The 144,179-nt window shown below is 38.5% G+C and overlaps 3 protein-coding genes across 10 annotated transcripts in view; 2 read left to right on the plus strand and 1 right to left on the minus strand.

The window, feature by feature from the left end:
* The window catches only part of POLK (DNA polymerase kappa), a 96,658-nt gene extending 95,274 nt beyond the window's left edge, over positions 1 to 1,384 (plus strand). For all 3 annotated transcript variants that reach the window (XM_027863354.1, XM_027863355.1, XM_027863356.1), the window contains exon 16: positions 1 to 1,384. This exon is cut by the window's left edge and continues 923 nt beyond it. The gene's annotated coding sequence lies outside the window, so the exon portion shown is untranslated.
* A 9,097-nt stretch (positions 1,385 to 10,481) lies between these two features.
* ANKDD1B (ankyrin repeat and death domain containing 1B) lies at positions 10,482 to 79,735 on the plus strand. 5 transcript variants are annotated; one of them, XM_027863541.1, is made up of 15 exons: positions 10,482 to 10,675; positions 23,059 to 23,162; positions 26,461 to 26,559; positions 31,755 to 31,853; positions 31,955 to 32,059; positions 40,298 to 40,396; positions 41,594 to 41,692; positions 45,671 to 45,769; positions 49,011 to 49,109; positions 52,800 to 52,895; positions 57,836 to 57,934; positions 62,386 to 62,481; positions 73,092 to 73,293; positions 74,298 to 74,429; positions 79,534 to 79,735. In XM_027863541.1, exons 1-15 carry the CDS (start codon positions 10,561 to 10,563, stop codon positions 79,593 to 79,595), a joined length of 1,605 nt encoding a protein of 534 aa, XP_027719342.1. In that variant the 5' UTR covers positions 10,482 to 10,560; the 3' UTR covers positions 79,596 to 79,735. The 5 variants fall into 5 exon arrangements, with proteins under 5 accessions (XP_027719342.1, XP_027719344.1, XP_027719341.1 ...); XM_027863543.1 differs by having other exon boundaries at positions 79,539 to 79,735; XM_027863540.1 differs by lacking the exon at positions 79,534 to 79,735 and adding an exon at positions 74,517 to 74,832 and having other exon boundaries at positions 52,803 to 52,895.
* Positions 79,736 to 84,117: 4,382 nt separating this feature from the next.
* POC5 (POC5 centriolar protein) overlaps positions 84,118 to 144,179 on the minus strand; it is a 61,728-nt gene continuing 1,666 nt past the window's right edge. For both annotated transcript variants that reach the window (XM_027863326.1, XM_027863325.1), the window contains exons 2-12: positions 135,535 to 135,629; positions 130,304 to 130,445; positions 125,932 to 126,015; positions 120,078 to 120,286; positions 117,647 to 117,823; positions 115,334 to 115,438; positions 112,847 to 113,026; positions 111,101 to 111,254; positions 102,660 to 102,820; positions 95,473 to 95,652; positions 84,118 to 84,548 (exon numbers count right to left, since the gene is read on the minus strand). In XM_027863326.1, the coding sequence (XP_027719127.1) occupies positions 84,411 to 84,548; positions 95,473 to 95,652; positions 102,660 to 102,820; positions 111,101 to 111,254; positions 112,847 to 113,026; positions 115,334 to 115,438; positions 117,647 to 117,823; positions 120,078 to 120,286; positions 125,932 to 126,015; positions 130,304 to 130,445; positions 135,535 to 135,618 (1,614 nt within the window). In that variant the 5' untranslated portion in view covers positions 135,619 to 135,629 and the 3' untranslated portion in view covers positions 84,118 to 84,410. The remainder of the gene's footprint in view (positions 84,549 to 95,472; positions 95,653 to 102,659; positions 102,821 to 111,100; positions 111,255 to 112,846; positions 113,027 to 115,333; positions 115,439 to 117,646; positions 117,824 to 120,077; positions 120,287 to 125,931; positions 126,016 to 130,303; positions 130,446 to 135,534; positions 135,630 to 144,179) is intronic.

The raw sequence follows: 144,179 nt of genomic DNA on the forward strand, positions 1-144,179 counted from the left end.
AATACTTAAGATAAAATGTACAGCTATAAAGATTGTGATATGTGTTAAAGCTCTGAATTATATAAGGCTTTAGTTAAATATAGTTTAATATTTAATATCTATAAAGAAACTAAAGTACAGTATCTAATAAATTAATAAATAATTAAGGTTACCTTATTGTTTAAAGAAGAAAAAAAGTAATTGTTTTACTTTTTTACTGATTAAAAAAATCATTCTTTGTTAGTTATCAAATTAAATAGTTTTTACTTTTGCTACTTTGGGTAATTTTTTCCCCAGGTTTTTCCCGTGTTTTACCTGTACATATTTGAATTAAATATGTAAGAAGGCAAAGTTTTGGGGGATAACTTACATTGAGATCTTAAACATAACCTTTGAACAAAAGCAGTAAAATTTGCCCTCACTATAAATTGAAATTTGCAACTATTAGGCTAAGCATTTATTAATATTTGTTTGAGTCATCTTGACTTTTTAACTTTTAAAGTTCACCACAGCATCTGTTGAAACAAGCTCAAAACAAAATGATTTATACCAGCCTCAAGACAGTTTATGCAATGTTGCACTGCTGTCATGCTGTATTCAATGATGTTTCATTATCTCTTCAGTGGTGACAAGGAAACCTTCACTTGAATGTAGGGTGGTGTCGATATTACTCAAGATCAATAACATCATGGTGTTCGTGGCTAGAGATCCAGCCTCAAAGCCTGGGTTCACATCCCCGCCTCTGACAATATGTTGGCTTTATGACCCTGAAAAAAGTCACTTAACTTCTCAGTACTCCAGACAACTCTCTAAGATTGCAAAGAAGGTGCCAGTCTGCATTGGTAGAGAACGTTTCCTCACCTGAGAAATCCTTGTATCAGTGAAATCACAGGTCCAGTCTTTATCCTTATCATCAACAGAAACTCTAGTATCTCAAAATTTATCACTGGAATATCTGGTATTCTTATAAAAATTCTAGGGAACCCGGACACTTCTGGGATAGATGTCAATTTAAAGAAAAAAATCTATGTTCTAGGAAAACTCCAAGAACAAAGAGCTGATGTCTGAATAAAGTAAAAGTGAAATGCAATTATTGATCCTTGTCCCTTTTTATCTGTGCTGTCACTTTCTGAGACTGGACAAAAGGAAAAAGAAAGTGCTTTTCAGAATGATTATGTAGGATTTCTGTTTCTTTGGAACTATTTTTGTACTGGTAGAGTCATAGTATATGATAGAGTCATAGTTTTGATGCATTACCTTTGATGTATGATCCATATTTTCCTTTCTTTCCTTGTTTTGACAGTAAACTACAATTGTCTGAATTTTTAATCCTGTTAATTGTTTTCTATAGCTAAAATTCCTGACCCTCACGTTAGTTGATTCTTGAAATTTGTCTGGACATTGTGTCATGAATTGTTCTTGATCACTAAAAATAAAAGCTTATTTTGGTTATTCAGAGATGTCTTCTATTATCCTTAATTTCAGCCAGAAACTAAAAAGGTGAATAGGCCTTTCAGGGTAAGTGAACTCTCTGGTTTTAATCACCTTAGTTTATGTGTTCTATAGAATCTTACATCCTTACACAGCCAACCCCACTCCTGACCCCTTACTTTTAACAGAACATAAAATTTCTAATAATAGTAAATAATTATTGAAACTTAAAAAAAAATCCACCCTCTTTTTAAAAAAGAGAATGGACTTCAGATATATTCATAATGGTAGAAGGTAAGATTTATATGACAAATGTACTCAATTTTTTCCAGAATAAGTTGTCATGCATTAGTTCCTGTTCTGAATAGCTTTAGAGGTTTTTTCATAGCAAACAGGAGATATGCTTTAAGTACACAATGTGTTTGGGGTTAATTAAAAGATGCAGAAAGGCAGAATGTTTCTTTAGCTACATAGGGACCCTAAGATATCAATTAGAATGGAGATCATTGATGCAAGTTATCGCCAACATTTCAAAATTCAAGACACAGAAATTTATATGAGCCTAAATATTCATTATTTTTCTGTCATTGATTTTTAAAAATTAGAATTCATATGAAACTGTCTGAAAAATTCCAAAATTGTGTGATTTTCAAGTATTTTGCAAAAGTTTTTTTCTTTATTTAAAAAATTATTTAATATTTTATTTTTTCCTCAGTTACACATAAAAACAATTTTAACATTTGTTTTCTTAAATTTTAAGTTCAAGGGTTTTTTTATTCTTTCTGTGAGGCCAGTAATTAAAATAATAGAAGACAGAGTACATGTTTGCTTTTATTGCTTTCAGTCTTTAAAAATTAACTTTAACACATACGATACATTCTTAAAATTAGTAGAAAAAGCAAGTAAATTAATTGAGATGAGTTATTTTTGTCAATGATAGATTAATCATTTAGATGAAACAGAAAAATTCTTAAGCAAAACAAGTGCACCACAAAGTTTTCACACATTTAACACATTATGTTTATGATATGCACATAGAAGGAGGTATCAGCAGCCTATAGGTAATTTCTTAACAGTAAAAGTGATAGATTACTTCTCACATTATATAAAGGGCATGGCAAAAAATTATTTTGTGTGTGTGTGTGTTAGGGAATATTTTAGGATTATGGGCAGTACTCACTTTATGTAAGTGAACTGTTTTGCAGACCTCTGCATAAAGCAATTTTTACTTAAATGTGAGTTTATCCCCACTCACTATATTTAGCCTAGATAACAAAGGCATACGCAAAATAATACCTTTACACAAGTTATAAAATGTACTAAAATGTAGATGTATTAAATACTATTCCATGATAATAAACAGTAAAATGAAATGAAAGGTAAAGTTAATGATAAAGTATGCACAATACTGTACAGTGTAAAGTCCACATAGATGTGAAGTGTGTTGCCCCTTCTCCAACCACTGCACTTAGCCCTTAGTTAGATGTGCAACTTTTTTATGAAGCTGTCAAGAGATGTTTGGACAGTGGCTCTCTTTTTGTTCCCTCGAATATCTGATGATAGCAAGCAATATTGTCCTCAACTAGTCTTTGAACTTTTAATCTTGAATTATTTGGATCCATCTTTTCAATACAAGAAAAAAAATTCACTCAAATGATGAGATGATTCTGACAACTGTTTAGCTATGAGCCTTTTTGGTTTGACCTCACCCTTTCTTCTTCTGCAATCTTTGCAGCTAGCAGCTCAGTCAGATCCTCCTCCAGAATCTTCATTCAGATTTCTTTCAGAAGTCTTTACATAAAGCAAATATGCATAATGCAAATTTACATAAGGTGAGAACTTTCTGTCTTAAAAGTGTTGCATAATTTCCCTAAATCTCTTCTTTCTGTCCAGTTCTGGGTCCAGTTCATTGTATGTCTGAAATATCTATCCAAGATATGCATACCAGTGGGCTTGTATGTGTGTGTGTATGTATGTAGTATGTGTACATGTTATATGCCCCTGATAGAATGTGAACTCTTCCCTAAAGGCAGAATATCTAGGGTTTTTTTGGTCTTTGTATTCTCAACTCCTGGCACAGTACCAGGCACATAGTAGGTGATTAATACTTACTGAATGGTTATTTGGATGGACTGCCAGTCTGCAACATGTCAAAATCTGGACAACATACAAAATATTTACCGTTGCTTGTGTTATGTACACAGACAGGTACAACATTTACTAAGTAATAAATTCAAAGTCCATTTTCACCAGTGCCAGAATCTTGGTATAATGAAACTTGAAACAGACTTCTTAGAGAATGAAGTTTTTCTGGTTAGGTGAACTTTCTAGATCACCAGTGGTTAACTTTCATGCAACTAGGTTAGCTAGGATTAATTCATTACCACTGCACATACTGTTTATTTCATTTTATCCTTTATTTTCCATTTGATAAGGACAAACATTCCAAATACACTTTATCTGAGGTATAGTTACTATAACTCAATGGAAGAGGAGCTTAAAACCATTCTACATAGAGTAATGAAGCTTTTCTTTTTTTTCATGGGAGAGGTAGAGGTGGTTCTGAAATCTCCTTAGTTAAGTACTGGATTAGTAAACAATGAACTGCTGAATGAAAGCATGCTTGATTTACTTTAATTGGAATATTGCAAGATAAGAGAAACTATAGAAGAGGTGGAAAGGGATCACTATCCACAGTTCTTTTTGATTTTCTTTTTCAGGTAAGGTTCTTTACTCCTGCCCTAGCTCCATTGGTTCTTCCAGCATGGTGGTCCTTCTGTACCTGATCATTAACAGGATCCAGGTTCTCTAATATGTCCTGATTAAAATACAAATAATCTTTTCTACATAGGCCAGTTCAAACAAAGTTGAGAGTTTTTTTTTTAAGAACTTTTATTTAGAAACTGAAACAGTTACATACAATAACAAACAATTACAATTACAAACAATTGCATTTCTTCTAACAATTTTCAAGCTGCCTTGACTGGTCCTGCTTATGTAATACTCACCCTCGTTTCCTTTTCCTCATTTCAGTCATCAAAAGGCATTTATTAAGTACCTATTATGTGCCAGGCACTATGCTAAGCACTGGAAATAAAAAGAATGGTAAAAAAACAAAAACAAAAACAAACAAAAAACAAGCTTTGAGAGTTTACATTGAGAGAGACACAATGTAAAATTACCAGGCACGTGCAATATGAAGAGAAAGATATTAGCAGTTGCAGGAAAGGGGGTGGGAGGTGGGGGGGAGGGTTGGGAGAGACCTCTTACAAAAACAGAATTTGAGCCGAGTTGTGAAGGAAGCCAGTCAATCTAGGAGGCAAAGGGGGGGGAGCAGTCAGTGCAAAGGGTAAGGCGTAGAATTTCGGGGTGGAGGCTCACGTGGGAGAAATGACGAGGAAGGCAGGATATTTGGGTCAGAGCATGTGTGAAGGGAAGCAGTGTAAGACTACTGGGAAGGTGGAAGGGGCACAGGTTGTAAAGAACTTTAAATGCCAAACAGAGAAGTTTAAATTTGATCCTGGAGATTAACGGGGAGCTACTTGAATACACTGATGAAAAGTGGAGGAAAGTGGCATGGTTTCTTTCATCTTTGCTTCAGAAAAATCACGTTGACAGCTGAGTGCAGAATGGATTGGAGTAGGGAGAGATTGAGGCAGAAAGGTCATACAAGGCTATTGCAGTAGGTGATGAGAATTGGATATGGAGGGTGAGCAAGAATGAAGTCAAGAATAAAACTGAGGTGGGGCAGCTAGGTTGCACAGTGGATAGAGCTCTGGCCTTGGAGTCGGGAGGACCTGAATTCAAATTTGACCTCAGACACTTGACACTTATTAGTTGTGTGACCTTGGCAAGTCCTTGATTAATCAGCAAAAAAAAAAAAAAACTAAAACCAAGGTTGCAAGCCTGAGTAACTGGGAAGATAGATGCGATCGTGACAATGATAGGAAAATTGGGAAGAGGGGAGGGTTTAGGAAAGAAAGATATCAAGTTCTGTTTTGGACATGTTGAGTTTAAAATGTCTCTGGTATGTTCAAGATGTCCAACAGACAGTGAAGCATGACTGTAGCACATGAGAAAGTAGGGCTGGACATTTAGATCTAGGAAGTATCTCTATTGAAGATGACAACTGAATACGCGGGAGCTAACAACACCACTAAGTGAGACAGTCTGGAGCAAAAAGAGAATAGCCCAGCTCAGATCCAGAGCCTTGGAGTTAGTGGGGTTTGGATCAAAGGTGCATGTAGATGGCCTGGCTTTGGCAACAAAATGGACCACTTCATCCAAGACTAGAGTGGAAGGTAGTTAAGTGATGTGAGATGAGGAGGAAATGAGAGGGGGGAGCTCTTAGTGAATGGCCTAAATTTTTTTAAAGTCTAAGGCAACACCCTTAACTAAGAGGATAGAGGTGGCATAAAAGACTTGAGAGACAAGATTTGAAACAGCCACTGTGGAGAGTAGGATAAGGAACTGGGAGGAACAGAATGTTTACCTTGCTGTATGGAGGGTTCATTAAGATTAGATAACATAATTTAAAAAAATCAGTGGGCAATAGAGATAAAATTGCCTAACTAGAAAAAAATCATTAATTTTTTATGAAAAGTCAAAAAAAATTTGATGTCAAGAAAAAAGTCAGAAATTTGATTATCCTTTTAACCAATTAATTGGTGAGGGGGAGGGTGAAGAGACTGTGATTAAAAGTGATATGCTGTACATGTATAACCTGTATTGTGTTGCTTGCCTTCTCAATGAGGGTGGGTGGGGAGGGAGGAAGGAGAAAATTTGGAACCCAAAGTTTTAAAAACACATGTTAAAAAAACTGTTTTCACATACAACTCAAAAATAAGATATACAGGAAATGGGGTACAGAAATCTATCCTGCCCTACAGGAAGATTGAAGGGGAAGGGGATAAGAGAAGGTGGGGAGAGATAGAAGGGAGGGCAGTTTAGGAGAAGGGATATTCAGAATACATGCCATCTTGGGGTGGGGGGAGGGATGAGATGGGGAGAAAATTCAGAGCTCAAAAAAAATCATGTGAAAGTGAATGTTGAAAACTAAAAGTAAATTAATTAAAAAAAATAAATAGTGATATGCTGTGCCTTGGGAGATTTTTATAAAAGAAGGCAATTATTCTATCAAATTAGATTCCAAGTGTCTCTTGATGTGACTTCCTGAATGCTATACCTAGGGTTCAAAAATCTCCTTGAGGAACAAGAACCACAACAGTGGATAGAGCACTGGCCCTGGAGTCAGGAGGACCCAAGTTCAAATCTGGCCTTAGACACTTAACATTTACTAGCTGTGTGACCTTGGGCAAGTCACTTAACCCCATTGCCTAGGCCCCCCCCCCCAAAAAAATCTTGAGTCAGCATCTCTTCAAAATCATAGTTCATCCTCTAGGACTTGCACATACCCTTTATTTCCCTTTTACCAGAGGACATATTAACTCAAAGCAAAGGCACTATAGCAGCAGTGAGAAATAGAATACACATGATTTGGACAACTTGTATTTCCAAGGGTACATCCCAGGTGGAACAGATCTCTGCCTCTGAAGCCTCTTGCTGCTTTCCTGCAGAGGTGGCTGCTTTCTCCTCTGAGCTGTGAGCTGCTGAAGTCATCTGCTAAACTGCTTTCTCTACTTTTCAGCTATTTGTTAGTCCGCTGCTGAGCTGCTACTGCCATCTGTTGGTTCTTTACCAGACTCCTGCCATTTATTGGCATATGTTGGTATATATTTTTGCTAAGCAGTATATTTTAGGCTCCAATAGTTGAGACCACAACCTCAGGGCTATTTCAGCTCTTTTGTGATTCAGGCTCTAGGGAAAAATTGGAAAAAAAAAAGTGTTTTCTTATTCTCTTTCCAGAGGTGGGGAGGGGGGTGGGCTTTGGGTTTGAAATATAGCATATGCTATCAGATGACTGTGGATATTTTGGTTAGTTTTGCTATCTGTCAAGTCAGCAAACATTTATTAATCGGCTACTATGTGGCAGGCACTGTACTAAGTGCTAGGGATACAAAGAAAAATAAAAGAAAGTCACTGTCAAGGAGCTCACAGTCTAATGAGGGAGACAACACACAAACAACTACATACAAACAAGGCATATACAGAATAATTGTATATAAAATTAAAGGGCATGCACTGAAATAAAGGGGAAACAGGAAGGTCTCCTTGCAGAAGGTGGGACTTTACCTGAGATTTAAAAGAAGCAAGAAGTATTTCCCCCCTTTTAAAATTTGTGTCATGAAGAATGGCTTGCCAAAGAGAGGGAAGGGATGTATTTGGAGGTGAAGGTGATATAAAAACATAAGAGATCGATAAAAATAAGATCAAAATTTTCAAATAAGATAAAGGATTAGACTAAGAAAAAAGAAAGGTAAAGCTTCCTGAGGTAGAGCACACCTGTAGCTAGATATTTGCCCTCTTGGCCAATGGGAATCTGATACATCCATTTCAGATAAATAGTACATATATATTACCAGTTTTTAAGTAAATGGTGCTGTTTCTTTAAAGAAAGGTATGATCCAAAATGTGTAAGGAATCAAGACACATAGAAACCAAATCATTTTCCAATAGAGAAGTGGTCAAAGGATATGAACAAAGTTCTCAAAAGAAGAATTGCGATTATTAACCAACCATATTTACTCCAAATCACTAACAACAGAAATGAAAAATAAAGCAATCCAAGTTTCTTCTCACACTGAGCAAATTGACAAAGATAACAAAAGATGGGAATAGTAAATGTTGGAGGGACTATGGGAAAGACAAACACACTAATATACTGTTAGTGAAAGCTATGAATGAGTCTAAAATTATAGAAAATAATTTGAAAATATGTGAGAAAAATGACTAAACTTGATACCCTTTGACCTAGAGATCCATTGGTGGCCATATACTGAAAGGAGGTTAAAGAAAGAAAGGAAGATCCCATAAACCCCAAAATATTCATGTTCAGTTGTGTCCAACTCTTCATGACCTCATTTGGAGTTTTCTTGGCACAGATACTGGAGTAGCTTGCCATTTCCTTCTACAGCTCATCCTGCTGATGAGGAAAGTAAGGCAAACAGGGTGAAGTGTTTTGCCCAGGGTCACACAGCTAGTAAGTGTCTGAAGCCACATTTGAATTCAGATCTTCCTGACTCCAGGTCTGATACTCTATTCACTGCACCACCTAGCTGCTCCAAGAAATATGTATAGTAACATTTTTTGTGGTGGTAGGGAACTGAAAACAAAGTAGCTGCTACCAATTAGGGAATGGTTGAGTAAATTATGCTATAGTTGTATGTAAAGAGGTATAGCAATATCTGAAGAGCTATTTCATGTAAAAGAGAATAGATTTGTTCTTAGACCAAGAAGGCAAGCTTAGGTATAATGGATATGAGCTGTAGGGGCTGACTTGACTTGATTAAAGAAACATTTCCAAATAGAACTAACACAGATTGTAAGCAGAAGCTAAACAGTCCCTTGTTAGTATTTTTATGCAGACAATTCATGGATCATCCAGAACGAATGGGCTTTAAAGTGACTTCCAACTTTTGGATTCTCTGTAATCTAATGCTCAGTGAAATCCAATATTATTCTTAAGAAAAAAGAAAACAAAAGCATTTTGAAGTTCCATTACCATGAAATGAGTCCTTAGTATAAGTTTTTTTTTAAACAAATGATGCCATACAATCTCAAAAGAAGTTATTATCTAAGTTCTCATGATTAAATATTTATATTTCTTTAAGCCCAAGGGAGATTCATTCCATGCCAATCTTTGTAATGTTTGTCAGATCAAAGTCAATTATTATTAAATAGCAAATTAGTAGTCAACAAGTGCTTACTAAATATATCTGTAGCAGCTCTTTTTTGCTGTAGCAAAGATTTGGAAACTGAAGTGGTGATGATCACTTGTGAAATGGCTGAATACATGACTATATAAATGTGATGGAAGAAAATGTGATGGAATACTATTTTGCTTGCTATAAGAAATGATGAAGGGGATGGTTTCAAAGAAACATGAGAAGACTTGTATGAACTAATGCAAAACAACCTGAACAGAACCAGGAGAATAATTTATGCAATGCAACAAAATATTATAAAGACAAAAAATTTTGAAGGAAGTAGGAATTCTAATCAGTTCAATGACCAATAAATATTTCAGAGGACTTATGATGAAATATGCTATCCACCTCCTGATAAAGTACAGATTGAGACTTTTTTTGGGACGTGTCCAATAGGGAAATTTGTCTTGTTTGACTATACATGTTTGTAGCAGGTTTTTTATTGTTGTTTTTTTTTTCCCACTGAGGGTGGGGTTGAGGAGGAAGTGAGAAAAAGCAGATTTTTGCTTATTGAAAAAAATTAAATAAAAAAAGCATTTTATAATTGAATCTGTAGATGTACTGAATGTGCTTTAACCCCCAAAATATTTTGTAATTTTGTTATTATGAATGGGATTTCCCTTTCTACTATTGCTTCTTCAATTTTGTTTTTATTGTATAGAAATGCTATTGATTTTTGTGAGATTATTTTATAGCCTGCAGCTTTGCTGAAGCTATTAACTGTGTCAGTGTCTCTTTGTTGATTTTTATGCTTAATTTTAAAGGTCAGGCAAATAATAGTTTGATTGCATAACAGCTCTTAAAGCAGAATAATCCACATTCTTCAAAGGAGATAAAGTGTATTGAAAGGAAGAACAGAGAACTAAGAAATATGCGTCAAATATCACTGGTTTCATGGGCTACTTCCTTCTACTTCATGGTGGGGCCCCATACTCCGATTCATCAACTCTTTCTAGCTGCAGACCTAAGCACCACTGCTGCATATAGACCTAAAAGATTTTCTGCTCTCAGGGATTCAATACAGCAGTTTTTACTAAAAGCCTGCTATGGACCAAGCACTGTGCTAAGCATTCAGGTTACCAAGATACCCCAGGCATTCAATCCTGAGGGAATTCCCACAGCCCTGGCTAAGGTTAATCTTAGCTATTTCCTTTTGCCGCCTACCCACCCATTTTACATACACCTACCTGCAAGCCAAGCCTGGCCACTTCCCTGTGCCACAATCATTCTGCCCTGGGTCTGAGCATGGGAGTAGAAAGTACACGGTACAACAGAGATCACATCTGAACAAGGGACCTAAGGGAAGGGGAGGTTGGGAGGAGCCATGAAGGGGCTTGACAATTTGAGGAACACTCTGGCCTGGTCCTGGAAGGGTCTTTCAAAAAATACAAAAGAGAAGGAGGATGGGGAGAAGGAGGCCTTGGTCCAATATGACATTTGTAAGTATGTGGCAAGGTGGGGGTGGGGGTGGGAGAAGGGAAGTGATACAGGGAGGAGAAAGAGATGGGGAGACTGTTCTAAAACCTGGATAATACTTAGGTTAGAGGAAGAGGAGCCAGAATTGAGAAAAACTGAGCCAGGGAAAATGAACAGCCTGGCAGCAGGGCAGCTAGCTTTGTTGGAGCAAACAAAAACTAGAGCTTCCCCAGGGCAGAATGCTATTCAATCAGAGGGCCAGGCTCCCTCCCCCAACATCCCACCCCCACTTCCACTTTTCTGTGCATTGCTCTCAAGTAAGAATTCAAATGCACTTGAAAAGTCACACCAAAAATAAACCTAGGGCCTGAAGGAAAAAGTTTATTGGAACTGACCAGATGGTTCCTGCCTGTCCCCACCCCTCTCACTTCCCTCCACTCCCTACCCCACCCCATTGCACCCCCAATAGCTGGTTTTCTAGGCCAAGTTTGGAATTATGTCAAAACAATATTTGTTTCAGGTTTTTTTTTCTTTATTAGAAATGCAATGAAAGTGCTTATAATTGGGGAAAATAAAATGTTTTAAATTATTCTCCCCCCTTTCCATTTTTCAAATAAAGGAGAAAAAAAGGGAGGCGTGTTACATGCATATCGACTCTGGACCCATATGGGCTCCAACCCCTGCTTTGATATTTACTACCTATATGACCTTGGGCAAGTTACAACCTTCCTCAGCCTCAGTTTCTTCATCTGTAAAATGAAGGGGTTGGATCAGATGGCTTCTGAGATTCCTTCCAACTTTACACCTCTAGATCCTGGAGTGCTTTGATAAACTGATTCAATATGACCTGTATCTTAACATCTGTTCCTAGTTCTCCTGCTAACTTTTTTTGTGATCACTTAACCTTTCTATGTTTAAGTTTTCCAACAATAAAGTTCAATAAGGATTTGCCAAGTACCTACTGTGTACAAGGCACCGTACTATTTGATAGGGATACAAAGAAAAAGCAAACAACCCTTGTTCTTAATCTTACATTCTACTGAGGTTGGGTACAGCTTTTCGTAAAATAAGCAAATGAAAGATAATTTGAAGAGGGAGAAAGTCCTAACAAGTGAGGGCATCAGAAAAGACTTGCTGGAGGTGCACCTGAGCTGAGCCTCAAAGAAACCTAGTAATTCTAAGAGGCAGACTTGAGATGGGAACATGTGACAATGATGGGGGCAGCCTGTGAAAAAGCACCAAGGCAGGGTATGGATTGTCAGCATGTAATCTAGTTTGGCTGGAACATAGAATGTATGAAGAAGAATGCTGTTAGGTAAGACTGGAAAGGAAAGCTAAAGCCAGAGCATGAAGAGCTTTTTAATGTCAGGCTGAGTTGTTTATTTTATTTTATTTCACTTTATTTTAATATTTTTATTTTTCCCCAATTATATGTAAAAACAATTTTTAACATTTGTTTAAATTTTTTTGAGTTCTGAGTTCTCTTCCTCCCTCCTTCCTATCTCCTCTCATTGAGAAGGCATGCAATTTGATATAGCTTAGAACATATTTCCATGTTAGTCATGTTGTGAAAGAAAACAGACAAAAAACCCCAAGAAAAATAAAGAAAGTAAAGAAAAAATATTCTTTGATCCGAATTCAGATGCTATCAGTTCTTTCTCTAGAGTTGGATAGCATTTTTTTCATCATAAGTATTTGAGAAGCGTCTTGGATCATTATATTGCTGAGAATAGCTAAGTCGTTCACAGTTGATCATCATACAATATTGCTGTTTTTGCATACAATGTTCTCCTGGAACTGCTCATTTCACTTTGTTTTAGTTCATGTAAGGTTTTTCTCGGAACATCCTGGGCATCATTTCTTATAGCACAATAGTATTCCATCACAATCATATACTTGTTCAGCCATTCTCCAATTGATGGGCACCCCCTCAACTTCTAATTCTTTGCCACCACCCAAAGAGCTGCTATAAATATTGTTCAACATATAGGTCCTTTTCCTTTTCCTTTTTTATCTCTTTGGCACCAATTCATATTTTTATTTGAGGTTTTAGATATAGCAGTTTTGACTTTGTTATCTTCTTCTGAGTTTGTGTTTTGATCTTTCCTGTCATCATAGTAACTTTCTAGGATCTTTTTCTGCTGTTGTTTGTTTTTCCAGACTACTTCTTGACTTTTAACTCTATGCTAAAGTGGGGTTCTACTTGTGGAGTAGAGAGGGCACTGTCCCAAGCTTCAGGTTTTTTGTGCAGCTGTTTCAGAGATAATTCTGGGGATGTGTAAATTTTTGGTTCTTCTAAGGTAGTATGATCTAGAGAGAGGTGTGTTTACTGCTCGCTTGGTCTGTGACAACAAGCACTCTTTTCCACCCTGGAACTGTGACCAGGGTCCCCACTTCCCTGGAGCCACATGCTCTAGTGTGCTAGTGCTTCTCCTTGACCTGGGACTGAGACACAGGACTGTAGGCCAGATCCAAGTATGAGCAATGCAACAGAGTCCTGCCCCCAATGCCAGCAAAGTCACCCCTATAATATCCTTCTGACCAGTTGTCTGACCACCTTACCATCTGTGGAATGAGAGACCTGGAAACTGCCACAGCTGTCACTAATTCAGTTGCCCCCAAGGCTGGTTTGCTAGGGCATGGCCTGGACTGTACTCCACACTCACCCTGGGGTCACAGAACTTCCTGCCAATCTTCTATGTTGTCTTGGGTTGGAAAGTGGTTTCATCCTGTCCTTTTGTGGACTATGCCACTCCAGAATTTGTTTTGAGGCATTAAAGTTTTTTGGAGGAGTTATGAAGAGAGCTCAGGTGAGTCTCTGCCTTTTCTCCACCATCTTGGCACTACCCCCATTTAAAAAAAAATTTTTAAAGCAATCAGGAGCCACCAAAGATTCTTGAGCAGGGAAGTGATATAGACTGTGATTTAAAAAGATTATTTTGGCAGCTGTGTAGAGGATGGATTAGAGAGGGCATAGACTGGAATCACAGAGACTTATTAGGAACTTATTACGATGATGCAGGCTAGAACGTAAAAGAGCCTGAGCTAGGCTGGTGGCCAAGTGAATAGAGAGAAGGGGTCTGCTGTGAGAAATATTGTGGAGGTAGACTCAACAAGACCTAATTTGATATGGAGGTGAGAAAGGGTGAAGAGTTGAAGGTGACTCCAAGATTGCAAATTGATGTGACTGTTAGTCTAGGCCAGTGGCTAGGAAGACATTGCTTTGCCAAAACCATAGGGACTGCCAGTCGCTGTCACTGCCCTGCCATCCTGGTTTGCCCTTATTCATTGCTCTGGGGTTGCCCGACTTCTCAATGAGAGAAGTAAGCTTTCTAATTCACACATTCACTTACTCTTCCTCCCTATCTCATACCCTCCCAAGGAAAATTGCAAATTCTAGGAATGTTACTTTGGGCTCTAGTCTAGGATTTCCTCCAGAATTGGTGAAATCAAGAGAGATACCCAATGTGTAAACATGAATCAGGAAAGGAATAGATCTTTTATTTCCACACAGGAAGGGGATGCTAAACACAGGGACATCATGTGGCATCATGTGCACTTCAGAGGGATAAACTTATTACTGCTTCTGCAATCATTTGGAAGGCTAATAGAATACTTAAGCCTCATTGGAACACAAATGGTGGTGGTGACTTTATGTTTTACCTCTCTTCACTGGCAGAGTTAGGTCAAATAGCCAAGTTTTCTCAGGGCCTCTCTCTGCCTATGGCTCTCCTCTGTGTTGTTGCCCATTGCTTTGATAGACTCTACTACTTCTTTCCAGTACTCTAAAACCCTTCAGGACCTTTCAGTAATCCGAAAGCTGATAAAAAAGAAAGGAAATGCACAAGAGAGGCAAAGGGGGGCCAGGGCCTGGATGCTACACCAAGATTCTACACTGGTAGAAATCTAGCTAGTTGAGTCTCTACTCTTCCCTCCTCAAAATCTCTCCTGTTATTCCAGGGTAGAAAAGGGCCTATTTCTCCATCCCTTGCTAAAATAACGTCTTGCTACTTAAAGAGCTAAATCTAAGAGCCAGCCAGATGCTTCCTCCTTCCTCTACCAGATGTAGTATCCAGCATCATCAGCTTTTCTAGTTTCAGTAACCCAACAACAATACATAACCAGAAGCTGATTTGTGCAGGCTTCAGTTTTTGTGAGGACCCCAAGGCAGGAAGAAAATATCACTATTGGTATAAGTTCCAAGGGGATAGGTAGATGTGGTGGATCTGTTATACTGGAATAATGATGTTCTCAATAGAAATAGGGAGGTTTGGAGTCAGGCTGGGTTTAGAGGAAGATAATGAATTCCACTTTGGATATGTCAAGTTTGAAATACCAATGGAACATCCAAGTAGAGATACCCAGTGGGAGGGGGCTGTAGAAGATGTGAGGCCTAATGCTGAGGAGAGAGGCTGGACTTGGATAAATAGATGCAGGAGTCATCTGCAGAGAGATGATAAATAAACATATGGGTGCTGATGAGATCACCGAGGAAGTATAGAGAGAAGAGATTGGATTATCTGAGGCACTTTTATTTTTTTATTCTTTCAATCTATACAATAAACCAAAAAGCAAAATCTATTTTAGAGTAGATAAGACTTATTAAGGGAAGGTACAGAGCACAGCTTTGGAATGTAACTGCAGTTAGGTGACATGGTGATGATTCATCAAAAGAAACTAAGGAGTAGCCAGACAGGTGGGAGGAGAACCAAGATACAGTAGTGTGCTGAAAATGAAGAGAGGAAAGAATATCTGGGAGATTAGGGTTAAAATACAATAATGCAGCTATCAAGAAGGATAAGAACTGAGAAAAGGCCACTGGACTTGATGATTAAGAGATCATTAGACACACCCTACTAACTGGCAACAATGACAAAAAAAAATGGCAACAGTCAAAGTTGGAGGGGATATAGAAGCATAGGCAAGCAAATACACTGTTGGTAGAGCTGCAAAATGGTGTAACCATTTTGGAATTATGCAAAGTGACCAAAATGCCCATACTCTTTGAACCAGAAATTACATTACTGGGCTTATACCCCAAGGAAGCCATTGATAAGAAGAAAAAAAAGTTCCCATATGCTCCATAATATTTATGACTACTTTTTATGATAGCTAAGAATTGGAAACAAAGTTGAAAGATTGCTAAACAAATTGTGGTGTAAGAATGTAATGGAATATTACTGTGTTGTAAAAAAAAATGATGTGTGTAATGAATACAGAGAAGTATGGAAAGATCTATTTGAACTGATGCAGAGCAAGATAAGCAGAGCCAAGAAAACAATACAAACAGTAACTATAATAATATAAATGGAAAGAACAACTATACACTAAAAAATCAAAAGTAAATATAACAAAATTATAAAGATCAAGCAAGACTAAAAAGAAGAGAGACAAGAAGACTCTTCCAGCCTATCACTTTGTGGTGGTGGGAGGTACACAGGTGTTACACATTGCACATGTTTTCAGACTTCATCAAAGTATTGATTAATTTGCTTACTGTTTTTCCTCTCTAACAATATACTACTTGTCATACGGGATGCCTCTTTGGGAAGGAGAGCAAAAGGAGGAGTGATACAGGGGATAAACTATGGCTGTGCAAGGAACAGAAAAATATCAATAAAAAATTTTTTTTAAAAAAAGAGAAGTGATTGGTAACTTTGGAGAGAGCAGTTTCAGCTGAAAAATGGGGTGGTATTAAGAAGTCAGAGGAACAAAAATGCCTGCTGGCTTAGATAGATGGTCTTCCTAAGGAGCATCCATAGAGCAATGGATCAGATACTTCATGTCATATGTGTACATTGTGAATGCCCTATTACTTAAATCATGGTAGTACAGTAGCAGTAGATAAAGGGCAGGGGTGGGAGGCAGGAAAACTTGGGTTCACATATCATCCTAGATATTTACTAATTATGTAACCCTAGGTAATTTCTATGAATCTTAGGTCACTCTTTAGGACTCACCTACTAAGCTTTAGAGCAATTAGAACCTCTTGTATTTGCCCATTTTCTGCTACCTAATCTATAGATTGCCTTGGAATGATTCTCTAATTGGTTCATATATTCTGTTTTGTCTATCTAGCTAGCTGAGGGCAAGTGTGTGTGTGTGTGTGGGGGGGGGTGACTTCTTTTATATGGCCCACAGCATCTCTCACATTATGGTCTTATTGGTGCTTAGTAGATGTCTATTGAGTAACAAAAGTTTCTCTCAAAGTCAGATAGGAACATCTTACCTGTTCCAGCCTATTTCAAAGATATCATAAATCTAAGTTAAATAAGATATGTGAAAGTGTTTTGAAATATTTGGGAAAAATACTTATTTTTTAATGGAGCCATGATCTTGACTCTTGTTAGCGTATAAGCCTTCTTAGCGTATAAGCCTGTACGATAGTAGAAGCTCCTCAAAGAACTTTTTAAGTTGTAAAAGAATTGCTGACCTCTACTGGTAGAAGGAATTTCTTCATTGGTAGTGGTGCAGTGGACAGAGTGCCAGATCTGGAAGGCCTGGAGTCAGGAAGACTCATCTTCCTGAGTTCAAATCTGGCCTCAGACACTTACTAGCTGTATGACCCTGGGCAAGTCACTTAACCTTGTTTGCCTCAGTTTCCTCATCTGTAAAATGAGCTGGAGAAGGAAATGGCAAACCACTCCAGTATCTTTGCCAAGAAAACCCCAAAATGGGGTCACAAAGAGTTAGCTACAACTGAAAAGACTGAACAATAACAACAAAAAGTTCTCTACACCAATGAAATCACAGGTTTGGCAGAGAGGAAAACAAAACAAAACCTAGCATTCTCATAGGAATTGATTAGGAGTTAAGACGGTGGTCTCAGCAGGTCAGATTTTCCTGTTGTCATCTTTTCACACAGCACTTTCCCTGTGCTACTTTCAGAACTTCGAAAGACTTAGTATTTTTGTACATGCCCTACATCAATTAGATGATCTGCCTTGAGATAAAGAAACTCTTCTGTGTAGCAGAGCTATGGGGAAGGGACTGAAATTGGAGAAGAGACAATAAACCTATCTTCTGGATGCTTCCTCCTTTAGTAACTTCATGGATGGAAACATCCTTTTAAAGTAACAAAAGGTCATGCATACAGACGATAGGAGTGTGATGGGAATTTTTGCTTCATCCTAACATTCTGTTCATTGGCGCCAAGATTTTATGGGGAATGGGAAGAGACAAGGAAGAAAAGAAGGCAAATTGTAACTAGTCACTGACTTGGGAAGGAGGCAAGAAGACCATTTAACAGTTTTGGGTTAGAGCTGGTTGAGGAGGTCATTTTGGAGAGAAAGTTCTATCACCTGTTTCACATTTCTAAATGTTCCACTTCCAGCTTCCTGAATGAAGGCTGGTTGCATAGAGCACAAATTAGCTAAGCCACACAATTGGCTTCGACCTTGGGGGATGAAAAACAGCAAAGAGGAAATAGTGACTTCAGAGAGTTGAAGTTTATTTTGCGCAAGCACTATAGCACTTTAATCACTCAGTAGTCTTGTTGAACCTTCTAATCCCAAGGAGAGTACATATATGCAGTGGAATTAGCCTAGGTAAGCATGAAAAGCATAAACAAAAGAATCTGGCTGGGATGGCAATTGACGTGTTTCATGTGACATTGTGAAACTGTCAGGGTCGCTTATCTTGGCTGAATCAGAGTATGGCACCAGTAAAGCTAACCAAGGTCATGGGCTTGGTGCCCATGGTAAAGCCTTTGTGTGGAGTAGAAGCATGGCAGAGTGAATAGAAAGATATCTTACAACCAGAAAGCCCTAGGTTCAGGTCCTACCTATGACAAATACTGGCTCTGTGACCCTGGAGGAGTCACTAGATCTCTTAATGCTCAAGGCTATTCTCTGACACTATACACAGGAGCATTGGCAGGAGTTTCTCCACTCAGGAGGCCCTCTACTAGTAAAATCACAAATCTGGTCCCTATCCCTATACTACGTGAGCTTTGGAACAGGTTGGGCAGGGGCTTTCCCTTCTCACCTTTGTTTCTTGGAATCCCCAGCTCCCTTCAAGGTTAAGCTCAAGTGCCTCTCCTGGAAGAGGTCTTTCCTATCTTCTCTAGCTGTTAGTGCTTTCTCCCTCCCTCACAGCAAGCTTGCATTTATTTTGCTTTTATTTTATTTTATTTATCTGTGCAACTAGGTGGCACAATGGATACAGTGCTGGACTTGGAATCAGGAAGACCTGAGTTCAAATCTGACCTCAGACACTTATTAGCTGGGTGACCCTGGGCAGGTCATTTAAAAACAACAACAAAAATCTGTTTGCCTCAGTTTTCTGACTGTAAACTGGGGATCCTAATAGCACCTACCTCCTACTACAAGAGGGACAGCTAGATGGCACAGTAGATAGAGTTCGGGGCCTAGAGTCAGGAAGACCTAAATTCAAATCTGACCTCAGACATTTACTAACTGTGTGACCCTGGACAAGTCACTTAACCCTATTTGCCTCAGTTTCCTCACCTACAAAAATGAACTGAAGAAGGAAACGGCAACCCCCGTCCAGTATCTTTGCCAAAAAAACATCAAATGGGATCACAAAGATTTGAGTTTGATAGAAAAATAACTGAAGAGGTCCTACTACAATGTTATTTTGAGGATGAAATGAGATATCTGTACAGTGTTTAGCACAGTGCCTGGCACATAGTAGGTATTCAATAGGAAAGGAAGTCCTCCTTCCTTCCTCCCTCCCTCCTTTTCTTTTCCTTCCTTCCTTCCTTCCTTCCTACCTCTTATTCCCCTCCATTAGAATGTAATCTCCTTGGGGACGGGTACCATTTCCTTTTTATCATTGTAGCCACAGCATATATATAGCACAATGTCTGGGACATAGTAGTTGCTTAATAAATGCTTGCTGAATGAATAAATGGGTAAGTGGATGACAACTTCTCACCTATTATTGGGAAAATAACTCAAAGGGGACACTTTATTGATGATGCATCAAGGTAATTTTTTTTGCATATGAATGACAGCCCATTTCCCCCTCACCCCACCAAACCCCTCATGAATCCTCCCCCCTTTTTTTTTCCATTGCAGTCATGGTAGAAAAAGAATGAGGGCTGAAGCTAAATACAAGTTTCTGTGTACAGGATACACATACATCTGTACATTTAGTTTGGCTCATCATTCTGCTCTTTAGGAAAAATTAAACTATTCCCTCAGTTATAAGTCAATCAGTCAACATTAAGTCCCCACCACTATACTCCCTCTATGAGGGACATAGAGAAGTCATCAGTCTCTGGTCTCAGTATCTTTCATTTGGTTCTCTGGCCTTTTGCCTGGGAAGGGGGTGTTTGCTTTTGGACCTCATGTTCTCTTAGTTCAAGGGTCAGCCTACTGTGGCCTGCTGCCTGTTTTTATATGGTCCATCAGCTAAGAATGGTATACAAATACAGGCACGGGCCAGAATTGGCACATGGATTGTAGTTTGTTGACTGCTGTCTTGGTCCATGGAATCAAACATTTCAGTTTCTCTGTCAAAGAATAAAATACTGCAAATATTATGTTAGTTTAATGCAGAAATTCATAAACTTTTTAGTGCCATGGACCCCTCTGGTAGTCTAGTGAAACCTACTTCTGGTAGTCCAATGACTACTCTCAGAATAACGGTTTCTAAAATGCATAAAGTAAAATGTATAAGATTAGAAAGGAAACTAATTATGCTGAAATATAGTTACCAAAATTTTTTTTTAAAGTTCATAGATCTTAGGCTAATAATCCCTGGTTCAATGGAGCCAGTGACATTTAGGCTGTGAACCTCTCAGTTGGGGCATTGGAAAGAGTGCTGAACTTGGAGTCAGGATAACTCATCTTTATGAGTTCATATCTGGCGTCAGACACTTAGTAGCTGTATGAATCTGGGCAAGTCACTTAACCCTGTTTGCCTCAGTTTCCTCATCTATAAAATGAGTTTGAGTAGGAGATGGCAAACCACTCCAGTATCTTTGCCAAGAAATGGGTCACAAAGAGTCAGACACAACAACAACAATCTTCACATTACTGATTAGGCTGTGGTAGGAAAGGAGCAAGATTTCTTACTCCAGGAAAAGACAAAGACAAAGACTCCTGAGGCCACAGGATCTCACTGTTTCTGAATTCTAAGAAAGGCAACTTGGCCATTCCAAGATCATCCATGGAAGGCCTTCCAGGTTGGGGATAGAAGAAATCTGAAAACATCGAAGATGGCAGATTCAAAGAAAGCAATGCCTTCAAAATTGACTATGATTTTTGGAAAAGAGTGCGTCCATGGAATGATTTCCTGAGAGGAATCATGTTGAGAATGGTAACCCCTAAGAGAGTCCTTACTATAAATATCTATTGAAGATGGATTTACCATCCTAGCTGATATCTAGGTCAAATTAGCTATAAGTTTACAGGATTATAGGATTTCTGCTTTGAAAGAGACTTTAGAAGTAATCTATTTTCATCTCCTCTTTTAAAAAAGAGAAAACTTGAGGCACAGAGAGAGATGCTGAAGGTTGCAAAGGTAGTGTCAGAATCAAACCTACAGGTCCTGATTTGAGCTCAGCAGCACTCTCCATTATACTACCCTACCTCTCAAAAATCATTCTCTCAAACCAATTAGTGTCCTCTATCTCCCCTGTTTTTCACAATAATAGATATTTATAGAGTGCTTCAGGATTTGCAAAGTACTTTATTTATCTTATTTCATTTGAACTTCCAAATATGTGAGGTGGGTATTAAAGTGATTCCTCCTCCCCCCCCTTTTTACATTTCAGGAAACTGAGGCTCAGAGAGGTTAAGTGACTTGGTCATGAAAAAAACAGAAAAGAAAAGGCTCTTACAGTGGAGGGGAAACAGGGGAAGGTGAGAGGGAATGAGTGAATCTTATTCTCATCGGATTTTGCTTAAGGAGGGAATAACATACACACTCAATTGGGTATGGAAATCTGTCTTACCCCACAGGAAAATAGGGGGGGGAGGGGACAAGAGAGTAGGGGGATGATAGAGAAGAGGGCAGATTAGGAAAGGGGGTAATCAGAAGCAAATACTTCTGAGGAGGGACAGGGTCAAAAGAAAGAATAGAATAAACAGGGGGACAGGATAGGATGAAGGGAAATAGAGTTAGTTTTTCACAGCATGTCTACTATGAAAGTGTTTTGCATAACTGCACATATATAACCTATATTTAGTTGCTTGCCTTATCAATGAGGGTGGATGGGGAGAGAGGAAGGGAGAAAATTTGGAACCCAAAGTTTTAAAAACACATGTTTAAAAAAAAATGTTTACACATGCAACTGGGAAATAAGAAATACAGGAAATGGGGTATAGAAATCCATCCTGCCCTACAGGAAAATTGAAGGGGAAGGGCATAAGAGAAGGGGGGAAAAGATAGAAGGGAAGGCAGACTAAGGGAAGGGGTATTCAGAATGCATGCCATCTTGGGGTGGGGGGAGGGGCGAGATGGGGTGAAAATTTGGAACTCAAAATCTTGTGGAAGTAAATGTTGAAAACAAAAAAATAAATTAAAGTTACCATTTAAAAAAAAGAAAAAAAAAGTGACTTGATCATGGCCAAACAACTAGTAAAGCATCAGAGGCAGGATTAGAACCCAAGTCTTCCTGACTCACAAGTCCAGCATGAGAGCTCCAATACCAGAATGCCTTTCTGTGTTTAGAAGAATGGGACTGCCTCAATCATACCAAGAGAGTTTTAGTGTCATCTAGAAAAGCAAAATGATCCCAGAAGTTCTTCCCTACAGTGCTGGCACACAGAAGTGTTCCCAGTCAAGGTGTTTGGTGACCAGTGCTGCCATTTGGACAGCCCTAAGTCCTTGGACAGTAGATGGCTGTAGGTCAGCCTGTTACACAAATAAAGCAATAAAACATCATCAGTCACAGATGCTTCTTGTGTTTATGCAATATGGTGTTTTAAAAACAAATTTTCCTCCAGCCCTAGCCTGGAGGCATTTTTTTTTTTTTGCAGGTGGTTCTTTTCTCTTGGTGAGTTTACATAAGTGAAGTTGGGTTCCTCCCCTTTCATTCTGGACAAAGTAGTTATCAACAATCTCCAACCCCCTTCTATCTGTTTCCCTTCCCCCATGAAATCAGGGGCTCTCACCTGATGTCTCAGGATTGAGAATGTATTGACATCTTCTGGGTGGTCTGATGAGCCCTACTTTTTGCTTGATGTTTTGGAAATGGAGAAGGCTTGGTTGAGTTGTAATCTGCATCAGTGAAGAGATTTTCTCTACAGGGACTTCTCTAAGCTGGCAAAATTATAAATCCTTCCATTATCCCCAACACCTATGCAATGCCTTGCTTCATAAATTCTTAAATTCATAAGTTCATGCTTCATAAATGTCTGTTTAAATTGGATTATGGTGGATTTTTTAATACCCTCCATCCCCATTTCTCATTCATACTTGCTTCCTCCTCTAGTGCTGCCAAATGAGAGAAGCTTTCACCATGCTGCTAAAAGAAACAATTTGGATATCATGGAACAGCTGGTTGAGGAGAAGGTTAACATTAATGCCATGAACAGTGTAAGTATAGACAATATGTAGTGTAGAAAATAATTGAGGGTGGTGGCTGAGATAGACCAATTCTCTCAGCAGTCCTGGAACAAGGTTAACACCCCTGGAATTCCACCCTTACATTTACAGTTGCATTCTGGATCTCTCCACTAGGATGAACACTAAAACCTTTCAGTCTGAAACTGAACTCATACTATCTAAAACAGAATTCATCCCTTTCCCCCTATATCTGCTTTTTCTCCTAATTTCTTTCTGTTGAAAGTACTATCACACTAGACCTATCCTCTGCCCTGATCACCTCCTCCCTGTTTCACTGGTTTGTCTATTGATGCTTCTTTCCACATTTGAGATCAACCCCTTGGAAGTTGGGTCCATGTGGTAATTCTCTTTGATTCCCTTGAACAAAGGGAAAGGTAGTAGGTAAGATTCAATGTATACAATTGATATAATGGATACAAATAGGGAAGATACAATGTGGGTAGTAGAAAGTGAACTGGACTTAAAATCAAGAGTCCTGGGTTTGAATCCCTACTCCGACACTTACTAACCATCTAGCCATAGACAAGCCCTTCAAGTTTTCTCTTTTTCTAAAATAGAGGTATTCATATTTGCCCTAGAGGCAGGCGGAAACATGAACTTGTTAGACCTTCAAGAGCTATATAAATGTCAGTTACTTCTATTCTATTAATAAAATTTGTTGTTTGAATTGAATTGGAAAGGTGAAATCAGAGGGCACTACCTCCCTGGATATGTGAGTTTATCTTATCTTTGGGCAAGGATGTAGGGTGTTTACTTGCTTTTTAATCTTTTCTGCCTAACTTAATACATTGTGGGTATGTGGTAAGTCAGGAGGGGACATTAGGGACTTAGATTGCAGTCTGCTTATCATTTGGGCCTCTCAAATTCTGGAAAGTCAGAACATCCTTGGGTATTTGATCTTAGTTTATTTCCTTTTACAGAATATCATTTGTAGCTAGGTTCCTCCAAAGTTGAAATCTTTAGAAAAAATGACTTGTTTAATAGCATTGTTGTTGGGTTGTTGTAAACATTCCTGTCTGGACAGAAACCTTCTATTTTAGCTCCTATCTCTCGGGTGTCAGGTTTCAGAGAGGTGAAGGGCAGCAGGGGATGGCTAAATGGGTCCATTGCTAGAAACACAGGATTTCTTGTAATTTTTCTTTATGGAAATCTCTAGATAGCCCTAGTGATGTTTCTGAAAGTGGGACAGGAGCAGTGGAGAAAAAGGAGATGGATAGGGCCAGTTGCTTAGAATAGTCTGTAGGTACATTTCAAGAGGTGTGTGTTGGTCTCTGTGTGCACACACACAAGTGTGTGTGTGTGTGAGTGAGTGTCACAGAAACTAAAATTAGAGTACCAAATAGCTGTTTTTGCTGCTGGCAACTCCCATGAAAATGAATAAACTTCCTCCTCTACCCCCATGGAGGGTTCATTTTTTTTTTTGTAGGGGAGGGACAGGATTTGTGTTTTTATCAGTGTGTGAGAACTCCTAGCATAGAAAACTCATTCTACATATGCAGATCAGCAACTTGTAAAACTCATTTGAAATCTTAGTGAGTTGCATGGTGTCATCAAGAAGATTAAGGGACTTGGTTATGGTCACACTGCCAGTATATGTCATAGGCATGCCTTGAACCAAGGTCTTCTTGACTCCAAGGCTATCTCTTTCTGGAGGTTTTTCTCTTTCTTTCATATTTTTTCCTCCCTGGTCTGGACTTGTGATTTTGTTGGTCTAAGGAACTCCCAGTTAGGAAGCCCCCTTTACCAATGCAGATCACCTGATGCCCTATAACAAAGTCTTAGAGAGCTGCCTGGCACATTGAAGGATTAAGTGATTTGCTCTGGGTCAAACAGCTGGTATGTGTCAGAGGCAGAATTAAACCTAGGTCTTTCCAACTCTAAGGCCTTATTTTCTGTCTACTATTGCCATGCTGCCTTTCATGTGGGTTCCTATGAGGTATTAAAGTTAATAAGTAGGTGCCTTCGGAGGTAGGTAGGTGGTGGTATTATAAAAAGTAGACCAAAATATTTGCTACAAAAGCTTGTCTTAATTCCTTCCTGTTCCTCTCTCCCCATCTGCCCCCTCTCAATGGTAGGGGGTAGGAGGGAGAGGGGAAAATAAGTATAGGTTAGGGGAAAAAAAGAAAAAGAAAAGAAGTATTTTTTTTTAATGTGCAGAAGAAAACAATAGGGAAGGAAGGCCAGAAAGAATCAGACAAGAAAGATAGCTTTGAAAGTTACATGTTAGAAAGATAGACAGACATAGATATGTGCATATACACACATACATAATGAAGCAAGCAGCACATAATCAAAATTTAAGGTTTCATGTATAATCCTCTTATTCTATTATTCTTCATATGGAAATTCCTGTTTTATTTTGGTGTTTATAATAAGTTCACTTTTTTTAAAAGTAGCCTAAACTCTACTCTGTGAGGATATCTAAACACTTTTACATTTGTCAATCAACTGGGTAATAATGATCTATCCTTAGAATGTGCATTTTAGTATTGGCTTCCTATCATCATAGATTCCCACCTAAGTAACAGGAATAATGTATATTCTGGAGGAAAAAAAGATTTTTTTAAAATAATAAGCTTTATAGGCAAACAAACTGAAGAGAGAGTGGTTAAAAAGGATTGTCCAGGAGAATTTCTGGGTTAAGAATTTCTTAACCTCTATCAAGGATTTTGTGCTAATGAAAAGAAATAGCATCTGTTACAAGGTAACATTTTTGTTGTATTACAAGAATGAATGGTTCCTCATTGGGTTTCAGCTCTTCCTATTAAATTTTATATTCCTTATGTTTCTGGCATACATCCCAGTGAGCTGTAAAGTTCTCCAATGCTATGAGAAACCTAATGCATTTTGAATTATGCTGGAAATAATTCATGGTACTTTCAAGGCAAACCAAAAGAGCAGAGCTGAATGATTTTAAAAATATTTTTTATTGATAGCTTTTGTTTTTCACATTACCACAATTTCTCCCAGTACCCCTTCCCTTGTCCCCTCCAGAGAGCCATCTCATAAAACAAATAATATTTTTAAAGAAAAAGGAAAAAGGGGAAAAATTGAACTGAATATATGTTTTTAAAATTAAGATCTCAGAGCAAATGTTGAACATTCCAGAAATAAAAAAAAAAAGTTTAAAAAAAAAGGGCAAACACTATTTTGATGAGATGATAGCTAAAATTTTCATTTCCAGTTCTGTCTTTTAAAAAATGCATGTTTTTATTCCTTACCATAACAAACCTCCAATAAGCATTTCCTACAAACTGTGTTTACTTAGATGAAGCGCACAGCCCTGCATTTTGCTGTGGGTGGAAACCATTTATCAGCCGTAGATTTCCTTCTCAATCATAAGGCCAGGGTGGACATTGCTGATAAGGTAAGCTCATCTTCACCTAATAGAATTGTTTGAGACACTTCCTTTAAAACTAGTATAGTTGAAGAAGAAAAAGCTACTGACTTTAAAGAAAAAAGAGAGAGAGAATGTTTTTTCCTAACAAATAATTAATAGTCTTTTTCTATCACGGTGGCTATATATGAGGCTTATTTGCAATATATACACATAGATACTAAATGAGGCTATCCTTTATATGCAGAAATGACACTCCTAACCCATCACAGACTGAAGCAAGGCTTTGGACTGTTTGTTCAGTGATGGCAATGAGTTCCACAAGTGACCCTTGGGATCAATAGCATGCATTTGCAAGAGAGCAAATAGTACAGTTTATGGTTATTGAGCAGGCTGAAGCAAACTAGTTCACAGAGGGACTGAACCCATGACTTTGCTCTTGAGATAAAAATGTTCTAATCACCTGAGCCAATAAACCACAGACATGCCTGCTTACGTACACAAAATGATCCACCCGTAATGCTTCCTGCCTGCTTACCCTATTTCTCCTTCATATTACTGCTCTGTACCAGGTTTAAGGAATGATTGTGGGTGGGGGAGGAGAACTGTTCTGTATAATGCTTATAAATTCATGGGATTGAGAACCAGAAGGGATCTTTGTAACACAGTCTAACCCTTCATTTTACAGAGGAACAAATTGATGCCCAGAGTGACTTGCCCAAGGTAACATCAATAGAAAGGAGAGTTTGAATATGAACCTATGCTCCCCACCTTAAGTGGAAATGATGGAGACCTTCCTGTGGAACAGTAGAAAGACAACTGGAGTTATCTCTGGAATTGACTCTGGAGTCAGAGTACCTGAAATCAAATTCTATCTCTGACAATTATGGATGTATGATCATAGGCAAGTTGATTATCCTTTCTGGGCCTCAGTTTCCTCATCTGTAAAATGAGCACGAGTCCTTCATGAGACTTCTGAGCTCTGTCCCAGCTTCACATTTATGATTCTCTGATGATGATATAACACGGCCCTCCCCTGGAACAGTGGGGATGTGGGGACTGACACCAACTTGCAGAGAAGAGCAATATGAAATTATAGCCAATTTCATTGTTCTGCATAGCTCAATTAGTTTGCCAACTGTAGTATGGACCAATCCATGGGCTAGTCATGAAGATTTCTCTTGGTTTTACTCCTTCTGTTTTATTCTTTTTTGGCCTTATTGTTTGTAACATTGCTGACAAAGAAATATCACTGAAATAATATTGAGGAAATAACCATTTTTGATATATGAATATTGGCCATACCCTCTATTTATGTGGAGGTGGATAATTGCATTGAAGGCTGGCATTAACCAAGGAGCAGACTCTACAGTACCAGGAAACACTTCTGGTTTATCACAACTTTCATAATCCTGTTCCCAGGAGGCTTTGCTAATGACTTTCAATGAGAATACCCTGCTTTCCCTTTTTGGTGTTGGAAAATGTTGCAATTGTTGATCCACGTCTTAATAGTATCTATATTTTTATAAGTAGATGTGGAGATTGGCCCAGTTCTACTACGTTATTTAAATTCAATACTGGTCTGTTTCACAGTGAATAGCCAATTATATTCCATCAATAATAGAGAAAACTTTTCCTGACTTGTTTTCTCTCTGGAGCTTTTTCAAAATATATATTTTTCTTTTCCTATAAATATAGTATATCCCTGGCAAGTATTATTGTATCATAAGTTAAAAGATAAAATATAATTCCTATCGAGTGAGATATAGAGCAATTTCCTATATATCTTATTTTCCTGGCAAAAAAAGATGGCCAATTTTAGTACTTTTATCATTAATCTAATTACTCTTAGGGGCATGAGTGTATAAAGAGCTTAAGTAAAATGTGTAGGTAGGTTACCATCATGGATGGTCTGTTCTACCAATTAATTATATGAGCATTAAGCCCTATCTGACTTAGGTTCTGCAGTAGTCTCCTAATAAGTATCTCTACCTTTAGCCTCTCACCTCACATCAGTCCTCTTTTATCTATTCACATAAAACTATACCTTGGCCCAGGCTCACCTCGCTTTTCACTTGGACAATAAAACAGCCTCCTGTTTATAAACCTTTATGTTTCCAGTCTCTTCTCCCTGAAATCCATTTTCTGGAAGTAGATACCAAAGCAATTTGACCAAGTCACTTCCTTGCACAAGAAATTCTAGGGGTCTCCTATTGCTTCTAGGATAAAATGCAGAATCTTCTGTTTGACATACAAGGCCATTTACAGTCTAACTCCAGCCTACCTTTCTAGCCTCATTAGCTATGTATATACTCTATTCACTCTGCAACGTCTAATTTCTTCTTAAAAAAGGCTTTTAAAACATCTTATTAATTGCTTGATGTAGATGGATGACATCAAGTTTTATGATTCCACTGAAAAACAAATTTAAAATAGTTCCTTTATCATGTGGAATCTTTGCCCAAAGATATCAAAACGAACATCTCAAAATGTTTTTAAAAGCATAAAATTCTTAATGTATGCCAAGGAAAGATAGAGATTGAAAGCCTTAAACTTGAATCTGGAGGTCACAATGAACCAACAAATGAAGTTACGTGGTAGACTAGGTTTCCCCTATTTCTTATGATAGGTATTAGTTTTCCCTAAAAGGTCTGCAGTGGATAAAATGCCAGGCCTAGAGTCAGAAAGACCCAAGTTCAAATTTGGCCTCAAATACTTACTAGTTGTATGATCCTGGACAAATAACTCGACCTCTGTTTGCCTCAATTTCCTCATCTGTAAAATGGGGATAATAATAGCACCTACTTCTCAGGGTTATTGTGAGGATCAAATGAGATAATAATTATAAAGCACTTTGCATGCTGACTGCACATAGTGATATATAAATGCTAGCTATTATCATTTTTTATATAATATAGTATTACAATAGTTAACCCATGCTCTTCAGGTTCATGGATTTTGTATCTCACTAAACTATACAAAACTTGTTAAAGAGTTTTTCTTAAGTTGATCATTACAATGTTGCTGTTACTTTGTATAGTATTTTTCCGGTTCTGCTCACTTCACTTTGCATTGTTCATATAAGTCTTCTGATGTTTTTCTGAAACCACCCTACTCATCATTTCTTATAGCACAATAGTGTTCCATCACAATCATATACAACAACTTGTTCAGCCATTCCCCAATTGATAAGCATTCTCTAAGGTTCCAGTTCATTGCCAACACAAAAAAGGGCTACAAATTTTTTTGTACATATAAGTCCTTTTCCTTTTTCTTTGATCTCTTTGGAATTTAGACCTAGTAGTGGTATTGCTGGATCAAAGAGTATGCACAGTTTTACATAGCCCTTTGGGCATAGTTCCAAATTATTCCTTGGAATGATTGGACCATAAATTAGGTTATTTTATTAAACATGGAAAGGAAGGGACAACTATAAAAATGTAAATAGTCAATAAACATTTATTAATCATCTACTATGTGCCAGACACTATGCTGAACTCTCAGTATGCAATGAAGAGCCAAATGAGCAGAACCCAAGAGAACATTGTATTCAGTAAAAGCAATATTATTATTATTATTATTATTTTAAGGCAATTGGGGTTAATGACTTGCCCAGGGTCACACAGCTAGTAAGTGTCAAGTGTTTGGTCTGAGGCTGGATTTGAACTCAGGTCCTCCTGACTTCAGGCCTGGTACTCTATCACTGCGCCACCTAGCTGCCCCTATAAATATTATTTTAAGAACAACTTTGAGTGAATAGGTCACTTCGACTATTATAAATACCCAAATTAACTATAAAGGACATATGAAGAAAGATGCTGTCTGCATTTAGAGAAAGAATGATAAATAAATGTACAGAATAATTTTACATATATACATATACACACACACCTATTTGTGTCTAATGGTAGCCATCTCTATGGTGGCAGGGGGAGAAAAACAGGAAGAAAAAGAAATTTGCAAGATAACTTTATTATATGCTCAAAAGGAATAGCAAATTGTACATAACAGATTTGTAGTTTCATGTGTAATCATCTTTTTTATTATACTATATTAATGGAAATGCTTGTTTTATTCCATAAATCAAAAATAAAATAAATAAATAAAGGGGGGAGGAGAGATACTCCATGCTCTCAAGGAGATATAATTTAAAGAGGGAGGTAACATAAAAAAACTATCTACAAATCAGCTACATACAGGATAAAGGAAATAAACAAAAATGACACTAAAAGACAGCTGAGCACAGATTACTTGCACTGAACAGTGTTGGTCCCAGAGAACAACTGATGAAATGCACTTCCTTCCTCTTGATAAAGAGGGATTGAAGTACTGGTTGCAAATATTGCATGGCCAGCGAATGTGCACATTATGTCATTTTTGTTTAACTCTTTCTTTATTACAAAGGACGGTTCAATGTAGAGGGGAAAGCTGTATCAGGAAATGACAATGATGTATAAAGCAAAAGCTCTCCAAAAAAAGGAAGGGAACAAATGTAAGAGGTACCTCAAAGAAAGAAGTTGCAAAAGAAAAAATTAAAAGACCTCATCATTTCACGCCTAAAAATCAGGAGAATGGCAATGTCAGCAATAGATAGGAGGAATAGCCTTATGAAGTGGGGGGAAAAAACCAGACACATAACTAGACAAAGAGACTTCACTGTCCTCCAAAAGAGACCTGTTTAGGAGATGGTATTCCTGTGAGCACTGATCTATCAGAGATTTTTTTTTTAAGTCTGTGAAAGGCACATTGGCCCTTTCCACTAAGAACTCAGAATCACCTGGAATTCCAGAGCTGATGCTCCCTGAGCTGTAGAGCATTAGCTTATGTCAGGGCTGCCCTTAAGGGAATTCACTCCATTCCCCCTCTTATATCTACACGGGTGAAATCTGGTTAAAATTACCACCAAATGGACAGCAGCCTTGAGGGGGAAATGAAAGAGAGCAAATGTCAGAGAAGGTCAACACGTAGAATGAGGAGCATGTCTGGCTTCTGTGGCAGCTTGGTAGGTAGCCTGGGGTCTCTGTGTGCTGGTTGCATATATTTGAGCCTTTCAAGGGGTCCTTTACATCTTTTCCCAGAAGCACTCCTCCACTGTCTGAACTAATAGCAATCCAAGCTTTCATTCATGCCAGTATGAGTCAGTCACCCTTCACTATAATTGCAGCATGTGGGGTACCATGAAATAAAGAATGCTCATATCTGCCTCTCATTGATTTTTTTGGAAGCATGGCTTGACCGTCCTTCATGTTGCAGCCTGGTCTGGGAATCTAGAAATCATGCTCATGTTAGTGAAAGCTGGAGCTGATCAGAAAGCCAAGAATCAGGTATGTCTGTTCCAGTTGGTCATACTTGTCAAACAGCACCTGCCATCATGGTGCTAGGAGCTTTGGATCCCTAATAAATGCTTCAATTTGACTTTCTTTAGGATGGGATGACTATCCTTCACTTTGCAGCTCAGAACAATAATGTGAGGATTGTGGAGTATCTTATTCAGGATCTACATCTGAAAGACCTCAATCAGCAGGATGAGGTATGTGTTTAGCTTCCCATGGGCCTGATCCTGCTCTCTGTCCAACCAGAATCTATTGGACAGCCACAAGTGGGCCTAAACCTCTGTGTTAGCAAAACCAGGACTGGGAACTGGGGGTAAAGAAAGGGTATGGTTGCCAGTGACTGTACTCTCTAGTATACCCATAGATTGGGGTCTGTTGAAGGAGGTCTGAGGGGGACAGAAGGGGTAGCTCAGGGATTCTCAATCTTTTCTGTGTCACAGACTTCTCTGCAGTCCGGTGAAGTCTATGAACCCCTCCTCAGAATAATGTTTTTAAATGTATAAACATTAAAATGCATAAGTGTATATATGTACACACCCATATAATTACAAAGGAAAATAATTGTGTTGAAATAAAGATGTCATTCTTTTCCCATCTAAGTCAGGTCCTCTGAAAATGTATCCATGGGGCACTTGGAAGGGAGGGTCTGTGGATCCCAAGTTAACAAGTCCTCCATGCCCTAGATCTTCCTTCCCTGCTCTGTACCCTATATTCTAGTAACAATATCTAGACAAATAAGTGTGGCCAATATCTCAATAAGTAAAGCTATATCAATTATAATTTTAAAGCTCAAAGCCTTGCCTTAGTTTCCTTCTAGCAGAACTAGTTTTACAGTTATAACTAGTTTTTTGCAGCTAGAGTAAGTGGCATGAGAAGTGCCCACAAATCACCTTTTTAAGACCAATTCAATTGAGGGAACTGAGGGTAGGAGACAAAGCCCCTGGATACTAGCCCCTGCTGAGTTCCTAGTACACAACAGGACCAGGTTGGGGGTGGGACAAGAGAAATGGGGGAGCATAGTACCTCACCTGGGGTACAAAAGTTAGGAGAAGAGGTATACTATTTGGTAGCTCCCTGTTTTAATGAATTATTCTTGCTGCCTCCTGTAGTTCTATTTGGCCTCATCTCATCACACAGATAAACAAACACAGCCATCACATATGGCTAAGGAGGTCTCCCATCGTGGAACTGGTGTGCTCTTAGTCCAGAGTCTAGCACTACCCTCACAGATATCAAGGAAGTCTAGGTGGTGAGCATTAGGTAGGGCAGATTTAATTAGTCCCGCTGGTGAAGCCTTCATTCTGAGCCTTATATACAGAACAGGTTTGGTGACCAGAAAAACCTTTGTCCCACTTTTCCTGCCTCTTCTTATAACAATCAGGAGCTCTCTTCTTTACCGCCACTGGGGAATATGAAAAGATTGGGGATTGACCATAAGCAATGCTGAACTTTTTTTTTTTTAACCTCCTTGTTGGAGTCTTGCATAATTGAGACTGGCTTGGAGGGATGTCAGGGTAGAATAGTAAGAACAAAATGTATTTGCCCCAGTTCCAGTCCTAGCACTATCACTTACCACCTATGTGACTTTTGGCAAGTTATTTATCCTCTCTGGGCCTCTGCTTCCTTATTTGTACAATAAATGGGTTAGACTTGATCAGGGGTGGGAAATCTGTGGCCTTGAGGCCACATGTGACCCTCTCGGTCCTCAAGTGCAGCCCTTTGACTGAATCCAAACTTCACAGCAGATTCCCTTAAAAAAAGAATTTGTTCTGTAAAACTTGGACTTGGTCAAAAAGCCATACCCAAGGACCTAGAAGGCCACATGTGTCCTTGAGGCCGCAGGTTCCCCACCCCTGGACTAGATGCCTTCTGAGGTGTCTTTCAGCCCTAGGTGTGTGGTACCATGCAAGGCCTCTGGCTTCTCATAGCAGAAGTGAATTGCCCATCCCCGAGTACAGCTGGCTCTTACAACACTGTAGTTTGGTTCCTGCTCTCCTAGAGTCGTGCTTTTATTAGCCAGCATCTGAGGTCTGTGAACTGGGTTTGAGCACCTCAAATGCTGCTTTGAGTATAATCTTCAGTTAATTTATTATAGGTGTTTTGCCTTTGCTCAGCTTAAAAGGGATTGTGAAATCAGGAACATTTTGTTCATAAGCTTAATCAGATAGCAAGAGATCTGTCACCTTCACCCACATTTTACTGTAAACAGAAAATAATAGGAGGCAGGATATTTACCCAGGACTAGGAAGATAAAGATAAAGGTGTTTGCCTAGAGGGAGCTCCCCATGCTACAGATTAGACTCCAGTCGCTGGAGATAGCACTTTAACAATAATAGGAACTTTCCTTTCCTGGAGACTTTGGGTATGGGTAAGAATAGTCTTGAAGTCCCTCCCAATTCTGTAATTCTCAGTTGTTTTACCTGAGGGAGGACAGAGAAGGGGAGCAAATGCTTAGATGGGTGTAAGATGATATGTAGACATTCTGAATCAGTGTGCAAACTCCCTGCTGGTTCTAGAAAAAGAAATGTACAAAAATATTTGAGGAAAGACATAAGGGAGGGCCTGAGGAGATGTCCATGTAATTGTGGAGCATTTGCAGATGTTTACAGGGCTTTACAATCTTGGGTCAGATTCAGATAGTGGGAGATTCAGTGGGCCACAAAGAGGAAAGATGTGTGAGGTCTTGGAGGAGGGGAGCCTCATGGAGGGGGAAAACAATGAGCATATAACCCTCTGAGAAGAAACGCAAGTTGTTTTATGGAACTGAGGTCAACAGTCAATATAGCCATCGATTGAAACAGAGGATTTTCCCAGTAAATGGGGGTGAAATTGTCAAGAACTTAAGTCCTTTAGACGAGAGAAAGGACTCTACTCTAGAGTCTGTGAAAGAATCATCTTGAAACAGAAGTTGAATAAGTTTAATGATGTATACAACTTGGAAGGAGATTTTAACATTTTTTAAAAGCTTAGGAATAGCACATAATTTAAAGCCCAGAAAGGCTTCAGTTAGGAGAAAAGGCCAGATAGCTTGGTTAAGTGAGGGTAACTATAGCTTCAATTATACAAACAACATAAATTAAGCCAAGCACTTTAACCCCAGTCAGAAAGGGCAGAGCTGACCCAAAGAGCCTCTCAACATAGTTGACCTGACTACATTTTAAAGTTATGGTATCATGCTGCAGACATTTTTCCCTTAGGTTGAAATACATACACACGCGCACACCCTCTCATTCCACTACTTTCCCCACATATGCATGCCTACTTTTGAAATTAAAGGAGAGGAGTTAAAATACCAGCTCTGTTACTTCCTCTAATGTTTTCAGTCATTTTTTAGTTGTGTGCAACTCTTTGTGACCCCATTTGGGGTTTTCTGGGCAAAGATACTGGAGTGGTTTGCCATTTCCTTCTCCAGCTCATTTGAAAGATGAGGAAACTGAGACAAACAGGTTTAAGTGACTTGTCAACAGTAATACACCTAGTGTTTCAGGTCACTTTTGAACTCCTGGCACTCTGTGTACTATGGCGCCACCTAGTCAACTTTGGGCAAGTCATTTAACCTTGGGCTGCTGCTTTCTCATCAGCAGGAAGATGGGGCTGGACTAGGTGACTAAGGTTTTCTCCACTTTTTGAACCCCTTAGCCTATGCTAACGCACAAATACACGCAAAGCACTGACACAGAACGCTCATTCCCCCACCCCCACTTCCCTTCCGCAAATCTCCTGCTTGTTTTTATAGCTAATTATCTTTGCCTTCTGTGGTGGTTCTATTTTGGATCCTTCGGTATGGTGCAGAAGAGAGCTGGTGGTATCAGAATCAAAATACGGCACTGTGGGAAGAAAGCTTAGTTGGAGAGAGTGGTGCCTCCCTACAAATTCGGCCCATAGAAATTCTTAGGTTTGAAATACTGAGTAATTCCTGTGAGAAGAAAGTGACTGGTTTGGGTTTCAGTGGCAACAGTGACTATTTACGTAATTGTTGCTAGATTGGATGGTTCACAGATCTGTAATGTATTTTTAAAAAGAGAAAAAAAAACCCCAAACAGGAAATCTCAGCCCTTCAGACTTCCAGACATAATCTTATCTATAGTACCCATAGAATTAAACTAAACAGGTTACTGAGCCAAAAAGGGATCAAGGAACAGGTTCTTCCCAATTTCTACAATTTATCCAATAGAAGAAAAAAATATCAGATTTAGAGTGATAAGATTTAATGTTGGCAGGGACCACCCTTATTTTACAGATAAAAACACTGAGGCCTACAGAGTTTAAATCATATGCCCAAAGTCACTCCTGTAGTAGGCTATTTCTCCCCACTTCAGGTACCCTATATGTAAAAGAAGGGTTTGGATCGTCAACGAAACAGAACTGGCCTCTAACCTATAGGTGGCCTAGAGGCAGAACAAAGCAGGCTAGAGACAGGAGAGTCAGGAATCAAACAGAAATTCAATTTCAAAGTGAGGGAAATGGCTTGTAAGCAAGGACACACGTGCCAGAGCCCCACCCCTAATGGGTGGGACCTGAGGCAGTGTGGGGAGATTTCAATAATTATACCAATGGCTGCTCAGTGATCTGCAGCCCTGACAATGAGGGAAAATAGCAACAATGTGACAAGTTTGATTCATAGGAGGGCTTCATAACCAGAAACAATTCTGGGATTTTGCTGTGGCTCTGAGAGGGTGAGCGCAAAGGATTGTTGTTGTGCCAAGCTCAGCGCACAGCTTGCTTACTGGGCCTTAGCTCTGGAAAACAAAGTTATCACCTAATATCTTGACAGGACTAACCAGCCTTCTAGCTTGTTTGAATTTGTATCCTCCAACAAATATGGGACTCTTGTCCTTGTATCACAGTAGAGAGCATTTTAGATATCACATTTACAATTTCCCTCATTTTCCAGATGGGGGAACTGAGGCCTGGAGAGGTTAGGTTCCTTGCCCAAGGTTACATGGGTAGAGTTGGGATAAGGCACCAGATTTTCTGACTCCCACTCTAGTGCTCTCCTCTACACAAATAAAAGAGGGATCCCATGAGATATTCTCTATATTTAAGCCCTGTTGAAAATGAATTTAAGCAGAGCAAGGAGGATGATCCTAGACCTTTCTGTCATTTTCTGATAAAGGAAAATAAGGCACACTGTGAAACTTCCTAGAACTGCTGCCCATAGATATTCGCTTATGGTACTTTTATTTTTTAAAGGTTTCCCCACTACCCCATCTTTTTGCTTTAGTTTTTGGAAAACAATGAAGAATGAGCAGTTTATTCAGTCTAGAAGAGTAGAATTCAAAGTTCCGGCTTCAAGAACCTACTATATAAAGAGACTTTGCTTCCTCCTTCTTCCTTCCTCTCCCTTCCTCCCACTACCACTTACTAAATAATACATGCTTTTTTCTATTCTTACCACAATTTGTGGTTAAAGAATGCTAGACCAATTTGTAAATGTTTTTTCTCTTTAAATTGACCCCATCTTCTCCAGCCCCCAGGAATGAACTCTAACCTTTCTTTAATCCCTTGAGTTTGAAAAGCATTTTCAGAGGTTCTCTCAATTTTGCTGATGTCATCCTGGCTGCCTCAAAGTGGACCAAGTGAGAGTTGGGGCTATTACTGAGACCAGAAAATCCTGTATTAAAAAGGAAACAAACCCACACTCAGCAAAACCTTTTTTTTGTGGCCTGTATCAGCTGGATAGTTTCCTTAGTTCTCTACTTTACTTTGTGGTAATAAGCAGATTTATGTTATTTTTAAAGAGTGTTGGAAATGTATGTGTAAGTAAATTGACATTCCATCACCCAGACTATAGCTAGGAATTTTTGTAGATGGGATAAGCATCACCAAGATTGCTCTTGGGGTAGTAGTGGGTCTGGGAATGACCTTTTGGGGGGGAGGGGCACGAAGGTGGTCAAAGACCTTGGGACACAGGAGGCTTCATAATTTAACTAATTATTACAGACTAGGTGCTGAAAGTCTAAGTTCTATACTTCTGAAGGTACTCTACTTTAAGTAATGGTTCTGCTTATGCCATCACATGGATATACAGCAGAGAAATGATTCATCTCGAATAGATAGGGCCATCAGAAAGTAGGATGAACTCTTATCTTCAGACCTTCTCAGTCAAGGCTCAAGGTATATAAAAGAGATTTTACTGACTCATATTTTTGTAGCTTCTCCAAAGCAGAGTTGAATGGGTGAATTGGGACTAGTACTAAGACATCTATGAATCAAATAACTTGGGGGAGGCTCTCGGTGGGGACTTTAACTGTTTTTCCCTTTTTATTCTGTATCTCCAGTGACAAGTTTAAAAGGAAGCCTAATTCCTCAAGGGATTAGTCACCCTTGAAGAGAGGGGCCAGGAAAAAGTGTTGTCATCACAAGGGGAGGGAGGAGCTCATTCTCCTACTCATTAACTTTTACCTTCTACTCCATTCACTGGTTAGGAGCACATCATCATCCCTACTAGATAGAGATGAGGAAACTGAGGACCAAAAAGGTGAAATAATTGTCTCATAAGCAAGACTCAAACCCCGGTCTTCCAACTCTAAGTCCAATCAATCAACTTGAATCATTTACCTTGAGCCAGATACTTTACTAGTCTGGGGACACTGACAGAAATGAAACATTTCTTGCCCTCAAGAAGCTTGCATTCTATTGAGAGCAATAATATGGTTGTGTATAACTATCTACATACAATGTAATTACATGCTAATTTTGTCCTATTTTGTCTTACTACTTCCAATAATTTAGATGGTCTCTTGGGGGAAGGGAAAACCTTCTGTCGGCCTTATGTTGCAGCAATAGTAGGTATACCATCACCTCTGTGAAAATCAATCGATGAGCATTTAAGTGTCCACCATGTGCCAAGTGTTAGAAACCAAATCTTTGCCCTTTATAGATCCCATGAAGTTGATGGCAAAGCCCACAATTTGACTCTGGAGTAAGGCTGAGAGGTGAGAAAGATTGTCACCTATTATATTCATTCATCACATAAGCATTTATTAAATAAATGCCTATGTAGTAGTCCAGGCCTGACCAAGTCAATGTGGTATTTCAAGTTCAAGATTGGAATGAAATGAAGCACGCATGCAACATTTAGCAGTTAGCAATAAGAAATTTCCTTAGCCATAGCAAGCAAAGTACATTTAAAACAGTGCAAGGTTAATAAATGAGTGCAAAGCATTGATTCAGCTGAGCACAGATTTACTGTGCTGCTGTTGGTCATAATGCTGGTCTGCCAGTCAGAAGCCTCAGCAATTTATGCCCTGGCCCTTTTTTCCTCAAATAAAGAAGAAGCTTCAGTCTTGGAGCCAATTAAATCTGGAGGATAGTTTCCATCCCTTTAAAGGAAAAACTAACCTGGCCTACGTGGGATAAGTTTTAGGAAAAATCAGCCCTCCCTACTGGCAAGGCCTTGGGAAATGTTGCTTCTAAAATAGCCTACTATGTGCCAGGTACCGTACTAAGAGCTGAGAATATGAAGACAACAACAACAACAAAAGAAAAGGAAAAATCAGTCCCTTCAGGGGTTTATATTCTATTTTTCCTTGAAATCCTGAGGACTTAGTGAACCCTTTTTGAGAATCTTCCTCATTTGTGAAGTGAGCAGAACCAGGAGAACATTGTACACAGTAACAGCAACATTGTACAATGATCAACTACAAGAAATTTAGTTCTACCCAGCAATGTAATGATGCAAGACAATTCCAAAAGACTCATGATGGAAAATGCTATCCACATCTAGAGAAAGAACTATGGAGTCTGAACATAGATAGAAGCATAGTATTTTCACTTTTTTTTTTGTTTTTTCTTTCTTGTGGCTTTTTCCTTTTTGTTCTGATTCTTCTTTCACAGCATGACTAATATGGAAATATGTTTCCATGATTATATATGTATAACCTATATCAGAATTCTTGCTGTCTTGGGGAGGGGGGAGAGAGGGAGAAAAATTTGGAACTCAATCTTACAAAAATGAATGTTGAAAACTATCTTTACATGTAATTGGGGAAAAACACTATTAAGGGGGGAAAAAGGAACCTTGCTTAACCCTTTTCTGAGGAAAATTGTTTTCTTGGGTCCAATTGCCACCAAGCCCTGACTGGAATGACATGTACTTGAGTGACAAGGCAGCCAGGAGTTGCAATGGATACAGTGTTGAGTCTGGAGTCAGGAAGACTCATCTTCCTGAGTGCAGATCTGGTTTCAGACACCTACTAGATGTGTGACCCTAAGCAAGTCACTTAACCTTGTTTGCCTCAGTTTCCTCATCTGTAAAATGGAGATAATAATAGCACCTTCCTCCCAAAGTTGTTGTGAGGGATCAAATGGGATAATAATTGTAAAGCACTTAATATAGTGCCTTGTATATAATAAACATTATATAAATGTTAACTATTATTAAAGTATCTGAGAGATATAATAAAAACATGAGTCTTGTGATTACTTTTCAGAAAGGAAGAAAGCCATTTCTTTTGGCTGCTGAAAAGGGACATGTTGAAATGATAGAAAAACTCATCATGCTCAACCTGCTCACTTCAGAAAAAGACAAGGTAAATTGTACTTTTTCTATAACTTTGATGGAACCCATTTAAGCATAATGGGGTTAGGGTGGTGACAATCAGCAATGGGCAGCCCTTGAATATTATTCAGTAAAGGGCCAGAGTAGCCCAGTGTGGTGGGATCCCCTCAATGTGCTCTATGGTTCAGCCAAACTGGCCTCCTGGCTGGTCCTCACAGTGTTACTATTAGCCCTAAAAGCATAATAGAGGGCTGGTTTCACATAACTAATGGACAGCTATAGGAAGGACTACTGCACTAATGAGAGATTAGACTTCTAATATCCCTTCCGTTTTAAAGATTCTACAGTTCTACAATATTTTTTGTAAATGCCTTCATATCATTTTGCCTTTATTTTTTTTAAATTATTAAGTAGTGGGAAAAGTATCCAAAAAGTAAGGTAGAGATTTTAAAATTTTGGCAATGTATTCTGCAAAATTCTCTAAATTTAGTCAATCAACAAGAATTTATTAAGCACCTACTACATGCAAGTCATCGTTTGGTCATGTCTGATTTTTTATGACTCCACTTGGGATTTTCTTGGCAAAGATACTAGAGTGGTTTGCCATTTCCTTCTCCAGCTCATTTTACAGATGAAAAACTGAGGCAAACAGGGTCACATGTGACTTGTCCAGGGTCACATGGTTAGTAAATATCTAAGGCTGGATTTGAACTCAGGAAGATGAGTCTGATTCCCAGCCAAGTATTCTATCTACTGCCCCACCTACCTGCCCTAGATGCAAAGACAAATGCAAAAAAATGAAATTCCTACTTACAATGAGCTTACATTTTAATGAGGGAGAGAATAAGTACCTGTAAAATATATACAGCATAAATAAAAAGTTCAATTGGGGAGACCAGGAAAGGCTTCCTGTAGAAGATGCTGTTGAGTGAGTGACATAGCCAGAGCTTATTTATTCTGCTGGAATTATCCAGAACAAACCCTCTTTGTCTACTTCTCTTTTCTGCTGTAAATTTTGGGCCACTTAGCTAGTCAATATCACCTTTACCCAAGAGTGGGCCAAAAAAAAAAAAAGTGATTGGCAGGTGTGTGTGAAAATGATCACATCTTGAATGCTAAATGAAGTCAGATTCAAACCTTTTAGAAGATCCAGTGTATCGATGTTTTTCAGATATTGGAGGTACTTGTTTTCCTTTTGGGATTCTACTTCTTGTGTTTCTAATTGTAGGAGGGAAATACAGCTTTGCATCTAGCGGCAAAGCATGGTCATACCAGTGTTGTAGAAATGCTGATAACCCAGTGGCAAGAAATAAATGAGCCCAATGAGGTAAGTGCATTTCACAGCAATGACTTTCAAGGGAAGATTCCAAAAAAAAGAAAAAAATCCCCTGTACAAATTATAATGACGTGAAAAGGAGCTTAGCAGATTCTATTTTTTCTTTTTTATTGCATGACAATTTCCCAACTCTGTGTCACTTAATATCTGTTTATGTCAATGATCCCTTGAATGTCCCTCTTATGGCTCTGGTGACGGAAACCACTCAGGGAAGCTGCATTTAATCTGACTAACTTTGAGCCTGTTTTTTCTTTAATCACCTTTCATCAAAACTTCGGTCTTAACCTCTACTCCTCATTCTTTCTCACTCCACATTGCCAGATCTTGTCATTTCTTTCTCAACATCATCTCTGATCTATCCTCTTCTCTCTACTCATACAACAATTACTCTAATGCAGCCCCTTTTTGCTTTTTGTCAGAATTATTTCAATAGAGGTCAGAGGAGTGGCTCACCCCCATGTTGGCAGATGTCTCTTGAGATCAGGAATTCTAAGCCAATTAAGGGTCTGCACTAAGTTAGCAATATTACCATGAGCTCCCAAGAATGGGGGCCACCAGGTCAGAAAACAGAGCAAGTCAAAGCTCCTGTGCTGATCAGAGGGGTACTTGGCCATGAATAGCCTATATATTTCCAAGTCAGGTAGAATTAGGAAAGCCAGTCTGAAATAAATAAATAAATTTAAAACAACACCTTATGTAATAGACTTCTAATTTGTTTCCTTACCTTCTCTGTCCTATCTAATTCAAACTACACACATCTGCCAAAATGATAGTTCTAAAATGCAAGCTTGACCATGTCATTCCCTTACTCAGTAAACTTCAATGGATCACTATTGCCTTTGGGATCAAATATAAACTCCTCTGGAACTACATGAACATAATTATAAAATACTTTTTATACAAATAAAGTCAGATTTAAATAATTGAAAGTATTAGTCTTTCATGGATGGGTAGAGCCAATATACTAAAAATGACGATTCTACTAAATCTACTTATTCAATGCCTTCCCAATTAAATATATTTTATTGAGCTAGGAAAAAAAATAAAATTCATTTGGAATTACAAAAGATCAAGAATATAAAAGGAATTGATGGGGAAAAAAGTAAAGGAAGGAGGTTTAGCAGTACCAAGTCTCAAACTTAGTCTCCCACCTTCAAGCCTTTCCCCTTTCCAATCCAACCCTTAGATAGCTACCAAAGTGATTTTCCTAAGGTGGCACAGTGGATAGAGCTCTGGGCCTGGAATCAGGAAGACTTGTCTTCATGAGTTCAAATCTGGTCTCAGACACTTACTAGCTGTGTGACCCTGGGCAAATCACTTAACCCTGTTTGCCTCAGTTTCCTCATCAGTAAAATGAGCTGGATAAGGAAACAGCAAACCACTCCAGTATCTTCGTCAAGAAAACCCCACATGGGGTCACAAAGAGTCAGACATGACTGAAACAATAAACAACTTTGACAATGACCATGTTACCCCATTACTCACTAAACCCCAGCGCTCCTTATGACTGCTAGGACTAAATAATATTCCATCTTTATCTCATCTTTAAAAATGTCTTTTTTTTGGTTGTGTTTTATAATGTATAATGTATAATGTATAATGTAGATATGTTTTGTTGTAAGTTGCATAATGTATAATGTTTTGTAATTATCGGTACAGAAGTATAAGTACATTTGTTGTTGTTCAGTTGTTTCAGTGATATCTGGCTCCTTGTAACCCCATGTAGGGTTTTCTTGGCAAAGATACTGGAGTGGTTTGCCATTTCCTTCTCTAGTTCATTTTACAGATGAGGAAACTGAGGCAAACAAGGTTCAGTGACTTACCCAGGGTCTCACAGCTAGTAAATGTCTGAGGCCACATTTGAACTCAGGAAGTTGAGTCTTCCTGACTCCAAACCCAGCACTCTATCCATTGTGATATCTAGCTGCCTCATATGTACATTTGCTTATTAAGTTAATATGCATATATTGGGGATGTTCAAAAAATTTTTTTTACTGTCCAAGAAATTTGGAGACAATTACTGTAGAGGAAGAGCACAAGAATATGATTAGTGTGACCTGTGGCTAGGCATCTCTAGGTTGCATTTCTTTGTAGCTTTGTAGGTTTAGCTAGAAAGGACCTTAATGGTCATCTAGTCTAATCCTTTCACATCTCCGACTGGCAACCCCCGGCTCAAGGAGGTTAAGTCACTTGCCAAAGGATACACAGTAATAAATGGAAGAGCTGGCATTCAAACCCTGGTCCCTCGGATGCCCAATCCAGCATCCTTTCTTGGTGTTCAACAAACCTGAAATGTTCTATTGGCATCCAAAGTACTGTGTTTAATTCTCACTTCCTTTCTTAATTTAATTCAGTTCAACAATTGCTAACTTGTTTTCCAAGTGCCAATTCTGTGCTGGCACTGTTCTAGGCACTAGAAATATACACACACTCATACACCCTCCGAAAATAGTAAATCCTTGACTTCAAAAAGCCTACATTCTTAACACATTCTACTGCTAAAATGGGACAAAGAGTAAGAGCACATTTCTCCCTAGTATTAACAGAGATGAATTAGAGATTGCAACCTTGAACATCATTTATATTCACATATGTATATATATATGTGTGTGTATATATATATATATATATATATATATATATAAAAGTAATAGCTAAGGTTTAGCTCTTCTCTGCAATACAATGATCCAAGACAATTCCAAAACACTCATGATAGAAAATGCTATCCACATTCAGAGAAAGAACTGTGGAATCTGAATGTAGGTCTTAACGTACTAATGATGGGGTATGGGCCCAAGCTGAGACCTTTGTCCCAATTTGGGCCCCATTTGTCTAAGGGCCCTAGAAAACTCTTGGACTGTCCTTGAATTCTCCCACTTGATCAAGGAGGTCTCTGGCATTCCCCTGAGGCCATAATTCCGTCAATTGTCCATTGGCCTTTCATTGTGGCTACACCCAATATCCCAATTCTCTGTTACTCTAGACCTATCCTAGCCCTCCATTGTCTTACCTCCCTATGGCCCCAGGCCACTTCCCACCCTTAATCCTATCTAGGCTCCATTCTCCCTGGGCCAAGTGGTCCAGGTCCCTGGAATTTTTATTACCTCATAGGCTACTTGGCTACTCCTAGATCCCTCCCACAGTCTTTCTGTATGTAAGGTCCATCTTTTCCCCATTAAGGTGCTAAGATTTTTACAATCTAGCCAATAACTAACTCATGGGTGTTCAGATTTCTTAAGAGTCTGGCCAATATGACAGATCTTTAATAAACCTTGTCTTTGGCTGAAAGAAGGCTTGGGTCGAATTCTTTCAGGCAGGACCTGTGTGTCATCATTTTGGGGTCCCAGCACCCCTAAACCTCTAGACCTCATCACTATTTTTACTTATTGTTGTGGCTTTTCTCTTTTGTTCTGTTTTTTTTTCTTTCACAACATGACTAATGGGGAAATACGTTTACATGATTGCATGTGTATAACCTATATCAGATTGCTTGCCCTCTTGGGGAGGGGGAATGGGAGGAAAGGAGGAAGAAAAAATTTGAAACTCAAAATCTTAAAAATGAATGTTGAGAATTATCTTTACATGTAATTGGAAAAAAATAAAATACTATTTGCCAAAAAAAAAAAGCCAACAAAAAGTAATAGCTAAATTCTAGAATCATTCATTCATTGATTATTATTTTACCAAACTTTCCCAAGAGTTTCTCTGTGTGCTGAGCAGCAAAGCAAGCCCTAGGAGAGGAATTTTTTGAAAAATAATCACATATTACCATCTCCAAATTCTGAGAGATGGGATTTTAGAGGGGCGCAGGGGGAAATGCTTGAGTAAATATGGTAAAATAAGTCCTTTGGAATTCTTAGAAGCTAAACTCATCAATTAGCATCATAAGATTGAAAGAATCTGAGTGCTGAAATTGGATAATTGAGACTGGAAGAGAATATTTCTTGTCACTCTTGTTTATTGTTACAGGATGGAGAGACACCATTCTTTCTGGCCGTTGCAGGAGGTCACAAAGAATGCAGCAAATTGTTATTGGATGCAGGGAGTGATGTCAACATTTCAAATAACGTAGGTATCTCTTCCCAGGGGATGGGAATGCTTCACACGTTGTCTGTGGACAAGAATAATTGTAGGGACTGGCCTTTCATAGGACTAAGAGCTAACATGCCATCTGTGCTTTTGGAGTTATTTCTCACATTTCTCGTTGGTGTCTATTCCAAAGGAGCACCCTTTTTGTTCACTTTGGAGAAATTTTTTTTTTTTGGGTAGAGGGATAGAGAATGAAGGTATGAATTAAGAAAGCATTTATTAAGCATAGAAAGCATCTGTGCTAAGCATAGAAAATGTGAGATGGTCCCTGCTCTTGGGGAACCCACCCTCTGATTGAGAAAGACAATACATCAATGTTCAGCTGAAGAGAGGCCTAAAAATGCTAAGGATTCAAAGATGGGGTGGATGTCAAGGCCCTAGAGTTCCTTTGGTTTTTATCAATAGGTCGAAAGCTGGGGTTCTGGTGGGCACAAGGGGACATATCTGGGGTTTTGTTTTCTGCCTTTCTTTTTGGCTTTAGGGATGAGAAATCTGTGACCTTGAGGCTACATGTGGCCTTCTAGGTCCTTAAGTGTAGCCTTTTGACTGAATTGTGGAAGTTATCTGAGGACTAAGTTTGAGAGTGGTTGATCTATGTCATCACCTGAGTATACTAGAAAGAACGGAAGCAAATCTTGCATCTCTCCCTTTCACTCTACTCATATAACTACTACCCTCATCACCTCTCATCTCTACTGCTATAGTAACATCCTAATTGGTCTTGGGGACAGGTAGGTGGCACAGTGGATAGAACATTGGCCCTGGAGTCAGGAGGACCCCAGTTCAAATTTGACCTCAGACACATAACACTCACTAGATGTGTGACTCTGGGCAAGTCACTTAACCCAATTACCTCACAAAAAAAAAAAAAAAAAGCATTAAGGAGCAGCTAGGTGGTGCAGTGGATAGAGTGCCAGCCCTGGAGTCAGGAGGACCTGAGTTCAAATTTGGCCTCAGATATTTACTAGCTGTGTGACCCTGGGCAAGTCACTTAACCCAGATTGCCTCCTCCCCCCGCCTCCCCCCCCCAAAAAAGAAAGACTAGAAATTGGAGGCAAAAAACCCAAGTGAAACTCAGGAAATAACTTTGGAGTTAATTTTAGTTTAGTAAACAAGGTGAAATCTGTCTTCCTGGGGCTCATATCCCTTTTTTCTAATGAAGCTCCTCTGGTGCTAATCAAAAGAACTTTAATACCTCTCCCACAAGAGAACTTTTCAAATACTTGGAAACAGTTGTGCCAACCTCAACAAACCCTTTCTTTTCTATTCTAACATACCCTGGTTCCTTTAACTGACTTGTTTGGCACAATTTGCAGTCTTCTTATTATCGTGGTCACTATTCTGTGGAAGTGCTCTTACCTGTCAATTTTCTTTCTCAAATATGGACCTAAAATGCACATAGTGCTCTGGATGCTGTCTCTCTCATGCAGGACTATCACTTCCCTTGTTCTGGACATTATATTTGCATCATTAAATCATCTGGGCTGGGCCTGATGTAGGTCATGCCTATGGTTCAGGTTCAGGCCTGGAATGATATGGGACTTGTGTAGACCATATAACATTTCACGAAAGAAATTTCCTCAACAATAGCAGATCAAGCAAGTGTGGGGCTTAGAGTCAGGAAGACCTGAGCTCAAATCTGGCCTCAGAAACTTACTACCTATGTGACTCTGGGCAAGTCACTTCATCTCTGTCTGCCTCAGTTTCCTCCGCTGTAAAATGGGAAACTAGCATCTCCTTTACAGGGTTGTTGTGAGGATCAAACAAAACAAGCACTGTGCTTGACACATAATAGGAGTGTAATATATGCTTGTTCTACCTCCGCCCTCCCCCAACCTTCCCATCTTATGGATACAGCTCCCTTTACCTCTACATTTGCTTTGATGGTGAGCTTAGTCAGAAGGCACATGAGGGAGTGTCATTCAAGCTGGAGAATTGCCAACTTTTCCAGCACTGAGCTTTAGAAGATCAGGAAACTGCCTAAACTGCTCTAAATAGCTTAGTTGTCAGGAACAATTAAGTTTTGAGGTTGGTTCGGTTGTCTTTTTAGGAGAAACTAGACAATGTCCCAGGGACCATCTGGTCTAACTTCTCTGGTCCCCACCCAGATGGGTGGATATCGCTCCTACCACATGAAGTAACAACCTTGGGCAGCCTGTGATTAGAAATGACACAGACAATAATGCCAACAAAAGTTCAAAAGAATGAGAAATTCACTTTTGACTGAGCTAGAAGCAGAAGACTACATGGAGAAAGTAGGTTTTGAGATGGATCTTGAAGAATGGGTGGAATTTAGAGGAGGACTTTGTTATTCAGTTGTTTTAGTTGTATCTGGCTCTTCATGACCCCATTTGGGGTTTTCTAGGCAAAGACCTAGGCAAAAACCATTGGAGTGGTTTTCCATTCCCTTTTTCAGCTCATTTTACAGATGAGGGAACTGAGGCAAAAAGGGTGAAGTGATTTGCCCATGGGCACATAGTGACTAAATATCTGAGGCAAGATTTGAACTTGGGCCTTCCCAATTCTAGGCCTTGTGCTCTACCTACCTGCCCAGAAGAAGACTAGGAAGGATATCTTTTGGGGTCTGCAGAGTTAGAGGTGCATCAAGTAAAATGATTTCGCTGAAGTGAAGGGTTTGTGTGGGGACTAGTAGGAAATAAAGCCAGATGTTCATTTCCTATCCCTGAGAGAAAGAAAATTGTGCTTCTACTTCATTGGCACCTTGGGGAAAATGCATTCATTTGTGTCACAGCTCTATGAATGGTGGACAAACAGGAATACCTATTGTACAAATAATTAGAACTATTCTGAATTTTCCAGTAACATACTGTTCCTATGGCTCATCTGGCATGGATATGACCATGGGTTCTTGAAGGCCATGCCAGAAAAATGCGAGATTGGTGGGTCATACCCAAGTGGAAGCCCTGCCATTTTGGTCTACCAATGAACTTCACTTAACTTAAATCCAGAGGTGTGCACCATCAGAAGGCTAGCCACCTGGTTATAATTTATTTTTTCTTGGCCCCCGAAACTCAGTCTATAGAGTAAAACAATCTACAAACTTGAAGCCTGTACAAATATTAGCAATGATCCTGACTCTTAACAAGGTGTGAAGTTTCCATCCACAATTGAAGTTACAGATCCTTGACATTAAAAACAGCACTATGATTCTAACCTGAAAACTCTTTCCTCTCCCCCAACCTTCTGTTTTTCCTCTTAGAACAACATTACTGCTTTGCAAATAGCAACTCAGAATGGGCACATACCCCTTGTCACTTTTCTTCTCAGTGAAGACATTGTTCTGGACCAGAAAGCTGAGGTGAGTAATGGACAGTAATTTATCATCTGGTGGGTCATAATGCCCAACATGCTTTGCTGTGGTTGGTTGACTCTGGCTGGGTAGTTCTTAGTTTTTGGATGGATTGTTACATTTTCAGAAGATAGATTTATTTATAGTGGAACTATTCTTTAGAAATTTTTTTTTTTTTTTTTAGGAAAGGGTGACTCAAGTTCTAATGCAGATGAAAAATAAGCCTCTATTTTACATTTTGACGTTTAGAGCAAAAAAAATTTTAATATATGCCCAAGATGCCATCACTCTTATTAAATTTGTCTGGGAAGATGAGAAAGCTATTATATTTATTGTGGTATCAATGCATGGTTATACTATGAAAATTTATCATTTGTTTCTTCTGTGAAGCTATCTATTTTTCTTTAAAATTCAATCAACTATTCTAACTTGGGTTCCTGGAATTTCATGTTGGCTTTCAAAAAGACCCAACACACCCAAAGCAAACATTTTGACAGTGACCTTCTGTGTTGGAACTGGACCAGGAAAATCCTTTCACATTTTTTTTTTTACTCCATTTTCTTCCCTGAGAATATTACTCATTCTGATTGTGATTATCTGTTACTATATGTTCTGATAATTCCAGACTGAGGGTGTGACTTGAACTGGCTATTGAACTTTGGCTGTTTTAGTGGACAAGTTTTCAATGGAACTGGCTTGAAATTTCTTGGTTCAATCCAAAGAACTTTCTGATTTGCAGCAGTGTTTGGGCCACCATGTCAGTTAAGCAGTTGTGATATTCATTGACATTTCAAAACCTGGAGTCAGAAGATCTAGGTCTGAGTGCTGGTTCAATCTCATCCTTTGCTGTGTGACCCTGGGCAAGTCATATCACCTGAGCCTAAGTTTCCTTATTTGTAAAAAGTGGATAATATTGTCACCATCTGCTTCATAGGATTGTTGTGAGGAAAGTGCCTTTTAAAAATTAATGTGGTATAATAATGGGAGCCATTTTGCTTTTTAAAAAACACTTTTTGGGGCAGCTAGGTGGCACAGTGGGTAGAGTACTGGCCCTGGATTCAGGAGTACCTGAGTTTAAATCCAGCCTCAGACACATAACACTTACTAGCTGTGTGACCCTGGGCAAGTCACTTAACCCCCATTGCCTAGACAAAAAAAATCAAAAAACAAAAAACTTTTTTTTATTGATTATTTTTTGTTCCCATATCACCTATATTTCCCAGTGTATCCTCTTTCCTTCCCTCCCCCAGAAGTCCATTCCTTACAAAGAATGTTTGTTTATTATTTGGGGTGATACTTTTTCTTCCTTCTGCTCCAGCATTCAAGAAGGTTTTTAGGTAAGAAATGTCTCATACCACAGTTCAGTTTGTTCTGGCTATGGAGAACTATCTCAGCAATGTCAAATACATGGCCGGAGTGCTGCACAAATCAGATTAAATCATAATTGGTAAATATTTACAAAATAAATAGAAATACAATATGAGACAGGTAATATTACATTACAAAACTAATATGCAGCCTGCAGGGATTCTTATATACAGATTAGTCTATTTTACTAGTCTTTCTATTATTATTAGTCTTTCTCTTAGAGTTTGATATCATTGGCCTAGAATTCTTTACAGTAATTTTACTCATCTGTGTAGACTTTGCTTTCTAGAGAGGCATAGATGGGTAGGCCTGGGAAGGATCTCAGAGAACATCTAATTTTGTCACATCCCATGAGGGAATTAAGGATCAGAGAACTGAAGTGACCACGGTCACAAAAGTACCGAAGTGGTAGCACTGAGACCTGAACCCACCTCTCCCAATTCAGTGCAGTGTTCTGTTCTCTGAACCATGCTTCCTCCTGCCTCTTGTCACTTTTAGGTCATTCCGGTTCTCTCATCCTCTCACTCCCAAGTCTTTGCATTCCTCTCCATGTACCCTTCCCTTTCAGTTACCTTTCCTGCTTTATCAACTAACCTTCTTCCTACTGGACCAACCCACCCCTGTTCCAATGCCTGCTCACTCACCCATCCACCCACTCTCACAGACATCTCTGAATCGCTCACTCTTTCCAATTCAACTATTCCCTTTCCCCGAAGATTGTTGTTGCCTCTCTCATCCTCATTTTTTTTCCATATCTGGCCATCCTTTCTTCTTTTTGCCATAGGGGGTCAGCCCAGTATAATGGGAAAAGTTCTAACTCTGGGAGTCAGAACATCTGGATTTGAATGCCAGATCTGCTTGGTTAAAGCTATGTGACCTTGAAAAAGCTATTAAACTACTCTCATTCTCAATTTCTTCATCAGTAAAATGAAGATTTTAATAGCCCTACCCTTGGAGGATTGTTGTAAGAACCAAATGAATATATGGTGCTTTGCAAACCTTAGAGTATTACAGAAATGTTAGCTATTATTATTATTATTACTTAATCTTTCTGACTCAATTTCTTCATCTGTCAAATGGGGACAATAATGTTTGTGTTCTATACTCTACATTGAATTATCTTGAGTAAAGTGCTCTAGGTTCCCATCAAAACCCCAATCTCACTTTCAATTATTCACCTTCTTGGCCACTTCTCAACTCCCCTCTCCCACCCCTAGCACTCCGTTTTCTTTAGCCTTATGTCTTCAAAGGGGCGTTATGGTTTGGTATTGACTAAGGGAGTGAGAGTTGATGGTGGTGAGAGTAGGAGTATGAAAGCTGAGGGCTAGAAGAGAGAAGAGAAAATGGATTGGGTGCTGGTAGTGGTTAGACTGGGGTAGAGGTGGAGAGAGTGGGAGGAAGGAGCCATGGGTAAAACTCTGGAGCAGTACATTGGAGCTGGACCTTGGCAGTGGTACTTTAGAGATGGCTATGGGCTCCAGGAGAAAGGCCGTTCAATTCAGCAAGAACTTCTTAAGTGCCTCCTCTGTATGCCAGGTCATAGTGATACAAAACAAAATAAAGCAGTCTCTGCCCTCAAGGAGCTCCCATCCCCTGGTGGCTCCCATGTACAACATGGGCACAGAAAATAGATATAAAATATAAAAATATAAAAATATAAAGGAATTTCAGGGAAGGGAGGCCAACAGAGAATTTGATTTCTTTGGTATAAAGAATCCTCCTGGAAGAGAAAACTCTCTCTATTAATGCAAATCATTCACTTCTCCACCACTTATAGATTTAGGGAGTAGCCTAGAGCAGAGGTGTCAAACCCAGATGGATGTGAGGGCCACTAAACTGTTCAGAAGTACCCCTGCAGACTGCATATTGACTTAGTTTTAAAATGTAACATTATCTATGTTTTATTGTATTTTTATTTACTTTGTTGACTATTTCCAAACTCCATTTTAATATTTCCTTCCCACTCAGCTGACATTTGATACTTCTGGCCTAGACAGCAGAGAAGTTAAGTTACTTCCCCGTGGCCACACAGCTAGTATGTACCAGATGTGACCCAGATCTTCCTGAGTTCAAGATCACTTCTCTATTCACTATATCGTGTTCCTCTCAAATGAGAGGGTTGGACTAGAAAGCCTCTGTGGTCCATCCAGTATTTGATCTATGATCCTCTAACTTTTCCAAAGTCACCTAGCTAGTAAGTGGAAGAACTGAGATTTGAACCCATGACCTCCAAGTCTGATGCCAATTCATTGTACCTCATTGCAATGGTATGTGCATAATACAGATAAGGGAGACTACCGCCATTTTGAAGTGGATTCTATCTTTCTGCAGCAGGATTCCCCTCTTCACTTAGCCGTTGCCAACAACCATATCTCCATAGTAAACAGCTTATTGGGAGCTAACCACAATGTTGATGCCTTAAATCAGGTAAGCAAAGTGAGGCAGAGCCCACTGGTGTCATCTCCTTGTCTTCATACAAATGCAGTGTTGGTTTGCGTATCGTTTACAGTGAAGGTCAAAGTGTCTTGAAGGATAAGGGCCAGCTCTTCAGCGGACGTGTGCATTCTTCATCCTCCCTCCCTCCCACACGCAGAGCTCAGGCTTCCTCTGGCAGCTGGATGGCAGCCAGTGTATTATTCAAATATTCACATTTGACACGTCCAGATATTTTGATACAAAAACAATGGCTTAGAGACCTATTACTAGAAGAGTCTCTAAATCAAGAGCCACTCCCCAAGTCTGATACACTGTCATTGGCAGGGGGCCCCTTTCCACAAGAAGGAAGCTTTATTTCTCTCTTGAAGTCATTAATGTGTCTTCCTTTAGCCTCAAGATAGAAAGACCACACGAAATATAAAAATTACACGGATTCAATTAACTGAAGAAGCAGCAAACCCTCCATCAGATCAATCTATCGCTGGCTCCATCTGGAAACACTGAGACAGAATAATAAATATGACTTAGAGCCGAAGAACCTTAGGGCTTGGAGGAACCTTCGACATCTCTGAGTTTAAAGCCTTCATTTTACAGATGAGCGCACTGAAACCCAGAGAGATTAAGTGACCTGCTTGTCCCCAAATTGCTTGGTTAGTCAGTGGGAGATCTGGGACTGAAATTAAGCTGTGGGTCAATCCCTGCGCTCTCACCGGGTGAGATCTTTTTGCATCTCTACTGTTCTCCAGAGTGTTAGCCCTCCTTCCTAGCCTTGCGTCATCGGTAAACTTGATGAATATGGTGGTGGTTGTTGTTGTCGAGTCATTTCAATTGCATCCAACTCTTGGTGACCCCATCTGGGGTTTTCTTGACAGAGGTATTGGAGTGGGTTGCCATTTCCTTCTCCAGCTCATTTTATAGGTAAGGAAACTGAGGCAAATAGGGTGAAGTGACTTGCCCAGACCCCACAGGGTTAGGAAGTGTCTGAGGCCAGATTTGAACTCATGAAGAGGAGTCTTTCTGAATCTAGGCCTGGAGCTCTATGCACTGCGCCATTGCTGGGGGTGGAAGGCCTGGGTTATTAAAGTCAGATCCAAGTTTGAACAAAATGAAACTCAAGCGAGGAGTTTTCCATAGTGGGACAGCTGAGGCAAGAGGGGCAATTGGGATCAAGCACCTGAATGAGCAAGGTTAGGGCCAGGATCTGGGTGGGTTTGTTCTCTCTTCTCATTGGAAGAGATCAGAGCCTGGATAGGTCAACAGATTCTTGCACCTCCTGGCCTCTCAAAGAAAGAAAAAAATATCATTGAAACCCCTATCATATAGGGAATATGATCCCTAGTGTTGGAACCCAATGGTGTTTAAATATATAGCTCAAGACCTTAACCCCAAAGGAATACTTAAAGAGACATTGTTGTTAGGTATTTGGGGTTTCCCTCCAACTCCCTCTGCCCCATGGGGTCCTAGAGTGTCCTGGTTTGTTTTTATTTTGTTTTCTATTCATCCCAACACACTACTGACCCCACTGAAAACCAGTCTGTTTACTGTACTGTTGTGAATAATTGTGCCCTTTATATTCTGTATATTAGCTTCTTTTAAATAAAGTGAGATGTCTTAGAAAAAAAGTAAATGACAAAAAATGTTAACCAACTGAGAGAAATTATTAAATAACCAATTGTTAATATTGGGGAGACAGGTTGTATCCCTTTCTGGATCCTTATTCTCTACTACGCCAAGCCAGCATCTGAAAGACATTGCTGATAATGAGATTGAATTAACTTTCTCCTCCAGCTGGTTCAGACCCCACCCAGCAGGAGAAGCACTTTGTGTTCTACTCAGGTTTGGGTGGGGATAAATTCTTTGATTAGATTGCCCGAGGCTGGAAGTGGTTTGGAAGTAAATGTCAGAATCAAAGTCAAGTCCCCCAGCCCCTTATTAGAATAAGTCCACCTCTCATTACAATATTCATTTTATCTTATTACTTGTTAACCAATCATAGTCATTGCCATCCTCAGAAACACACACTCTTCCAAGGGCATGTAAGCATTTTGAGTGGGTTCCATGAGGGGTCTTTGGTATTCCAGAGTGTCACTGACCCCTTTTATTAATTATATGCTAGCACAATAAGTAAAATGATTAATTACCTAGAAACTATGTCTCTGGAACTTTTTATATAAACAAACCATCAGAAAGCTCCTTTCAAGTCCACATGTAATCGATAAAAAGAATTTGTTTCTGTTCATTCACCAAGTTTCAAATCCACCTAAATTTCCCTTTATTTGAATGAAAGTTCTGTGCTCAAACCACTGTAAATAGAAAATTGAGTTTGAGATTTTAAAGTTTCAGATTAATACTGAATTTGAATATTTGAATAATTACCTCAGGGTTGCTGTGAAGGTCAAATGAGATGATAGATGTATAATAATAATAATAGTAACAGCTAGAGCTTTAAAGTTTACAAAGCACTTCACAAAAATTATCTCCTTTTATCCTCACAACAACCCTGGTTTGGTGCTATTATTATTCCAATTTTATGATGAGGAAACTCATCTGAGGCAGAGGTTAAGTAACTTGGCCAGGATCACATAGTTTGTAAGTGTTATCCACTGTACCACCTGGCTCTCTCAAACTTTTAAATGCTATATAAAGGTTAGTTTTTATTCTTTGATTCATCTAATCTGTACATTTATTGAATGTTGGCACAGTCATCCACATACTTTCATACTTTAGAACTAGCACTATCATTAACTTGCTGTGTGAGCTTGGTCAAATGACAATCTTTTTAGACCTCAGTTCCCTAATCTGCAAAACGATGAGCTTGGACTAGATCATTAGCATTTCCCAAAATACAGTCTGCAGACTTGAGGTTCCCCTCCCTTCTTTTCAGGGGGTCCAAAAGATCAAAAGTATTTTCATAATAATACTAAGATGTAATTTGCCTACTAAAGTACTGTTCCCTTTTCCATACCTCTGTGAGGCCAGATTGTCTTCATAGAATTCAACCAAAACAACATGTTATAACAAATTGAACGTGGAAGCAGACATGAGAATCTAGCTGGCTATTAAGCTAAACATTAAAGAGATTTGTAAAAATTGTAAAACAATACCAACATCAGTGGGTTTTTTTGTTTTAGAAAATAGTTATTTTCAGAAAAGTGGTATTTATGTTAATATGTAATAGGTTTGATTTTTAAATGAATAAATATTTTTCAAAAATTATCAGTTTTAACTTCTTATATAGTAAATACTGATAGGAATAAACAATCTCCTTGGGATCTTCAATAATTTTTAAGACTGTAAAGGGGTATTGGGCACCTATGTGGCACGACAGATAGAACACCAGGTCCAGTCAAGAAGACCAGAGTTCAAATTTGGCCTTCGACACTTAGTAGCTGCGTGACCATGAGCAAGTCACTTAACCTTATTTGCCTCAGTTTCCTCATCTGTAAAATGAACTGGGGAAAGAAATGGCAAACTGCTCCAGTATCTTTGTCAAGACAACCCCAGAAGAGGTCACAAAGGGTCAGACACGACTGATAATTCAACAACAACAACAACAAAGGGGTGATGATACTAAAAAGTTCAAGAACTCTGGGACTAAATGATCTTTAGGGTCCATTGCAGATCAAAGAGTACCTAGTTCTTTGAAAGGTTTGTTAGTGATCTGTCTTAGATAAGGATCTCTGGAGTGCGTAAGAACAGTTTAATATAATGATCAGCAAAGAGATCCCTTGTGGTTCCCTGTTCAATTCCCAGTTGCTAAGCTTCAATTCACCAATTTCACTTTAGAGGCTCTCCTTACAACCAACTGCCAAGAGTTCTCGGCTTTAGACCCTCCCCTCTGCTACTTCCTTAACCTCCCAGAACCTTTTTGGGAGAGAGAAAAGGCCCAGGAACAAAACTAGATCTAAGCGGAAAGGTTTACTCTAGGTAGGTGTTTAATATCTATTTTGCATGTTGAACAAGCCAAAGACCTAATTAGAAAGGGAGTCAGGAGTGAGGTACTAGGACTCACTCACGCTTCGGTTCTAGGCCCAGCTCTGCCCCAAGAAACTAGGAAAATATTTCATAACATTTAAAGTGCTTTAGAAATGTGAACTGTTAGTATTGACTGTGTGACTGTGGGCAAGTCACTTCCTCTCTACAAATCAGATGCCTCATTTGGGAAAAAAAAAATGGGATGGCAGTGACCAGGACCAAATAAGTTATTATCTGTAATGCTCCTTCCAGCTTTGAAATTCAAGGAGCCCCTTTGCCTTTACCTGTGAGGCTCAGTATTGTGACCTTTCCTTGTGTCTTCCTTGAATATTAAATATTAAATTATCAAATATTAATAATATTAAATATTAGATATTAGATAAATAAATATTATGTCCCTTGGAGATAGTTGTGAAGCTCAAATGAACATGTACATAGTGTTTTGTAACCCTTAAAAGGCTTTATAAATGCAGTATAGGAGATAGAATTATGGTGAAGAAGACCTATGTTTGAATGAATTTTACCTCAGACACTTACTAGAGGTACTTGACCCTGGACAAGTCACTTAACCTCATAGCTTCAGTGTCTTCATCTATAAAATGGGAATAGTAATAGCACCAACCTCACAGAGTTGTGAGAATCAAACAAATAAGATAATACATTTAATGCGTTTTGTAAACCATGAAGCATAAAGTGTCAGCTAATACTGTTAACCCAGCTGGTGGTACAATGGATAGTGTGCCAGGCCTAGAGTCAGGAAGCACCAAGGTTCAAATATGGCCTCAGACACTAACTGTGTGACCCTGAGCAAGTGCATTTAACTCTGCCTCAGTTTCCTCATCTGTAAAATGAGCTGGAGAAGGAAATGGCAAACCACTCCAGTATCTTTGCCAAGAAAACCCCAAGTGGGGTCACGAAGAGTCAGATATGAGTAACCAACAAAATTATTGTTACAGAAGCAGCAAACCCCTCTGCACTTGGCAGCTGATCTTGGAAACGTGGAACTGGTAGACACCCTGCTGAAGGCAGGCTGTGATCTGAAGGTTGTTGACAAGGTAACCGTCTGAATGCTGCTGCTCCAGATTCACTGTTAGCACATCTGCAGAGACTGTTCATGTTGCCATTTAGTGAAATTTCAAATTTGCAGGGGTCATGATGAAAGCCAAATGAGTAAGTCTGAATTGTATCTTTTTTAAAGGGATAAATGCCATTTTATATTTTCCAAGTATGTAAAATCACTAGTATTACTTAAAATCAGTCTCCAAATGAATATTAAAGCACAAATTATTCACAACTTATAATTAGTCCACTGGCTTTATAAGGTATTAGAAAGCTCCTTTAGAGGTGGAGGAATCCCCTTATCCCAGTCATGTTGAAGGTATTTGTTTGCTTAGGCACCCCTCCCCTCTTTAATTGTTATTTACTTCTTTTGTTTTGACATCACCTTCATTTCTGAGTATTTTTCTTCTTTCTCTTCCCCAACAACCATCTCTTGTAAAAAAGGATAAGATTTTTAACAAGAATCTCAGCAAAACTAAAACATCAACCACCCCTGATGGAATATGCAATGTTCTACCCCCATAATTCCCACCTTTGCCAAGAGATGAAGGAAGTACATTTTCCCACCATCTCTACTTGGGACCAAGTTTGATTGTTACAATTAAATAGTGTTTTGTTTTGTTTTTTATTTTAATTTTTGTTGTTGGAAAGCCTCATTTTCATAGAGCAAAGGTAAATTTCAACCCCACCTATTTCAGATATTATCATCTTTGCACTAGTCAAGTCTGAAGGAATGTGGTTTTGTCATCATTTTAATTTATTTCTTGAACTAGCCAAAAATCCTGGGTTGGGGAGAGGAAGAAAACACATAGGCTACTTGCAAAGGCCCAGAAAAAGTAGCCCAGCTCCGCACTGAGGCTGAGAATCAAAGTCAGATTACTTTGTGCCTGAACGATTTCACCTGAAAAATCTCAGGGTTGTACCCACACCACCTAAAAATCCCACCACATCCCTAGATGAAGTCAGTAACAATGGAGGAATGACAAAGAGATTTTGGACCTTAGATACTTTGTGTCCCCTCAGTCGATAGTAAATAGTTTGGAAACAGTCCCCCTCCCTCCTACTGCCTTTTCTTTAAAGGCAAGCTATATCAGGTGCAGTGAAAAGAGCCTTCAGTTTAGAGTCAGGAAAGACGAGCATTAGAATCCTATCTCTGATACGAGCTGTGTACAAGGAACAAGTCAGTGAAACTCTGAGTCTCAGTTTCCTCAAATGTAAAATGGGGATAATAATATCCATAGTTCTTACCGCACAGGACTGTCTTGGAGATCAAATGAGATCATACATGAAAATTGCTTCACAGGCCTCCTCTTCTAGCATTCACATTTTATCCATCCTAGGTAAGTGATGCTTCCTGGGAGCTGGTGCATTATTAATGGATAGGAAAAAAAAATAGAAAAAGATGCTAGAACTATGACCTGGTATGGCTCTCCCCTCTTCCTGAAGTTTAACCTCTGGAGAGTATCACAGGCTTAATGATAATACCTATACCAGGAGCCTTCAGACTCCCATTCAAGCACATACCCCTACGGAAAATGCTCTACTAAGAGCAAAAAACCTCTGACTCCCAGCAAGCTGCTCTCCTAATAGACTAATTGCCATGACTGTGAAGGGTGTTGAAAGCCAACACTCAGATGGCAGAGATTAGGGGGTTGTATAAAGGCCTCAGAGTAGCAATACTTTGTAATCCAATTACTATGCCCCTGATTAGAGGCTGATTGCTTTCAGCCCTAATTTTCAGGCTCATCTAAGACTCTCAATCCATGGAAAATAGCCAACAATGGTGCCTGGGGGAATTGTACTTCTAGTGAGTCTCCAGATACATTTAGGGATGATAGAGATAGGGACACAGTTCCTCAAGGCCCTCAGCACCACAGTGCTGGCAGAGTGGGGCTCTGGATTTGGACACCTCCAGCCATATATTGTTAGTTATTCTGATATTCCTATATCTCAGTACCTTAGCTAATTGTGCTCTGAAATTAACAGCTCCATCTTGGGACTGGCCTTTAGAATGTATAGACAGAGTACACAGCACTTTACTTGGTAAAATAGAAGAACCAGGAAGCCCCATTAACATCCCCCTGCCCTCCCAACAAAGAAATACAAAAGAAGCAAACCTCTTTCTTTGGTCGGCTGTTCTAGCCCCTGAGATTTCCATGTTACTCTACCAGATTAAGAGGCAGTAGTATTGTGTAGTGGAAGTATCTTTGGACTAGATAGCTTGACAGCTGATACATGGTTCTTGCTTTGCCAGGCTGATTTTCTCCTTCTCAGTAACCCTCCTATATATCCCTTTCTCTCTGCTCATACAATCACTACCCTTGTACAGGCCCTCATCACCTGGGCTATTGGCTTCTAAGTGGTGTCTCTGGCCTAGATCTTAAGCCACTTCAATCCATCCTTTACTCAGCTAAGTGATTCTCCTAAAGTGTAAGTCTAACCATATCACCCCAACTTCCCTCCCCCCTACTCAATAAATCAAGTGGCTCCCTATTACCTCCCAGAACAAATATAAAAACCTCTATTTGACTTTTAAAGCTCTTTACTACTTGACCCTACCTTTTCAGTCTTTTTTTTTTCTGTATTTTATTTTTGTGGAGGCAACTGGGGTTAAGTGACTTGCCCAGGGTCACACAGCTAGTAAGTGTCTGAGGGCAGATTTGAACTCAGGTCCTCCTGATTCCGGAGTCAGTGCTCTATCTACTGCACCACCTAGCTGCTTCTCTTTTCAGCCTTTTTTTTTTTTCAGTCTTCTTAATGAACATTTTACTCCCCTAGAAGCCATCTGTTGTTGTTATTCAGTCATTTCCAGTCTTGTCCAACTCTTTGTGACCCCATTTGGGGTTTTCTTGGCAGAGATACTGAAGTGGTTTGCCATTTCTTTCTCCAGCTCATCATTTTACAGATGAGGAAACTGAGGTAAACAGAGTTAAGTGACTTGCCCAGGGTCACATAGCAAGTAAGTATCTGAAGTCAAGTTTGAACTCAGGAAGAAGAGTCTTCTTGACCCCAGGCCCAGCACTCTATCCACTGCACCACCTAGCTGCCCACCTAGCATGTAGTAAGTGCTCAATAAATGTACTCAACAAAGTACCTAACATATAGTAAGGGTTTATGAAATGCTTATTCAATGACTACCTGCCTCTCCTTCACTGTGTAACTTTGAATCAATCACTTAAGCTTTCTGAGTCTCAGTTTCCCCTTCTGTAAGATGCACATATAGTAGGAGGGATTATAATAGTATGGGTAGATGTCTATCAAGGTTCCAACTCTGAGATTTTGGGGATCTGTGACCTTATAGTATGACTGCTCTGCATACCTCACTGAATTGTTGGGAGAAACTAAGGAGATGGTTTGAAAACTAAATTGAAAAACGCAAAAGGCTTTACCAGCATAAGCTAGTTTTTTAAAATAATGTTTCATTTTTCCAAATTACGTTTTTTAACGTTCATTTTAAAAAAAATTTTGAGGTTCGAATTCTCTCCCTCCTCTCCTTCCTCCCTGAAACAGTAAGCAATCTGATATGGGTTATAAGTGTGCAATCACAGCATAAGGTATTATTAAAATGCAGATGTTATCTCTGAGGGGCAAAGGCCTACCATTAAAACCTTTGTTCACATTAGTGCAGGAGGCTTGTCAGGCTCCAAGCAGAGCTCTAAGGGAGAAGTACATTATAGGATCAGAGATTTAGAGCTAAAAGGGACTTTGGAGTCTATCAAGCTTAAGCTCAATTATCTCATCTTACAGAGGGGGGAGACTGAGGCACAGAGAAGTCTCATGACTTCCTTTTCAGGATGCAGTGCCACATCCTGTGGAGCTACAATGTGGCATTGCCTCCATGTCTTATACAGTGAGTAAATTTTAGGGATGAAGCGGTAAAGGTTTGGAGGATGGAGCTGGAAAGCCAGCCCAGCGGAGGATGTTGGGCATTGAGGGAGCATTTGGATTTTTTTTGGGCGGGGGGGGAGGTAGAAGCTAGAAACTTCGGCAGGAGAACCTTGAAGTAGGGTTGCATTGGGGGATGGAAAAAGTTAGGTATTTTTATCTGTTTCACAATTTATATAAGGGCCAGACCTGTCCATCCTGGTCACCTTTTGGCCACTGGCATTTGGCCAATGAGCTGCTTGTGACAGCAGGATAACATGTCAGGCAGGGAGAACAGCGGTGACAAGGTGAGCCCTTGTCTACTCTCTTTGGAAGGGGGATGGGGGGAGTTGAGAGAAAGCAATGTGATTTTGTTTATACTCTTGAGTTGAATTTCTTAGCCACAGGGTAGATTAGAGAAATATGGTCCTATGATGTTTTGGATTTTTTTTGGTGAGGCAACAATTCTCTCTCCCCCATCTCCTACTATTTCCTTTTCCCCAATGCCATCCTTGCAGTGGTGTGTTTAGAAAACGAATGGCGGTATCAGAGCCAATGTCAATGATGCTGTTTTTGTTCTCAGCAAGGCAAGACTGCATTAGCTGTAGCATCCAGGAGCAACCATTCTCTCATTGTAGATATGATCATCAAAGCAGAGAGATATTACACCTGGAGACAGGTAAGGAAGAAGGATTTTGATTTAGCTGTGGGGCTCCCTGAGAGGGAATTTAGGATATTTGTTTAAAAGGGATCCTGTAAAGCTGCTTTCAAATCTGGCCTCAGACACTTAGTAGCTGTGTGACCCTGGGCAAGTCACTTAACATCTGTTTGCCCTAATCCACCAGAGAAGGAAATGGCAAAACTCTCCAGTATCTTTGCCAAGGAAACCCCATGGCTGGTATTGGCATGCTATAGTCAAAGGGGTCCTGAAGAGTCAGACAGGATTAGGCTGTCTTCATGCCTAGGCTTTTCAACAGGACCTACTTAGGTCTCATTTCCTTCCAGAACTGCAAACCATGCCTGAGAGGAAAGAGGGCCAAAATCATTTCAGTAACCCACCTCCCCCACCCAATCCCTCAGAAAGCTTTGCCAGGTTAAAGGCACCTGGTAGGTCAGTATCTACCAAAACCATAGTTCATGAGCCCCCACAGTTCTGAGTCTTTTACTAGACCAACTATAGGATACATTAATCCAAAACAAAAGACATTTAATCAAACACAGTAAAATCTATGTCAAGAAAGATTCCCAATACACACAGAGGAATAGTCTCCCACAGTATGCCACATTCTCAGTGGGGAAAGTGAGCATTCATGATCCGTGAACATTAACTGAAGGGGCATAAACATAGGGGAATATATGTGACCAGGATGCATATGACTAGGGGCGCCACCGATGACTTCTGGTGATATCCTCAAGCTGCTCTCTGCTACCATCTGCTGGTCATCTGCTGTGACAGGGTTCTATGTTGATCTGCCTTGGTGGAACCTGGGATTTCAGTTCTGAAAAGCTCAGTCTCAGGCTATTTTAGCTTTTTTGAAATGCATATCCCAATCAGCCCCATTCTGCTAGCTGTCTCGAAAATCCCTTTAGGCATATATTCCAGGGCAGCTGGGTGACCTGGTGGATAGAGTGCCAGGCCAGGAATCATCAAATCTGGTCTCTAACACTAGCTATTTGACCCTGGGCAAGTCACTTAACCCTGTTTGACTCAGTTTCTTCATCTGTAAAATGAGCTGGAGATGGAAATGGCAAACCATCTTTGCCAAGAAAACTTTACATGGGGTTGCGAACAACAATTTCTATTCCACATAGATCATAGGGGGTTGCACTATGTGGGGGACTGAAAAGGGGGCTCATGACCTTTCTCCTGTCTCTTCTCCCACCTCATTTTTTCTATGTAAATCACAGAATGTTTGAACTAGAAGGAATAAGCTGATCCACTCTCCTCATTTGAGAAGTAAGGAAATTGAGGCCCAAAAGAGGAAGTCACTTGACCAAGGTCCCACAACTAGTTAGTAGTTGAGCCAGGATTTTATGCCAGCTTCATGGACTCCAGGTACCAGGGCTATGACATCATGGCCACATGCCTTAGCCAATACCCCAACAATCCCTTCCTTAGCCCTCTACTCCAATGGGCAGCTTGCAGTCTCAAAGTGTCCCCAGCTGCTGGGTGGTAGTGGCTCAAGGCCTGAATCTTGGGGATCTCGTCGCTTCCCTTTGTAGCAGGTTTTGATCACAGGGCCAGCCTCAGTCATTGAGGCCCAAAACACTTCCTTGTAATGAATTCTTCAGGATGGAGCTCTGAAAATGGTGTCCTAACTTCTTTTCGTTTAACCGTCCCAAACAGGAAGTTTCACAAGCTTTGTTCTGGTGTCATGTGGTCACTGCTAGGATGACCTGTTTGTTGTTGTCAAAAGAGCCTGAGCTGAGCTTTCTTCTCTGGTCCTTGTTTTACTTCTTCCTCCTTTCTCTTATCTTTGCTCCCACTTTCTTTCCTACCCTCCCTCCCCCTCCACAGTTTCCCTTTGAATTTCTGTTATATAAACAAATGTGTAGTTTATCTTCTGAGGAAGTAGAAGGGTGGATGGTTACTCTAAGCTATGCCTCAGAGAAATGGGGAAGTTGGGATAATGGCTGTGTCCTCTTCTATATTCTATTTCTTGCTTAACTTGGTGGGGAAATGGAATTACTGGTTGAGAAATGAGTTTCTCTGGCCAAATGCACTTCTTGGTTAAACAGAGGTTAACCAGAAAACCATTATGGTTGAAAAACTCTCTCTAAAATATGTCAGTGACCAGTCTCATGCCTTAGTTAAATACAGCACAAGGAACATGAAGAAATGAATGAATAAATGAATGCATGAAGTATTTATTACAGGTAGGTGGCACAGTAGATAGCGGGATCAGCCTAGAGTCAGGAAGACCTGAGTTCAGATCCCACCTCAGATGCTTACTAGCTGTGTGACCTTGGGCAAGTCACTTAACCTCTGCTTATCTTGGTTTCCTCATCTGTCAAATGGGGATAATAGCACCTGCCTCTCATGGTTGTTGTTAGGATCATTTGAGATATTTGTAAAGCACTTGACACAGAGCCTGGCACATAATAAGTGCCATATAAATGTTAGCTATAATAATAATAATAATTGCCATAATTGGTATTATTACCTCCCAGGATGTAAGGATCAAATGGAGGATAATGATAAAGAGCCTAGCATAGTGTGTAGCACAAAGTAAGCACAGTATAAATGTTAGATATTAGTAATAATAATAATATCTAACATTTATATTGTGCTTACTTTGTGCAAAGCACTGGCGATCCAAGTAGAAAAGGAAGACAGTCCCTCCTCTCAAGGAATTCACTCTTTTTTTGTGTGTGAGGCAATTGGGGTTAAGTGACTTGCTTAGGGTCACACAGCTAGTAAGTGTTATGTGTCTGAGGCTGGATTTGAACTCAGGTCCTCCTGACTCCAGGACCAGTGCTCCATCCACTGTGCCACCTACCTGCCCCTAGGAATTCACTTCTAAAGGTGGAGAAAACACCCACAAAAGGTGTTAGCCGCAGCTCAGATGGGAAGGTCCCATGGTCCTTAGGGTGCTATGGCAAACAGAAGGTAATGCCTCTTCTTTAGTGTCCTTTCCCCCAATCATGTCACGTCAGTTTCTGATGCTGAGCCATTTGACTGTGCCAAGCACTTCAGTTGCAAGAAAGTTCTTTTCTCTGTCTTCAGTAGATATGGGTGTAGCTCCTGTAGGATCAGTAGCCAGACTACCTCTCCATTCCCATGGTGATGACTGTGGGCACTGGGCTAAAGCAAGACTGGTTGTTTGGAGTGGGGGTGGGGGAGGGTGCTGTGCTTCCAGGGCTCAGCGGAATTTATTTTTTCTGTGAGGACTGAAGATTTTACATTTCCTCAGAGTCATCATTCTGGGCACAGAGCCCGTTGCTTTATGGTTACAAATGGAGGGAGGCAGCATGGTGTCGGTGGCTAGACAGACACTTAGCTTCAGAATCAGAAAGACTCGGATACAAAGCCTGAATCTGACACATAGTGGCTGTGTGACCTTGGGCAAGTCACTTAACTTCTCATGTCACACCCTCCCCTCATGTGCTCTAAGGCTGTAAACTGCAGAGCAGATGCTGATCTACATTAGTAGACATAATTGTCTCACTGGGAGTTCTCTATACTAACTAAATCATTGATCTGGTTCCCCTTCTCCTCACTCCCGTACCACAGAAACAAATGATCTTCATTTTAACTTTGTAAGATAGGTAAGTAGGTACTATTTATTATTATATAATAATAATTTTTGTTATTTATCATATATATAATTTCATATATACATATCATATAAATCTATCATTATATATGTTTATATTATATATGATATAAATTTATTGATATATTTGTATATTATAGATTATGTGAATTTATCATATATTTGTATGTGATGTTAATTATATTTATAATCTACTTATAATACATACAATATGTATATGACATGCAATATATAACACAATACATAATTTAATACATTTGAAATACATGATGTGTATATAGGATATACATTTATTATTACATACCTGTATATTATATAGGATATAAATTTATTATTCTTATTACCATGTTTTGTACATTAGGGAACTGGGATATGGAGCAGTTAAGCCACATGTCTGAGATTACACAGCTAGTGAGGGGCAAACCTAGACTTCTTGACTCTCAGACCTCCTGTTGCTCCCTATACAGGATTGTAGCAGTAGAAAGTAGAGGAATAGGCCTCAGTATAGGTTGACTCCAAAATATTCCCTCAGAGCCTGGAGCCCAAATCTCACATTGGAATTCATTTTACCGGTGTCACTCTTGCTCCTAAAAGCCAGGTGTGATGGAGGCTTTGGTATGGGGGCATGGGGTTCCAGTAGGTCAGGATGTGACAAATGCCCCAAACTGTCACTCTGAGATACTATTCAGTTTCTGCTTCAAATGACTCATTCCCACTCTGAAGCTTCCTCCCTGAAAAGACCAATCAGTTGACTGCAGTTAGGTGGCACAGTGGATAAAGCACTGGGCCTGGCATCAGGAAGATTCATATTTCTGAGTTCAAATCTGAGTTCAAGTGCTCAGATGTGTGACCCCGGGCAAGTCACTTGACCCTGTTTGCCTCAGTGTCCTCATCTGTAAAATGAGCCGGAGAAGGAAATGGCAAACCAATCCGGTATCTTTGCCAAAAACAAAACCAACCAACCAAACAAAAACCAGATGGGGTCACGAAGAGTCAGACACAACTGAACAACAAACATGATATTACAGAAGAGAAACCAAGAACAATTTATTTAAAATAGCAAGGATGGGGACATCAATAAACTCATCCACAAACATTGCTGACACCCATCGGCCCAGGCAACACTTCCTTTCCCAACCCTACCCCACCCCCAGTGATGGAAGTTTGTGAGTCTAACTGGGTCTTGGACTTGTGGCCTTAGGTTAAGCTAGGCAAGCCAGAAACGGGACAGTAATGTGCCTATTACAGGGCAGTGCATCTGCAGAATATGGAAACCACTGTTCACCAGCTGAACATGCTCTTATTTCTGGAGAGGGTCTGGTGGAGCACGGATCACACAAAGATGCCCAGTCAGGAATCAGTAGGGTCTTGGGACTGCCTCAGCACTGATGTATCAGTGCCCAACATTCAGTCTCAGCAGGGGAGAAGGCTCTAAACCCTCAGCAGGATGCACCATACTACACAATTTTGGAATCCCCAGCTTTTTGTCCTTCCTAGTTCCTACTAAGTCATCTTTTCAAAATTTTGTCTGTCTCTCCTGAGACCTGCTGGGTCATTAGTTGCTCTGCTCTCCACAGAAGTACAGCTAGGTTTGTGGGAAAGATCTATTAGTATTGCTAATAATAGCTTAATTTATATAGTACAAATACTATATTATTAGTACATTTATAGACAGATTAAAATGAGATAAAATTTGTAAGCACTTATCATAGTGCCTGGGATATAGCAGGTGCTTTTATAAACGTTTGTTCTGCACTGGGAAGTTAAGTGATTTGCCCAAGTTTACACAGTCAGCATATATGGGGTCTAGACCTAAGTCATTGTGGCTTCAAGGCCAGCTCTTTATCCAGTACACTATATTTCTCCTAAATGACAGAGCTCTCCATCACAACAAAGCTTCAGCATCTCAAAGTTTAATGAAAGTTAGGGAAAAAAATGCCATAGCTTACCCTCATAGATTTCTGAGAAATAGATAAAAGAAATATAGAAATTCCTTTTCATCTAAAAGCAAAATTCCGTGCTCCTGAGGATAATGGAAGTCTCCTAGAATCTGCTCATTTCCTTATTCTTTGATTTCCTCTGGCTCTACCTGGCCACTGCACTTGCTGACAATGTGCTTTTTGGCACCCTGCTCCTCTTGCTGTGGAAAATGAGAAATATAGATTAGGGCTTTGGAGTTCCACCCTAGCTTTTCTAAAGGAAGTCAAAAGGACAGCATAGCTAAGCTGCCCCAGTAGCCTTGACAGATATCATTAGTGATACAAAGTGCTATACTTAGAAAATAGAACTAACTATTCCTTGGTTCTCATTATAATAAAACCGTTGAATATGCAAAGGATTTGGACAGAGCCACACTGCACTTAGCTTTTTCCTTAATTCCTGTCTCTAAGAGGCAGCTCTGTTGTGGCATTGAGCTTGAGTGACCAGCAACATCTTAGAGATGGTTGGGCTTAGTCATAGGACCTAAGAGTTGGAAGGGATCTCAAAAGGTAAATCCATCTCTGAACAGAAATCTCTTCTAATGCACAGCAGAGGAGGAGTCATCCAGCCTTTACTTGAAGGCACATATGTGTATGTAGAAGACATGTGCATAGTCACATAAATGTGCATATCCACACAGGATGTCTAAACATACACAGAGGTAGTTTTGAGTGAGGCATTGGTAGATATCTCTGGATGAAACCTTTGGGATGAATTTCACAAGGGGTGTGATAGAAAGAGCACTGCCCCTAGAGTCAGGGGACCTAGTTCAACTCTCCCCTCTGATACTTAACTAATTGTGTATTCCCTTTGAGTCTTACTTTCTTTACCTGTTAAATGGGTATTTTAATAATATACTATCTCATAACTGTGAGGAAATAGAAACCGTAGAGCATTTTATAAATGTGAGTTGTGATTAGATATGAGAGCCTTAGAAAGGTTTATGAAATGACTGTTTTGGAACTTTTAGTCTTATGGGGGTGGGGATAAAACTCATAGATTTAGAGTTGGAACAGAAGAAGGGTGAGTATTCTTTTGAAACAATGCCAACTCTTTTGGGATTTGACATGAGTGCTCCACAATTTATTCTTTTGTATAGACCTCCTGGGTCCAAACAGTCTCACCCTTTCCCTCTCAAGGGACCATACCTGTGGATTCACATTCATGGACCAGGTTCAGTCCTGGGAGAGCCTGATCTCTACAGAGAGGGCTCAGACTCCTTTTTTCATTACCTCTTGCTCTTTACATCACAACCCTTTAGCCCTGGAGAAATAATTTAAAGCTTAGGTTTGGCTCTAAGTCTAGTCCTCAGATGGAGGAGTGGAAAAGTACTCAATGTACAAAGTAAATCAATTATAGGACAGCTATTTATTTCTTCCACACAAAAGAAATGCTAAAAACACAAAAATGTGTATTGACAAACACAAACATGAAACCGTAACTTAGAATTATTGTTATACTCTCCTGGGAGGTTGATCCTTAAACCAGGAAGCATTTTATGGAAATGCTGAATCAGTATTTATCAGGACCTTTGGGTCCTCAGGGTCCATGTCTTCTAGTAGTCAGGCCGGGGGTTAGGTTCCTCCTGCTGATGGTCATCTTCTCCCCCAAGAGGTACCATAGAAGGTGTAGGGGGCACCTCCCATACTATAACTAGTACTGACTGAGAGACCCAGGGGTTCCCAACCTCTCAAACTCATAACATGGCCTCCAAGGCTGCAATTCTCCCCAGGGTCACAATTTAGTTGCACCAAAAGACCCAAAGTCCAACCTCACGCTTTCCCAGTCAAACATGTGCTCTAGTTGCTAATATGTGCAGTTTATATTTTATACTTGTCATGGGAAGCCCCAGAGAGAGTTAGGTGCCACACATTCCAGAGACAGGAAGGAAAAGAGAAAGCCCCATGAGGTAGAGTCACTCCTGTTAAGCTTTACTGATAGGTGGCCAAACCTAGCCACTCCCCTCTGACCCAGCTTTGATATATATTCATCTCAAAGTGCCAAACCCTTCAGCACTAATTCAGAGCATGCACAATCTACTAGGAGAAGCCCAGGGTCCTTCTTTTGGGGTAGGAGTAATTCATCAGTTTGCCTCCATTACACCACTTACCCCTATTACACTCACCTTTGTCTAGCTGTTTAAAGGGTGAAGACAACAGGAGAATCCTGAAAGAAGTGATAAGGGAGAAAAGCAGAGTTGGAAAAGGTTGTACGTGTGTGTGTGTGTGTATGTGTGTGTGTGTGTGTTCTTTAGCCTACAACATTATTATTAGCAGTATTTTAGTCACACCCTGACACCACCCCAAATTTCTAGCTAACGAGGTCTAGGGTACAGCTTATTCTCTTTTCCTAGTTAGGTTTCCAAAGATTTTCACATCTTTCTGGAGTGAGTCCAAATTTTGCTAATTCAGACATAGGTCCAGTTGGCTTGGTCATGATGGAAGAGGGACCCTGGTCCCCTGATAATCTAAGTTTTTAATACTATTGAGCTTTGTCCCCAACCTAGTCAATACCTTTTCTCTATACTGTTTCTGGGTCCCATTATTACTAACCTTTTCTTGTTTTTCTCTTTAAAATAAACAGAAACAAATGTGTTTATATAAATAGAGAAGAATAGGTAGCAAAAATCTAAATACTTTGGATCCATGTCAATTCAATTCAATGAGCAATGTCCCAGACCCATACAGGGCAGGCCTCAAAGCTAGAAAGATCTGGATTCAAATCCCACTTCTGGAACATGCTTGCTGTGTGGTCCTGATCAAATGACTTAAGCTCTCAGTGCTCCTGGGCTAGGCAGCTTCCTAAGACTATACACTGCAGAGAAGGTGCTGAACTATGTTGATAGAGGGAGTTTCCTTACCTTGGAGTTTCCTATACCAACAAAATCGTTCTTATTCCCTATCTCCATTCCCATCCCTATCCCTATCCCTTGTTGTTGTTCAGTTATTTTTCAGTTGTATCTGACTCTCCATGACCCCATTTGAGGTTTTCTTGGCAAAGATACTGGAGTGGTTTGCCATTTCCTTTGCCAGCTCATTTTACAGATAAGGAAACTGAGGCAAACAAGGTTAAGCGACTTGCCCATGGTCACACAGCTACTAAGTGTCTGAGGCCACATTTGAACTCAGAAAGATGAGTCTTCCTGACTCTAGGGCAGGAATTCTATCTCCTGTGCCACCTAGCTACCCTATCCCTATAAAAAAATGAAACCATTTCTACCATTATACTCTACTGGGAAGAAATGGACACTCAGCTATACAAACTATATCCAAAGTAAATACAAAGTAATTTGGGAGGGAAGGAAAGGTGCTAATAAGAGGGAGATCAAGACAGGACTCCTTAGGTGATACTCGAGGTGAGTCTTGAAGGGAGCTAGAGATTCTTGAAGGAGCAAGTATGGTGGGAGAGCATTCCAGGCATGAGGGAAAGAGAGGGAATAACATGCAGAGGGAACAGCAGTTGGCTGGTTTGGCTGAAAGGGGGGGTAATGTGAAATTAATCTGGAAAGGTAAGCTGCAATCAGATTGTGAAGGGTTTCAAGAATGTTAAACAGAGGGACTTATTTTTTAGCCTAGAGAAAATAGCCACTGAAAGTTCTTAAGCAGGGGAGTGGCCTGATCACACTTGCATTTTAGGAATATCAATCTAGCAATTTATGTGGAACCAAGGGTGAACTACATACAGCCTACAATACTCCTGAGTGAGGGAACCAGGTTAAAATGTAATTGGAGGGGCAGCTAGGAGCAGTCCTGGAGTTAGGAGGACCTGAGCTCCACTCTGACCTTAGATACTTACTAGCTGTGTGAACCTGGGTAAGTCACTTAACTCCAGTTGCCTAAAAAAAAATCTAATTGGGAAATATTTAGCAAAATCATTTAAAATATAGTGAAACATAGATCATATTACATTTGAAGACTAAGTCAATATTCAGTCCATTGGGATCCTTTCGTAAGATTTTGTGACTGTTTCTATTTGAGTTTAAAAGCAGTGGTCTGGCAAATTGAAAGACTGGGATAAGGAAACCAATTAGGAGGTGGTTGCCATAGGCCAGGAGAGAGGTGACATCCCCTGGGAATAGTCAATAATTTAGAATGCAACTTGTATTTAAGACTCTTGAAAGAAAAATGGTGACGTAGTCATCCATCCTAACCTCTGGAGTTGTGATAAGAGACTTCTTCCAGTTTTCTTGTTTGGGGGTGCTTTGGAGGATTCTGTTGAGGGACAGAAATTGGACTTGACCTCAGTGCACAGTACTGTAGAACTCAACCTTGTTTCAGTTGTTAAAAAGTAAAGTATCGGATTCTCCCCCTCCTCATGGGCCACCTAAGCGTGGTTTAAAAGAGAAAGGCTTAAGTCTAGACTCTCCCAGTTACTGGTTGGGTGCCCTTGGGTGAGTTTTTCATTAGTTTTGTTTTGCATTCTCTAGTCCTTCCTTTTCTTATCTGTAAGAAAAGAGGTTTGGGAGAGATGATTTCAGAATTCCCTTCCAGTCCTTTCTGTGAGTCTCTCATTCCTGTCCCCTCCTTCCCTTTCAACCTCGACTTTGTGACGGGGAAAAGGAAAAAACAAATGAGCTCTTCCAAGGTCACACCTGAGAAAATCTGCTCTGGCTAGGAAAGATTTCAAGATTCCAAATACGAGAGAGACTTAAACTTGAAGAAAGAAAACAAATGAGAGTGTTCAGGGAGGAACGGTCAAAGGGAGTGGGGAGGGAGGCAGTCTGCTGAAGGTTATCTGTGGTGACATTTTCCTGGCTGACATTCTAACATCAGTCAGGTCACTCGGGGTAGAAGTATGCAATCAAGAATCGCAGAATCCCCACATCTCAGGGTCAGACAGGCAGTGCTTTATGGTTTTTGTTAGAGATATTCCCTGCATTTTGGATGATGAAACTTGGCTTGAAGACAAGTGGCCCTGAACAAATGATTTGGGCTGGACCTTTATCAGTTTTTATCAAGGGGGGGAGAATACTCTGATTAAGCTATAAACACAGTACATCTGAAATTGTCTGTTATCTTTATTTTCAATTTAGGAACATCAAGGAAGCTGCTATGACTCACCAACAGGCCCTGCTCTGACATTCAAACACGATCACACTTTGGAGATGAAGCAGATCCGCTTTTGCCTCTGGAAATTGGCTTACTGTCAACTTAAAGCCCAAGAGTGGCGGAAGCTGGCTCGCTCTTGGGAATTTTCAGATGCACAGATCAAAGCTATTGAGGAACAGTGGTCGGGTAATAACACAGTAGAACATATTGGAAGAAATGGGGAGCCAGGAATAATGATGAAACTAGAAGTTTCTGATTTTTTTTTTTTGCTAGGTTAAGTGACTTGCCCAGGGTCACACAGATAGTAAGTGTTATGTTAAGTCTGAGTTTGGATTTGAACTCAGGTCCTTCTGACTCCAGGGCCAGTGCTCTATCCACTGGGCCACGTAGCTGCCCCTCTGATTAATTGTTCAGGACTAGCAATTAGCAGCTACTTCCATCATGTAAAATGAGAACAGTGATATCAATGTTTACTGTGGTTTTTGGGAGTTTTTAGCCAGTGACTCTTCCTGGAGAATCTCCACAAAAACAATGTTTGCAAATGGTTATTTCTTTTTTGAGTCAAATCACAAAGGTTTGAGAAGGAATTGATATTTTTTGAACAAATAAACATACAGTAGAATGAGTACCAAAAGAAACTCTTAAGTTCTTAACGTCTTGTTCTCTGACTGGTTGGCCCCCAGTGATTGATAAATGGCCACCACAGTAACTGCAACTAAAGAATAATAAGTATTTCTTAGGCCTGTTCTGTGATGAATAGGATTATATATTCTGGCTTCCCTGGTTTTTTAAAAAATGTTCTACAGCAGTTACTGAAAGACAGTAATTCAAAGTAATTAAAGGATTTAAACTAAATTACATTTGTCATAATTAGAAAACAGACTGGTTTCCGTTCATTATCTTTGGTCTTATAGATGTTTGTTGTGTTACTGCAATCTGTGGCCCATTACTGCTACAGCAAAACAGCTCTATATTTACACAGACTGGGTTCAATCTTGGGTGCCTCTCATACAATCTTGGTGGCTCATGTACCCATTCAGGGTGCATCATTTTTTTTTTTTTTGTTTAATCTTGTTTAACATCATAATTTCAACCAGGAAAATAAATGAATGTAAAGATAGAGAATATTTAGCAAAAATGAAGATCTTGCATAAAAAGAAACATCAGGTAACTCTATGTGTGTTACATAGGAAGTGAAAGCTCTTGTGAGCATGGCCATAGAATGCTGCTCATCTGGTTACATGGAATACTGATGAGACGTGAGAACCCCATGAAACACTTATATGAAGATCTGGTAAATGCAGGGTTCCCAGAACTAGCAGGTGAGCAAAGAGGTTTTTTTTTTGTTTTTGTTTGTTTGTTTCTAACAAATCATTATCACTACCTTCTCTTCTTTCTGTACCCTGCAGGTGGAACCTCTGTAAATGGCAGAGGACAAGGGAAAGAATTACTATCACTGAGGCCGTATACTACAGTGAAAAGGGCATTCATCTGGGGTTCATATTCCACCTCAGAGGTTCACTACCTGGGTGACTTTGGGCAAGTCACTTAATCTCCCTGGGCCTCAATTTTCTGGTCTGTAAAATGAAGAGGTCAGACTACATACCCTCTGAGGTCCCTTTGAGCTCAATGATCCCATGACCTAGCTTTAAATATTGACCCTGACATTTACCAGGTGTCTTATTACACCTAAGTTATATAAACCCTCTGGGCTTCAGTTTCTTCATCTGTAAAATGGGAGTAATAATATTAAAAGAGACTATCTCATAGGGTTATTGTGAGGAAACCGCTTTGTAAGACTCCAAGCTAGGACTTGTTGTCATTATTTGTCTACTGCACCACCAGCTATATTTAGCTATGCTATTATGAGAATTGCCTTGGTGTATGGGGTATACATAGCTTCCACAATTCTTGAATTATGGCAGAGAGGGGTAGACAAGTTACCTTTAAAATCTCTTCCAGGTCTGAATCTATGATCCTAGTCATCTTTAGTCAGATGGAAGTGAAATGGAGATAGAATGACACTACCAGTAGAGGCTCCACTTAGAATTAGTCGTGTTCTAAGTCCACCTTGATAGGGTATCCACACCAATGATGTCATCGATTTCCCATAGTATATTCGTAATTCATGCTTCTAAGTGGACTCCCCTATTTCAGTGCCTTATAGAGTGGCTTTTCTCATGTAACAGGTACATTGAAGCTTATTAGTAAATTCAGTATCATTGCAGCAAGATGTCGGGGCCATCACCATCATATTAAGGAAAGCCTTGCTGAATCAGGTGACTGATCCAGTCTCTTGACTTGGGTAGTGCTACCAATGGTACCAGGGGATATTTTGTGAGAAAGTCTAATTGTTTCCGGCCTTCAGCATAGCTATCATCTTGCCAATGGTGGCATTATCTTCACCAGTGTTGACTGTAACCCATTCCGCCCCCTGCCCCCAATATCTTTCATTTTTCTGTATTTCCTGTCTATGTGCATTCATAACCCTCCACATAGAAGAATCAAAAATACATAGTTTAAAAAGAAGGTCTGAAGGTGCTGGACCTAGACAGCATTAACTAACATCACTAAGACTGAAATGGACAATATCTAGACTTGGACATTTACAAGCTGTGTGACCCTGGGCAAGTCATTTAATCTCTTTCATTCTTCTTTTCTGCATTTGTAAAATGGAATAATAGTAGAAGCTATTTCACAGAGCTTTTGGGCATCAAATGAGATAACATACACAAAGCACTTTGCAAACCTTAAAAAAATATAGAAATGCTATTTATTGTGATAATAAGGATGATGATGGTGATGATGATGAAATAACTGGTTATCAGTGTGGGAGTCATTTCTGAATCAGCTCTCTCTCTGTGTAGTCAGGCCACTGACAAGTTAGAAGAAAAGTCAAAATCAACACCAGGTTAGAAGGAAGGATAAAGATGAAATGACATTACACACAATTTCCACAGCTTCAACCTGACCTATTCAAACAGGCCACTGATGTCAAAACATGGAAAGCCTTTGATTCTGATAATCTTTCTTACAGCAGTTTAGCTGATGTAAATAAATCACCAAAATGAAGAGGCCAAAAGGGCCTAGAAAGGCATGATCAGAAAAGCTGTTGGGCTGGTCATATTTTATCACAGTTTCAGAGTTATACTCTTATTCTTGGAACATTAAAAGACTTAGAGGAAAGCCTTCAGTATATCCTGTAGATTTTGGCAGAGCCTAACAAAAAATAAGTGCTTAATAAATGCTTGTTGAATTGAATTAAATCCTCTGTAGACCTATTGGAGAATATGGACAAGAAACAGATGTATGGAATGAGGTGCTGATAGATTTCAATCTGCACTGATTGGAAAAGTAGCCATGCAGATGCTATCTTAGATTCCCTGTAGTATATACTTCATGGTTCCCAGCTGACCCTTCTATTTCAGTGCCTTACGGAATGGCCTTTCTCACATAACGGTGTTTTGTTTCTATTTCTGCTTTTATTTCTTACAGAACAAGTCTTAGAGAATTGTCTGAACCACTAAAAAGTTAAATGATTTGCCCAGGGTCACCTGGCCAATGGTGTGACTTGGAAAAATGTCTTTCTGACTCCAAGGCCAGCTCTCACTATGCCCTGTTCTCTCACCTCATCTAATGTTTTAGTAACACTATTGTTGAAGAATTAACCTGAGGTTCTGCGATATCTTGCTTACTCAAGCATAGCTTTATTTTTATCTCTATAAGGGAGAAAGCATTCCACAAAGATACAGATCCCAAGGGTCTGTGCAGACTCTGAAGGAGCTTCTCTCTGCATTAGCAGTGAGGTGGAACTTTTTATAATCTTTTGAGAAAATGAAAAATAATCATAAGAGTAGTACAAGGTTGGGAGATTAATAATGAAGTTATATGGAGTTAAGTCATTGAGGTTCAATGCATTTTGGGGGAATATTGTGAGGAAAATGTAAAATATTAATGAATAATTGATTTTGGCAAATTATGTGTCTCCAATCATTTTGCCTGAAGGCAGCAAGTTTTCCCATGGGAAAACACTTTCCTTTAGTTTTTCAGGGCAGCAATACCTACTTTAGTCCTTTGCAGTGATTCCAAGCTTCTAGAGGCAAAACAACAAAATGATAGACTTATAATTTATTAGGACTAGGATTCTCATTTCACATTACAGATTAATGGGCTTTTGTGGGTGAGGCAGGGAATTACCCATAATGCTAGGTGTTTTATGAGGAGATGCATTCTTTGTGTGTGGCAAGGAGGGAGTGTAGAAGCATGAGGCTCATATCACCCTTATACTTCTGCCAAAGCTCAGTGAAAACAATGACATGTTGGGGGAAGCCTTCTCTCCTCCCTTGTGTAAGATTAGCTGTAAGATGGGAATTCATGGAAGGGTGCTGGTAAATGTTTAACATGATAAATTTTTACCTTTAATCTGCATTATCTTCAATCTAGAAATTAACAAAACAATAAATCAAGCCCTGACTTTTCACTTTGCTGATTACCATAGTGTAAGTGCTCAAACTGAAAATTTAAGAACTGGCTCTCCTAGAACATTGTACATAGTAATAGCAACATGGTGTGATGACCAACTTTGATAGACTTAGTTCTCCTCAGCAATGCAAGGACCTAAGACATCTCCAAAAGACTCATGATGGAAAATATTATCCACATCCAGAGAAAGAACTATGGGATCTGAATGCAGATCAAAGCATACTATTTTCTCTCTTTCTTTCTCATGGCTTTTCCCTTTGGTTCTAATTCTCTTTACAACATGACTAATGTGCAAATATGTCTAACAGGATTGTACATGTATAGCCTATATCAAATTGTATGCCATTTTGAGGAGGGGAAGGAGATGGGGGGAGAAAATTTAGAACTCAAAATCTTATAAAAATGAATGTTGAAAACCAAAAATAAATAAATACCTTGATAAGTTAAAAAACTGGTTCTCCTAGCAGCTTTGAGCTGACTCAAGCACACCCCTGGATATTCATAAATTGGGAGCACTCATAATATTTTTTCCCTTAATCATACCGCCATAGTTATTCCTAGAGCAATGGCTGATAAACCCAAGTTTATCAGGTAACATCCTAAATAACTCTAACGGCTGATTTATTTTTGTATGTAACAGAATAATAGCAGCTAAGATTTATACAGTGCTTTAAGGTTTACAAAACACTTTACACATATTATCTTATTTAATCCTCATAACAACCCTGTGAGATAAGTCCTATCATTATCCCCATTTAGCAGTTGCAGAAACTAAGGCTGAGAGAGGTTGAAGGACTTGTCCAGGGTCACACAGCTAGTAAGAGTCTGAGACAGCATATGAACTTCAGTTTTCCTGAACACAAATCCAATACTGTATCCACTATCCTAACCAATCCAATAAACATTTATTAAGTACCTATTACGTGACAGATACTGTGCTAAGCACTGGGGATATAATTAACAAAAAGAAAGTCTTTGCTCTCAAGAATCTTCTAGTCTAACCCACTATACCAAGCTGCCTCAATCTTGCTTTTCCCATCAGTCATTCTAGCTGACATTGGGGTGGGTTGGTTAGGTACTTGAGTCCTGAATTTGATGAAGTTATTACAGAATTTTCTTTGTGAATACTATGATGATTTGGAGTTATTGTGTATCAGAAAGTATTGCATTGTAAAGTTATAAGAAATGGTCTTTCAGTTTGCCTCTTAGAAGATAAGAGAAGCTCTTACAGAAATGGTGATAATCCATATCTAAGTAAGAACAGTATTCTGGCTCAGACTGGATTTAGGCTGGTCTAGGGATTCTGGCTTGGGATTAGAACTAAATGAGAATTTGCAGACCTCTTAACATGTAACAAAAGGAGGTTTACTTAGCCACAGCATGGGAGGACATTCAGTAAAGACTTCACATCAATTCAGGTCAGTGCGACTCTGCTGCCTCCATGTTTGCCATGGAGAATTTGGGCAACAGTGTGCATCAAGCCCAAGGAGAGCCTGATTATTCTTGGGCTGGGTTTTTTTTTTTTTTTAAATTAGATACCTGGAAGAGAAGCAACGCCTTAGTTCCCTGCACCAATTAAATCTCAAAGCTAGTCTCACTATCTTTTAGAGAAAAACCAGCCTAGCATATGTGGAAGCGACCTTAGGATATGTGGCTCTTCCCATAAATATAAATCATACTTGTCAGAATCACAATGGCTAAATGTCAATGAATCAAAGGCACCCCCTGACCCCCGGTCTTATTTTGTACCAAACTGATGAATAAATCTTTGCTATTTCAGAAAGACAGCTTTTTCTTTCAAATATGCTGGGCAATAGAAAAAAATAAATTTTTGTGAAAATATTGATGTTGTTTATAACTCTTCAATAAAATGTGATTTTTCAATGTGTTTTTTTAAAAAAATATTTCAGCAACTCATCTCTAATAAAAGTATTTTCTTTTCAGAGAAGATCCGACGATTACAAAGCAGTACAGATGCAAGCTCTAAGAAATGCGCAGTTTCATAGCCTCTTGAAAAGAAATAATGTGTGCGTACCTTTTGACCCAGCGATAAAATTTCTAGGCCTATAGGACGAGATCAAAGACAGAAGAAAAAAACCCAGATATACAAAACTATTTATAACAGATCTTTTTGTAGTGGCAAAGAACTGGAAACTAAGGGGGTGGGGAGTACCCAACAATTGGGAAATGGCTGAACAAATTATGCTATATGAATGTAAGGGAATATTACAGTGATGTAAGAAATGATGAAAGAGACAGTTTTAGACAAACCTGAGAAGACTTTTATGAACTGACATGGAGTAAAAAGAGCAGGACAACAAGAACAATTGCTAGAGCAACACTGCAATGAAAAACAACTTTGAAAGACTCTGATCAATGCAATGACCAATCATGATTCCAAAGAAAATGATGAAGTTGCTATCTACCTCTTGATACAGAGATGATGAACTCAAGGTATAGAATTACATACATTTTCAGACATAGTTAATGAAGCAATTTGTTTTGCTTAACTATGCATATTTTATTTTTCTTTGTTTCAATTTGGGGAAGGAGTGGGATTTGGGGAGGAAGAGGGGAAATGTGTGGAAATGGTCATCTTAATTTGGTGTTAAATTCAGAATAAAAAAAATTGTGTTCCCATATTGTTATGGCAACTACAAAAGCTTAAAACTGCCCTAGCACTTTTGGAACACCCTATGAAAATTTTTTTTTTAAAAAGAAAAATTAAGTAAGAATGACTTCCCACCTAGAATAGCATTGTAAAGGTTTTTGGGAAACAGTGCCTATTTTCCCTTTACCCCTGAAGACAAAGAGGTCAAGACCTTTCAACAGAGTGAGAAAAGAAACAATATTACTTTAGTTCATCCCTCTCACCATTTGTTTTTATTTTAAAAGAACATTCAGGGAGAACAGCTGAAATTAAAATAATTCAACTTCTCATGCTAAATTACATAAACTGCTCAATTTCTCTTGGTAGAAACTAATCTGGGTAAAAGTGTTAAAAACAAGGCTAAAGACATGTAAAAACCAATAAAAACAACAACCAAAAAATATATGACCCAGAGCATTAGTATTACATTGTTCAAAGTTAATAAATATCCTTGTTATTAACATTGCTTAAAAAACTCAGAACAGTTGGTAAATGTTATGGCTGGTTAGGGCTTGACGGTTATTTTTTTTGTTTGTTTAAATTATTTGCAGAATGAAAAATCTATACATTATAAGCCCACGGACTGTCTGAATTTGTGAACCACAACTCTTTTATTGAATATTTAAAGTGAAACTATAGTTTATCCTGATTACAACCTGTAATAAGTTTTTTTGGTAGTTCTCTACTTTAGAAGCATACTTCTAAATCATGTCATTATGTAATGATATAAATTTATTTAAATGAGTTAGACAGGAAATCACATACCATTTATCTTAATGTCCCCAACAAAAGAAGAAATGATAGTGAGCAAGGAAATAGTTTGGTTTCCTTCTGTAACAATAACATCATTTGCAATGATGTTAATACAGTATCATCAAGTTCAATCAGTATCATTTACCCTTTTCTTTTCTTATGTTGCTCCAAGGGACCTAAAATGCCCTTGTAATGCTATTTTTCCTAATGTGTGAAATTAATTAATATTAGGTTCACATTATAGACTGTGATGTGAGATACTCTGGTTCCCTTAGAGGTCAAGAAACCAAGCACCAATGATCAACTGTCTCATGAGAGAAACCACAGAAGCAGAGATGGGGGTCATCGCAGAGGTTATCATTCAGTCTAACCAAATGAGAAAAACCTCTACAACATATCCAAGTGGTCATCCAGCCTTTGCTTGAAGACCTCTAATGAGGGAGAATCCCTCTGACTTTTAAGGCAGTTCATTCTACTTTGGGTTACCTCTAATTGCTAGAAGTTTTTCTTTATATCAAGCTTAAATTAGCCTTTTTGCAACTTCTTCAGATTGCTCCTAGAACTCTAATCCCTCTTCTTTCAAATTTGAAGACAGTCATCCTGTCCTTTCCTCTTGCCATCCCCACAACTCCCACGTCTTCCCTTAAAACTAAACTAAACATTGCTTGCTTCTTCAACCCATCCTCATATGGCATGAACATGAGGCCCATCGCCGTCATAGTGGCCTTCCTCTTGATCTTCTCTAGTTTATCAGTATCTTTTTTTTGAATATGGTACCCAGAACAGAGTACCATACATTAGCAGTGGTCTGATGCGGGCAGACTGTAGCAGGACTATTCTCCTGGACTCTGTACCATACTCCTTCCTATTCATAGACACTATGCCTCCCAAAGTAGCTTTAGATTACATTATCTTTTTTTAGCTGCCATAATACATTATTGATTCATATTGTACTTACGGTAGCATGGTTGGACCAATTCATAGATGCATTGACATTGTAAGTGTGCTTGTCTCTCCACAGCTTCTTCAACATTATTTCCATTTTTATCTTTTCCAATTTGGTGTGTATGCAGTGAAACTTGAGTTTTTTAAATGTCTCTAATTATTAGTGATTTGGAGCATTTTTCGTATAATTGTGCAAAGTATGTTTCTTCTTTGGAAAACTGTTACTATCATTTGACCACTTAGGAGAATATCATGTATTTTTATAAAAATATTTATCTTATATATCAAAATTGTATAAAGATATTTGATACAATAATTTTTTAAATTTAAGTTTCTTCTATTATTCTAGCTGCAGTAATTTTGTTCAGGAAAAAACTTTTAAATTTTAGGTAATGAAAATTATCTATACTCTATCTCTCTCTTTATCTCTCTCTCTCTCTCTCTCTCTTTCTCTCTCTATCCTTTGGTTAAGAATTTTCCCCTACTCATAGTTTTGACAGGTTCCTTCCATTCTTCTTTATTAAAAAAAAAAAAGTGTGATCTTTTATATGTAGGATTGAGGTCCTGTATCCATTTATTCATACAGTAGTATATGCTGTAAGATGTGGGCCCAAACCTGTTTTCTGCCAAATTGCTTCCTTGCATATCCAGGAATTCAAGTTGAATAGGGAGTTCTCCTGGTAGCTTTTTACTGCGTTTATCAATTGCTGTACTTCTGGATCTTGCTTATCTGGTGTGTTGCTCCCTCTCCCTCTACATGCCCTCTCCCATGTTTTTTCAATTGGGTTGCTATCTAGCCTTTCTTCCCTTCCCTTACATTTGTAAAGATTTTTTTTTTTGATCCTTCATTACCCAGTGTTAGCTATTTCTCCCAGCCTTGGGTCATCTGCAAATTTGATAAGTTTGCCTTTAATCAAATCATTGATAAAATGGTTTAAAAGCACAGAACTGAACCACTAGAGACTTCCAAGGTGGCACTGAATGATTAATGCCTCGTCTTTGGATCTGGCTATTCATCCAATTTCAAAACCACTTAACATCATCTAGCTCAAGGGTCAGCAAGCTACAAACTAGTTTAAGGGGCAAATCCAGCCTACTATGTGTTTTTGTATGCAACTTTATTTTAAAAATGTAAAAAGCACTCTTAGCTCATGGGCAGTATAAAAACGGTTGGTGGGTTGGATTTAGCCCACAGGTTATACTTTGCTGACCCTGATCTAACCTACGTCTCCATGTTTACAAGAACAGCATGGGATCATTTATCAAACCGTTTGCTAAAATCTAGGTAAAACATGTTTACAATAGTCCCTTTATCTACCAGTTTAATAACCATGTCAAAAGAGGAAAAGAAGTCAGTCTGGAATGGCATGTTCTTGATGAAGCCATTTTTTGATCATTGCTTACTTTTATAGGTATTTCCTGAGAATTTTTCCAAGGGATTAAGGTCAAGCTCTCTACATAGTTGTTGAACACGATTCTCTTTCTTTCTTTCTTTCTTTCTTTTTTTGATAATAAGATCTATATTTGCTCTTGTTTAGTTATGCAGTACTTTTTCCATCCAACATGATCTTGGTTCTGTTTTTGCCTCTGAAGATGATAATGGCAAGATCCTTTAGTAGAATGAGAAAGGGAACAATATTGCTTCAGTCCATCCCTCTCACCCTTTGCTTTTATTTTAAAAGCATTCCCAAATGACGGGTACCCTCTTAGTTTCCAGTTCTTTGCCACTACTTGGGAAAGACAAAACTTGGGAGATATAGTTTACCTGGGTCAGGTGATTTGAGCTCATTGAAGGCAGTTAGGCACTCTTTATTATCTAAATATTTACCTTGGGTATCAACTCCCTATTAGTCAGATTTTGGGGGTTTTGTCCTCTGGTCTTGATTTCTCAGTCTTTCTTCTTAGTTTCTTTGACTTAAATCCATCTCTTCCTTCAGCCCTAGCTGTTCTCCTTCAACTACTTCTCAAGGCCTCCACATTCAATGTCTGGCCTTTATTCCTAATTCCAAAACACTCTAAATCTTTCACAATTTTTTCATTAGCTCAAGTGCTTTTCTTGTTCCTTCTCCTACATGACACCCCCATAAAGGATAGACCTTTTTTTTTTGGTTAAGAGAATCGTGGTTTATACAAGTGGAAGTAATGACAGAAGTTCGACGCCAGACAAACATATAGACATATTTAATTTATAAAGGCATATATTCAATTTATTTCTTAAATAAAGGATTATTAACATTAAAATAATTTCTGTATATAGTTACAAAGGATATTTTACCTTCCTCAAAATACATTTTCCATTGAATCAGTCTCTGGTTCTGAAAAGGTGACCATGATGTTATCCACAGTGTTTTGCTATGCCAGCCTAAGCTTCACTGAGAAGTTCCAAGATAGCAAATCCATGGGAATTTTTCAGCAAGGGAAATCAGGAACTGAAAAAAAAATCACCTCCTTTCTATATATACCTATATTCAGTTCAGTCAACCACCTTTATGGAGTGAGAAGCCAGAGCGGATGTCTTTCCACTGGGTCCTGTGTGTCTTGAAGATGTGCCGCTCGTTTCGTGGTGAATAGTGCGAGGGTATTTTGCTGCCAGAGCTTGAGGAATGGTTTGCTGAAAGAGAAAAATCCACTCTAGTGAAATGCAATACAATTCTGCATCATTTTTGTAGTGCTAAAACTGACAAGAAAATAGAATCTTCCATCTTTTATAGATTCTGAAGCTAGGAAGAGGCTCTATAGTGCTGGGAAGAATATCAGGGATGGTTGAGGCACAGCCCTTTCCCTCAAGGTGGACAGATGAGAATGGAATTCCTGGGGCCACAGCAGAGATCCCAGGCATCCTCTGGTGGAAAGGTGCCATATGCCTCAAAAGACAAAACACTGGGCACACAGGCAATACCACTGTATCCAGGAAGAAAAGAATCATTGCTTTGCAGGTAGATGACTTTTTTTTTAATCATCTTAGGTTATTTTCACTTGAAAGTAGTGCTGTTCCAACTAATTTGGATACCGAATAACTTGATGCAAAATGAGGATAATTGCTAACCTGTAATACAACTAACCCTGTGCCCTGGGTTGTTGTGCAGAAAGTGCTTTGCAATCTTAAAGCAGAGATGTAAATAAATCTTGACGCAGATGCTGCGTCAAGGATCTGTGATTTCACTCCTGTTGATACTCTCCCTAGTAATGCAAATCACAATCCCCTCTACAACTTGGTGGCCCAGTCCTTGTGTTGCTGTTGCTTCTAAGCCTTTCCTGCTTGGTGAGATCTACTTGAGCCTTCAAGTTCCCTGCCTCAGCTTCCTATCACAAGTGAAGCGCCAGAGGAAAACAGTGTAGGAAATAGTAAAGATACTAATAAGAAAGGCTGGTGGGTTGTACCACCGTGAGGGGGAAAAATCCAAATGTTGTATATTTTATATTTTGTACTTTTTTTCATTGAGAGGAAAGAGATCCCAAGTCTGAAAAGATGCAAATTCTTGATTATTGTCATTAGGGCAGTAAAACTAGCTTGGTAGGTCACACATTCGGCACTGGATTTATAATGGAAATGTGGCCTTTAACAAAATGGTTGCCTATGTTAAAAATAAGCACTATTAATCACTACAAACATATTTTTATTATATTCTTCTATTATATTTATATATATACTATATATATTATATATTTATATATTCTTCTATTGATATTTATCTTAAATAATTCTAAAAAATTTGATCAAAATATTTACCATAAATTTTACAAAGCTGAAAAACATATTTAGTTTCAATTAAAAGTAATCTGACTCAGTTAAAAATAAATTTTTTTCCTATGTGTGACTCCATTAAAAATATTTCAGCATTACAACTAAGAATTCTAAGTGACTCTGGGAAAGTCATTTCACTTTTCTGGGTCTCACTTCCTCATCTGCAAAATGGTGGGTTAGACTTGTGGTTGATCTCCAAGGACCTCGCCAACTCTAAATTTATGAACCTATAATCCCAATTGACTGGGATTTACTCACTACACTTGAAAGTTCTTCTCTAAACACATTTTCTTGGGAGTTTCTTTATATTTAATAAACTTTAAAACTTTTTTGCAATGCTATTTGCTCTTTCAGAAAAGTATTTATTGAGTGTTTATTATGCTAAAAGCATTGGTCTAGACATTGAGAGGCATACAATAAAGAATAACATATTGATCTTGCCCTAAGAGAGCTTAAAGTAAAGCAAACTACAGGACATGCTTGTAAAACGTAGTTGCTAGCAAATTTATTTGGTGCCCTTTTAGAAGAGCTTTACTTCTCTCTTGTGGAAGGTAGGTGAGAGAAAAAAATATGAGTGGATAAAAGTTATCACTGGTTTTGTGCTTCTGAATCTCCTGTAAATTGATAATCAAACAGGGTAAAAAGTTGTAGTAGGTGACCACTTACCTAGCAGATGGGGCTAGAGCATTAAATATGATTCCTAGTTTGATATTATTATTTGTTGTCATTCAGTTCTTTTTCATTCATGTTCAACTCTCTGTATCCCCATTTGGGGTTTTCTTAACAGAGATACTGGAGTGATTTGCCATTTCTTTCTCTAGCTAATTTTACAGATGAGGGAACTGAGGCAAACAGGGTTAAGATACTTGTCCAAGGTCACACAGCTAGTAAGTGTCTGAGGCCAGATTTGAACTCAGCAAGATAAAGTCTTCCAAAGTCTTCCTGACTCCAGGCCCTGGACTCTACCCTACTGCACCACCTCCTGCCTCAATTATTGGTTCTGCAAAAACAATCCTTTAAAAATGGAGCTAGACTAGTGTTAATTAATTTACATATTCCACAGCATACCAAATAGAAGTAGTCTGTGATAATCTAATTTCAGTCTTCATAATCCATAACCTGTTAATGAACACAAACTATACATTCCTGAAAGGGAATGTCATGACTGACAGAAGTTGGTAAATTTAAATTTAAATCTCTGTCCTAGTGAGAGCTTGTGTGAGTAATTTATTTTTTGGTGCTTGAGGTGTTTTTTTGTTTTTTTTTTTTTTTTTTTACCTAGAAAATGGGAATGACATCTATTAATGATTTTATCCTTTTTTTTTTTAACTGCAAACATTATTAATAGAAAAACAAGCCTTGTTCATTGAAAAACACATATGTACTTTCTACTATGCTTTTCCTATCTATTACATGCAAACAGATTCCATGCATATGCTGAAGGAGACCTGATTCCTTGATTTACTAGACTTAGGAAAACGCACCATGTGCAAAGTAGAAGTTACAGATAGTTTGAACACTAGGTCATTAATTCATTCTGGGTCAATGAAAGTTACTTGATTGACTTTGCTGCCTAACCCATGAAAGGGGTAAGAAAAGTCCCTTTATAAGAATGTAAAACAGGTTTAAATTGTTGGGTAAGGTAAACACAGGAGTTCTTTTCCTCTGCTTTGTTTTATCACTTGTATGGTAAGGCAGCACAGTGTATAAGAATGAGCGCTGTCATGGAAATCAGAAGACTGGGATATGAACCCCTGGCTGTATGATCATGGGCAAGTCATTTGGCCATCTGAAGCCTTAATTACATCATCTGCAAAATGTTGTGAAGTAGCCTGTAAATTGGTCTATGACATTAATCTTTCCTGGTTCTAGAATAAATGCAATTAGTATCTTATTAATTTATCTTCCCCAGCAACTAGAACAATTCTCTGCAAATACTGGTATTAAGGACCATAAAATTTAGATATAAAGGGTGTTCCAGAAGTCATCTAGTTGGAACTTCTTTTTCCTCATCTTACAGAGGAGGAAAACAAGACCCAGTCCAACGCTACTGCTCTTGCCACTTCCTCCATCTTTCCCCTCCTCAGTTGTGCCATTTACTGGCAATGGAGCCTTGGGAAAGTCTCTTCAGGTCACTTTCTTCATTGGTAGAATGGGCCAGATGACTTCCAAGATCATTTACGTCTTATGAGAGTCTATGAATTCAGCTTCTGTCTGGAATTATGCTTAACTCTTACTTAGATGCCAGAATTTTGGCTAATAAGATTTAATGTGTTGATTGAATTCAATATGGAAAAATGAATAAAGGACATTTTAAAGAAACTCATAGAAAAGGAGGAGGGAAGCAGCGCGGCGTGGTGGACAGTGAGCAGGCCTTTGAAGGGAGTTCAAGTTTCACTCCTCACACATACTGGCTGTTTGACTCTGGACAAATCATTTATTCTCTCAGTGACCTGGGCAACTCTCTAAGACTGTAAGTTGGAGAAAGGGTGCCAACTTGCATTGTTAAGAAGGTCTTTCTTCACCTGGGAATTCCTTGTCCCAATGCAATCACAGGCCCAGTCCTTACCCTATCCCTATAGATCAGGGCACATAGGGAGAAATAAGCTCAGTGGGGATCATGAGCTCTGACATTCCCTTCTAACAGTACAACATCCTGTCCTTATACTTCTCCCACCTCATATTCTTTCTGATCTCTGGGCCATTCATTTCCCAGTTTATCACTCTTATTTGTTTTATGGTTCTTTCTTCCTTTTGTCTTAATCCTATAAATTTCAATTTCAACAATGCATTATCCTTCACCCTTGAACCCTGGTCAATAACCTTCAGTGGTTATCCATTTGTTTAGAAGATAAAATATAAACTTTTTATCTTGGCTCCAAAGCCCTTCTTTCATAATCTGACTTCAATCTACCTTTCCAGTCTTATTTCCCTCCACTCCTGCTCTGTACACTCAGTGTTCTGGCCAAACTGGGCCACTAGCTGTTCTCTAATCTTATCCTGCCCTTGCCCACCTCTGCATTGGTGCAGATGATTTACCATATACCTGAAATGTGCTCCCTCCACATCTGTGCCTGATGAAATCCTTCTCTTTCTTCAAGGCTCAGGTGGCACCTTCTCCATGAAGCTTTCCCTGATGCTCCAGCTCAAAGTGATCTTGCCCTCATCAAATTTCTTACAGTCCTTGGCCTGATCCTCTCCCTTTTAAAAAACCACATCCTACCTTTATTGTAGTTATTGGTGTTGGTACCTTAATCCCCTATTAGATTTCAGGCTACTTGAGGGTCGGGACTATGTATTTTTTTAAATCTTTGTAACCTTACTTCTTTCTACCATATGTGCTACACAAAGTAGGCATTTAATAAATGAGAATTTGGAGACAAGAGAAACCAGACCAAAGATGGGCAGGAAAATAAAATTTTACCTTGACATAGTAAATAAAAAGTTAATTTCTAAAAGGTTCTAAAATTTCTAAAAGTTTGGAATGAAGGAACAGAACGCTGGATTCAGAACTCATAACTTTTCATTAGAGATAACTCATGACACACGCTTTCCTTATGCTGTGTTGTGCAGCAATAAAATGGGAAAAACAATAAAGAGGGCAAAGATTGTAGCAAGGCTAAGTTAAATTCTAAGTCAGGAGACCTGAATTCTATGTTCACTTTTTGGCACAGTAGGAAGAATACTGCATTTGTAAATCAGAGGTCCAGTCACTTATTTCACCTACATGAATGGCTTCCTCATCTATAAAATTAATAGAATGGATAAGCTGACCTCCAAGGCTTCTTCCACTTCCAAAACGATGGTCCTGTGGATTGGTTCATTTTGTAATTTTAAGTCACATTGATCTCTCTGAACTCCAGTTTCCTCACAGGTAAAATGAGGCTATTACCTGTTGCCATGTGCTTTGGGAATATTGTTAAGAATTAATACTTTAAAAAATCTGTAAAGCCCTTCAGGCACTATTGGAGCAAGGTGGCATTACTGACTTCCTTGTTTATGCAGAATTATCACTAATATAGTACTTTGGTTCCATATCATGGCATGGAGATGACCACAGATTCTCAAAGGCTGTGCCAGGAGAATGCAAACTCTTTGAGGCCCCTCCCTGTTGAGAAGGCTTTGAGTATGGGCCTGGTGATAGGCTATGTTCATCTAAGGACTGGCCTAGCTCAATTTATCAAAAGGGCCACTGGAACATGATTTATTTTAGCTACAACTCAAAAACACTGTCTACTAATGCAAAGAGGGATTGTGATTTGTTTTGGTTTGAGTACCATAAACTGATGAGATCAGAGGTTCTTGAAGGACTGAAGAAGTAACAGGAAAGGAAGTGTTCTATGTAAGTTTTCCAGATAACTGACAATATAATCCTTTATGTGCCAAAACAGTTTGAATGAGTAATTTTAGTTGAGAATTTTTCTACTGTGAATTGCAGTCTTCCTTGACTTCTTATAAAGATAAATTGTACTTGATGACTCAAAGTCATCATTTGAAGAGCATCGATCATTTTGGGATGTACTTGGTTACTGAATGTGTTCATCTCTTCTTTTATGGCCCTGTGTGGTTATTCCTATTATGTGTTTATGTCTGTTTTTCATAATTTTTCTGTTTTAAAATTTCTAATTTTTCTATGTCTTTTCTCACTATTAGGTTGTCAGTTATGATTGAAACTTTTTTTTTTCTTCCTTTAAGGTCCCTCCTCTCCAGAAAAGTAAGCTTTTTAGAATTCTGCATAAAGAGTAAAAAAGTACTGAATGAAGCCTAAGAGCTTCTACGTACGGGACGAGGGCTTCATGGACTGTGTGGCTTTTATTTTGGCTGCTCAGATTTTGTGTATTTCCTGGTCCTCAGCTATATTCTGTATAGATGAAATTTTCAGATAAGGCAGCTTTTGTGAGGCTAGATTACTAAAGTGCAGTTTCTGATAATGTGCATTATATTTTGAACTATCATGCTTTTCAGCAGCTGTAAAATTGTGCTTATAACCCAAGTTTATGACTATTAGTACCAATATGTAACACAATGAAAGCAGGAATTACTGGCAAAGTACACATTATCTTAAGATAAGTTCTTTAGACAATTAAATTTCATATAGTGACGGGCAGGGAAGAAAGAGCATGAAATATGTACGTGCTGAGATGTTGAAGGAAATATGGTTAGTGATCTTGGATACTTTCTCCTTACCACATCTAAGATAACTGTTTAGATTTGAAAATCTTTGCTCTTAAAAATGGAGTAACTTTTTGATATGCCCTCCATATAAAAGGAAAAGGAAACGGAAACAGGAACACCTTAGCATTATAAGATGGCTGGGCAGTGGTGGAAAAGTGTTCATAATCTTAATAACAAAGAAACAAAAAAAATTCTGGATAGGAGAGGCTAGGTCAAAGAAAAATATGTTACTCTGTTGTGAATCACTTTATATCTCTATTTGAAAACTCTGTCAATATTTTCTGTTCAGATACTGTTCTTAAAATGAATGAGATAATGGTCCTTTTAGGGAAATAGTTCCTGGCATAAGATGAGAATTTAAAACTCCAAGTTCTGTCTCAATTACAAAGTCTAAAAAGCACTGGTTGCTATTGAAACTATTTCAGTTTAGAGTAGTGCCAACTATGCAGGTAAAAAAGTTAAGGAGTCCAAGGTGAAGGGCTAGCTAGCCTATTTCAGACTCAAAAAGATAAGCTGCTAGGGAAATGTCTAACTGGGAAAGGACTGTAAGGATTTCCTAACAAATGACTTCAGTGATAGAGAAGCCATCCAATGCAACCCATTCCATTTTCAGACAGTTGTAGTTGTTAGATTATTCCTATTAGAGTCAAAAAATTGACCCTCTCTAATTCCACACGAAAACTCTTCAAGTATGTGCTAAAAGCAGAGCAGCCTATAAGTTTTTCACTTTCCTTTCTGATAAGGTAATCTTGAAAAAGAGAGAAATGATGAGGGGAACAGTTATTCTAGACCTGGTTCTGACCAATTAGGAGGAACTGATTGGTGAAACTGGAAGTCAGTGACCATGTTATCATTAACTTTGTGGGGGAAAAAAAACCAGAAGAGCAACATAGGCATGGTGTCATGTGGAGTTTAGGGGGGCAGATTTCAAAGACTTCAGAGACAGGATTATGAGGACCATAGTTGGAGTCTTTCATTAAACATCTCAAGAGAGATGGGAAGAACCCAAGAAAGAAATTCTGGTGATGAGCTCCCTGTACAGTCACACCTTTAGACAACTCTCCCTTTTCTTCTTCATCAGGATCACCTGCAACTGGGTTAGACAAAATTTCCTTGTTCCCAAATTCCCTAAATCAGCCAGTCCCTCTTTATTGGTCAGAATCAGGGTTTGAACAGGCACGTCTTCCATTTCTTTCTCCACTTTCTGAAAGTAAGCCAAGTGGAGACTTTATCAGATACTCTGATCTTAGCAAATATAGAATAAGAATGGTGTTGGGAAGAAAAACAGAACCAGCTGAGGCTTGTGATAAATAGCAGACATAACAAAAAGTGGAAGGGGTTTTTTAGGTTTCAGGAAGGCATAAGACCCCTGCCTGTGTCAGATGGTAAGATAAGGGACAACAGAGAGAAGACAAAACTACTCAACTCCTATAGTTTGCTTCTATTTTCTTTCCACCAAGGACAATGATCTTCAGAGTAGGAAAGACAGAACAAAAATGGTAAATAGGGAAATGAAATCCCAAATAAATAAGGAGCTAGCAAGAAGGCAATTAGCTTTTTCTCAAATGAGTTCAGGTTCTTCAGGTTAGAAAAATCACATGTAGGGGGACTGAAAACTCACTGATATATGTTTGGCAAACCACTGTCAATGGTCTTTAATCAGCAGTGTCAAATTGGAGAGGTGCTATAGGACATGTTTCAAAAGAGGTCAATGAATTTAGTATATATTCCCAGTAAAACTCCAAAATATTATAGAGATAGTTTATGGGCACTCACAGAAAAGAAGAGGATGGTTGAACCAGCTTCATCAATAAGTCATGCCCAAAAATATTTCATTTCTTTTCTTTTTTTTAAAAATAAGATTAGTATATGAGGCAGAATGATGTGGAGAGGCACAGAGGATAGAATGCTGGACCTGGAGACAGGAAGGTCTGAGTTCAAATCTGGCCTCAGACACTTATTAGATGTGTGATCCTGAGCAAGTCACTTAACCTCTGTCTGTCTCTATTTCTTCATCTATAAAATGGGTATAATAACAGCACCTACCTCCCAGGTTATTGTGCAGATTGAATGAAATAATATTTGTAAAGTGCTTAGCATAGGGTCTGGTGCTTTAAAAAATGCTTGCTATCTATTTATGTATTGATTTCAATAAGGAATCTGACAAGGTCTCTCATACTATCCTTGTGGATAAGATGGAGACATATGGATTGGATGACAGCACAATTAGGTAGGTTTGGAATTGGCTGCCTGACCAGATTCAGAGAAGTGACTAAAGGATCAATATCAACCTAGAAAATGTTCAGTAGAGTAACTGAAGGTTCTGTCCTTGGTCAAATTTTGATCATATTTTTATGACTTGGATGAAAGCATTGGTGATATATCAAATCTGTGGATGAAATGAAGTTGGGAGAGAGAGCTAATGCAATGTTTGGATGTAGGCCACATTCTTCCCCAATCCTCCAAAAAAATATGCCCAAGAAAAAAATGAAACCCATGAATGGCTTATAATCATTATTATTATTATTATTTTTAACTATAATTACATTTGTTTTCTTTTCAAAGAGGCATGTGACTTATATTCAGGTCAACATAGTACATTTGATGACAGAATTAGGATCCAAAAGGAACCAGGTGGACTGAAACTGTAGGTTGAATCTAACAAGATGAAATGTAATAAAGACACATTATGTCTTTTATTTGGGTTTCAAAAAACCAGCTGCATGGGTAATAGACAGGGGAGACAGGGCTAGAAAGAAGGGTTTGAATGGCTTTGAAGTTCAATATGAATCAATATTGTGAGAGGGGAATCAGAAGAAGGCAAAGGGATCTTGGTTGCATTAACACTAGAAGAATGTCAAGTGGGAGGGAGGCAGGGCAGTCTCAATGAAGGCCATCCCAGTTAGCATGTCACTTTGTAAGAGGGACCTGATAGACTGAAAGTATCTAGAAGAGGATGACTAGCATGAAATTGGAACTTCAAACGACGCCTGCCCAAAACAACTGGCTGAAGGAACTAGGGATGTTAAATCTAGAGAAGAAAAAGTTTAATGAGGACATTATCACAGTCTTCGAGTATATAGTGGGTTGTCACAAGGAAAAAGGATTAGACTAGCTTTGCTTTATCTTAAAGGGCAGAAGTTTTAGAAATTGAAAGGAGGTAGATTTTGCTTAAAATGAGAAAAAAGTTTTAGAAATTAAAAGGAGGTACATTTTGCTTAATATGAGAAAAAACTTCTCTAACAACTGTCTGTGTCCCCAAATTGAATGGATGTTCTCAGGGAGTAGGAGGAGGTTCCCCATCACAGGAGATCTTTAAATAGAGGCTGAGTGATCTACCTGTTGTTGAGGATGTTGTACAAAGGATTCCTGTGAGTTAGGGCTACGAACAGATGACCTCTTAATGTCACCCAACTCTGAGACTTTTTTTTTCTTTCTTTTTAGGCAATTGGGGTTAAGTGACTTGCCCAGGGTCACACAGATAGTGTCAAGTGTTTGGTCTGAGGTGGGTTTTGAACTCAGTTCCTCCTGACTTCAGGCCGGTGCTCTATCCACTGCGCCACCCAGCTGCCCTAAACTCTGAGACTTTTGCTAGTAGCTGTTGGATAATAGAAATAACATGATTAAGATGCCAAGCCACTTATACCTTAATAGAGTATTTATTTTCAAAATACTAAATTAAATAATGAAACAAAAAAATAGACATATAAAAACAATGGCTAATGTAGCAATCTCTTCTGTTCAAAATGAAAGAAAAACCCCACACATTTGTAAAGTTAAACACAATTGTATTCAACTAATAAAGCTTAAGGTAATAATTCCAATTCTTCCAAGTGCTTCGATCTTTTTCCTCTCTGGCTTCCTCCTTGGCTCTGGTCTTCAGCCTCACTAGAGTTCACTACAGCTGAAGTTATATTATCAAATTAATCCAGCCGGCTTATCCTTAATTTAACCATTCTGATATCCTATCAGGCAGCTTCATTCAGGAAGGAAGATAATTAAATCATCATCAGTGAGTTAATGAGACTCTCATTAACACTTTGGTCTCTGTAGTGTACAAGAGCATGTAACACTGAGAATGGATGGAGAAATGATTCTCTTTCCCATGAATTTCTATTTACAGGTATGGGTATCTTTGCTAAATGAATGTAACTTAGCTAAGCACACATCTAACTGTTTACCTAAAAGAAGGGTAAAAACTGAGAAAATAGAGAATGATTTTTTTGGGACTGATTGATAACACAACCATTAACAAAATTAGGAATCCCTGATATTATTTTACCCTTATTGCCAGAGCACACCCAGCTCCTTCTCTGTTACATCTGATCAATTCTTACAGAAGCTTTATATAGCCAAAAGTATCTTGTAGGAAATGATTCTGCAAAGAATGACTTTCTAAACTGAAGCAAAGGTTGATATAGAATAATGGAGTAAATCAAAGTTTTGAGAACACAACACTAAGAAGCAAACACAGGACTTTTTTATGAGTGTTGTTGACAACACTCCTCAGCAGGCTGGCTTTTAGAAGTGTTTACTGGGATATAGACTCTTAGAGGGAAAATCCTTTTTGTTTGCACTAACATTTTTCACAAAAAGTCATCGAATACGGACTTACCTGTGTAACTGGATGATGTTTTTCTATAACAACAGAACTCATGGGAGGCAAGACCCCCATTACAGCTAAATTGCTAAAATTTCTACTGGTTTTAATAGGCAAATCAGATCTCCCTGCAATTCGAGCTGTAATTGTTCTTCCTGCCTTCTGCTGAACAGATGTCACAACCTTTGGTCCAAACTAGATGAACAAAGAAGGAAATAACCAATGAGGAAATAATCACCTTGGACAAACAAGTATTTTGTATTTACATATAATACTCAATTCAATTATTACTCTCTTTTCTATGTGGTATTATATCTAATTATAGTTAAAACATTACCTTAAAATGAGTAACAAATTACAAAAAATTTGCCTCACAATTTCATAAGATTATAGCACTATGCAAATTATGAATAAGCCAAATCTTTATTGATAAATGAAAATGAGCTATCTTCAATTGGATACAAGCATATTCTAGCACACAGTAAGGACTTAAAAAAAATTAAAAGCCCAGAAATGAAAATTGTTTAAATATTTTTAACCCTATATTCAAATGATAAGAAGAAACCTTCAAAGGAAAATAAGAAAAAAAAGGAAACCCCCCCCCCAGATTTTCAAATCACTGCTCAAGTTCTGTCACTTAACCCAGACATATATAGCTATTGTTCTCCTCATTCTCCTTTCAACTGAGTGCAACAGAAGAAAATATCTAAATTAGCTGAAATGAAAATTACAGGGAAAATTTTCAATAATTCTGGAGTCAAAATCAGTAGAGATTAGCATGCCACCTACTGTTCAACATGAAACAACTGCACATGGTATTTGCTTGTATAAAATCTGTATTTTGAGAACATATTTTCAACCTAAATACTTTCCCCTTATTTACTTTAATACAATTGCAGCTGTTTCCAAAGAACGAGTGGGATTCCCAGCTGCTGGCCTTGTTTCCATAGTACTAGCAAACTAATACTTGTTTTTTGTCTACTTCTTTCTCTGTTAACAGGCAGTTTTTTCCCCCAGTGAAGCTTCTTGACTACCAGATACACCAATAACCAGGGTATATTTTGGATCAGTAGGAATCTTTTAAAAGTCAGATCAAAATGGAATGGCTTTATAAGAAAGTATCCCTGATTTCAGGAAATGCTTTCGGATTCCTAGCATCAGGGCTCCTGGCATTTGTCCTCTGTGATCCTGTTAGGAGGAATAGTTTCAGCCATGAAATTAATTTTTATAAATATAGCACCTACTATGTGCAAGGTGCTATGGCAAGTGTGACAGTGAGGGTCAAGAGAAATAACTTTTATGTTATAACTTCTATTATAGTTATAAGTGTTTTATACTCTACATATAATTTCTTGAGGGCAAGAAACCACCTTAAGAACCTAAGGGGGACTATACGGCATGTAAATACAGAAATACAATAGGAGGTATAAAATGAAAATGCAAGTTGAGCTGTGCCTGGAAGGATGGGGTACAGATGGGGCTGTTGGGGGGTGGAGGGAGGAATATGAGCAAAGGCCCAGGGACAGACAAGTTTAGGAGGACAGTCAATAGTCTAATTTGACTGAAACACAGCCTCTGTAGTTAACAGCAGTAGGCAGTATTTATTATGTGCCATCATATGCATGTCCTGGACTAGGTAAGGGGATACAATGACAAAAATGAAAATAGTTCCTATCCTCAAGAAGCTTACAGTCTACTGGGAGAAACAGCATGTAAATAGATTACTAAAATACAAAATAAATACAAAATAAAGAAAAAGTAATTTTGGAAGAGGGAAGTGCTAACAACTGGGGAAAAGGCTTCTTGAAAAAGATGACACTTGAAATGAGCCTTGAATAAAGCCAAGAGATGAAGAGAGTGTTCCAGGTCTGTGGGACAACCTATACAAAGCAAAAAAAAAAAAAAAAAAAGGAGATAGGATGCCAAGTATGAGGACTGGCAAGAAAACCAATGTGGCTATAACTTAAGAGGGTGTGAGTTAGAATGATGGGAAATAAGACAGAATGCTCTTGGATTGTGAAGAGTTTTAAAAGCTCAAAAGATGACCCTGTTTTATCCTTGAGACACTAGGGGGCCTCCAAGAATGAGGGAAATGTCAAGTCAGACCTGCAATTCAGGGATATAAATTTGGAAGTTATGTGGAGAATGGACTGGAAAAGGCTGAGACTGAAGTAGGGAGACCAATTAGGATGTTTGTTTTTTTGCTAGGCAATGGGGTTAAGTGACTTGCCCGGGGTCACGAAGCTAGTAAGTGTCAAGTGTCTGAGGCCGCATTTGAACTCAGGTCCTCCTGACTCCAGGGCCAGTGTTCTATCCACTGTGCCACCTACCTGCCCCCAAGACCAATTACGATGTTACTGTAGCAGTAGAGGCGAGAGGCAATGAGGGTAGTAGTTATATGAGTGGATTGAAAGGGAAAGATGCAAGATTTGTGGTAAAGGCAGAATTGGTAAGATTTGGCAACTTATTGGATATGGGGGACAAGGTAGAGGGAATTGTTAAGCACGACTCAAAGGTTTTGAACTTGTGTGACTGGAAGAATGGTGATGCTCTCAATAAAAATAGGAGAGTCAAGAAGTAGGGTGAGTTTTAGGAAGCATATAATGAGTTTTGATTTAGATGTGTTAGGTGTGAGCTGCTTGTGAGACATTCAGGTGAAGAAGTTCAGCACAGAACAGTGCTCATAGGAATAAGGGGACAGCTATTACGGTCTCTCCCAAGTATTCTCTTCTCTAAACTTCTCAGCTCCTGCAACTCATTCTCATCTGGTGTGACCTTGGGGCCCTTCATCATCCTGGCTGCTCTTCTCTAGACACTGTCCAGCTTATCAATGACCTTCTTAAAATGTGGCACCCAGGACAGAACCCAATCCTTTATATTTGGTCCGACCAGGGCTGAGTACGGAAGAAGACTAATACCTTCAAAGTCCTGGACACTACATTTCTCTTAATGTTGCCTAAAGTCACATTAGCTTTCTTGGCAGGCATGTTATACTATTAACTCCTATTGAGCTTGTGATCCACTAAATCCCCCAGATCCTTCTCAGAAGAACTACTATACTTCCCTCATCTTGTTCTCAGGAAGTTGATTTTTTTGGATGCAAGTACAGGATGTTATGTTTATACTTATTATATTTCATCTTATTTCACCCAATGTATGTCTTTTAAGATCTATTTGATTCTTGTTTGTTATTTTTATGTGAGGCAATTGGGGTTGAGTGACTTGCGCAGAGTCACACAGCTAGTGAGTGTTCTGTGTCTGAGGCCGGATTTGAGCTCAGGTCCTCCTGACACCAGGGCCAGTGCTCTAACCACTGCACCACCTAGCTGCTCCGATCTATTTGATTCTAATTCTGCCACCATGTGTGTCAGCTATTTCTCTAGCTTTGTGTCACCTGTAAATTCAAATAAGGCTACTTAAATCACTGATAAAAAAGTTATACACCCAAGCACAGATCCCTGAGACCAGATACCTCCTTCCAAGCTGACACCAAGCCATTAATGACTCCTCTTTGTAGCTGGTAATTCAACCAGTTCCAAATTTGTCCAACTGAACTGCCATCCAGCTCATATCTATCTTGTCCAGCAGAAGCACATGGAAGACTTTATCAGATGTTTTGGTAAAATCTCGGTTAAGGTGTATCTATAGTACTCCCTGGATTTAGCAATCTTGTAACTTTGTCAAAAAAGAAATGAAGTTAGGACCGGTTTTTGATAAAGTCATGATGGCTCTGGGTTGCTGCCTCCCTTTCTGGATAGTCCCTATTTTAAAAAATAACCCATTCTAGAATTACTCAAGAGGTTTGATTAAACTTCACTGATCTATAGTTTGTTTATTCTTTTCTCTTCTCTCTTTTGAAAAGCATGGAATTTGCCCTCCTCCAGTCCCTTAGTACTTTTCCTGTTCTCCATAGTATATTTTAGTCCCTGAGAAAGTTTGTTCTTCCGAGTTAGGTGACTTGAGTTCCATCAAGGACAGCTAGGTAATCACAGATTTAAGAGCAGAAAGGGAACTTAGAAGCCATTTAGTCCAATCCTCTAATTCTACAAATGAGGAAATAGGCTTAAAGGTTAAGTGACTTGCCTAGGGTCACAGCTAAGTAAGTGTAAGAGACAGGATCTGAACCCACTATTGTATCATTGGCCTCTCTTTACTGTCTCCCTATTTATCTTGGGAATCAACACTCTATTAACTATTAAAAAAAAAAATCTGTCCTTTCTAGGCCTAACACCATTTTTCTTGGCATAGGAAAACAGAGGCAAAATTTGGCAGCTTCTCTTTCTCTTTGTTGTCAATCATCACTGGTACATCTAGCCTCAAGCAGTAGTGCTATCTCTTCTTTGATTCTATCCTAATATATGGTTGCACCTCGTTCTGTTCTCTTTAACTCTCCTTGCTAATCTTAGCTTATTTTGAGATCTAGAATTTCTGACACAATTCTTTAAACTTGGCCATATTTTGGCATTTACCCTCTTGTTAGGGGCGGGTCAACCTCGTTATTTTAAGTTGGATGTTGGGACAAAATGAGGCACTCCCAAATCACTGAATACTTAACAAAAGGTTTACTTTGCCCCAACACAGCAGGGTTATTCAGCAAAGATCCTGGACATAGGACCCCCTCCCTTGTCTCCATACGGAAAAGTGTCTGGTTAGCAGGGCAGGGTATGGTGATTTGAGCAATCTTCAGACATATACCAAATCAGAGGGGCCACAACTCCCTCTGGATGGGCCTTTTTATGTCCTTAGGTGAACAGGAAGCAGTATAATAAAGGAAAGCAGGGGCCAATCAAGTCCTAGGGACATCTTTGTTGCCTTTTTGGGGAAATGGAGGAACCCTGGTCTTAAGACACCTCTATTTCTTGTTCATGATTTCACCTTCTTGCATAGTTGTTTAAAACTCAAGTTGGCTAGTGAATTCCCTGTATATCACATGGCTGTCTTTCTTTAGACAACTATTCTTTCTCTATCTCATTAGAGCAATTTTTCTTTTTCTCTCCCCGCCTCCCCTGCCCCAATTTCATTCTTGAAAGCTTCCCATCCCCCTTGAGATGACTTCCCTTGCAAGATTTTAGGACATGGAAGCTTATATATGAACTCTTTGAAAGCTGCTCTCCCAAAATCTACAGTGCATGTAACACTACCCTCAGCTTTTGTCATCTTCTCTATCACAAATTCTAAAAGGGAACATAGCTCCCCTCAAAGGTTCTCATCATTTCTAACCCAGCAACCAGGGCTTCTCCTAGAGCCACATTCTAGTCACGGGCATCACCCCATCAAGTCTCCAGGCAGCAGGTATACTAAAGAAGATAGTTGTGTCTGGCCAGAGTCAGGAAGACCCAGGTCAAGATTGGGCCTCTGACACGTGCCAGCCTCTAACCATGGAGAGTCTTTTAACCTCTCTAAGCTGCAATTCCCTCAGCCGTAAAATGGATTTTTGTTATGAGCCTTAAAACCTTAAATAATTAGTTGTTTCTATTACTTAGGAGGTCAAATTTACTTGTCAGTCATATTTTCTGAATCTTGAGGCCACAGATTTTATCACTGGATCCTCTCTCGGATTTTTGTTTTCTTTGGCTTCCTAGATGTCATAATTACTATTCTTCTTCTGACACCGTCAGTAGTATCTAGCTTGGTGGATTGAGGCAGTTTTCTTGCTCCCCCTTCCTTTTTCAGTTTAAGGCCCTTTTGACTATATTCAAAAGATTACAGGCAAATAAACTTTTGTTTCATGCATGCACTTAATTTCTGGCTTGGAGGCTGTCATTCTTATATTTAAGCTCTAGTCTAGAAATCTTTATTTTATTTTCAGATTACACTTTAGCACAGTGGTTTCACTTTATGATTTAAGTGAATTAAATTTGAATAAAACAGAATTTTCTTTTTGTATGTGCATGTTTGCACAAAAGTGTTCCTATTTTGAGGTTGGGAAGTTGGCCAAAGTTTTGTTGTTGTTACTAATGATTTACTTATGTTGAATTATTCATTTACTAGGGGTGGGGAACCTTAGACCTCCTACGTCATGGCCCCTGTCATACATAGTCAAAAGTGCATAGAAAACAGATAAACAGACAAGGGGGCAGCTAGGTGGTACAGTGGATGGAGCACTGGCCCTGGAGTCAGGAGGACCTGAGTTCAAATACGGTCTCAGACCACTCACTGAAACTTACTAGCCTTTCTCAAACCTCTAATTGTTCATGCTTTGCTTAGAACATAGTACATGTTTGTTGAATAGCACTAATCTATTGTGGGAAAGTGGCACCACCTTGTGGCCAACCTCAGAAATTTGTTCAAGTCTTTTTCCTACCATCTCTAGTACCATGCCCTCTCCTCCTTATCATTCACAGATTTATCTAAGCAATCTTTTTCCTATGTATTGACATATCCATCTTAATCCCACTTCAAGAGAACTTAGAATTCTTGTCCAGTTCACCTAGGAAAACCTCTTTGATTTCTTCATTAGATTCTCTATGCGAGCCAAAACCCAATCTATAAATGTGGCTAAAAAGCATAAAGGTAGAGCCAGTCACTACAAATCTAGCAAAGAAAAGGAAAGTTATAAAAAGCTTAAGTGAAAAGAGACTGTAAAAATATCAACCCTAGCTACTTTTGAGTTCTTTTCATAATCCTTTTTCTTTTCCTTAACCACCAACATTCTAGAAAAAACAAAAATCTTTATCTTAAGCACTTTTCTTACTTTCCATTCAGCTTTTTTTTTTTTTTTTGGCTAGGCAATGGGGTTTAGTGACTTGCCCAGGGTCACACAGCTAGCAAGTGTCAAGTGTTTGGTCTGAGGCTGGATTTGGACTCAGGTCCTCCTGACTTCAGGGCTGGTGCTCTATCCACTGCGACACCTAGCTGCCTATTTCTATTCAGTTTAACAACTAGTATTGTAAGAATACCATTTTTTTACCTATATATTTTTTGTTGTTCTAACAACAAAGTGCTTTACCATCTGTTGTGAACAGATCATATTTTTAGCCATATAATGAACGGACTGATCAAGGCTTATGTGGGTTTGCCTGGAACTCAACTACCAATAACCACTTATGACACTACTTCTATGGGAAGGTGTATTCTGAGTCTGTCTCCTTTTCCAGTCTCCCTAAAGAAACAAAATACCACAATAACAAAAAATTTACCCAAAACCTAACGTTAAGAATTGATTTGTTCATAAGTTAGGGACTCCCTAAAATTGTACTAACCATCTCTTCTGATGATGATTGTGCCGGTGCTGGCGTTGGTGCTGGTGCTGGTGCTGGTGCTGGTGGTGGTACTGAGAGAAGTGAGGGATCAAAAAGAATAGAACCATCTTTCCCTGAGCCACTGGGACCATTGTCATCTTTCCTATTTGCGTTCTCTATGCCTAAAAAAAATCAAACACGAACATTATTAAAACACTTCACCATTCTTTGATTGTCATGTTGCTCAACAGTAACGCAGATATAGTACGGCTAAAATCACAACATGCCTAAGAATTATGTTAATTAAAAGAGTTAGTTGAGAGACAAAACAGGGAAAAACAAACAAACAAACAGCCAGAACTATTCCAAATACCTAAGGAGCTGATACCATAAAATCTGGCTGAACCCAGGATGACAGAATTCTTGATCATATGCTAGATTAATATGCTACATGAATATGGTTGCTATCAAAATACCGGGCTAAAGATAATATCAGTTATTATTCAGACTTCAGTTTCCTTTCTCTGTTTAATAGATCTAAACGTCCTGTTTTCATTTATTAAATAAAAAACAAAAAAAATTACGTACTCTACTTGGCTGGTTTTAGAGTTGAAAGTATGAAATCCGGTTTTCTTCTTGTCTTGTCATCATATGCCAATGACTTTTGGTACCATATTAAAGTGCTAAAAGTATCAAATATCTGAAAACCTATGGCAGTACTCCCTTGTATTTTTACCCTTTTCATTTGGATACTAATATTTACAGCTGCAAGGAACTCTAGAGATCAGCTAGTACAACTTCCTCTCTTCTTAGGTGAGGAAGTTGGGACCTTGAGGGGTTAGGTACTTGCTATAAGGAGAAAGTGGCAAAGATGGGACTCAATTTAGGTCTCCCAACAAAGATGGGACTCAATTTAGGTCTCCCAACTCCAAACCCAGGTCTCCTTCCACTTTGAAAAATACCTCCTCTAGCATTCAGGAAAATGTATCTATGTTCATTTTCCATCATTCTTTTTTAACTATTTAACTACAACAATAACAAAAGTATTTCCTTTACTAGATAATTTTGTCCTTCATTTGGAAAAAAAAATGTAAAACCCCAAGTAACAAAAACACTACTTTTTTCACTATTTTTGTGTTACCTTTTTCTATAAGTTCAATACTTTTTTTTTTTTTGGTGAGGCAATCAGGGTTAAGTGACTTGCCCAGGGTCACACAGCTGGTAAGTCTCAAGTGTTTGAGGCCACATTTCAACTCAAGTCCTCCTGACTTCCAAGGTTGGAGCTCTACCCACTGCGCCACCTAGCTGCCCCACTAAGTTCAATGCTATTAAAAGAGCTTAGCACACACTTTATTGTCTTCTCCACTCACTTTCACTGTAAAATAAGGCAAACTCTGCAATATTTTTGCAGCTTAAAAATACTTCTATAGAAAAATTTCTGTTGTTAATTTAAGAAGACGCTGATATTTAATTTATTATGGTAACCTCATTCCATTTGACAGTTGTATCCCTTTAAAGCTAGAGCTTGAGTTTTATTTTTTATTTTTCCCACGAAAGGTTAACAACATGTTATACTCCTTTCTTTGGGTAAACAAATAGAAGATGCTGAAAGATCAGGTCTGGTTCTGAGGAACCTAGAACTAGAGGTGGATGAACATATCATTAATGTGTGCTATCTGAGATGTGCTCCATATGAGATGGAAATGTACAGTTCTGCCTTCTCAAATTCTTTGTTTTGTCATTCATCCTGGTTTTAGCCATGAGTTCAATTATTTTTCAGTTAAAACATATATTCCAGGTACATATGAAAAAACAAATTACTCTAAAACATGAGTTATAGTTAATAATTTTAAATTTGTATAACTTCAATTTTCAAGTCATTTCACAATAAACTCAGATTTCCAAGTTTATGATATATAAGACCTCTTATGTTTATGATGTATTTGACCATGTAATCTTAATATGTAGAAAGCAAAGAATCAAGGCAATCCAAACTAAATATCTGAACAGAAAATTTAATATTGTATTAGGATAAGAAGTGCTATAATTTTATCAGCTCATATTCTCATTTAGTGAGGTATAGTTTTTTTTTTTTTTTGGTAAATGACACAAAATTTAGGACACATTATTAATGATGGGCAACTTTCTAAGACTATAAGGACAACTGTTGTTGGGTTTCCTCACTAGGTATTCCCAGTGCTGACTAAATCACAAGTCTGTACAAAACACACACACACACACAATGCGTTGTCAAATACCTTATAGATAATTCAACCTCTTTCTTTTTTTTAAAACTTTTAAATTTAATTTTTTTTTGTATATTTTTATTTTTAGGCAATTGGGGTTAAGTGACTTGCCCAGGGTCACACAGCTAGTAAGTGTCAAGTGTTTGGTCTGAGGCCAGATTTGAACTCAGGTCCTGCTGACTTCAGAGCTGGTGCTTTATCCACTGCACCACCTAGCTGCCCCTCAACCTCTTTCTTACATGGGGATATAGAGACAAGGGGAAGTTAACAAAGTTGGGGTAGAGCTGGACCTAGAACCTGAGTCTCAACTCTTATGCCAGTGGCTTCTTCCCTCATATCATCAACTTGCCATTAAAAATTTTAAACCTGTCACTCAATAACAACATATTTATATTTTACAAATTGCATAAATGTAACCACTTCAATATGAAGAATTTTTAATATCATTATTTTTTCTACATTTTTTTCCCACCATCATCTTACAAATATGGAAATTGAAGGCACAGAGAAGCTACTTGCTCGGTTGAAATTACACATAAGTTCTTAGAAGGACTGGTACATTTCTAGGCTAAGCCCTGACATTAAAACAAGGTCAATGTAAAAGCTTAATTGAACCTGCAAGTAACATGAAAGGCTGACTTGGGAGGCAGCTCAAACAGCAGATAGTGCCCTGGGGCTTGGGGTCAGCAGGACTGAGTTCAAGTTCTAAACTGAAGACCCAATAGATAGGTTGTCCCTAGGTTATTCTATCACTCTGGGCCTCAGTTTCCTCATCTATAAAATGAGGATAACAATGCTTGAACTACCTGACTCACATAATTATTAAGAAAAAAGCATTTTGTAAAACCTTCAAGAGCTATAATAAATGTATGATGATAATGACGATGATACTACAGTAAACATTATGGAACAATAATAATTACTACTATCTTGAACATTTCAACAACTGATATTAAGTGCCTACTGTGTGAAAGGCACTGTGCCAGACACTAGGCATTACAGGACTTTTTGAAGGATACAGTCCCTATTCTTGAAATGCTTGCATTCTGTGGGTGATAAAGTAGAGAGATGCAAGGGTGCACATAGGTATATGTAGAGAGGGAATGAAGGATCAAAATTGGGTATTGTAGGAAAATTTACAAAGGAAGAGAACACATCTGAGTTGGAGGTATTAGAGGAGGCTTTATGGAAGAGGTAGAATTGGAGATTAAGCCTTGAAGGAAGAGAACACTTCTGAAAGATAGGAATGAGCAAGTACACTCCAGGCACAGGAATTGCTTGTTCATCTGTACAGAGGCAGGAGACGATGGGTCAAGTTTGGAAATCAATAGTAGCCTAGTTTGGCTGCAAAAGTGAGTGTGGGAAGAGGGGGAATGTAAAATATGGCTAGAAAGGGAGTCTGGAGTCAGAGGGGCTCACATGCCATGCCAAGCAGTCTATATTCTATGCTAAAGGAAATAGGAGCAACTGGAGGTTTTTGAACAGGAAAAGTGCTATGGTCAGACCAATGCTGCAGAAAGCTCAGGTTGGTAGCGGTGGGAAAGATGGATGAGAAGAAAGACTAGATAGGGAGCCTAGTTAGGAGGCTATACCAACAGTCTAGGTGAGGGACAACTGGGACCTGAAAGGGATTGGTGGATGTGTGAATGAAGAGATGTGCCTCGTCTCAGAGATCACTCCCAATTTATCCTGGATATACTGTACCTTGTTTGTACCTAGTGGTTTGTATGCTGTCTCCCTCACTAGACTGTAAGCTCCTTGAAAGCACAGACTGGGGTTTTTTGCTTTTGCCTGCTCTTTGTTCACAGCTTAGCATAACACCCAGCACATAGTAGATGCTTAATAAATGCTAACTGATTGATTAACATTTGGGACAGATGCTAGAGAAGTAGAATTGATGGGTCTTGACAATTGATTGTCTTTGGGAAGTGAGGGAAGGAGAAGAGTTCAAGATGACCCTTAGGCTTGAAATCTGAGTAACTGGGAGGCTGGTGGTGTTGCAGAAGACAACGGAGAACAGACTATCCAGGAAAAAGGTGGTAAGCCAGTGTTAAAAGAAACAAGGAAGGGGCAGGTAGGTGGCACAGTGGATACAGCTCCGACCCTGAATTCAAATCCCACCTCAGACCAAATACTTGACACTTACTAGCTGTGTGACCCTGGGCAAGTCACTTAATCCCAATAGCATCAAAGAGGTTGAATGGCAAACTGTGAAAGAAGATTTGGTTGAGGGATGGGGTCAGAAACAAGACTGCAAAGATTTAAGACCAGAGTAAACGTAAAAAGGCAGCAGAGAGTTTAATCTACTCCTAGGAACTTTAGCAGTAAAAGGGAGGAGAAATCTAGGATGATAGTTTGAGGCGATGGCACTGTTGACTTAAAGTAGATTTAAGACCCTAACTGCCTCACCAAAAAAAAAAAGTATATTTAAGAATGGGGAAGATGATTATTTATTTCTATAGGCAGAGAGGAAAATGCCAAGAGACAAGGAATAATTAGTAGAATGGTCTTATGAAGGGGACAGGAAGGGACATGATCAAAGGAACACATAGAAGGGCTGGCTTTTGAAAGGAGAATGAACACCTTACCAGAGCTCTGAGAAGGAAACAAAGAAGGAGAGAATGGATGAAGATGTAAGGAGATTCTGTGACGAAGGCCCGGTCAGACTTCATCTGGAGTACTGTGTCCAGTTCTAGGTGCTATGTTTTAGAAAAGACATTAATAAGCTGGAGAATGTGCAGCAGAGGACAACTAGAATGGTGAAAGGCTTGGAGATACGAGTCACAGATGGGGACATGAGGTTGTTTAAGCTGGAGAAGACTTAGGAGGAAGTGATACCTGCCTTCAAGTACTTGAAAAGCTTTTATATGGAAAAGAGATTAAACTTATTCTATGTGGCCCTTATAGCACAGAATTAGGATGAACAGGGGGAAGTGGCAAAGAGGGAAATTTAGGATTGATTCAGGAAAAACTTCCTAACAATTAGAGCTACTGAAAAGTAGAATGGGATGCTTTGTGAGGCTAGGGATTCTTCTTTACTGGAGATCTTCAAGTAAAAGCTTGAAGGGTACAACGTAGAGGGGATTCTTGCTCCTATATGGACCGAAATAGATGACTTTGAAATTCCATTTCAACTCTGAGATTCTATGATATAGTGAGATGAGGAGCTTCTAACAGATGGCTTGATCCACCTGGAACAGTTTGGTAGATTCAGAACTGGTTGAATGACCAAAGAAGAGTCATTAATGGCACCCTATTAACTTGTAGAGGTCTCCAGGGACGTGCTATAACAGGGATCCCAAGGGATCAGTTGGTGGCCATGTGCTATGTAACACTGTTGTCAGGGACATGGATAAATGCACAGATGGCAATCTAATCCCACTTGCTGAAGATGCAAAGCTAGGAGTGATAGCTAGTGCACTCAATGGAGAGTTAGGATTCAAAAAAGACTAAAGGCTAAAACGATAGCCTAAAGAAAATTTAAAGATATAAATATAAATTAGTCCTATACTTAGGTTAAAAAAACAACTAAAGCTACACAAGTGCAAGACAGAGAAATGATAGCTGTCTTTAATCATTTGGAGGGCTATTTCATGGAGAAGGAACTAGCTTGTTCTGATTGTCCCAAGGCAGCAAATGGGTGGAAGTTGCAGTTAGGTTCAATGTGAGAAAAAACTTGCCAACAATTACGACTGCCCCAAAATGGAACTGCCTGTCTCTGAAGGTTCACCCTCACTAGAGCTCTTCAAGGAAAGGCTAGATAATCACTGGTTGGGATGTTGCAGACAAGGGAAGCAACAGGACATAAATAAGAATTGCCAGGAAATTAGAAATTTGTAGAGGATGAAGTCGGCATGGTTTTTAAAAAAATTTCTCCCAGCAGTATTAAGTGGCTCAGGAGTAGGAAGGGGGAAGGCAGATGGTGGGGGTGACTTTAGCTTGAGGATTAGCAGGGGTTGAATGTGGAAGGACAAAGGGATAAAGGATTCAGGGATAGAAAGTAGTGCTTGTTAATAAACAGACTAACCAGTGTATCCAGACTGAAGGAAGGAAAGTCAGGCCAGAACAGGGGTAGACAGACTGTGAGAACAAGGAGGGATTGAGACACTGGATGAAAGGAAGGTTTGACAAGAGTGAGGCAATGAAAGCAGCGGGAGGACAGGAGATGGTGGTAAGAGCTACCTATTGTCTTTAGGGTGGTAGCCTGGCATTTAAAATCTTCAAAATCTGGCTCTAACTTATCCTTCTAGCTTTTATATTACTCTTCTTAATCACTCAACAATCCAACCAAAATGGCATACAAGGTACTGCTCAATTTTGGCATTCTACATAGGGTCTTTGTGCATTATTTTTCCATTTGACAGAAAACAGGCAGAGATAGTAAATTAAGGTCATAAAACAAGTTAGCAGCAGACCCAGGACTAGAAATTAGGTCTTCTGGCTATAGTTGTATGTTTTTTCACATTATATCACAATGACAATGCCTAAATAGCTAATATACATTACTGGACAAATAGTTGTTGAATATTTCTTTGAAATAACTATTGACTACAGAGAAGTCTACTGCCATAATTTTTACATTTGTCTGGAATGGCAACTCAGTTGGGGAAGCTCCTAAAAGCAGAATGGATAGGCAATTAGATTTCAAAATTGGAAATCCACTTGTGTGAGGAAATATTTGACTAGTAAAATAGGGTAAGGAATTTAGCCAGTTTAGTATGAATGTAGACATTTCCAGGGCTGGAGAGCATGGGAAGTATTTCAATGTTCACCGAAATTATTGACAACAGTAATATCAATGTTAAAAACAAAATATAAAACATATTATCTGCACTGCTGCACCTTCTACAGAGCTTAAATAATTGAGAATTGATTATAACTTGATTTGTCAGACATAATAACATGGAATATTGGAATCCATCACAGAGCTAAAAATCCATGTTGACTGAAAATTGGCTATATTAAATCCTTTTCAACAAGCATTTATTAAATGCTTATTATGAATTCCCAACCTTGGACCCAGCTGTCTTCAGTGGTGGTTACTTCAGCTGCCCATTACATCTAGATCTGCCTTCAGCTACTCTTTACCTCCTGGTCTACTCCCAACAGATGCCATGCTGGGGTAGTATTATGGAACTATAATAAGGAACTATAAGATTAACTCTTCTCATTATTCTTGGAAAGGGTTTGGCAATCACTCACCAGCCCTGTAACTTTTCAAACAAAAATATCCCTCCCCAGTCACTACTCCTCTAAAAGTTTTCTATCCCTATCAGAATGTAAGCTCCTTGAGGGCAGGAAAATTATTTTATTGGTGTTTATTTTTTTTTATTTGTATAACCAGTACTTAGCACAGTGCTTGACCTGAAATATGTACTTAATACAGTCATTTGTGGTAGTTATGTTTTATATAAAGTTACTGCAAACACCAAATTAGTGAATACTGAACCTTTGCTCCTAGGTGAAATGCAGGGGTAGATTTCTGTGAACCTCTAAATACATTTACTTTAGAACTTTCCAGAGTGGTCTCACATACAGATTAGCAAATTTCTTCTTCCTTTTTCTGGATGTATCATATTGCTGATTCATAAACATTGAACTTACAGCCAATAACTCATGCCTGAATGAAGCTTATCTAACATATGTATTTTCTCCATAAGGTACATCACAGTATTCTTGTACTTACGAACACTAGACAGCACTTCAGTACTCCACTTGGAGGCTATTTTAAACAGTGAAATCACCAAAAACAAACAGAAAAATGCAAAAAAACCCAAAAAACAAACCCCTAACAGAACAAGAAAAGGACACTTACTTACAGTATGACAGCTAAAGCAAGAAGGCACTACTTTGTTTGACCTCCCACTGCGTGCGTTGGGCAACACAATTTTTTTGGCTGCTTTGTACATGTCCTCAAAAGCACCACTGAGTATTGATTGTGGGGTTACAAATAAATTTTAGCAAGGTGAACTCACAAATACAAAATCCTCAAATAATGAGGCCTAAATGTAAATGCTTTTTCATATATACACGCATATATTCATTCATTATGTACAAAGGTATCATACTAAGTGTTCATATCACAAAGAACATACAAGGCAGTATTTGCCCTCATGAAACTTACATTCTATACCAGTATGAAGTCAGATAACACTGTTTTGGCAAGAGACAGAAGAGCAATAAAATGGAATTTTAACATTTATTTGCCATACTAACCGCTGTCACTTCTGCCCTGAAATATACTCATGGCTTCTAGATTTAATGCACACACGCCACGCATGAATGCTTTTTTCATGGACTCTTCAAACTGTTCTTTTTCACACTGGAGTTTTTGGATCTCAGTCCTTGCAGCTTCCAAAGTAGCATTTAACTAAAATAGAAAAAGGAATGATAAAGATTTTAGACACAGGAAAAAATGATTTAGCTGTTCTATAGAAATGACTTTCCATTTGTACATCTGTTTTCACAGGTAATCCTAAATGAATTATCTCTTCTCTTGGTGTTCCTGATTCATTTAAAAGAGGAAATATAAAAAAAAAAAATACCATGTGCCTCTATTTCTGATGTGTCCATTAGCATACCCTTTTGGTCCTTAACCATAAGGTGAAAGCTGGAACTTGAGGGAGTTTGAAGTAGAAACCAAAAACCTGTTGACTTTAACTATGCAGAAATAGATGCCCTCACTCATTTCGGAAAGCTTTCAAAGGACACTCAACAATGATATTAAGAGTGATATAAAGCTACGTTAAGTTTCACTGTTTCTTATTCTTCCCTGCCTAGTCTGCTCCACTGATATTTTTTTAAAAAACCAATACCAGATAGTTTTGATGACTGCTGCTTTATAATATAGTTTGAGGTCTAGAAGTATTATTTCCCCCTTTGTCTCTACCTCTTCTCATCATTTCTCTTGATATTCTAGTTTTGTTTTTCCAAATGGATTCTGTTACTATTTTCTCAAGTTCTACAAAGTATCCCTTTGATTGGCATAGCATTAAGAGCAGAAATTAACACGGGTAATATTGTTACTTTTCATATATTGCTATGGTCCAAGCACAAGCACTGAATTTTCTTTCAGTTATTTAGGTTGTTTTTTGTTTCTTTTCTTTTCTTTTCGTTTTGTTTTGTTTTGTTTTTAGGCAATTGGCGTTAAGTGACTTGCCCAGGGTCATACAGCTAGTAAGTGTCAAGTGTTTAGTCTGAGGCCGGATTTGCACTCAGGTCCTCCCGATTTCAGGGCCGGCGCTCTATCCACTGCACCACCTAGCTGCCCCAGGTAGTCCTCTTAAAGGGGAGGCTAGACGAGCACTTGTTGTTGGGTTCAGCTCTGGGCTGGACTTGAGGGCCTCTGAAGTACCTTCCAACTCTGAGAATCTACAAAATTATTTTTCCTTCAAATAAATATGTTCCTTATTTCATTGTAAAACCAACTTTTTTATTCTACGGAAACAATACAATTGTATCATGAAAAATAATTGCAAAAAATTGCATTTTAAAAAATATTCAACTTCTTAAGGTACACATTCTGTTAATTAATAAGAAATTTATCTGTACTTTCATTTTTGTTAACATCCATGTACATTTTGAAGGGTAACTTCAAAGTGTGCATGCCATAAGTTCAAATCATCTCAAGAGGACGCAGGCTCCATAAGAATTTCTCTCACAGTGCTTAACACAAGTTCACTATAGTGGGTACTTAAGAATAAATGAATGATTTGTATTTTTAATGTTGAAAAAATGAATGATAAAAAAAAGGAAATTTATATATAAAAGAGTAAAATTTTAGAGGCTCAACTTAAAGATAATTAAGAAATCTGATTCTCTGGACTATTATTTGGAGTATCCTGCTTTCAAAAGTACGATTCAAATTCACAGTATTACAAGTGGTGCTTCTTGAAGTCAGCTACTCTGCTTATTTTCTTTTTATCATACAAAGGTAAAGAGCTTAATTGGAAAAGTACTTACTGCTGCAATTTGAGCTTCATAATCACGGGAAATCTGGAGACAAATTTCTTCAGCTCTGGATTGACAAGCTTTTTCAACCGTATCTTTCCACTGTGATTTCAGAATGGAACGCCAGGCCTTCCAGATTTTCTTCTTTAAAGTTTTGTGGTAGTGCTGGTCAGCTAGCTTAGTTTCATAAATCTTAATAAAAATAATACCAAAAGGGAAAAGAATCTCAAAGTCCATACATAATATGTGTGAAAAGTGGAATATTGCTTTATGAATCTATATTAAAAATAATAAATAACACTTCTTCAGTACTTCACTGATGGTTTTTATCAGTGTGGGTATACTTGCCATCTATGTATACTGTAACACGTGTTCGATAAGCTCTTTGAAAGTTGCTGTGATGAAAAAAATTCATCACCTTGTGTCCAACTTAGTGATAAATATCTCAGCTAGCTAGGCCCAACCTCATATGACAACTCTACCACCAAGGCTCATGTCTGAAGCTCTGCTAAATTGGTAGAACCTGCAAGAATCTGTGCTCTGGTGGCACAGCCTCTGAGAACCCAGAGTTACCCTCTTGCCATGATAAAGCATTGATCGAGCACTTTAAATAAGGAAAAACAAGTAATATAATCTAACATGAAGAGTTTACAAAGCTCTTCCCTCATAAACAGCCTGTGAGGGACACAGTAAAAGTATTATCACACCCATTTTATAGTAAAGGACACTGAGGATTGGAGACGTTAAGGCACTTGCTCTTAGTCACACAAATAATAAGTGATAGCATTGGAATATGAAGACAAATTGCCTGATTCCCAATCCAGTGGGTGTTCTTTCCACTTATACCATGTTAAGGGATTGGGGGGGGGAGAAGGGAGACAAACAACCCACAAATCTATTTACCTCACTTGCCATCTCAGCATCACACTTGCCTGATACTTCTTAAAAATGAAAATGATATCAAAGGAATAGTAGAGAATGAGTCTGGAGAGAAAAGCTAGTAGCAATAGGTTTATAATCAATCAGTCAGTAAGTATTTATGAAGCACCTACTGGTGCCAAACACTCTGCTAGGTGCTAGGGAAACAGTAAAAAAGTCTTTGCCCTCAAGGAGTGTATCACGGGAGACAACATATACCCTCTAAGAATGTACAAAATGAGCATAAATGCAAGATAATGTGGCAGGAGAAAGACATTATTGGCATCTGGAAGGATCAGGAAAGGATTTATCTAGTGGGTAATGCTCGAGCTTTGATGGGAACTAGGGATTCTAAGAGATAGAGGTAGGGAGAGAGGACATTCCAGGCACAGGGGACAGCCTGGTGAAAGGAACAGAGGTGGGGGAGGAAGTGCTGTGTGCGAGAAACAGCAGGGAGGCCAGCTTGGCTGGATACTAGATGCATGAAAGGGAGTGAAATTTAATAAGGCTTGTAAGGCACATTGCAGTCAGGTGTCCCACTTTCAGTAAGTCAGGCTGTGAAGGGCTTTAAATGGCAAATAGAGGAGTATTTATTTGTCTCTTGAGGTAACAGGAAGCCCCTGGAGTTTACCAAGTAGTACAATGACATGGCCAGATCTATTCTTTAGGTGAATCACTGTGGCAGTTGGCTGGAGGATGTATTGGAGAGGGGAGAGATTTAAGACAGGTATACAATTAAGATGTCATAGTGAAAACCCAGGTAGGAGGTATTAAGGCTTGAACTAGGCTGGAGGCCTTGCAAGTAGAGATAAAGGGGCAACTAATCAGATATGTGACGAAAGTGAGGAATTGAGGATGACCAAGGATGTGAACCTGAGTTACTAGAAAAATGGTGTTGACTTCAACAGGGCAGAGAAGTCTGGAAGAGAGGTAGATTAGGGGAGAAAAATGGTGAGTTTTGTTTTGGACATGTTGAGTTTGAGAGACCTCTAGGATATCTAGTATGAATTAATGAATTCACCTCTACTCAGTGTGACAATCAATATAGGCAACATCAATTTGCCCAGGTGGTATCATTAGCACCAAAGTGAACAAACAGAAATGAATGATATTTTCCCTCTCATCATCATATTTACCATCTTTTGAATAAAGGCACCTGTAATTTCATTGGTGGAGGGAATTTCAAAGAGGAAGCTAGTTCTACTAATGCAGTTCAAAATCTGTTCTGCAACTTAGAGGCTTAGAGTTGCCTAGGGCACTGGGAGTTTAATGACCTCTCAAGGTCACAAAACTAGATTAAGTATCAAAAAACATGATCATTATTAACATACCCTCTGGTAGCAAGTGATATCCCAACACCTTGAGGCATTGCATTTAAGAGGAATTCCTTTCAATATATGACAAAAGCATCTATGAGGAATGAGGCATGCAAATGTCTTCTAAATGAGATCACATAAATTCAGTAACTCAGTTTTTGTCACAGTTATCAAATAAAAACCTGTGACTTCAACAAAAGCATCTATAAATCACTCTACCACCTTCTAGATACAGACATTTATTGTACTGAATTTTTATACATACCTCCTGTTTGGCCTTGAGATGTTCAATCCGCCAGTGGAAGAATGTTTTCAATAAATCTATTCTATCCTTTTGCTTGCCTGTTGCTTCAGTCAAGGTAGCAATTACCTACAAAAACAATGGACATACCATCATGTTAACAATTTGTACTAAAACAATTTTTATATGAGTAATAAAGGAATCAGATTATATGATGCTTATGCTGGACAATTTTGTATTACTATCATGCTCAACCATACTTTCATTTCAACACTATTTGAAAAATCCTTGATTTTACTTTCCTACTCAAGCAACTCCGGTGGTTTCTTATTACTTCCAGGATTAAAATATTAATTCCTCTGTTAAGCTTTTAAAGGCCTAAACAACCTGGCCCCAACCTATCTTCCCACTGAACACTATTCTTCCTCCTAAACTCTAAGATGCAGCCAGACTGGCCTCTCTCTCTCTTTGTCCTGATATACCTTGCTCCTGCTTCTTTGCCTGTGCCCTGGCTGTCTCACCTCTATCCCTCTGATTTGGTTCCTTTCTGCCTCTGCTTCTCAGTTTCTCTTCCTTCAAGATGGAGCTCATACTTCTTCAAAAAGCTTTTCTTAATCTCAACTGCTAAGGTCCTCCCCTGAAATTACCTGGAATTTAACTACTTTGTAGATGTTTGTATTTATTTACATTTATTATGCTTGTTTCATACGTACTTGTCTCCCTCATTGGAATTGGAAGCTCTATGTGAATAGGAATTTTTACTCTTTGTACTTGTTCCCCCAGTACCTAGCATAGTAACTGGTACACAGGAGGTGCTTAATAAATAGCTGACTGATTGATCTGCTTGTGTTTTGGAATTTTAGCCTTTTTCCCTTAAGTTCTCATCATTCCCTTTCTACCCCATTTGTTGGTAGCTACACCTCCAGGGCTGGACTTCCTCAACCCCCTCTCAAATTGGGTAATTTATGTCACCCGCTTTGGTCACTACGCTCAGTAGCCCAGACTGGGGAGTGTGTGAGTGAGTGAGTGAGTGAGTGAGTGAGTGTGTGTGTGTGTGTGTGTGTGTCTAGATGTGTAAGGTCTCTGTAGCCTGACAGGATCTCAGTGTAGGCTCCAGCATAAACCCACAGGCTGGATTGTGCTTGTTTCTGTGTGTTTGCCCTAAGCATGGAGAATGGGGGGTAGTGGGGTAAATGGGTGCTGAGCTTAAGGATCAGTGTTCTCTGATGTTAACACAGAAAAATTTTTACCTTAGGTAGGGAATATTGCTTCACCAGTAGGTTTTATCTAATGTTTTATTTTGTAATGGGAAGAGGATTCAATGGGGGCAGGGGGTAGGTGGAGAGAGGAGGGGCTGAGGGGGAAGAAGGAGAATGTATATGGAATTAATATCAAAGAAAAAAATTCAAAAGACATCAATTTTAAAAATGGAAAAAAAGAGCTGCATGTAGATAAGTTACTTGTGAATTGAATATATAAGTTCTTATTCTTTAATATATAGTATGCTTTGGGGAATACACAGTGGAGAGGTATAACAAAAGGAATCTGAGGAATGTGAGAAGTACCATACCAGAAACATTGGGAGACATGCGTTACTCCAATTTCTGGAACTGATATCCTGTGAAACTGACATAGAAGGACATTCTTCTCTGTCCTCAGAGGCTGGGTACTCTTCTGCTCGAACTCACTGGGGATTCTGAGCTCCTTCTATAATCAAAACTGGCAGGGAATGAGAAAACTCTATCATTCCCCGCATACCCCTGGGCTCAGGAGGCAAAGCAGTAGCAAGTTAGAGGCTTTCTGATAAAAGCCTCCGTGTTATTGTTGTTTGTTGTTCAGTCATTTTCAGTCGTGCCTGACTCTGTGACCCCGTTTGGGGTTTTCCTGGCAAAGATCCTGGAGTGGTTTGCCATTTTCTTCTCTAGCACATTTTACAGATGAGGAAACTGGGGCAAACAAGGTGAAGTGACTTGCCCTGGGTCACACAGCTAGTTAGTGTCTGAGGCCGGATTTGAACTCAGGAAGATGAGTTTTCCTAACTCCAGGACCAGCACTCTATCCACTTCACTGCCCCGCTGCCCTGGTGCTGTCATATTTCACCAAATTCTAGTGCCAGCGAAGAACCCAGTAACAGTTACTTGTTGACTGCATGGAGCCAGTGGCAAGGGTTCTACAGTATACATCATAACAGTACATGTGAAAAATCTTGCAAATAGATATGTATTTCTCTTGGATTTTGGAGACATTTTTCTTTTCTATACCTTAAATGATCAAAAATAGTTTCTAGATTTTGAATGGCTCTGAAATTCAAAATTAAGAAAATAAAGGAAAAATTACCTCATCTTTTCTCCCAGCGGAAGTTTCATAAGTTTTCTGTAGCTCATTCAAGTCATCTACTTGGCTTTGCATTCTTCTTATTTGTACTGCATGCTTGTCCTTCTCTTTTTTCACTTCTGCTCTATGCCAGTCAATAAAATTAAATTTCCATTTACTTAGTTCAGCAAGAACATTTGTCTGAGGAACAAGAAAATTGACAATTGGGATATATAAGTATTTAGCATTTCTTAAACTATTTTAGCACAGTCCATCTATTGCCAACTGATAGCTCTAAAAAAACATATTGAACACAGATCTAATCCAACATATTATTGTGGTTCAAGACTAGAGCTGGAGGTTAAAAAAAAACAAAAAACTCAGTCTTCTAATGGAAACACTGAAGTCTGGCATTTTTATCAATCATTATTTTTCCAAAACATAATATGAATAGGTAAAACCTACTAAATTACCAATGGCCATGATAAAGAAATTAACTTATTCTACTCCAAATATTGCACACGAAACCTTTTCCCCTTAAATTTTAATGACTCTCTGTTCACCGAGTGGGTTTATTTGACTATTCACAGAAAACACCCATACTAAATGCAGAAAAAATGGAGTATGAAGAATTAAATTGTCAATTTATTCAAATATTTACTGAACATATCATATGCATAACAGTATTCTGTTACATGCTACAGGGTGGTGGGTATACAACCACCCATAAGCTTATAATCCAGAAGAGGCGATAAGCTACGTCTGATAAACTACAGTATAAGAAAATGTGTAATAAATCACATAGGGGAAGTTTGGATAATATATGGTATGAGAAGCTCAGGAGAGATCTCTTTTGGCTGGGGTTATCAAAGAAGGTATCAATGGAGTTGGGTATGATTTTGACAGGCAGGTTGGGGTCTGGACATTTCAAATGGTTGAAATGGCATCAATTAGGTAGCAAGGGAGACAAGGATGAGTCATGTGAGATATAGCCAGTTGAAGTTACTGGTTGTATCTAGGGATGTAGTGGAATTAGAAATAATGATGATTATTTCTAGACTGTATGACTCCAAAGAATAACAAATAAAAATATGCCAGAACTTACAGGGACTATAGTTTCTCCATGCACATAACTACTTAGCCTTAGTTATGTCTTTGGTGGTTCAGATATATTGCTTGAAAATTTTTTAAAAATCATTTTCCAATTGTGAATTTATACAAACACATACATATATTATTCACACACATATAATTTTTTTTTTAGTTTTAATCAATTTATTTTTAGTTTTCAACATTCACTTCTGCTCACATCCCCAGGATGGCGTGCAATCTGATACAGGCTCTACATACACATTCCTATTAAACATATTTTCACATTACTCATGTGGTAAAGAAAAATTAGAACCAATAGGAGGGACCACAAGAAAGAAGAAACAAAACAAAACAGAAGAGAAAAAAAGAGCAAATAGTATGCTTCCATCTGAATTCCAACTCCATAGTTCTTTCTCTGGATGTGGATAGCATTTTCCATCATGAGACTTTTGGAGATGTCTTAGATCCTTGCATTGCTGAGAAGTGCTAAGTCTATCAAAGTTAGTTATTGCACAATGTACACACATATTATCATCAAAAATGCAAAGTCTGGGAAAAGTCATGCTTCCAGCATTTTTCCCACTTAAGTATTAATTTGTTCTTCTGAACACTATAGACAGACATCCTATGTCATGATGACAGCAGAGTCCATCACAGTATATTAATTTTACTAGATTTGTCAGTTTACTATAGACTGCTTTTTTTTTTCATAAGAACTAGAAATTAAGAGGATGTCTAAAACCTTACTTTGATGTAGGAGCTATTTCCATTTAGTCAGAAAGAAGATACCTGGATTTAAATCCTACTTCAGAGGTTTATTAGCTTTATGGTCCCAGGAAAGTTACTTGCCCTATCTGAGCTTTTTAATGAGTTTCCTCATCTATAAAATGAAGGGGTTGAACCCAATGGCCCCTAAGTTCTCTTCAGGCTCTCAAAAACTATTGATCTTATGATCTTTAATAATGCCTAGAGGCCCAAAATAACAAATATTGCAATGAAAAGCAATCTTTTTTTTTTAATGACATGCCCTCCCTAAATTAGTACATGTGTAATCTCTGTGCTATTGGAATAAAGAATGAGAACCTGAACTGGCCTCAATGCCACCCTTGATCTGCTATGGCCAAAGTCAGACAGTAATGTACTGTGTTTTAAAGGTTCGGTAGGGTACCCAAAGAAGTCACATACAAAGCTTCCAGGTACTCTGAAATTCAGGAAATATATTAGGACAGCCTAGAAACCATCTGAGGAAGTTAAATCAGTCTATCTAAAAGGTGAAACACAAAACCAAATAACCTTAAATTCTTGATGAAACAGAATGATGAACAACAAATCAGTTAGATTATATTTTCTACAAATACCATACCTTAAGACCCGAACTCCAGAAATCAATTATGCTTTCTATCTTTCGAAGGTTTTCATCAGTAACACATGGTTCACTAAAAAATCTCTCAGAAGATTCTTTTTCCCTGGGACTAGAAGCTCCTGGTGAGGAAGAGTCATTTAAATGATTTGGGCTGAAAAAGTCCATGATTGGATGAGTGATCCTCTTTGGTGGTGACAATGATGGTAAAACTACAAATACAAACAGAAATTCTTTATCAGTCAAGCAATGTTAAAAACACCCCAACTCAGTATTGACTTACATTGAGAAGTCAGTTATAGGATGCCATCCTACTATGAGAGAAAAACAGATGAAAAAAAGCACACATTCTCTCTCCCTCTCCCCTAACTATAGGCATACTTAACTTGGCCATTTTTTCCTTTTGTTGTCAATTGCAAGAACTAGAAATAGATTGATCTTGCAGACCTTGGAAATGATCAATTCCGTCCTTCTATCCCAACAATGTTTAGTGAAATTTAGGACTGGTTATGGCTCCTGGAGTCCTAATGAGTTCTTGGTAGGATTTCTCCTCTTCAGCCTCTTCCATAGATGCTGGTTCATAAGTTACTTTATCTTCATGGTAGCTCTTTTGCTGAATGTTCATCAGTTACATAGAAGAATTACTAACAATTGACATTTCTTGTTCAAACTCTGACAAATCCTTAATTTGCATCTGCAAGAAAAGCCTGTGAGCCATCAATCCATTCAGCTGCTACTTTCTTTAGTATCCAGATTAAATTTTTAGGGAGAACATAAAAATCAATAAAATTCTGTTTCCCCAGGAGTAATTTACACCCACTTGGTAACTAGACCAGGAGCTCCCATTTAGAAAGCTAATGACTAAATTAATGTTTAGATAGATGTTCTAAAAACTGTGACAGTGCCTTCTGGTGCCATCATTGCAAAATGGAAAGGATCGAGTGCCCTTTTGTAGTTTTTTCTGTTTTACTGGTTGTCATGGCCCAAGAATTCATCACCTGACAACCAGGAAACTGGTAATAGCTAGCCTTTGGAAAATAATCAAAGCCTGTGAATGGAAATGAATTTTACTTCTAATTTATCTTAAATTAGTAGAAGTTCCTGACCCTTTAGCTTTATGTTTTGTTCCTAAACCTTCAAGGCCAGATCAAGGATGAGCTTTTGCTGATTATCATGCTAGACATTATGCCTTTTCCATAAATAATCAATCCAATAAACATTAAGTGTATACTTTTCCTAAGACACTGTGGTAGGCTCTGAGGATACAAACACAAAAAGGAAAAATAATCATTGCCCTCAAATGCACTACTACTGAAGATTCACTGCTGCCTGTCCTATACAAACATGGCAGCTAACAAGACATGCAGCCTCATTACTAGAATCCTGACAGCAAGATCAGGGTCAATCACACTCCAGTGACTTTCTCCATCATCTTGGCACTTAGCCCCCTGTGCAACAGCCTTAAGTAAACCCTCCTTGGAAACAGAAATTATATACTGGGGTCTGCTTCCACTTTTTAGTGGCATGATAATAACACTTTCCACATAAACTAAACACATAACACATAAAACATCTATAGAGCATTTGCTGTTAAATGTTGGGCAAAAGAGCAAGAGAGAATGTCTATCTTTCTCTTGAAACAAGACAACCAAGCTACTCATAATATTTTCAGGCTTACATATCTTCCATATATTAGAAATGTGATTTTAATCTCATAAAATTTTAATTTCTACTTAATCACTCAACAGGTTAAGCGATTCATTAAATACCCCTATTGTATAGTTAAATAGTGTGTATTGTTGATGGCATAAAAAATCCCAAATAAAAAATTTTTAATCATCAGACTCCAATGGTCAGAGAAAAGGAGATCAAGCTATTTCTCTCCACCATGAAATACCACACAGCTGATTTAAGGCTTCGGTATCCAGAAATCAAGGGGGAATAACAGGTAATAAGTACATTTTGAAAAATATTTTAAAATTTATTTTCTATTAGATTTTTAACCAAAATTAAAATTTGTATTTTCTATGGGGGAAAATGTGCATAAAATCCTACTCTGATTCCTCATTGTGACAAAGAGATACTCTTAGGTTCCTGAAGGCTATACCAGGAAGACATAAGCTTTGGCATCTTCTATCAAGATTACAAGGTTTTAAATACAATCCCAGCGATAAAGTAAGTCTGCTACTATCTCAGAACCAAGCAGTTATGTTTATTGCCACTAGGTGGGCTTCTACGGGATTTAGTTCTTTGGTTACAGCAACCTATGAAAGAAAAATTAAATGTATCTCTTAGATCCATGTGGTCCCCTTCAGCAGGGATTTGTGGTTGGGTGTTGGAAAGTGGGGCAGGGAGTGCTGATAATCACACTTTTTTTTTTAGCTCATTTACAATGTCAGCTGTTGGTGCTCTAAATCTTATCTGGTCAACTTAATTGGCATCATTAAAAGAAGTGAATCACATCAATACCAATATTTTCACAATAAAAGAAAAGAGAAACTAAGTTGAACTGCTTTTTCTCCTGTAAGGGATTCATGTCTTCTTATCCTGTGTGATTCTTGTCCACGTTCTTCAAAAGAACCTCCAAAGAGGATCTGAAAATTTGTGTCTTCCTCAAAGTCCTCCCATTTCATGAGTTACTAGTGCAACATTTTGCCAATCCACCTGTTATCTCACACTTGGAACTATACTAGTGGCCTGTCTACCTTTCCAATCACACATTTTCTGGATGATATCTCCTATGCTACTTCTTGTGTGTTATTCACAACTGGAAATAAGATGAAGCCTACTTGTTCTTATACTACATCTTTCCACTAGCCTTTGGGTCACCTCCAATTTTGATTTTTTTGCCTTTTGATGCTTCAAGATACACAAATATACCACATCAGCAAGAGAACATTAGGGTTAAAAAAAATGAGTTTTTGTTTTAGAGAACAGTTTGGGTTCATTGTGGGAGTGAGGATGACAAAAATGCCAACATAATCTTAACCTGCACCATTAAATGATCATGAGAAACAATAACCTTCTTGTATTCTATGCTGTGCCTAGAACACTACATGCATTTGTGTTGCCACATGCTAAGAGGGACATAGACAAAAGTGGAGTATAATCAGAGAAGTCTCTCTTACAGGTCCATATCCTTCTGTATATGCTTCTGGGATCCAAGGCAACTCCTAGATTATAAACTTTACCTTTATTCTTTGGACTCCAGAGACCAGCCTACCTGTTCTTGTTCTCACCTGCTAACATCTGTTCTTCCACTGGGCTTTTTCTCCTTTCTGACTCACTCTTTTTTTTTTAATATATATTTTTTTCTGACTCACTCTTGAATGGAATGGATTTTCACAGTTTTTGCTTTGATTTCCTATTCTTGAAACACACACACACACATACACACACACTTTTTTTTTCTCCCAAATTTAGGAAGATTTTACAACTAGTAACTATAGGAAAATAAACAAGGGTAAAAACAACAAACATTTGCTGTAGGACCATGACTCTTCTAACTCAATTCAACAGTCTACCATCTTTGTAAGGTTCTGTGCTAGACACTCGGAAAAGGCAAAATGACACAGTTTTTGCCCTCAAGGAGCTTACATTCTATTTGAGGCTATATCAAGTACAATGGTATGTAAATAGAGAGTAATCTGAGAAGGGGGAGAGGAATAACACCACTGTTCTTGTCTTGAGAAAAGCCATCTTAGATATATTAGCCACATCTGACAGAATGACCAAGATGTTAGGGAATCTGGAACCCATATCATATGAGGAAGAGTTGACAATTAGAAGATCTAGGGATGTTTAGCTTAAAAAAGAGAGAACCGTACTAGCTGTCATCAAATATTTGGAAGGCTGTCACAATGTAATTTGTTTTGTACTGATCCATAGGGCAGAACTAGGACAACTGAATACAGGTATATCCCATTTTATTGTGCTTTGAAGATATTGCATTTTTTACAAATTGAAGGCTTGTGGTAACTCTGCATTGAGTAAGTTTATCATTTTATTATCTGTGAGTAAGTTACCATTTTTCTAACAGCATGTGCTCAAATTGTGTCTCTGTGTCACATTTTGGTAATTTTCACAATATTTCAAACTTTTCCATTATTATTATTATATCAATGATATTTAATTGTGATTATTTTGGGGTTCTATAAACCACACCCATAGAAGATGGTGAACTTAATTGATAAATGATGTGTGTACTGACTGCTTCACCAACTGACTGGCTTCATCTCTCTCCCTCTCCTTGGGCCTACCTTTTCCCTCAGACACAACAATATTGAAATTAGGTCATTTAATAACCCTACAATAACCTTTAAATGTTCAAATGAAAGGAAGAGTAAATTGATGGTGCAAACTTCATTGTTTTATTTTAAGAAGTTGCCACAGTCACCTCAGCCTTCAGCAACCACCACCCCAGTCAGTCAGCAGCCATCAACATTAAGGCAAGATGCTCCACGAGCAAAAAGATTACAACCCCCTGAAGGTTCAGATGATGCTTAGCACTTTTTAGCAATAAAGTATTTTTTAAATAAGGTATGCACATTTTTTTAGACATAATACTATTGCACATTTAATAGACTACATCATAGTTTAAACATAACTTTTATATGTTATATGTACTGGGAAGCCAAAAAATTAATGTGACTCACTTTATTGCAATATCTGCTTTATTGTGGTGGTCTGGAACTGAACCCGAAATATCTGAGGTATGCCTGCAGGAATTAGGTGAGGCAGATTTCAATTCAACATAAGGAAGAAATTTCTGATGATTAGAGTTTGTTAACAATGAAATAAGCTACCTTCTGAAGAAAAGCATTCCCTTTCATCAGAAATGTTCAAAGAAAATGCTGAATAGTCACAATCTTTTCTCAGAGTAATATTAATTTCCATATTGGATTGGATTTTGACGAGAAGGCTTCCTTTCAAATGCTGATTCTATGGTTCTAAGTGATTTACACAAGGTCACAGTGACAGAGCTGCCCCACTCCTGACTGAGAATACCCCAGTGTTCTTTCTATTATACCACATATGACACTTAACTCTTAATTGAGGGTAGTCCATACCCTCCATATATAATGTTTATAAAACCTTAAAAATCTTAAAAATGAGTTCTGAGGAGGCTGGGGGAGGAAGGAATGAGATACTATAATATTTTAGAAGGTAGAATTTTAATGTTTCATTAGCTTTTGATTTCTGTTAATTAAAAACTATTCCCAACGACCAAATTTTGTAACAACCAAAATTTTATTTTAGTATCTAGCCTCCTCGACTTTACCCTTAAGAAAATCAAGATGCCATGTGACATTGCTTCACTTATTAGTCATCTTATAATAACATTTTAAATATGAAAACTATAATTGAAATAAGCTGGCAACAGACATTTCAAAATGCTACCACTCAATATTAAGTACTCTAAGCAATGCTAAATCCAAAAGTAGGTGCATAAACTACTTATCAGAATACTTCTGATAAAAAAATCGTTAGACTACATGAAATAATACATAGTGAAATAAGCAGAACTAGAAGAACAATATGTACAATGACCATAACGATGTAAATTAAAAAAAAACAACACAAAAAAGTCAGATTAAAAGAAATGACCAATATTGTTTCCAGAGAATTAACTGATGATGAAATAGACCTTCCTCTTGTTAGTAGGAGAAATTGGGGGAACCAGGGGTGTGGAATGTTGTAAAGATTATAAGGGTTATTGTGTTGATTCATTTGCTTTGCCATTTTTCTCTGTGATATGAGAGGATTCCCTGTTGGAGGATTGGGATATAGAATGAGGACAGGGGAGGAAGAGAATATGTAGTAAAGAAAAAATCCAACTATCTTGAAATAACCATACCTTCTGCTTTTGAAGTACTTGGATTATTGATTTCTATGATTCTCCCAGGTTCATTTCTCTGTTCTCTTCCTACAGGGCCCTTTCCTGCAGTAAAGGAGGATAAACGTGATGCATATACAACTGGATCTTAATGATGAATCCCCTGAAGTAGAAGCATGCATTCAAATCTACACTATTTGAAGTTATAATTATGTAAAATACAATTGGTTTTAGCTCCCTGCAAATATGCAGTGGGAATCTGAATACTTTGTTCACACTAAATGGGAACCAACTTTACACATCCTTGAATAAAATGCTCATACTATAAAATAATTTAATAGTCATTGAAATAAAAAAAATTTATATACTAAGGCAGCTCACTAAGCAAAACACACTGGGAACACAGAGATATTTTAAGCTCAGCATCAAGGCAGAAAGCAAGTAATAACTGATAACTTTTGGGCCATTCATTGGGAATTCAAATAAAATGAGATAATAATTTAGAGCTTGAAGGGGTCTTAGAGGTCATCCACTGCCACCTTTTCATTTTAGAGAAAAGGAGACTAAGGTCCTCAGTGGAAGCGACTTGCTCAAGGTCACAGAGGCAATTTTATCCCAGGTCTGGTGACTTCAAATCCAGTATTCTTTCCATTATACCACAATATCTCTTGTCATACCAATTAATTAGTAATCAAAATATTCTTGACTGGGGAAAAAAAAAGAATTGTGATATATTCCCTTACCAGAGAACCCGGAATAATGGAATGTTTAAGCTAAAAGGAGCCTTAAAGACATCGAGACCAAGCACAACTTTGGACAGGTAAGAGAGAGGAAGTCCAAAGAGATGGAGTCACCTGGTTTTGGTGGCACAGCTAGCAGTGGCTAAAGGGTACTCTATTTTATGCTTCATTGAAATTGAAAATAAGGCCCAACTTCTAAAAAAAAGTTACTTACTAGAAACTATATTTAATTTTACTATATATTATTTTATTTTTTTCTACATAATAGTAGTATTTTGGAATTGGAAGGGATTTCAGAGGCCTCAGATTCCTACCTATTCTTGAACAAGAAATCTCCTCTACAACATCCCTGCCCTAGGATTACTCAGGCGAGTAGAGAGAGACTCACTACTTAGTCACTATACTTCTTTGTTTTTTTTTTTTTAATCATTACACTTCTAAGCCAACTCTAATTGTTTTTCTTTACACTGAGCCTAAATCTGCCTCTGAAACTTCCACCCATCTCGAGTGCCAGACTTCCAAAATTAAGCAGAGTGAGTTCAGCCTTTGTGTTCTGGCTTGCAAAAATAATTTTAGATCCCAATTCTGTCATATGATATATTAACTATCCCTCCATGGTTTGTTTCATTTGCAGATTTGATAGTATGATATCATCTAAGCCTTTATCTAAGTTTCTGATGAAAATTCTGAATATCATGGCAAGCATGCCATTAGACACTCACTTCCAAGATAACATCAAATAACTAATGATTATTCTTTGGCTCTGATCATTCAATCAGTTCCAGATCCATCTTGCTATATGTAAGCAGCCTAATACATCAGAAAGTGTACCAAAAAGGGGAGTCACAGAAACTGAGTTTAAATCCCAGCTATGCCACTTATTAACTTGGGGAAGTAACTTAACCTCGCTAGGGTTCAATTTCCTCATCTATAAAATGACAGCATTGCACTAGATAAGTTTGTGAGTGCCTTGTAGTTCTAGATCTGAGTTAGGGGTTTTTATTTAGAAGTTATTATTGGAAGTTCATTTGATGTTAAATCTTTAAGAGGTAGTATGGTGTGAAGGATCAGGCAATGGACTTGAGGCTGGGAAGGCCTGGGGCCTATGGTAACCCTGGGCATGTCAAGAACCTCTCTTAGTCTTACACTTCCTTATCTGTAAAATGAGGGGGTTTGACCAGATGACCCTCTAAGGTTCCTTCCAGTTCTAAATCCATAGTCCAATGATAATACAATCTAGTCTGCACCTCTCCCTTTTGTCCATATGGATAGCAAGAAAGACTTTGTTAAATGGCTTGCTGAAATTCAGATATGCTACAATATTTTCCAAATCTACCAATTTAGCAAAAAAGACTGACAAAAAAAGATCAAGATCACCGTGAGAACACTAAACCTGATGAAGCTGGCCCCATGACACTATCCTTTCTAAATGTTCTCAAAACATCTCTTTAATAATATATTATGAAACTCTGCCAGGAATTGAAGTCAGGTTCACGAGTCTATAGTTTGCAGATTTCACCCTCTTCTCTTTTTGGGAAAATAGGAGCATTCGACCTTCTCCATGATTCTTCTGACCACTGAGCTGACAACAGCTCAGTAATCACATCTCTTAGTACTCTGAGTACCCAAACAATGTAGTTTGGCTCAGTTTGGACACTTAGGATCGGTTAAGTGTTCTCTACCCCCACCAATGAAACCACAAAAACTTATTATTAGTAAATGGGAAAATAATGCTAAAATTTTTACTTGTATTTATATGTACATCAACACTATTTGCACACGACATGTGTCATTGGTGTATGTATATCTTCCACCTAAGTAGATGTAATTTCATGCCTTCTGATCCCTTGTAATTCTTATTTATGTCTTCCCATAAACCCCTAATTTGTCAGTCTTCTATCTATCCAACATAACTTGTGGCTTTCTATTGCTTCTTCTTCTTTTTTTTTGAGGCAATTGGGGTAAAGTGAGTTGCCCATGGTCACAGAGCTAGTAACTATCAAGTGTCTGAGGCCACATTTGAACTCAGGTCCTTCTGACTCCAAGGCTAGAGTTCTATCCACTGTGCCACCTAGCTGCCCCTCTATTGCTTCTTAAAAACAAACAAACAAACCAAAAAAGCCACATGCATTTATATCCTATTCCTTTCACCATTTATTCACTTTGAATAAAATACTTCTATCTTCATTTAACTTCCAATACCTATCTCTGTTCTGTATCAGCCATATTGGTTATGATCCAAAACAGGTCATCCCTTACATCCATACCCAAATCACTGAAAAAGTTTTAGTATCTAGAATATTTAGACTTGGGGACCATAATTCCTATGGTCAACCTGATCTTTTTGGCGTGGCCACTTTGGCTATAGGGCATAGTTATGGTGTGCCCACTATTGTTGTTTGTCCTTCATTCTTTTCTTTTCTTTTCTTTTTTTTTTTAAGTGAAGCAATTGGGGTTTAGTGACTTGCCCAGGGTCACACAGCTAGTAAGTGTCAAGTGTTTGGTTTGAGGCCGGATTTGAACTCAGGTCCTCCTGACTTCAGGGCCGGTGCTCTATCCACTGCGCCACCTAGCTGCCCCATAATTAAACAATCTTTATATTATAATACTACTACAAAGGTCAAGGAGGAAATATTAAAGTACTTACGGGTGATGAGTATGTAAAGTATTGGACTACAATTACATTACCAATATCGACTCTGCTGCTTAACTCACTGTTTTGCAAATATATATATACACATACATATACATATATATAGATAGTTTTAATACTTTTTCAGCAATTTAAGTCATTACCATCATCATTATAAGAAAGTATTTATCAAATACCTACTAAACACATGGAAAGGTGATATACTCTCTGTATAAGCAAAGTTAGCTCCTAACCTGCTCACAGAAGAAAATTTTCATTACGAGTACACATTTTAAAAATAAAATAAAGTTGTGGATTGGTTATATCAGGACCCTCACCCCAAGACCATTCCTCTTTTTACTCTTCTCTTTTTTTACTATTAGGAGACACCTTGATTTCCTGAGCTAAGGCCAGCAAGCAAGCTGTGCCCTGAGTGTGGCATAACAACAATCCTTTGCACTAAACTTCTGGATGAACTCTATTGCAGCCAAATCGAAGAACTGGCTCAAACCACCCCCAGGTTGTTCCTAAGCTCAGATAAGCACCCATAGGAAACACGTTCCAGTCATGAAGCCCTGCTACGAATAAGACTTTTTGTCACTAGGCAAACCCGCCTCATTGTTGCTGTTACACTTTACTGCCTGGTTCTTTGGCTAGCTACAACTACGTGTATCAAGGCTTAGCCTCACTGCCATGGGTCTCATCAGTCTTAGAAGATACCCTAGCACATGTGTTTAGTTTCCCACCTCCAACAGAATAAAGAAGGCTTTTTGCCTATAACTTCTGTGAGCTATTTGGCTTTATTTTATTTTTCAGAATTAACAGTTGGCGTATGACCTCTGTGGCTTTTTGGTCAGAGTTGACAGTTGGTAACCTCTGTGGCTCTTTGGTCATTTATTTTTAGAGTTTGACAGTTAAGAATCTAATTTCATATTTTTAAAATAAATACTCAATGATAAATTAGTTAAGTAAGTATTGTTCATGTGTGGTAGTCTTTTAAATTAACGGTGTGCTCTCTCACCTGAAGTGTGTGGCTCTTCAGCCACTGCACTCAATATCTTGTCATCTGTTCCCCCTAATGACTTAGGATATGACTGCTTTGAGGTAATTGCATCACTCTTTGGTGTCACCACAGCATATCGAAGCAGCTCTTCATATTCACTCTACAAGAAAGCAGTCACAAATAACATTAAGATATGATTGTGATTTAAACATTTGTTTTTAGAGAAAAGAGTCTTCTACCTCAATATGTTAAAATGACATTTATGATAAGATTTTTCATTAATCATCAGGGCTATATCATAGTAAATAAATTTCCTTTGTAGAAAAACAAATTTTATCTATAAAACCACCCTAACTTTCCTATGAAACAGAGTCCTGCATTTCTGAACACTTATATCATGCCAATTTAATGACGGTGCAACCTAGACATTGTCCAAGAGTGCTCTATATAGAAGTGACTTATCTACAACTTGTCAACTGCTGTGGCTGTCATTACAACACAGAAAGGGAATGAATCCACTTGTGTTCCATACTGCCGTGAGTGAAGCCAAGTTGTCCTCTCTTTTTAAAGAAATTTTTTAAAAATTTATTTTGTTAGATATTTCCCAATTAAATGTAAAAATTTTTTAAAATAATCATTTAAAAAAAATTGAGTTCCAAATTTTCTCTCTTCTTCCTATCCCTCTCTACTCCTTAAGGGCAAGGAATTTGATTTCAATTATACAAATCATGCAAAACATTTCCATATTAGCTGCCTTATCTTTTTAATCAAAGTAGAAAATCTCTTGAATATGAAATTTAAGAGCTATGAAATTTTACTTTGTATGAAGTGAACCTGACAGCTATTTCAATGCCTCGACTCAATTCCCTGCAGAAGTGAACCAAAAAGAGACAGTCAAAAATTGATTTAAAGAGTGCAAATTGGCTTTAGAGTACACAACTTATTTGGCAACCTGAACTATCTGCGATAGTCAAAGAACCAGAAAGACAAAATAGGTCTCTGATAAATTGAAATAGGTGTCACAAAATCTAAGCACTTAACTAAAAGAAGACCCTCAGGTGCTGACTCAGAGCCTGCTTATTTTTAAACTTATAAATACTAATCTGGCAAGCTTGACTATGTCATTGGCAAATTTATGGCAGACTAGAAGCAGTGAGGGCAACAGGAAGCAGACTGTTATAAACAGGCACTTAAAAAAGGAGGATGAAGTAATAATTCAAGGGATGATACAGAAAAACTTAAAAGGAATGTGACCTGTAAAAATTAAAGCAGTTTGGGTAATTTAGTATACAGGCAAGGAACTCTCCATATATCCTCATGGCTCCTGAAGGTACCACTGTATTATAGCAGATTACAATAAAATTCATATTAATAATAACCCTAAGTCCTCAAGAAAAGTTTAAAGCAGGAAAGTATGTAATTCACTTTAGAAATATTTCCATAAAAAAGGTTTGATATTTGCTTTTAATATTTTAAAACAATATAAAAAAGATTTACTTATATGAAATGGCCCATTTTAAACAATGCCAGATAAAGTATTATTATGTTATAGGAATGTAGTTTCTGAGGAAGGAATTTGGAGATGGAGGCGCATAAGGAATCAGAAATCTCCTCTACATCATCTCTAGGAAGAGGTCATCTAGCTTCTATTGAAGACTTCCAGAAAAGGGAAACTGACTTCTGAGGCAGCTCATTCTACTTTTAGACATCTTTCATTCATTACTGGTAAATTTGTCCTTCTATCAAGCCTAAATCTATAGCTCCCACCCATTTTTTCCTAATTCTGTCCTCTAGGGCTAAGTAGTATAAACCTAATCCCTCTTCCACATGACAACCCTTCAAATATTTGAAGACAGCAATGATCTCCCCATCAAAGCTTCTCTTTTTCAGACTATACATCTCTACCTTCTTCAACTGATCCCAATATGGCACAGGATGGTTTCCAGTCCCTCACTATCTTGGCTAGTCTCTTCTGAAAACACTTTAATTTGTCAAAGTTCTTCTTAAAATAATAATAATAATGATGATAGCTAACAATTATATAACACTTACTATGTGGGAGGCACTGTGCTAAGTACCTTATAATTATTATCTCTTTTGATCCAAATCACAACCTGGGAGGTAGGTGCTGTTATTAGCCCCATTTTACAGATGGGAAAACTGAGGCAAACAGAGGTCAAGTGACTTGCCCAGGGTCACACAGGTGGTAAATTCCTGAGGATCGATTTGAACTCAGGTGTTCTTGACTCCAGGCCCAGCACTCTATCAACTGCACCACCAAGCTACCTTGAAATGTTCCTAGTCAGAATTGAAAACAATAAATATTCCATAGCTGATTCCACCAGGGCAGAGTTTAGTCACCTCCTTGATTAGAGAAAATATGTTTCTACGGGTAAAGCCTAATCTTAGCTTTTTTGTGCTGGCACGTCAAAATGTTAATTCTTATTGAACTTAGACTCCATTAAATTTTCCCAGGCCCATAAGAGGGCTTCTGGACTGTAGAGATCTCTTTGAAGGTTATGATTTATTTTGGAACAGTGATAAGGAAAGTGGTATGCAGAATTATGAGGTATTACACATTGAATGGAATTCATAAGGCACAGAATACCATGATTCAATAAATGAGCTAGCATTTTAACTTTTTGAAGCTAAGGAGTACTAGATTCTCATACCCTTTAGCTTTCTCAAGCATTTAGGTATATATAACAATTTACTAGATTCCCCCCAAAACCAAGTCACCACCACTGAAATTGACTAGAACCTTCCAAGAAGACTGGCTACTCACACTGTGTAATTAATTGATCTATGGGTGTCAATAAAACTACTTCGTCTTCTATCTGGTCTCCTAGTTCACTGGTTCTCAACTTCTACAATTAGAGATCCCTTCTTTCCTGTTAAAGTGACTTTGCTGCCTATGAAGGTGAAATAGGCCTGAAATTTATAAGTCACTTAAGCTTTAGTGAGAACAAAGTACTTAGATTCTTTCCAGCCAAATAGGAAGATGAACAAAGGAAGAAGGCTCTGTTTATGCAACACTTTATTTTCCTCATAACGACCTAATGAAGGAGGTAGTACAGGTGGTATTAGCCCAATTTCACTGACAAAGAAACTGAGGCCCAAGGAGGTGAAATGACTTACCAGAAAGAAATGCAATGAAAAACTGTGAAGTAAAAACATTATTCTGAGTAGGCCTCATGCACAGTTCAAGTTTAACTTTACCATTTCATTAAATTGTTCAATAACACAGGTCTATCTTCCTACCATTTTCCAAATATTCAAATCAACAATAGCAACCAAGAGAATAATTTCAATTTCCCAAAGACCTTTCTATAGCTCTTGTTCATTTTACAGGGCCAATGGGGACTCCTCCCCACATATTTGTAACCAAGTCTATGCATTTGTAGAAGCTACAAAACCTACATGCTACACTGGGATAAATGTACAACGATAAAAGTGGTTCCTTTTCAAATTCTATTTTGATGTTGTTTTTATTGGTGCCACTGAGGCACAAATCTATATTTAGAAATTTAGAAAAGTAAAATATTTTACATAAAGTCACATCCTCCATAGTCAATGTATATGATCTCTCTACTGGATCCAGTGTCCTAGACAGCAGAATGTGTTGAATGTCATAGCAACAGAGATCAGAATGTAAAACTAGAATACTCTTAGAATTTGTGACATCACAATTTTGAGCTATTTGGCATTTTTATGATTTTCATTTGCCCTAAAAGCCAAAGCAGCATTTTTGACAGAGCTAAATACTATGTTCTTATAAATTTGTTTCCATATAATGTACTATAATATCTCAGGACTCTTGAATCAATCAACAAGCATTAGGTGCCTGCTATGTGCCAGGTACTGTGCTAGGTTTTCCCAATATCAGTTTAAGCCCCTAAAGAGGGAGAGAGGAGAAGTAATGCTGTTTTCTGAAAAATAAAAATACCCCACAGATATGAAGTTTAATGGGTAATTTACTGAGCTACAAATTATAGTAGTGGATAAAGCTCTATTGAGGTAGACTAAACCAGAACTCAAACTCATTTGGATCAAAGAATTTAGAAGGTAGGTGAATTTTCCATCTTTTTAGGGATTTGTGGCTTAATGAAGGCAAGGCAAAAAATGTTCATGTGCTAAAAGTCAATGAGGTAAATTAGATTTTATGTGTAAATGAACATAGTACTTTGAATATACCCAAGAGGACTCCCTTCCCACCTTAGCTTGCTGGGGTTTCTTTTCCTGCCTGTAAATGATGACTTTCTCTCTTTTCAGAAGAAAAATGTGGTGAATTGAGGATTCCTGACTTCTTCAAGGAAGCTGGAGTAGAGTCACCATCAGAGGTTCATTCAATAAACATAAAGATAAAAACAAGACACAGTTCCTTCCCTCAGAGACCTAGAAATCAAGTGGGGGAGATGAGACTCCTACATAAATAAGTATAGACTAAGTAGAATGTGAGGGGTATACAGGAGAAGGACAAGAAAAATACTATGTCAGATTCACATGGGTAGAGGTCCTTCTTGGCTGGAGAGATGTGACAGATATCAGGCGAGGCCCTTCACATGTGCCTATCCTCACCAATGAAACGAAAGAATTTTTAAAAGTAGGGATAGGAGAAGAGAGCAACAGGTCAGACAACCTCACACACACACAGCTACTTGGCTATAAGAAGGTAGCCATGCCTTGGAGGGCTTTGAACACAAGGGAAAGGAGTTTGTATTATACTAGGCAGACAGTAAGAAGGTAGGTAAGGCTCTGTCATTTCTGTATTGTTCATTAGAAAGATTACCTTGGCAGCATTATAAATATGAAAGTGAGGAAGTGGGGAAGAACTATTGGAAGAAAAAAGACTCTTGATATTGATCAAGCAAAAGGTAATTAAGGCCTGAATTATAGAAGTAACAGTGGGAAGAAGGGGACAGATAACAATATTGCTGAGTTAGAATGGAATCAACATATTCCCCTGCACCTCTTTTTCACACATGCCTGCTTTTCTCCCTCCTGTTTTAAAAAGGGCAACAGTTTCTCCTGGATGAATGGTAGGAGTAAAGCTCCTCCAGTGGTATACTGTAACTATACCAAATACAATACCTATTGCAAGCACAAGATGCCATGATAAAAGTATCAGGTGCTACAGTAACTTAACAGTTGGCATTTGTTGAATCTTAGAATGAACAAATTAAGCTGGCCTTCCTTCACGATTCCTATAAAAGTCATTAAAGGTTCAGATGATATTAACTCTGACCTACCTGAAGATCTGAAGAAACTGAATTGTCTGGATCACTGTCTCCTGGCAAAGCTGGAGCTGAAGCTTTCTCTTCGTCTGAGGACATCCTACACAAAACTGTAAACGAGTATATGTCAACCTTAGTTTCCTCTGTGTTTAAATAAAACATTTTCAAGTAAGTAGTAAAATTCTACATAATAATATTTATGGTCTGTTACACAGAGAGACTACCACATATAAAAAATGAAATTTTGTCAATACTAAACAAGATTGTAATTTTGTCAGTGTGGGTACTCCTTCCAGTGACACAGATCACACGCCCTCTCAAACTTAGTAAACAATTCTGAAGAGATACAGAGGTTTACTACCGAGTAATCAACCTAGTGACCTTTTGTAAAAGGTGAGGAGGGTCCTTAAATGACAGATATGGAGTTTAACATTAGGCTTATATTTGAAACTTTTCCAGCTCAGCAAGACTATTTATAGAATTAACCTGGCATAATCTTGATAATATCCATACTACAATGAGGCACCAAAGTAAGGACAGTATCAATAATAATATGATAAATAAGAAAGAAAAATTCAACACAAGAGATGACACAAGGCAATATGTAGTTAATATATAGTTAAAAGCATAGTAAAGGAACTAAGTATTCCAGTGCAGTTGAAATGGGGAGAGAGAATCTATGGGCTTTAGATGCACGACAAAGTAGAATTTAAATTGGGTCTTGGGGGATAGGTATCATCACCATCTCATCAGGAAGATCTACAGTATGTTACTTAGGATATAGACAGAGATTTCTGATTTTGTCCATTTTAATTAAGTATTCAAACAAAGAAGCCCTGAAGTAGCTAGTTCAACAAAAGTCAAAGCAGACTATCATGCCTTCTAAAATGAAAATTCAATTCATAACAGATGGCATTCATCACTAATGGTAGAAAGGAAGAGAAATTCCACATTGATACCAATCAGCAAAATTTTATACTTTACCATCAGAATAAGTAGGAGGTAGGTAGCTCCTTAAATAACCTAATTGGAACATGATTCTTTAAGGCCATTTTTTCTTATGTTGTTTTAGATCTGGGTTGGAATTTTGTAGACTCAGGTTAATATCAGAACAAGCTCCTAGAGGAAGTGAGATATCTTGTATCTTTGATGAAAAAGATGATCTTTTTCTTTAAAGGCAGTGACATATGTGATTGTTATATAGTAACTATGCAATCCTTTATTAAGCACCTATTGTATGCCAGGCACTGTGGTAAGTGATGGAGATACAAAAAAGAGGCAAAAGACAGTCCCTGCTCTAAAGGAGCTTACCATCTAATATGGAAGACAACAAGCAAACAAATATATACAAAGCAAGCTATACACAAGATAAATAAGAAATAATTAACAAAGGGAAGGCACTAGAATTAATAAGGTTTGGGAAAGCAAAAGCTGGCATTTTAGTAGGTACTTAAAGGAAGCCATTTCTGGCTTCCAGTAGGCAGTACAGAGGAAGGGGAACATTCCAGGCATGGGGGACAACCAGAGAAAATGCTAACAGTTAAGATATGGTCTCTTATTTGTGGAACATTCAGGAGGCCAGTATCACTGGATCAAAGAGTATGTGTCAAAGAGTAAGGTGTAAGAGAAGTAGAAAGGCAGGAGGGTGCTAGGTTATGAAGAACTTTGAATGCCAAACAGAGCATTTTGTGTTTGCTCCTGGAGACAACAGGAAGCCAATGGAGTTTATAGAGTAAGGGGTGACATGATTGGACCTGAGCTTTATGAAAATCACCTTAGTGGCTGACTGGAGTAAGGAGAGGTTTGAGGCAGGTAGACCCAGCAGCAGGTTATTGCAAGGCTTCAGGCATGAGGTGATGAGGGCTTGCACTAGAGTGGCAGTAGTGTCAAAGGAGAGAGAGGGACATATATACATATAAGCAATGTTGTAAAGGTGGAAATGACAGGCCTTTGCAACAGATTGGTTATAGGGGCAGGAAGAGATAGTGAGGAATCCAGGATGTCTCTGAGGTTGGGAGCCTGAGGGACTGGGAGGATGGTGTTGTCCTTTATATTAACAGGGAAGGTAGGAGGTAGGCAGAGTTCAGGGGGAAAGATAATGAGTTCCATTTGGGGCACATTGAGTTTAAGATGTCTACTAGACATCCAGTTCATGGAATTTTAAAGGCATTTGGAGATGACAGGTTGCAGGTCAAGAGTTTGGGGCAAGATAGGGAGATTTAAGAATTATCACAATAGAGGTAGTAATTAAATCCATGGGAGCTGATGAGATCCCTAAGTGAAGAAATACAGAGAGAGAAGAGGACCCAGGACAGAACCCTGATGGACATCTATGGTTAGAGGGCATGATCTGGAAAAGGATCCAGCAGAGAAGACAGAGAAGCAGCGGTCAGATAGGGACGATGAGAACCAGGAGAAGGTAAATATCCCCAAAACCTAGAAGACAGGATCAAGGAGGAGAGAGTGAGCAACAGTGACATAGGTCACAGAGAGGTCAAATAGAATGAGTATTGAGAAAAGGCCATTGGATTTGGCAACTGAGAGATCACTGGTAATTTTGGAGAAAGCAGTTTCAGTGGAATGATAGTAAGTGAACTAGCAGTGCTATTCAAACAGTGGTAAATTCTAGAGCTTCTAGTTGTGCTATGCTAAGGACACATTTTGTTCCAGACATGATTTTGCCATTTATCTGGCTGGTCATACAAATTCAGACTCTCAAAAACAGAATGGGGGTTAAGAAAAGGCAAAGGATACAGTCCTTCAACTTGAAGTTTAATCATAAGTGTTTCAGTCTCAAAACAGAGTTGTGGAAAATCAATGAGCTTTCAGTGAATCCAAAAGTCAGTATAAGAAACTTCAACTAAGGATGATGGGAATTGTTTCAAACAGTTTAACTGTATTATTATACATGTTCTTATGTCCTTTAAGAATGATGAACAAACACCTTTCATGTCTTCTACTACTGTGTTGGGAAAAGGTAAGAACCATTTTTCATAGGAACTTTGGGGGTATAAGAACACCAAATATATAAGATTAGTCTGGCAGTAGAGTGTGCATCATTACATATCTTAGTCTTGTCTTGTAAAACGGGAAAGTAATTTGTCATAGCCGTTCCTTTGAGTCACCTTAAATTATCATAGGAGGCACATATGAGAACTCTTCTGTTCTCAGTCCCCCTAGAAAAAAAAGAAAGGAAAGAAAGATGGGATCTGACTTTGTCTAGTGGAAGCCTTTCCCCTTTTTCTGAGGACAATGACTACTTCACACATTCATTCTACATGTTCAAGATCTCAGTGATTGTTTGTAGATGACTGTAATGTAATCTTTTTGTGCCCTAAGAAACAATGAAAAGATTTCAGAGAAACCTGGCAAGGACTTGTGTGAACTGATACAGATTGAAGTGAGTAGGACCAGGAGAATAATTTATATAATTACAACAATGTAAATAAAAGCAACTTTGAAAGGTTTAAGAATTCTGATCAATGCAATAACCAACCATGCTACTCATTTCTTGCACCTTGAAGGATGGGGTCAAGGTGCAAAATGATAGATTTTTGGACATAGTCAAGGTGGGAATTTGTTTTGCTTGATTATGTATTCGTTACAATGGTTTTCTTTTTCTTTTCTTCATCTTTTTTTTTAAACCTATTACTAGTCCCTTCTCCCTCCTACTGCCTATTTAAAAAAAAAAATCTTTAAAAGGACAGAAGAAAAAAAAAGAAGGCAATACAGACTAGCAAGACGGCTTTTAAAGTTACATACTGACTTATGTTAAATTTCCTTAAAAGAAAAAGAAAGGAGTAATAAAGATTTATAGTTTCAGGTACAATCCTCTTTTCTTATGCTAAGTTGCATATGGAAGTGTTCATTTTATTTGGTGTTTGCTAAGTTCAGAATAAATAATAATTTTAAAAAAATACAAAAAAAATTGATGTCCCAGTGTTTGGGGTGAGAGGACAGGGAAGGAAGTCTTCTGTTTGAAATTATCATGTATCTATCTTCTGAGGCTTGTTATTTTTTCTGTTTGGAGATGACTCTTCCCTCCAGCTTTAAAGTCAGGAAATTTAAAGATTACAGCAACAGATTTTTTTTTCACAGATTCTTCTTGTGTTTCTGATTACTATGTATCCTGTTTTAGAAACTAAGTAGATTTCATACTCATTTTCACCTGGCATAGTTTTATCTCAAAAAAAAAAAAAAGTCTAACAACCATAATTTTCAACAAGTCTCTGATCCCTTCCATTAGAAAACACATCAAAGCTCATTTGGCCCACTGTCAAATTTCTTTACAAAGTAGTTTTTAGGGGGCATCTAGGTGATGCACTGGAGATCTCTGGCCTTGGAGTCAGGAGGACCTGAGTTCAAATCCATCCTCAGACACTAGACACTTACTAGCTGCGTGACCCTGGGCAAGTCACTTAACCCCAACTGCCTCACTAAAAAAAAAAAAAAGTAGTTTTTAGTTGATATGTCTTCATTTCCACTCTACCTACTCATACAGTCAAAATGATAAAAGGGACCTCAGTAGCTATCTAGTTCAACCCATATCTGAAGGAAATTCCTTTATAACATACCTGACAGGTGATCATTCAGTCTTCCCAGAGAACTCCACTAAGGTGGTATCAGTGAAAATGAAAAAGAGAACCCAGAAGCAAGAGACACAGGAGACTTAAAGTAGATTGGATTTGGGAGTGGCATTAGGTAGAGAGGAGCGCAGCCCATTCCACTTTTGGACAGTTCTAATTGTTAAGGAAGTTTTTCCTGACAAACCTAAATTCGCCTCTGTTCAACTTCCCATATATTGCTCCTCGTTCTTCCCTTTGGGGCCAAACAGAGTAAATCTAATCCCTCTTTTACATGAGGATCCTCTGAATATATAAAGACAGCTGTCATTTCTTTCCTGAGTCTTTTTTAGCTTTAAAGTGCTCAATTCATTCAATCAAATCTCTTTTTTTTCCACTGAATATAACTTTAATGATGGTACACAACATAGGATTCTATGCTTTTTCCCCTACCGCGGGGGGCATTGGGACGAGGAATGCGAATAGGGCATGAGATCCCTAGTACAGGAAAATAGGTTAGGGATGTGGGTTCCCTGGTGGTGGAACTCCTGGCTGAGAACGAAGATTCATGGCTTTTCACTTCATTCCTCGAAGGCCGTGTAGACCATGAGGTCTACTACATGGCTGCTGTAACCTTACTGTTCATCATATGAGGAAATGAGCTTGACAAAATGGTCCTTGAGACTAATACCAGTGCCAGCAACAAAGGCAGGAAAGCGAGTGTCATTGTTAAAATCACTGGATACAACCTGATTCTCTGTGTTGCCCAAGATGCTCTTCAAGAGTCCTTGGATGTTTGTGTTGCCAGTTTCTTGATATCATCATATTTGGCAGATTTCTCCAGGCAGCAGGTTAGATTCACAACAAATATGTTGGAAGTAGGAACATGGAAGGTCCTGCCTGTGAGCTTCTCATTCAGCTCAAAGAATGACTTTGCCCACAGCCTTAGAGGCATCGGTGGAGGCAGATGATGTTTTGGGTAATGGTGTACGCATCATGCCAGAAATTGCCAGAGGGGTCATCTACAAAATGTTTTCTGGGTATAGTAATGGCATGACTGTAGTCATGAGTCCTTCTGCAATGCCAAACTTGTCAATGACCTTGACCAGGGGGGTCAAGCAGTTGGTAGTGCAGATAATACTACTGACAATTATAAGGGAATTATCCTATTTCTCATGGTTTGCTCCCATCAGGAACACAGGGGAATTAGCAGAAGGTGCAGAGACAATGACACACTTTGCTCCACCCTTCAAGTGAGCACCAGCTTTTTCCATACTGGTAAAGACATCAGTGGACTCTACTATATACTGGGCTCCAGCATTTCATCACTTAATATTGGCAGTTATATTCCTGGAGATAGTAATGGCTTTTCCAATGATTACCAGTTTCACTCTGCCTTGACAGTACCCTTGAACTTTCCATGAGTGGAATCACATTGGAACATATGAACCCTGTAGCTGAGGTCCCTGATGGCCACAATGTCCATTCTGCCTGAGGTGAATAAAGCTCTGGTTACTAGTTGCCCAATGAAGCTGAATCCATTGATTCTGACCTTCACCATCTTCTCTCAGGGATGTGTCTATAGTAGCAGATCTTGGTACTGAGTTTTGGAGAAGAGCTGAGAGCCTCAACCAATTCTCCTATGAAAACCTATAACAATCTGGCTTCTATCTACCAAAAGTGAGAGTCTTCCAGAATTCACCAATTACTCCGAAATCTTCCAAAGTCTTTTGCTTCCATTTCATTTGACTTTTCTATAGTAACTAACGCTAGTTCTTGAGTAGTCCTTCCCTGGTTCTTCCTCCTTTTTCTCCCTCTTAAATGTAGCTGTTTTGCTGGTAAACTCTCCATTCTATTTTAATTCAATAAACAATATCTCTTGTATCTGTGTCCTTTTCATTTTCATGGCAACTACTCTTGTTCTGGCCCTCACTGCCTTTCATTAGGATTACTGCAAAGTTACTTCACTTTCAGCAGAATCCAACCTCTCAGCTCTTCTATCTACTTGACACAATATTGCCAGATTAATCTTCCTATAGCAGCACACTTCCAATCTCTTGTCCATAATGTTTCCCCAGTGTCTACCAATTAAAGGTCCAAACTCTTGAATACAGTATTCAAGGTCTTCTAAAATAAGCTTCCAGTTTTTTTTTTAAAGGCCTCATTTCCTACAACGTCTTTAAACATACACATAAACTCCAGCTAAGCTGCATTATTCATTTTACCCTAAACACATCTTATGTATTCCCCACTTCTGCCATGGTATCACCTCCCTGATGTCATGGTCCTCTTAGAGAAGAAGGGACAAACACCACCACCACCACCACCACCACCTTTGTTCATATTGTTTTTTCTGCCTGGAATGCCCTCCCTGACTGCATCTATCTAAATCCTATTTGTATTCGAAGTCCAGCTTCCATACTGCTTCTTACATGAAAACCTTCCTCTGATCTCCCTAATAGTAAAAGATCTCTTCTTTCTCTAAATCTCCAGTGCACTTGGTTTATATCTCTCATGCTACTTTGTACCATAGGCATTTGTCTACTAGCAAAATGCCTTGCTTTATCTTTTCAAAAATGAATCTCCTAGTTGATGACTCTCCTTTATGTGCCAGCTTCTCTAAACATTTGCTAATCCCCTTTTCATAAGGAAGATTAATCTGGGCAGCATGGCAGGCATTCCTGATTTCATCTTCTCCTGTCTCCTCTGTGATCTGACTCCATCAATCATTCTCTTCCTCCTTCTCTCTCTTCTCCCCTCCCTGACTCTTATCCTTTTCCTGAGTTCTTCTCTCTCTTCCCTATAAATGTTTTTTTTTTCCTATCCTAAAAAAGTCTTTCCTTTACCCTACTGTGATATCCCATGCAATGAAGGTATCATCTTTATTCCCACTGCTGATAAACTTCTAGAAAAAGCAGACTATGCTTGCTGCCCCTACTTCCTCATTACTTTACCATCCTTCAATGAAATCTGGCTGCTGCATCTATGACAAGAGAAACCACCCTCTCTGAGATCAGTAATGACCCCCTTATCACCATATCTATTGGTCTTCTTTCTACTCTCATCTTTGGCTTCTCTCTTTACAGTAATAATAGCTAACATTCATACAGCATTTACAATGTGCCAGGCATGCTAAGCCCTTTACAATTATTACCTCATTTGACTCTCACAACAACCCTGGAAAATAGATGCTATTATCTTCATTTCACAGATGAAGAAATTGAGGCAAATAGAAGATAAATGACTTTCTCAGGGTCACAAAGCTAGTTAGTGCCTGAGGCTATATTTGAACTCCAGTTTTACTCTACAGCACTCTACACACAGCTTTGTGATATCTGGGTGTCCCCAGTATCTTAACTATGAACTATTCCTTTATTGAAATTCCTCCCCTTTTTCTTCCATCCTTATGCTTCTTCGTTCTTCTACTTTTTCCGTTCATTTCTTCTGTTATTTGGGGGGGGGAGAGAGAGGCTGGTGCCACTTTAATCTATTTCTGCTCCTAAAATATAAATATTTCCCATGGTTCTGTCTTAAGACACTCTTCTCTCTTCATCCTCATCTCTCACTTGGTGATCTTACCCACTCCCATGGTTTCAATTATCTATGCACATAAACACACAGACTTAACAGACGTATCTTCACCCCACCAATCTCTTTGCTACGCCTTAGTCCCTAATTTCAAAATGCCTGCTAGATATTCTTCCAGAACCTCAAACTTAACTTGTCTAAAATGTAACTTTATCAAAGTTCTTGGTTTACAACCCAGACCTATGATTTGCTAACTGTGTGATCTTGGCTGAATCTTTAATCTCTCTTGGTCTCAGTATCCTCATCTGTATAACAGGGATAATAATAACCCTGTCTCCTAGGACTATTGTTAAGGATAAAATGATATATTGGTAAAGTGCTTTAAAAACCTTAAAGTACTATATACATGCTAGATATTACTATGGGGAGGAGAAGGAATGCAGAGTACTCACATCTTATTTACCAAGTTGCCAATACACTTATCATTGGGAAATCTCGTCATCTTGCAAAATCCAATCAGCCTAGTTACTCACACCTCATCTGCACCCTCTGCCTTTTTGAATGGAGGGC

This window comes from Vombatus ursinus, unplaced genomic scaffold (genome assembly GCF_900497805.2).
Source record: "Vombatus ursinus unplaced genomic scaffold, bare-nosed wombat genome assembly UNPS02014772.1, whole genome shotgun sequence".
In the NCBI taxonomy this organism is placed as follows: domain Eukaryota; kingdom Metazoa; phylum Chordata; class Mammalia; order Diprotodontia; family Vombatidae; genus Vombatus; species Vombatus ursinus.

Coding starts and splice junctions, on each gene's coding strand:
- ANKDD1B (XM_027863539.1), top strand. CDS start 10,561: ATGAAGGGGCTTGACAATTTGAGGAACACTCTGGCCTGGTCCTGGAAG. Junction 40,397..41,593: donor TCACTTCAGAAAAAGACAAG/GTAAATTGTACT, acceptor TTCTAATTGTAG/GAGGGAAATACAGCTTTGCA. Junction 49,110..52,799: donor TTCTGGACCAGAAAGCTGAG/GTGAGTAATGGA, acceptor ATCTTTCTGCAG/CAGGATTCCCCTCTTCACTT.